Source organism: Lampetra fluviatilis, chromosome 1, assembly GCF_964198595.1.
Source record: "Lampetra fluviatilis chromosome 1, kcLamFluv1.1, whole genome shotgun sequence".
NCBI lineage: Eukaryota > Metazoa > Chordata > Hyperoartia > Petromyzontiformes > Petromyzontidae > Lampetra > Lampetra fluviatilis.
In genome coordinates this window covers 5,067,821-5,203,702 of record NC_136275.1, presented here as the reverse complement: position 1 = coordinate 5,203,702, position 135,882 = coordinate 5,067,821, and the positions used below count along the sequence as shown (strand labels likewise).

Sequence of the window (135,882 nt, the reverse complement as noted above, 5' to 3'; positions counted from 1 at the left end):
AGAGAGTTCAAACAAAGTCATGATACGATAAATTTGGAATATTTCAAGTCTGCAATCACCACAATGCAAAGTTCGTTTGGGAAACGATTCTGTGAGTTCAGAGAGGAAAAAACGACATTATCCTTCCCTGTCACTCCCCTGGCGATCGATCCATCCCTATTGAATATGACTGCATTTGCAGGTGTAAGTCAACCTGATCTTGAGATGGAACTGGCCGATATAGCCGACAAAGATATATGGGTGTCCAAGTTCAAATGCTTGACCGCTACTCTTGAGGATGTTGCCCGTCAGAAGGCCATTCTGGCTCAGAATCATAAATGGAGTGATATTGAAAACCTTCCCAAACAGGACAAACTTGTATTCGAAACATGGAATGCCATCCCCAACACTTATATAAACATGAAAAAGTATGCATTTGGAGTCCTGTCGATCTTCGGCTCCACATATGTATGTGAGCAGGTCTTCTCCAACATGAACTATATTAAAAACAAACATCGATCACGCCTCACAGATGACAGCTTGCAAGCCTGTGTGAAAATGAAGGTGACGTCTTACAGCCCTGATGTGCAGACACTGTGCACTGAGGTTCAGGAGCAAAAATCCCATTAACCAGGTAATTTAGCTATTAATTTGCAAAAATATATTTTACATTGTTAAGTGAAAAAGTCCTTTTTTTATTCAGATTGACAGCTGACTGCACGATCCTGTATATAGCAATAAGGTAAGAAACAATATATGCAGTGTTATATTTGTTTTAAATGTTGCAATGGTTTTGCGGCTCCCAGTTTATTTTTTCCTTCGGAAACGGGTCCAAGTGGCTCTTTATGTCTTAAAGGTTGCAGACCCCTGGTCTAGGCTTTAGGCCTAGCTGTAGGCTTTAGGGCGCCGTGAGTTAATTTTTAATTCACCTGTTTTAATTATTTATGTAAAAGCTTTAAATTTAAATGTTTCTATTTAAAAGCATCAGGGAATGTAACATTGTTAAACATTAACTCCCTTGCACACACGCGGGGGAACGATACGAAGGGAGAGTTTGAGGCGTTGTTCGAGGCTTGAGGCCTAGCTGTAGGCGTTAGGCCGCCGTGAGTTAATTTTTAATTTAAATGTTTTTATTATTTATGTAAAAGCTTTAAATTTAAATGTTTCTATTTAAAAGCATCAAGGAATGTAACATTGTTAAATATTAACTCCCTTGCACACACGCGGGGGTACGATACAAAGGGAGACTTTGAGGCCTAGTTCTAGGCTTTAGGCCTAGTTGTAGGCTTTAGGGCGCTGTGAGTTTTTTTATTTAATTTCAAAGTTTTAATTAAAAGCTATCTCAGGGAATTATAAGGGAATGTTACACGTGTTTAGCCAGGAAAGCCTCATTAATTTAAATGTTTTAATTAAAAGCTGTCTGAGGGAATTATAAGGGAATGTTACACTTGTTTAGCCAGGAAATCCTCACAGAGTCTAAAGGTTTTTGTAGGGTCATGCCAAGTGTTTGCAGTATGGGGCGATGTTGCTACACGGACGGACGGACGGACAAACGGACGGACGATATAATCTATTGTAGGCTGGTCCACTTCGTTCCTACCAGTATAAATGTGTCGTAACCCTCCACCACCCGCCAGAGCTGGTAAGGTTTGGAAAATCGCCCAATGATGCTCGATGTAATTTCCAGCGAAACGTCGTACTCAAATTGTAAATGGGCATTTACTGTCCAACACACCGGTGGGCTGAAATAGTAACTAATTGGCGCGTTTTATTTACGTGACAAACGTTACTGGCTGTGTTGGGTGGTGGAGGGTTACGACACTCCGGCTAGGATTTAAAATTTCAATCTTCTGAATGTGCGATTGCCTCAATGCCACGCAGATCGAAAGTATCTGACGGAATAGAAAAATTACAATTTACCTTGTTTCTTAGTCAAGTGATGTAATGAGTAACGTATTCGAGTGAGATAAGTGATATAACAATAGTACATAAACTCACACAACCCAAATCCCTAGGTTTAACTGTAAAGAAATATCGATTTAAAGCTTTCGTGACTGCATGGATTCATATTCTAGGTTCTTTCGGTAAAGTCACATAGAAGGGAAATAATAAAAATAAAACATTAAGATAATTTAATGTTTATTATTATATTATTTTCCTTCTACGTGACTTTACCGAAAGAACCAAGAATATGTAAAGAAATAAATGCATGTGGCAGGAAAACCAAGAGTTTTCAAGGAAAATCCAAACATGATCTAATAAACCCGCGATCATGGTTACCAAGGCCACCCAAAACAACATGACATGACAACCACGCCATTTGGAGGTTTAAGTAAATACAGGATATAAATGTGCATGTTATACATCGCAGTGCAGATGCCATTGCGTGAAATGCTATTCTAGTGTGCGACATGTCAGGGATACAGAGAGCGTTTTTACTCCTATGAGAAGGGCTGGGAGAAGGATGCCTTCCTGCGGGTGTCCCATGTTTTTTGGCAACGTAACTAGCGTGGGGCCAGGGGGTGCCTTGGCCCCCCATGGTGCCCAAAGCTACGAGTTGGCGCCCCCTTGACAACCACGATGACATACGTTTTCAACAACAGTGTAAACGAACAAAACATTTATTTAAAACGCAGTTTAAATTACCATTGCAATAATTGAAGATTTGGTCAAACAAGGATTGAATGCTGATGTACTAGCCCTGGTGAGACACTGTCTCGCCAATATGTAGTAGGTTCAAGGAGACTTGGACGACGTAGTCGGAGGCACACTTATTTATTGAACTTCAGTTGTATATACAGGCCGAGATATACAACACTCGAAGGGGTATCGGCCCCTTCACCCGCCTAACAGGGAGATCCCACAATCTCTGTCCCGGCTAGCCTACTCCCAGGTCCTCCACTACAGGGCTAGGGGAGGCTAGCTGACCCAGCTCTGGTGAAGCTGGGATTACGGCACCCTGAGTCCCCAGATCGGCTCTTATAAGAACATCGGCTCTGGACTCTCGGGGTCACGCCACTGGCTTGCCCTGGTCGGTCCTTAGAAAGACGGCGATCCAGGGGAGTCCCAGGGCCTATCTAGCCGGTCTTCTTTCTTCGCTGGTTTAAGTTAAACACTGAACCCCGAGCCCACCGGCTCACCGCCTTGTATAGCAACTCCCCCCCCCCCCCTGAGGGGTGGGGCCGTGGGGGATCCCAGCGCCGTTTTAGCCCCCCAGGCTAAACGGTGCGGACGTGGATGTAAGCATCCTTCCGCGTGCGGGCATAACCACCCCCGGTGTGTTTGTTCGCCCTCCCGTAACACCTCTACAAATACATACTTCACCTGCAGTGGAACATTCTACAAACAAACTGAAGGCTCTCCCTTATCTCTGGTTGTGGCCAACATTTTCATGGAAAATTTTGAGACGGACGCTATCCAGGCATCCACTCTATGTCCGTCCTTGTGGAAGAGGTACGTGGATGACACGTTTGTCATCTGGCCACATGGCCGACCGGCTCTAAAACAATTCCTCAACCACATCAATTCCATACACCCAGCAATACATTCACCATGGAGGTAGAAAAGGATGCCATGCTACCCTTTCTTGGATGTTTTAATAAAAAAGAGACCAGATGGCTCAATAAGCCATTCTGTCTACAGAAAAGTAACCCATACTGACGCCTACCTAAAACCTGATTCCCACCACCATCCATCCCAGAAGAATTCCCTCGTCAAAACGCTACACAATAGAGCTCAATGTATCTCCGACCATGAACACCGAACCAGTGAACTCAAACACGTACACCAAGCTCTCAAGGTGAATGGATATTCTGACTACACAATCTGCAAAGCCATCACCCCAACCGTGAGAAAGGAGCCATCTGAATATCCAATCCAAACTCTGGGTGGTGGTGGGCCAGCCACTTAGCCATGTCCCTCAGAGAGGGCGCTGGTGCGGAGGGGGGCGATCACTCGATCGGCGGGGGCCAGGCAAGAAGCGTCCGAGGAGGAGGTTGGGGGAGTGGAGGAAGTGGACGTCGTACCCCGCCCGCTCACGGGGAGCGGGGGGGAGGATGTCGGCCCCCACACACTTCTGAGTCCCTTGATGGGGCCTCGTCATAGCTCACACGGACAGGGCATCTCACATTTGACGGCTGTGGTTGCCTGCTGTGTTGTCGCTGGCGTCGAATCATGCTTTTTTTTAATGATCTAATAAATATACACGTGACCATAGTAAAATAGTGCAGTTGTGGACAATAAAGTATATTGCCTTCCACAAATCGAGGCATCTATTTCCGTGCAATGGTAGTGTTTTCAAAGCAAATCAAGCCATACCACTGTTTCGCTTCTTAACCCTCAGCATGTGGCAATACTGCACAAAGGACAGCAACACACGCGTATATCATTTAATTGCATCCTTGATTCGTGTGTTTAAAGGTTTTATTTGAAATTTATTATCAACCCCACTTACTCAAGGGGGTATCAAACCGTTGTACAAACACACTCAAACTGCCAATTTTGGCAGTTTGTCAAGCTATAGCTAAAACTATCGAATACTTCTATAAATAGCATTTTTTTTTATACATGAATGAGGTTATTATTTGGTTCTTTCGGTTAAGTCACGTCTAAAGATAAAATAATAAATTAAATTAAATAAAAGAAAACGAGGTTTCGATTGCAACACAAGCAATCATCATCAGGTATAATGAAATAGCGACATAATATCTAACCAGAAAACTATAGACAGACATATTAGCAGACAGATATCACAAGATACATATCTGTCTGCTAATATGTCTGTCTATAGTTTTCTGGTTAGATATTATGTCGCTATTTCATTATACCTGATGATGATTGCTTGTGTTGCAATCGAAACGTCGTATTCTATTATTTAATTTAATTTATTATTTTATCTTTAGACGTGACTTAACCGAAAGAACCAAATAATAATTCCTGCAGTCACGAAAGTTCTAAAATTAAGAATGAATGAGGTTATGCATGGTATTGACCTATGGGTATCTACTGAATGCATCATTCCCATGCTGGAGGTGCAACCTTTTTCTTTAAAAGAAATACAGGTTTAAAACTGTATACTTACAGTCTATCATGAGATTGTGACCAAATCACCCAATATGTGCTAAGCAGAGTTCAGCCTGCAAAGTGTTTGGATGGGTGGCTATCAGGCGAAAACAAGAGGTTGGTGAACAGTAGAGGGCAGTACAGCACCATCCATTGTTGCACTCTAATTCTATGACTTTGCGCGTCTCTCCCACCTCCCCCAACCCACACTTACCAGCGTGGTGAAGTATGGTCAAATAACCGCCACGGTCTTGCACGGGTATGGTGGGGAGGCCCTCATCCAACATTGAATTTTAAACAAAGGGTTGTTCATGTATAAGTACTTCCCACAAAGTGGTACTCATTTTATTGATGCAAAGGGGGTGTAATGGGGTGAATCAACTCCCCACTAGGATTTGAACTCGTAGCCATCCAATTGTGAGTTGGATGCACGAATCACGGTGCCAGCTGATAAGATAACAACTGAATCGTGTTAATAAACACAATGGGGGGAAAAAAATCACTGAGCCTCTTGGTATATCACATTTAACACAACCGCAACAAAAAAGTGTGTAAAATGCCTGGAGCATTTGGATATTTTGAGGTCCCAGCATATCAGTTTTCTTGTTTAAAAAAAAACACCCATTGTAAATTCAGTATGATTAACTCGACAACTGGACATGCCTTCTAACCCCAGAGGAAGAAAAACCTGTCATTGTCACGTATGGCCTTGATTTGGAGTCAAACTGATTTATTTGGTATCAGTGGGAATTTGACTCATTTTGTAGAATAGCAGGAATCCCAGTCATCGTGAGATTAAACCCCACTTACAGTAAACTCATCACTGGTGTCCTTACTGTCACCATAATCAAAAATCGTTATCATGATTAAATTAATACGACAAGGTCAGGCTGCACCGATGATAATTTAGTCAACGTTTTTTTAATGTTCGTTATAGTTTTGGTCTCGTCAGCAACAATTTGGACTGCAATACACTGGATGAGCACTCCCAATTGAAATGAGCACCACCTGAAGAAAAGTTGTCTTTTTATTCCTTTAATTTCATTAGCCACACATAAGCAAGATAAAATGTATTAGAATATTACGTCATGTTACAATACATGCCTGTAAAATGTGTAGTTGACTTTGTTCACATTTCGCATACATTATACTTTGGTTTATTCAAATCTTGTTAAGCGTTGTTACGTTACATGTTTTTCAATAACATAATCAACCAAAATACGTCATATAACCAGGAATATATTGGTCTGGAGTACTGAGGAAAACCCTTGAAAATGGGAGTATAATCCACAGTGGTTTGCAAACACGGGTTCAAGCCCGTTTACTGTGCTTCGATCTCCCGACCACTTTGTAGTCCAAATTAGAAATAAAACAACATTATTTAAATTATATGGAACAATAATATCAATTTGCTGTCATAAATGCTCTGTAAATGCGTGCCATTCACGTGAAAGTACATTGACACTACAAGTCACAATTTCAAGGGAGTTCTGGCTTGTAGGGCAATTGAAGAGTAACAAGGAAATAGCGCAACATTGAAAATGTCATAAAGAAACGTCTCTAGATTGTACGCCACATAAAACCTTTAACATAGGTGAAAATGCATTTGAAGCAACATAGAGTGCAATATAGTATTCTGATTTAACGAGATAGAAACAATGATGAAAAGCATACGCACTCAAATTTTCCAGGCAATAAACACAATTTATCAAGGAAGAGCGATTGAGAGGGAACAAACATCCACTGTAGAAGAGATGCCAGCTTATTCCAGCTTCATAAGCATCTTGATTAAAGGAACGGTCTCTAAAGCTGGTATCAATTTTCGGTACTACAAAGGTATTTTGAGGCAGGTCTCAGGTTGCAATAATTTCAATTTTAAAGAAGATAACCAGGTAAACTTAATGGCAAATACTTATTAAATGCTTTGAAGGTGAACTGAGACCAATGTAGGTTCCTCTGCCTAGCCGAGCCTTTGTAGAAATGGATGTCATTCCCCAAGCTCTCATGCACCAACTTCATATTACGTTTTTAATAACGAATAAAAAACATTTACAAGTATGGAACAGCTATATTTCAGATCGAGACTTCATACAGAGAATAACAAAACATATCAGAAGGGGAGCCTTAGTTATTCACGGCGACATTAATATATATTTTATGGAAATTTGATCAAATAAAGGCGTAAGCATAAGTGGACAAATTATCAATCATCTCATAATTACTGATGAGATACTTATTATTAAAAACAACCAATGCAAATTAATGGCAGGACTTTATTCAAGTACTCAAAAACAAATCCGAATGTATGGGATTTAGATAAATATGAGTAAGACGAAAAATAATGTTACAATAGGTTTGGTAAGCAAAAGAAAACAATTGTATAGCGAACATCTGGAAAACTCATGAGATATGAATACCTCTTCTTAGGTTTTTTCGGTAAAGTCACGTAGAAAGTAAAATAAAATAAAAACAAAAATCACGACGTTTCGGAGGCAACACAAGTCTCCATCATCAGGTGGGACCGTCACAGCCAGATTAGCTGTATCAAGTGAGGCAATGATTCAAGATGTAATCCCTTAAAAGCGAGTTGAGGGGGGAGCTCACCAGACTATGGTAGCCAATGAAAGGAACGTATCGGGAGGGAGGGGGGGCGAGGCCAAAAGGGTGGGCGATGGACGTGGAAGCGCTTGTGCGCAAGCGGCCAATTACTGCACACGCCAACACAATGGAGCGATTGTGCGCAAGCGGCCAGCCACTGCACCCGCCAACACAATGGGCAGAGTGTTGGCGGGTGCAGTTTGGTTTTATTTTAATTAATGAGGTAATGATCAAAGTTTTCTTTTCATTTGTGTATGTTATGTTTTTAAGTTTTGAGAAGTTTTTAAATATATTTCCCCCCGGGCAACGCCGGGTACTTCCCGCTAGTAAGGGATAAAATGCGAGACATAAATAAAAACGCATTGATTAGAGAAAAAATAATCTAATTCGATACATAATTTTGCCTGTTAAGTAAGTGGGCTTGGATGATGGCCAATAGATGAGACTTATGATAAAGTGGCAGATGAACTAGGGAATATGTTTGAGAGGACAACCACTGTAGAGATGAAGTGATGAGATCAGTTCATCTGGAGGAGCTAGAAGATCATGAAGGATGATGGCCTGGGGAGGCCTTCATCTCGCAGTGGATAAAGCATTATTGATGATGTCTCCTTTTGTAATGATAGTGTGAAGTGGTTAGGTTTAGAACAGAGATCACAATGATAAACATATTGATTGTCATTTACAATAAATCATCTTGTTCCTAAGTTGGAGAATTTTTTTACGTAAAATTTTACCTACTCTATCAAAAACTTTACTGCATTTAGGGGAGCAAAACTCTCTTTAGAAACCACGTGAATGGTAGGCATGTACTCTCCAGCGGATCCCCTACATTGATTAACATTAACAGTGGCACAAAGGCAAAGATTTCCCATACATACAGACATAAGATAATGTTAGGGCAAGTGCCGTTAGCAAGCACCTATGAATGTCGGCACGGCACACGATGGGGTGGGTGACTATCACCACGCGCGGCCGCCTTTGTCTCCCCAGTCACGATGTTTACACACCGCACCAGGTACGTATTTGAGGCTAAGTCGACCTTGGGGAGGCCCAGCACCGGTACAGATAATCGTTACTGGTGTAAGTGGTGTTGACCAGGTTCGTAGCATGGCACGCTAACCGCTACACTACCGCTCCCCACTAGAAGTGGCACTAACACATACATACATGATCCACATCTAATTCCTCTTACAAGGGAATATTTGCCATCCGGTTACTTCGCCTCAGTTCACTCTCTGCGAAACCTGTCGGCATGGCTTTAACTCCTTGTTTGGCCAAAATAACCTTATTTTGACAAAACATTCCCATATCTGTCCATCAGGTTATCAGGCCCCGGACTCTCGGCTTATCTCATAACGAACGCTATATGTCTGGCGCCACACTTTGCGTGAACCTGCAAGGTGATCTGCCATTCTGTTTTTTTGTAGCCACTATTCTCCAGGTGTGGCCAATAGGAGGAAATGACCAACACCTCTGCACTGATAAAAACCATTCACTTTCATTGATGCGTGTCTGACTGTATGGGTCACAAAGGTAGTCTTCAACAAAGCAACTAGAAAAATTGCGTATATGAAAACAGAAGTTGGTTTGACAGTTCTCGTCCTATACAAATTTCCGAGTCGGTGGAATGCTTAGCAACAGCGTGAGACTTAATTGAAGAGAGGGCACATCCTGAAAGAAAAAAACTGTTTAACAATTATTCAGACAAACGTGAGAAGTTAATCAGTAACAAGTGACAGGACAAAAGAAACTGGGTAAAGCACAACCCACGACTTTAAAAACCCACCGGTTGGAGTGAGATGTTGGGGCTGTTATATCAATAATAATCCACTGTCTGTACACTTAAACGTTCCATTGACCCTTGATACAGTTTGTTTTAGGAAGATCCCCAATTTGCAATGTTGTTCAATTCAATCAATGAGTGGTTGTCATGTGTGAAGAAAACGGGAACACCTATAAAACAACCACACGATGAGGCAACGTCCACAAGTTCACACAGGTGGAGTCAAGAACCCATTTGCTGTACTGTCATGTCTTGGATACATTTCAGTCCAAGCCTAACATCACTTGATATCCCCAGGAAATCTTTCATCCAAGTGCTTACCAGGCTTAGCTTCCGATATTCAATAAGATTGGGTGCATACAGGGTAATGGTATCTGTCCATGAGACATGAGGTTAGAGTGTTCAGACTTCGATTGGCCGTTTGCAAGTTTTTTCAGGGGTTGTCGGGACGCCACGGTGGCGAGATGTTAACTACCTCGCCTGGAGTACAAGAGATCGTGGGCTCGATCCCGACCCTGACCCCTGCTGTATATTTAGAGTTTGCATGTTCTCCCCGTGGTCGCGTGGATTTTTCTCCGGGTCCTCCGGTTTTTCCCTCCACATTTAGAATCAACATCGCGCGTTTAGAGCAGGGATCGGCAACCGCAATACAAAGAAGAGCCATTGTTTTCGAATTCGGTAACAACAACAACAAAAACTCAAGAGCCGCAATGCATGTGATACGAGACGGTGGTCCTTAATACATAACGTCACGAAGCAGTCTTTAAAGAGCCGCATGCGGCTTCGGAGCTGCAAGTTGCCGACCCCCGGTTTAGAGTATTTGGCAGCTATAAATGCCCACGTAATAAGCCACTTCGTTGGCCTTTCTGTTGTGGCTAGGTCGCTTCTGAAAAAGAGCTATACTGGTATAGCTCAATGCGCGTTACCTGGTAAAAAAAATAGTTGAGTTTAGTTTTGTTCAGGGGTTGACTAAGCCTATCATCATCCTTCCAGGGTCAGTGAAACGAGTATTTGTGAGTAGTCAACAGTGGTCGTCCTGTAGAGAGACTGGCTCTCGTCATGGGAATGTGTGATTATCACCAAACGGCTCATTAAAGATGCTTGTCACCGAAGACTCACTTGAGCAATAAGACACTCTGTATTTTTTCTTTTTTTACTGATTAAAAACATGAAACGTATACGTTCTTATTTAAACACAACTCTTAAAAAAATAAACACTAATTTCTGCACGGAAACCAGATTATTTATATATTTTAAACTGCGAGCATAAATATACAATTAAACTGCTGTGTTTGCTTTCATACAGACTAATTATTTCCTTGTGACTGCATTTTCGTGTACAAGGTTCACAATACAAATGTTGCACCGTGGAATAATGATTTACATTTTAACATCGAGGGTTTGTAGTTTGTACGTATTTTTCACACATCACAAGCTTTTGTGCCTTGCTATGCCACTCATGCTATGACCGAATGAATAAATACTCTACAAAACTCATCCTTTTGGCTTAAAACATTGGGTTACTCTGGTATATAAGTGATGGAAATATTGTAGCCGGAACAATTTATTGCAAACAGCACGTGCTTTAAATTAAATTAGAATACTTTCCTACCTACACACCCACACACCTAAATTCCTTTCCTCAACAAAAAAAAGCGGCCTTTTGTCAATCCGCTGATGAATGTAGGCGTCTCCACGCCACGCTGTGTCAGTCATGGGGGTTTGTTTGACCATATTTCACCACGCTGGGCAGTGCGGGTTAGTGAGGGGGGTGGGGGTCCCAGGACCGGTTCAGATATCACTCGCCACTGATATTAGCCGTGGCCAGGAATCAACTCACGTCACCTACTTTGTCTATTTAACTCAGACTTCATTGCACAAGGTGAGAGACCAATGAAACACTCCCCTGCAAGGAACGCAAATAGCTGGGTGTTGCGTGCTTTATTCAAAATCAGAAATGGGCGAGTTAAAATATCTCAGCGTAGTGTTAATCTAGTCCATAATCCGACTCGAAACAACACAATTCGTACCACTTTGTGGAATGTAATAAGTGGCTCCCTAATAGATAAACTGGTCTCTGTCACAGGAATGAGGTGTGTTGCACTTTTGTATCAGGACCGCCATAGGAAAACAGCACTGCCTCGTGCTCGCTTGAGAAGCGAGATACTGACTGCTCAATAGATGGAAATGACACATTCCCATGGCAAAAACCAATTTACACATATGGCAGCCATTATTCTTAAAACCTTCCGATTGTGATATACACGTGCATGGTACAGGTACGAGTGCATTGAGACCAAAGCTATTTTTTAGCAATAGAGGCTTGGGATGATACATATATACGATACAGTACTATATATATACACACACAAACATATGAGAAAATCACTCGGAGTGCACCCAATCACATCAGATTTGGGACGCTAAGCAGAGTTGGGCCTAGCCAGTGCTAGGATGGGCGACCACATGCATAACAGCTGTCATACGATGTGGAGCTACATTGTGGATAGCCGAGAGCAGTGCAACATAACTCATTGCTGTACTACACTTATATGCTCCCGCGTCTATATTCAATCTAGATCTGAAGTTTTCGTGACTACATGGATCCATACTCTGTGGTTCTTTCGGTAAAGTGACGTAGATATCAAACACGTGCCGACCGGCGTGGTGAAGTATGGTTAAATAACCCCTAAAACCCGCACCGGGTTCGTGGAGGGAAGAGCCGGATGATGACATTGCTGGGCCCCTAAGTGAGTAGTTCTTCACCTGGGTTGCGAGATGCCCTTTCTGCGGGTTTCGAGACGTGGCCAGATTTTTTTTATTAGAAGGTAAATAATCGAAAGACAAATTAAGCATGGGAACGTAAGTACAACTACTTTGTTTCATCAAACCTGTGTGTTTATTAACATTGTACTTTGTTTAACGACTGAGAACCATACGGGTGCAAGGCTGCAGTAAGAAGCACTGCCCTAAGCTATGTCAAGCTTAGGGTTCGTAAATCGAGGAACGATTGTGTATTTTTGTGATATAGGAATGAAAATAACCGTTTTAGGCATACTTATTTCGCTATCTCCTTTATTTTTCAACCGATTATGTAAAACTTGAAACTTCCCATCATTATTCTTTCGTGTTTTAGAGGCTCCCCCTAATCTGTAGCTTACTTAGCTTATGCCTAAATCCGGCACTTGCTGCTGGAGGCCCTCATCCAGCGAGTGGCATGACAAAGCTGATTTTCCTGTACATGTACACACATATAATGATACGTATGCTACACATGTGCATGTGTAGATATCCGCATATAACACCGCAGTGCGGGCATACGGCGAGGCCAGGTGTGCTGCATTTTCCTCTCGCTCTGTGGTGACGGGATCGAGATGCGCGACCCCGAGTGAGTTTCCCCCCCCCCCTCTTCCACGCTTTTAAAGCTCGGGGCTTTATCAGATGGTCCCCGGTAGCCCTCTGTAAACACACGCATACCCCTGCGAGCCTCAATTAGCCTGGAAGTGCTTATTTGGCTGGAGGAATGTAGGATGTTGCCGGGTTGGAAAACTGGGCACGTGATGGCAGGCGGGAGCGAACGCGCCTCTGTCCATTAGCAGCTCATTAGCGCTGCCCACCAATCCCCACCACACCCCCTGCTCCCCCCTCCGTGCTGCCCTTAAACATTTGGTTGACAAAATCATGAATAGGGACGCGGAGGGGGAAGGGTAAGACGATGACGGGAGGGGGAGGGGAGTGGGGGGGAGATGGTTCGAAGGGTGGTTGGGGAAGTCGAGGGTGGCCGATTGAGTTGAAGTCCATGCAAGACGGGCGGAGAAGAGGAGTGATGTGGGCGTTGTGGGTGATGGAAGAGGCTGTGGGTGATGGTCGACTCTGCCTCAAATGAGCACCTGGTGCGGTGTGTAAAAACAACGCCACTGGGGAGACAAAGGCGGCCGGGCGGGGTTCTGGCCACCCACTCCCACGTGCGCCGCGCTGGCCTTCATAGGTGCTACTCGCTAACAGCACTTGCCCCAACAGCTTGCTAAGGCTACACGGGGGATCTTTATCTTTGTGGGTGATGGTGTTCGTGTTTCCTCGACCACGCAAGCGTCTGTATGCGGGGAACAGTGGCGCAGTGGTTAGCGCACTGCGCTACGATCCCGGCGACCCGAGTCGGATTCCGGCGACAAAATATATGAACTTTTCTTGGGGGCCTCCCCTACGTCGCCTCAGCCTTAAATGAGTAGCTGGTGCGGTGTGTACTGGGAAGACAAAGGCGGCCGGGCGTGGTGCTGGCACCTATTAAGGCCGCCCCGGCGCTAATCGCTAACAGCACTTGCCCCAACAGTCTGTTGAAGGTTACACGGGGGACCTTTGTTTGGTGTGGGTGATGGTGGAGAGGCGTTGGATGAAATCCAATCGCTTTGGCAACAGGGTTGGTGGATCACACATAGATAGATCTGTGTGCGTTCGAAACGCGTTTGCCTTCAAGATGACGGCAAGCAAAGCCAATGATGGGTTGCTGCTGGCCTGTGGCGTGGAGCTGGCAGTGTGAATGCTGAGAGTCAAAGCCCTCTCCGGGTCTCCGTATTTCGTCAACCCACGGCACTTGCCTCTTCAGGGTGGTCCAGATGTCTTGTGACCCCCTCCCCCCAATTTATTGACCGCCTACATCCCCCCCCCTTGAAAATTAATTTCTGTTATAAATAAACCTTACTTTAAAAAAATATTAAGTTTAAAAGAATTAAATTGGGGTCAAGACGCATCTGGACCATCTCGTAACAATGAGTAGCTATATCTGTGTACGTCCGTCGATTGTACGGTGAACTAATCCTGCATCCCTCCACCAATCCAGTGCATAACGTGTGAATTATTTTATGCAGTTTGTGCAAAGAGGTCGAAATTATGACAGAAACGGTATTTGCAACCAGATCATTCGGTGCATCGATCCCGGCGCGTTCTATTATTTGCAATAAATAGCATGACGAACTCCCCGTTTCAAAATCGGACATCGGATAGGCGCGTGATGACGAACCTCAACGCGAGTCCAACCACTGTACGTCGCCTGACCTGGTGAGTGGTGAGTGTCGGGTGAGTGGTGAGTGTCGGGTGAGTGGTGAGAGTGCGTGGCGGGTTGAGGAGTGTGCTTGGAAAGTCGCCCGTATGGACAGGCAGCCCACTTGTACTCGGTAAGGAATTATTGACGAAATATATCCTAAGCAGGACCCCCTTAAAAACAATCTCGCGACTCCGTGAGGAATACTTTGATAAATATAAATCGAGTGTTCGTGTCTCCGTGCTCAATCGAGCACGTTGGTTGCCTTGATCCAGCGATGGAAATTCTCCATTCACGTGGTGGGAGTCAGTCTTACAATGGACAGCAAATGTTGACTTTCCACAAATTTGTACTTGTTTTATATATATACTAGAAGCATGATTGGCTGAGTCGACCTCAACCAGAAAATATTCACGCAGCATTTACGTTGAGCATCAGCAACGAATATGTGCATCTTTAAAAGACTTAAAGAAGAGTAGAAGTGCGTGGCTTTTCCGAACCTGAAATCTGCTAATGTAGGGCATTCAAATAGAGCCGGCTTACACAGTGGTCCTATACAAGTGGTTTGGTACAATAGTGTACAATTTGGATTTATTAAGCGTTTAAGCGAGTTTTAATTCTCAGCGCGAGCGTCCTGCTGAGAGTCCTGCTGAGAGTCGAGCAAATGCGATTAAAGTGAAAGAGGGCCCCTTACTCGACAAACCAGTTTCCATGCCTTTTATCATGCCCGTGGCAGAATGTGCCACAGCTGTGAATGGAGATCTCGGGCAGGCATCGACAAAGCCATACGGGGCAACTCGCTTCCTTTTGTGTGGGCGCATCTTAAACCAGCGCCCACGTCTTAAAGGGAGGTTCCATGCCCACACAAAATCTCGCCGATTACGAGCATTGATTTCAAGTTGGCTTGACCCTTGCCGAATGTCGAAACAAGTACGGAGTTTTCTTGCATTGAATCAGTGCTTGCTGAGGTTTACTCTCCGAGGGCCGTGGGGCCGATGGGTTGTGTAAATGATACTTTAATTTGTGTTGCTTTGAGAGAAAGACATATATGTATTGTCTGCTTTTGTCAACAACAACAAAGCGAGAATTCTTTGCACGGTCGTGAGATAATCAAAAGTGCGAAAGACGGCGAGTCTCACGGATTGTCTGTGAGACTCGCCGTCTTTCCCATAATATGCCTTTGTATTGGGGCTTACGGTTTAATTGTAGTAGTGATGGTGGTGATAATATTTAGTGATGTTGATGTTTCTGATGATAATTATGTCAATGATGGAGGTAAAGATGGTAATTAGTGACTGACTTTGGTGACGAATGATTTATGGATGCCAAATATGAGGATGCCATTTGTGATATTAATTATTGTGATGGTAATTGATAATGATGATATGAATTATTTATGTGATCGATAATGGTTGATGTCAATGTGCCATGAAAAAAGGGCCATTGCCCAAAACTTCATAGATTTTTATGTTTTTCCTTTTAAGGCCTCAGTGTTATTGACGAATGCGTTGAGTTTGTTGTTATTTGAGCTTGTGCACCATTGATAACGCAATATCACACAAAAAATGTGTGGTCATGATCGTGAAGATCCTTTTGCTTTGTGATGAATAATGATTGGAATAAAATTATTGTAGCTCCGTTTATGCAAATTGCATCTAAAAGCACTGTAGAATTTGTAATGCCTGGTTTTCACTGATTATGACTATTATATTTGGTGATGTTTTTTTAATGACAATACGGTATACTCAACGGTAATAATGAATGATTCATGCCAATTATATTTCCTTATGTTGATTATTCTAACAATTATAATTGGTTATAATTCATTGTTAGTTGTGCAATATTCCTTAAGGACCCTGTACTCATTCTCTGCAATATTCATATTTTTGTCTTTGCTTTGTTGTTGTGCTCACGCAACATGGATCTCCCTTCTTCTTGGTTCTTTCGGTAAAGTCACGTAGAAGGGAAATAATACAAAAATAAAAATAAAACATAATAAAATAAAATGTTCACGACGTTTCGGCCACAACACAAGAGGACGGCTGCTTGTGTTGTGGCCGAAACGTCGTGAGAATTTTATTTCATTATGTTTTATTTTATTCTTTTATTATTTCCTTTCTACGTGACTTTACCGAAAGAACCAAGAAGACGAATCCCTGCAGTCACGATAGCTTTAAATCGAAATTTGGATCTCCCTTGTAAAATATCCGGGAAACTGGCTAAACTGGATCAACTGTGTAACAAATTAAAGAAATCTTTATTTGAAGATCAAATAAAATAAACTCCAATCTCTTATGAAGATAATGTTGTCAGATAGGAATGATATGCTAATGGTCAATGTTATTGAGGTCTGATGTTAATTATGATGTTTTTTTTTTACTTTAAACTCATTAGCTAATTCCTATTGGGTCTTCTTGGATGTGAAAGAAGACCGGAGAAAACCCTAACATATGAAATGGTAACACTCACATTTCACGCAAATTATATAAACTAAGTACCTCTGCTAAAATTAGTTTTAGCCACTGCTTATCTCTGTTGATGGCCATTAACCATTGGTGGAAACATTCAACCTCACAAATTGTTAAGTAGCTGCTTTCACCACAATTCCATTCAGTTATATGCATTATCGGACTGCACCAATAAGACAACATGGAAGCTTTAAATAAAATCACAAGACAGCAATAGAATTCAATTTGAAAAATATATATTTCAACAAGTATCAACTTAGCAAGTGAAGCGTTGGTAAAATAGCATATAAATTAATTGGTGTATTTTCACTGGAATGCATCAACAATCATACATATGTAAACACGTGTTCCTAAATACATAGTAGCTGTACATTATTTACACAGCATATACTTCTCAATGGTAATTGGCATACATATATAACAACAGCAACAATAATGAATGCACAGCAGCCTAAGGTTTGTACAAGATCAGAATCTCTTTAAGTGACTTAAGGTATCCGAGAGTTATTCTCTTCATTGACAGTAGATTTAATAATTACCAACTGCTGCGAGAATGAGAAAACAAACGTATGAACTGTACTGTCTACTTCATTCATTCACTATACAGTATTCACATAAGGGACAACACGGAGGCATGAATTAATCAATTATACTTGAAATTTGTGAGGTGCCTTTGCATTGTCAGGTACGATTGAACGGTTGATTGCCGTCCTTAATTTCTTCTAGTGAAAGCTTCCATGTTGTTCTGCATTCTGTGAGCACTACATGATTACTTCAGTCCAATTTGTATCCCTGCTCAAGACAGAAGCAGGGCAGTGTGCATCACCACTGGTGGCCCTAAGCCACGAGTGGAAATCTCACATTTTTGTCACAAGGGCAAATGTTCCATACTTCAACCAGCTTCCCACAAAGTAGATTCCATTTTTGGATTGACGTGTGTGAATCTGATGAATTGACGATTTGGATGTTGGAGAGTTAGATGGCACCTGTATTTGTTGCAGGTCTTAAGCCAGTGGTAAAACATTCCACAGTCATATACTAGGTGCCATTATCGCCACAAAATAAGCACTGTGGAATGAAATCAAAAGGGAGTTGCAGGTATGAAATATGGTTCTCTCTGCCATAAGAATGCGGAATTTCCACCACTGGTTTAGGGCCATTAATGTAGATCAGAATATCGAATGTGTTACAGCAGTAAAGCAGTGGTGACATCCCGTATACATTGACTATAGTATTGGGTTATCAGGTTCATAATGGAGGTTCCTTTGTAATTGTAACAATCGGCGAAGTTGCGTCATTATCACAGTACTTGAACGATGGAAAATTATGAGTTTAAATTATGTTTATGGAGGGCCAACTCAGCCCTCAATCCTTCAAAGGATAATAAAAAAATAAACACCACTTCATAGGAAATCAAAAGCAGTTATATATAAAACATGGGAATGTGTAATGTTCGCTGTTGGCTCAGGGTCACGAATTGAGACGTGCATAACCCAATGTTTGTTTGAGAAGAAAAACTATTTGACTGACTCTTATTCCGATTTGGTCCCCTTAAGAGTACTAAGCATTGCCTACAATTTTGCATAAATAATTGGACTGAATATTGGGGTCTCTGTGTTTCTAACTTCCTATGGGTATTCTCCAGCATTGTTTCAATTAGTGTATTGATCATTATTGAGGTCACCTATAAGTGTCCTCTTGAAGATCCCTCTCATTGACCAATACGTCGAGGCTCCCTCACCATCGGCTGGCCCATGTGTCCTACACGTGGGAAAAGGTCAGCTGCTTCGGGTACGATCCAGACCCTCTTCCGGCTCCGATCGGGGACCTGTGCCTCTTCCCTGAGCGCCAAGCCCGGCACCTCTTGTAAAACCTCTTCCATGACCCGGCCGTCTTGCCCGACCAGATCCATGCACCCGACGTGATGCCGCCCACCAGGGACACAAAGTACTTGAGCATGAACACCGCAAAGTCTGGCCGGGCACCCGGTTCGGGCAGGTGACCTGACCCAGGTCCACACGCACTGGGATCCACGGAGAAGCCACCATCGCCGCCGACACCGCCACCGCATACCAGGGTTCGCTCCCAGCTGTCGCGGTGCTGCTGCTCGTACAGGTGGCACACGACCGCCACGGCCGCGGGCACCGTGTAGAGCACAGCGAATACCCCGATGCGGACCATGAGCCGCTCCAGTTTCTCCGTCTTGGCGCCTCCGGGATTCGCGCTGCTACACAATGAGAAACGGGCGGATGTGATTGGATGAGCGCGGTGTCGTGAACACGAGCAATGAAGAGTGGTTCAAAACTTTAAATGCCACCCGGCGCAATGGGGAGAAGGAGGAAAGAGTTGTCGGGGCATAGCGTAATAGCCTGCAAATTTCTGGCTCTGCCTCTATTCCTGACAAACTAGCAATAATCCTCCCGTTGACCCTAACCCTACCTCTATAATCCCACCCCTTTGCGAGGAACCTTTTAATGTTTTGTTTGTTTTTCAGTTTTTGGCGTTTACAGGGTTGTGTACACGAGAGATGTCGCAGCATTTGGTCAGCACTCAGCAGTGACAGATTATCTCACCCCCACCTCTACCCCCCAACTCAGCTCGCTCAATATCCTTCATGGCCCCCCTTGGGCTACTCAGCATGGGCCCCCTTATATACTTGCACCCCCAACTTCAAAATCATTCTCGTGCCCCTACTGGACGTCAGCAGTGGAAATGAATAGCCTAATGACGGTACAAAACACACTCGGCAACAGAGGCGCGGGGCTGAGTGCCACACAGTATCCGACCACAGAGGGCCCCAGACTTAGCATTTGTTAACCATAATCCATCATTCTGAACAATTTTCTTAACTAAAGTAGTATTGCTATCCAATCCAGTTAATTGCTTAAGCTAGAGTTTAATGTGGCGGATATTTCACAAATGTGCCAATGCCTGAGGTTTGAACTGCAACATTCCATGAATGGAGCCCTTTAATGACAGAGCCACGCTGCCAGATAGTATAGAGTGGTGTCGTGAAAGGGTGGTAGGCTGCGTGTTAGACTGTAGCACAGTGCGAATATAAAAACAAACAAGACAAAGATTCCTCGTATAGCTGTAACAGGCTGTTGGGGCAAGTGCTGTTAGCGAGCACCTATGAAGGCCGACACGGCACACGAGGGGGTGGGTGGCCAGCACCACGCCCGGCCGCCTTGGTCTCCCTAGTGGCGATGCTTAAACACCGCACCAGGTACTTATTTTAGTCTGAGTCGACCTAGGGGAGGCCAGGACCGGTTCAGATAATCGTCACCAGTGTTGGCCGTGAGCGGGAATGGAACTCGAGACGCCGGGTTCGTAACGCAGTGCGCTAACCACTACATTACAGCTCCCCACAGTGCTAATGACACCTCAATCATAGACAGGTCTTCATAATGTTTTATACTAGCTATTAAATCTGATCCAGCCTTAACCTCAGTTACCTTAGCACTCGACAAAATACAGACCTTGCGAGTAAGCTTAACCTTGGTCAAAGCCTATAGATAGTCTGCAAATTTAACAGCCCTCCTTGTCAGAACCATCATATTATACTGGTCACTAAAACTAACACTCGCAGTTCCATGAATATTAGCTCCGTCGCTAACCCTAACATAACAATAAAGTATAAGCTAACATTAACTTCGGCTTGAACCCTGATCTTCAATATACGTCTCCCGCACAGCATCCTCATGCTGATATTAGCATGGCCTTAGAAGTTCAACATACATACTTAGCATACACTCTAAGGTTATATCATCATCATTAGACCTCCTTTGCCAGTACCAAAATACAATAACAGGGCCTTTCCCCTTTTTTCTGGCAAAAAAACTGAAACCTTTTTACAAGGATTCATGTCTGCATTAACCACAATACTTGCACCAATTGAGACGAGGCTCAAAAGAAAGCTGTCTCTGGTGTGGACCAATCAGTTTCAAGGACAATGCATATATTATCAGTGTTGTTTTTGTTTGTTTGAATTTTGACTGCAAGTATTGTGGTTAATGCAGACATGAATCCTTGTAAAAAGGTTTCAGTTTTGTCGCCAGAAAAAAGGGGAAAGGCCCTGTTATTATCAAAGGTTAGAGTTACCACTGGCATCATCTCAACCCAAAACATCAACGGTAATACTATTTTAAAAAATACACCCATATGGTTAAACATCCGTGCTCACAACAGCGACCCTTCCTTTATTGCTTAATCACCATCACAGCACGCACCTCTGCATCAGCTGCTGCTGTTGCATCAGCTGCTGCACCTGCTGCATCTGCTGCTGCTGTTTGATGGCGTTGCGGATCCGAAAGAGAGCCACCAACCCCGCCAGTAGGAACGCCGTGCCCACCAGCAGGTAAGCGACCAGTGGAGCCAGCACGAAGCCGCGGAGGTTGTCCAGGCTCTGGTTGCCCACGGAGCAGATCCCGGCCACGGGGTCCCCATCCACGGCGTTCATCGCCAGCGCGGCGATGGCTTTAATGCTGGGCAGAAGCCAGGCGGCCAGGTGATAATACTGCGAGTAGCCGGCTATGGCCTCGCTGCCCCACTTCAATCCCGCGGCCATGAACCAGGTGAGGGACAGGATGACCCACCACACGCAGCCAGCCATTCCGAAGAAGTAAGTGAGCAGGAAGACGGCGGTGCAGAGCGCAGGTCCGGAGCTCGCGTAGAGGACGTGGTGCCAGTCCGCGCTGCACGCCACCGCCTCGTGGCCCGCCACCATCCGCACGATGTAGCCGAGCGACGCCAGCATGCAGCACAGCGACAGAAAGATGATGGGCCGCTCCGGGTACTTGAAGCGCTCCATGTCGATGAGGAACGTGCTCACGGTGGCGAACGTGGCCACGAAGCACAGCGACGACCACAGCCCGATCCAGAAGGACGCGAACGTGCGCTGCTCCCGCCCGAGGAACGGCGAGTGGCAGGGCGTCGCGCAATTGCGTACCTGCCCCGTGCGCACACGGTCGTAGAGGACGTGGCGAGGGCTCGAGATGCGCACCAGGGGCGCCCTGCAGCCGCAGATCGGCTCGCACTCCGCGCTGCCATCGATCACTCTGCCCCTACCTCCTCCTGCCGCCCCTGGCTGCCTTCCCCCGTCTCTGGGCGGCACCTGCCTTTCGGTCACGTCGGAGGAGGGGATGCCACCGTCGCCTTGGCCCGCAGGTGCCCCCGGGGGGTGCCCGGCGTCGTTGCGGTTGTGGTCCATGCAGAGGCTGTCGGGTGAGCCTTGCTCGGGCAGGCGGTCGCAGCGCATGCGGTCGGGCCACGCGAATCCGTACTGGCGCATGAGCGGCGCGCAGCCGGCGCGGGCCCTCTCGCACACCGAGCGGCACGGAGGCAGCGGCTGCTTGTAGTCCTCCAGGCAGATGGGAGTGTACATGCTGCACAGGAAGAAGCGCAGGTCCGGCGAGCAGTGGATTTCGACGAGCGGCCAGAACTGGTGCACCTCGAGGCCGGCCTCCTCCTGCGAGTCGTGGCGAAAGTCGTTGGGCATGTACGTGTGGTTGTAGCCGATGCCTCTGCACATGGGTACCGTGATCTCCTGGCACACGGGGTCCCGCGCGAGAGATGTGGATGGAGCGCAGATGAGCAGCAGAAGCATCTTCATGGTTGTCTTCATCGTCATCTTCATTTCCAGCAACGGTAGCAGCAGCATCGCTAGCGATAGTGCAGTGTAGATTTTCGAGCCTGTGGTTCTCGAGAAACTGAATCAGAAAGACGACGGCTGCGAAATCGTGGTTTAAAGTTTTGTTTCGCGTGTTGGAATTGTGAATGGACGCAGTTCTTGAAAGCGTGGCTCTCAACGAGAGCGCATCCCCGCGAGAACCCAAGTCCAGGCTGAGCGGTAACAGTTAGTTTTGCATTCTTGGCTTTTGCCCAAAAGCTTCCAAAAATGCACTTCTTGTCATCAATACTAATGACAATTCTGATATCTATAAACTCGCTTTATCCCACCAATGACACGAAAGAACTGCGATGACATTCGCTTGAATATGCTACTTACACAGATTGCCTTGGACAAATCGGAGGAGTCTAACGACACACAGATGCAGAAGCACTCACTAAACACAGAATCGCGCGGCAGAAGTGTTTAGCGGACCGCACAGCGCCCATCCTCCTTATGTAATCAATGCGAGAGGAGCCAAAGGGACGAGGCTTGGGTCGCAGAGCCTCGCTCCGCCTTCATCCCAAGTCGCGTGGCCAATCAGCCCCAGCAGCTCCGCGCTCTGTGGGGGTCTCTGCGGGGGGCGAGTTTGTTCGCAGAAGCGAGGGATGAGTGAGGTTGGGTGGAAGGGTGGGGGGAAGGCACTGAGCCGTGGAGCTGCAGGAGGAGTTGGGTGATGGGGGCACTGGAGGAGGTGATGGCCCAGGATGTGTGGGGTGGTGAGTGCGAGAATTAAAACAAAACAATTAAAAAAGGCCAGGGGGTGGCTAGGCAGCATTTACGGCAATGGATGGGCGTTTATTTAGGGACTGCTGGAATAGTAGTGGTCATTTAGAGATATCTCCATAGTCTATACAGGGATGTGTCCGCCGTGTATACGGACGCGTGGCAGTCAGAAAGTCACGGCGTACGAGGGGGTGGTGTGGCCAGCACCACGCCTGGCGGCCTTTGTCTCCCCAGTATACCCGATGTTCACACACAGCGCGCGAGGGTAAATCGTACTGGCAAGAGTCAACCAACACACCAAACAGCGCGTGCGTTGTTGTGGCAGCGCGGTTTTCCCCGCGGGCCCTTCTCAATCATCCGCAAAAATCGCGCCCACCGCTTTCTTTGTTTGTGCCATCGCCAGGAGGTGTTTGCCTAATCACCACAGCGCATACGATTAGGGGACCTCTAATCCAGCCATTCCCGTGTCAGGGACACAGCGTTCGTGGAAGTTGTGCCACGTAGACTCGGGTTGGAAAAACATCTCACCGTCCCCACCTACGTCGTTAGGTGACCAAATGTCCCCTTATTTTCATCGTACATCATAGAAGACAGATGATTTGGTGATACTGCGTTGTTGGCTGTAGCGCACAAGCACTAATAACAGCAAACTCAACTCATTCGTCAGTGGCACTACCTTGAAAAAAGAAGACAGAATGGGCGCTTTGAGTGGCAGTTTTGTGGCCGAAAGGCGCCACGTGTTTAAGCAAAAATGTATTTGACTTGACAATAATAGGCGACGTTTTGGGCAATGGCACTTCTTCACGTTACTCGTTATTTACGTGCTATGAAGGGCCATTGGCCGAAACGTCACATTACGCATTATAATCATGGTGAACCATTTATAGATAGCCCGTTTATATCCAGTGATCCTCTTGTGTCTTCTCAACAGACGGTTGGACTTTATGACAGCGATGGCTCCACTTCTTACAGAGAATGTCTTATGATGGAACGAGTGCAATGGTATTGGTGGGAGATGTTTGAGATGCTTCGAAATAAAGTATTGTCTCTGCTCCAATGTATCCCGATTATATTAGTGGGGTATCTGTAAATGAATCACTCGGTAATACAAAGACATATCCCAGTACCGTGTAACCAATTTGCCATACAGTGCTATTAGCGGTACGAGTTAAGGCACACACATATATATGTGCACACATATGCATAAGTACAGCTCCTTTGCCAATCCACTGCTGGATGAGGGCCTCCCCACACCATACGGGGCATGGGGGTTATTTTTCCATACTTCATCACGCCGGTCAGTAGGGGTTAGTAAAGGTTGGGGGGGAGGGCATAGACTTGGGAGCACAGTACAGTACAGCAATATACTTTTACGCACTACCCTCTGCTTGCCACCACGTAGGCATGCACCCATATGACAATTTGTCTGTGCAGGACGGTCACTCATGCAGCTTGTACCCAGGCTGAAACTGCTTAACTGATGCAACCTAGTATAGATACTCATATCCATTGGCGGCCATAAATTATTAGTGGAAATTCCACATGTCTATGGCATGGGCCAGTTTGGGCATATTGCCTTCCGACAAAGTGGTTTCCAAAGAGAGTTTATCTTCAGGAGGGTTCAGCTTTTGGTTCCAATCTCTATTCACATTTTTCGTGTTTTTTTTTATTGCAATGTGGGAGGATGTCTGAATGTCTGGGGAAAACCTACGTCCACATGCTAGGAGGAAACACTTAAACTCACTTGCTGTACTGCCTCCCACGGCCACCTCGTTGCTATGCGACATCAGGTTTCCTGTTAATCGAAGTGAGATATGTGTGTCTGTTAAAATTAGTGTTGGGATTTGGTTATCTTGTTTTTATACATCCCTGAGCAAGTGGTGGAAATTCCACATTCTGATGGCATAGGCTAACCACTTTCTCACGGTTAACAAGTACTTAACACATTAATTCTTTTTTAAAGCATATTTGTTCAACATTGTGGTTTACGTAAAAATGCAGCAGCCGTACATTCAGTTGTTTATTTGTGCTAGTCTCTAAACACATAAATGTCTGGCAAAACGCAGCCAAACCCAGTGATTATGTGACCACTCCAAGCAGGAACATTCCTCCTGTGGGCCATATCGTCGAGGAGTTCTTACAATCCATGTCAGCCTAACTCCTGCCTCCAAAGGCCACGTAATAAGGCCACGGTTCGACAGCGTGTTTAAATCGTAGTCTCTCAAATGGCAATAATACGACCACGTGCTCAGGTGAGCGACCCCCGAGGCTTGTCAGGTGTTGTAGGCATGGGACTGTGCAGTGTCCAGGAAGGTAGCAGTGTTGAGTGCCACCCCCTCAAAATTTCCTTCAACACAAAAGGAGAAACATCCGGAATCTGCTTGCCCTGAGTATGTATCCCTATTCCTCCCTCTTATTTTGAAAAAAAAAGAGGTTCTTCAGCTCTGGACTTGGCTCCTTGGTTTTGTGACGCCCTGTGTGCGTGCGTTCTGTTGTCTGTCAGGCGGAACTTGCTTCTTTCATGGTGATCCTGTAGGTCTGACTCTGAATAAGGTTCCTTCCTTTTGGAATATAATTTATGCTTCCAATGGTTTCAATACCAGTCGTGGGCTGGTCGCTGCTATTTGTATACACAATATTGTTTTACATTTTAATTGCAGTAACTACAAAATGAACTTGACCCTATTTCATTCAAAAGGTCTTTATAAAAACTGTTTAGTTTGTGATAAATACAGTTTTTTTATCACTGCTTGGAATTGCACTGGAAGTGCATGGGGTTGGAGGGCTGTCCCGTGGAGGGCCTTGTGGAAACATCTCTTTCTCTCTTCAGCACCCTATTGGAGTTGTTGTAGTTAGCTCTTCCTGGAGAGAAGGGGCACTTTGCATTTTATTTTTCATTTATATCCTGGGATTTTCCCCCCAAGACACAAAAACTACGTCTCACATCGGTCTTTTCTCCTTTGAGAGCAAGGGTTGGGGTGGTGGGGTAAATCTTTCTGGGTTTTATGAGCATTTTTACTCTATGCAGGTAAATGTATTCTTCGTGCAAGGTAACTGGTGCATTAAGCACACACATCAGAAAGAAGGTAGGATAGTTTATTTCGTTTCATTTAATGTTCACGTATGCAATATGAGCCGATAAATAATTGATTGCAACTGATGCCGCTTATTTCTGTATGTATCTTCTTACCAACCTTGTATGAAATCTAAAATAAAATAAGCAGAAAGTATTTCTCATTCTCATATTTGTCCCTCCACATAAGAAAAAAACATTAAAGTATGTTGTAACACATCCCATTATCCACACAGCCTGCTTGGAAGATATATAGATTGATTGGTTTAATCTATCAATTTTTGTTTGTCTCACATGTTAGCTGCATCATCATTCGATGTATAATTCACAGTAGTTTCAGGTAACTCACTTCTCCGTGTGGATCTTGTTACCTGACCTGAACATACGTTGGTTTGCTCAGGAGGATCTATTCACTGTTTTTGTGCGTTTGGTATTTCTCCCTTTGTTTTTGGGAAAGAAATGCCGCTTGACATATGTGGGGTATGTAATGGATACACCCTGCGTCCTGGATATTGCGATTAGCCTTGATCCCACACGTTTGGTCATCCGATAACACCAATGCATCTAGACAATGGGCTCAGTTTAACACGTAGGCTTTCGCAACCAATGTTATCCATAATAGAGGTTTATGGGTTAGATCGCATGCATATAAATGTGTCGCTAAACCCGATATCACCCGACACAGCCAATTAGTAATGTTTGTCACGTAAATAAAACATTCAAATTCGTTACTAGGACAGCACACCGGTGTGTTGGAGAGGAAACCCACAACATTTACAATTTCGGGTTTACTCTCCAACACACAGGTGCTCGACTAGTAACGAATTGGCATGTTTTGTTTACGTGACAAATCTTAGTAATTGGCTGTGTCGGGTGGTGGCGGGTTTAACGACACATCTATATTTACCGTGGTGCTTGGCTGACACCTGGGAATCCCTAAAATAAAAGTTTTACATCAGAGAAACGTATCAGCAGCACATTAGAATACCCCACCAACTCACGATCACATGTGAATTATAGATATCGCCACAGTGACAACAGTCACATTCAAAAGTCAAAGTACTTATTTCTGCTGGCGTTTCAGAACCAGCAGTGGAAATCATTTATTCTTATGGTGTGGGACCAGTCTATCCATAGTACAACCACCGTTGAAGTGGTTATTATTTTATTTACCCTCTAGGGTTAATTGGCCATACAGATTAGTAAAATGCATGCCCATCTGTCTGTGTGCAAACTTCTATACCTACAGAAATGGAGAAATACATTCTACAAAAATGTGTATAATGGAACCAATGTGGACAGCTGAGGATTAGAGCACTGTGAAAGTGGTTGGCTGACTTTCGACCTATATGGAATTAAAATTGATGTGTGAAAATGCTGGGAGCTAACCAACGTCAACGATTACAAGAGAGCCCCTGACGTGTTAAGCATCGCATTTTAAAGGCAATTATCAGATTAACATGTATTTCCATTAGCTACTTGGCTTCCATTTGAGGTCACTTGTCCTATCCTAAACTGGGTTTCTTGACAATACGTATGTAGAGGAGTAGTATGGAGACGTGACGTCATACGCGATGTGAGGTGCGATGACGTCATGCCACCTGGGGGTACTTAAGGGGGGCCCCATGGCAAAAGCGGGGTCGTTGTGGGAGCCCGGGATGGTGAGCGGTTGAAGAGAGCCGAACAGACAGCCAGGAGTAGAGCTCAAGAAGTCTGTAGAAGCCGGCTGTAGTTACGGGAGGTGCTGCTCTCCTCGGTCGGTGTTGGCTGAACCCCCTGTCCCGACTCGAGTGAGAGAGCCCGAAGAGACAGCACAGGCTAGCAGTAGATAGAGCCAAGGGTCCACGTGAAGGACTGAGTGTAGGACACCTACCCCTGGTGTTACTTACCACCTTCATTGTTAATAAACTGGCGCAAGCCCTTACCTGAAGACCTGCCTCCGCGTCGTCATTCACTACACAACACATAGTCTGCATAACTTACATGGATTGGCTAATGTGATATGTAATAACAAATTAACAGCCCCTTTATCAACCGACTGCTGGATGAATTCCTCCAAACGCTGTCGGTCAGCGAGGTTGTTCATGCATCATCAGGCTGGTCTGTGCGAGTTGGTGAAGGTGGGATGGGTAAGGGTGTGGACCAATGCCCGATATCACGCGCCACTGATATTAGCCGTGGCTGTGAATGGAATTTAGGTCGTTGGGTGCATAGCGCAGTGCGTGAATCATCGCATCACTACGCCACCTCCAATGTGATATGTATGTTAACATTATAATTAAAGTCTACCGTATATACTATTATTTATTCAGGCGTAATAATGCTACATGTTTCTACATTATTGTAAAACAAATGTATTTTCTGTCTTTATTTTTCTTGCAGTGGAATTTGCTGTCTTCCTCTGCTTTTTTAAAACCCAGGAATCTCGACGAAACAGATAACTTTCGTCGTAACGAGGCTCTTACATGCATGGCTATAAAAGGTCAACTGTCATCCAGTTAACTGTACACATCTGTCGGATCGATCAACATTTACCTTGCACGTTAAGTCAACACTTTGCTGATTGTGGCTCTTTAGGGGACTAATCATTGGCTTTCTAATTAACGGTGAGCAGTTAATTGGGAAGGCGGCCTGTTAAATTGGACCCCGAGGCTAAATCCCTACACAATGCTCACATCAGGGGTCAGAAGGAGTTAACGTGGGGAGAGTGGGGGGTTGGGTTAGTGGGAGGGGCGGGCGTTGCAAAACGCATTCCCAAATGTATTTAAAGCCGAACGTTAAACCATCAAAACTCTGGGCGTGAGTGGAACACGTGTTAACCGCACGTGAAGCAGCCCTTCAGGTTAATGGCGAGACTGGCATCTCGGGCTGGTGTTGGATGGTTGAACCTGCTCGTGCACGTGGCTATGACTGCACACACTGGTGCCAAATGTGCGTTGCTCTTTGCGTGTAAAATTACTCGTATTGTTTTCCAGCCTGCATGCACTGTTGATAATAATACTGTCATTTTATATAGCGTCATTTATGCTAATAGCATCCCATAACGTTTTTCTGCCTCGTGTGTTTCCCATAACTTGCAGGAGATTTACCAAGGGCTGTACAATCAATTCAATATTGCACGGCAACATTTCACGAAAGTTTAAGCATTCTTGATGCAAGGGTACCTAATAGAAATATAACTGTATTAATTAAACAATGTATACTGGACGAAATTGTATATTCAAATTACTCGCGATCATCACCCCTCCCGCGGGAAACTTGGCAGGACCCTCCTGAAAAAGAATCATGAGAATCAGTTAGGCGTTTCTGGGTAATGCAAGCTTAACTTAAGCTTTGTAAGGTAGTGGGGTGACCATGAAACAACAGCTTTAACAACTATAGAAGTGTGGAAATGCAACACAGAATTCATGTGAATTTCATGAAGCAGTTTCCGCTTGGGCTTCCGGATCTTTAAGCGATGGCTTCCGATAGCATTTTCATCACCATCACCACCATCATCGTCAAGTACAGTTTAAACATCCCAATGCAGAAGTATCTTGAAGAAAAAAAACGCCTTGACATTCAGAGGCTCTTACGGATGACTAAAGAGTTTCTGTTTCGTGTTAATATAATGAGCTATATTATATGGAGTCGAAGGTTCAATTCCTGAAATTGTCCAGGAATTTATAAATAGGGAGGCAAAGGTGGCAAAGTGGTGTTGGCCACATCATCCCTATGCATGATGCCATCCTTAATAGGTGCTTGCTAACAGCATGTGTGCCTGCAGTCTGATACAAGATGGTGTGGGACCATCAAGATGATGTGGGATCATCTTGTATTGTTCGCATTCATGTTCTTACACAGTTCATTATCGAGATGCTTACAATGAAAACACAACAATCCGCACACCTTTGGAAGTGTTGGCCCGGGTGCCACTTTCATCCTCAAACAAACTAAATGCAGGTTTGAGGAAGGGCCACAGACAGGTGAACGATTATTTTTCGGAAATGAATATTGTGCGGGCATGGGGTTGTTTGTAATCGCTCGGTGTTAACGTCTGTTTGAAGTTTCTGCCGAGAGGAAGGGTAACAGCAAAACAGCCCGCTCAATCCCAGAGGGAGTCGCGGAGTGTTTGGGGTTGGTGTTAATGAAAAGCAATTGAGTGAGCCCTCATGTTTACTGAGGCGTTCAATCCGTTGACGCCAACAATATTAATCATTCGTGGAGTGTGCAGGAAAGCCTTTAATGGGATGAGTCTCAAGGCTTTTGTTTTTCGCCAGGAGTGTGTTTGCTGAGGATGTTTGGCCATTTACTTTATAGCGGTGGTTCTCAACTGGGGGTACGTGGAACCCCGACCCCTGGGAGGTACGTGGCAATGTCCCAGGTGGTTCGTGAGACGATTTATGAATGTGTGAAATGATATCATACGTGAAAGTAATTAGTGATGAATAATAATGTACGAATCTGCAAATATTAAATAACTACGATACATTTTTAAATCCATATGGTAACATAGAACGATATAAACACCTTTCTAGACTCATTGATCAGAAGCAATGTGATTTCCAAGCGTAATCAGCGACCACGAAGCAAATTGCGTCACGCAGAGCAGAGCGTCGGTTTTGTATTATTATTTTATTTTTTATTACACGCTTTTATTTAACTCACTCTGTTGTATCCTCAAATCTTGTAACTCAATTTTTACCCACTTCCCAATGTGGTATCGACTGCAAACGTGGTGTACTTATGTCATACTGATGATAATACTATATTTTATCATTAAAAATAAAACAGATTCATTTTAAACAATATTTTTTATATGTTATGTTTCGGCTTGGGTCTAATTGTCCACGCTCAATTCACGTTGGCTGTAAATCACCACGGTGGTCCCTTACGTCATGGCAAGCTTCGGGGCCACTTCCTGGAGTCGTGGAGTTCTGCCATTACTCGTACGGTACATTTCATTAAAGCGTGTTTAAAAAAAAAGTATTTTTAAATATTACTTATTCGCTTGCAGTTACTCGCGAGTAAGGATACCTCACAAAATGGACAATTGGGTTAAAATATTGACGTTCATTATTCGTACATTTATTATCTCAGAAGCATGTTGGGTCAGATGGCAAGGGGGTGCTCGATTGAAACAAAATTCAACAAGGGAGACAAAACATGTTGAGAGCCACTGCTCTTTCGGGAGTGTTTTTTTGTCAATTGGGAGGAAACCGGAATACCTGGAACAAACAAACAAAGCAGAGTCTCTCTGCTCAAACAAGCAATGATCCACTTAGGTAACTTGAGCCAGTGGTGGAAATTCCGCGTTTCCATGGCAGGACCAGTCTTCATCCTATACCTATAGGAGGATGACCACTGCTCCTGAAGAAGAAGATTAGTGCTGGATACAGCTGCATTTGCAAATGTGATTTGTAACTTGAATTCCTTACCAATGTATCGATGGTTACATTTTATTGTGCGATTTTATTGAGGGACTGTGTGTTGTCTTGGCGTGGTGTGGGACTGTTTTTTCTTTTGTTTTGCTGCATTGCCTAAGCTTTCGAAATTGGTGTACTTATTCAATGTATCGATCGGAATTATTTATTTCTATGCATATATATTTTTGCTTTCCCATACTTTGCATTCTTATAGTTTTTTGAATGTATATTCTTTGTTTCTTTCGGTAAAGTCACGTATATAGAAAAATAATAATAATAAATAAATAAAATGAATTAAAAAAATATATAAAAAGAAAAGAAAAAAAAGACTGGTTCATAATCGGAGTGAGTGTACTGGCAATCTATAATGTAGACTGTAGCCCGGTTATTAAGTTTGGTGAGTGTACTGGCAGTCTATAATGTAGGCTGTAGCCTGATTTACATTATAGACTGCCAGTACACTCACCAAACTTAACTAGGCTACAATCTACATTATTGGGTTATTGTTTTTTATTATTTTAATTTTATTTTTCTCATTTTTTATTTGTATTCACTTTATTTTTATTATGATTTTCTATCTATGTGACTTTACCGAAAGAACCAAAGAATATGACTTCCTGCAGTCACGAAAGTTTTAAGTCAAATTTTTTTCATTGTTTGTTGATGCGACTTTCTGACCCACCCTTACTGCACATCTATGACAAAGAGCTTCGTAGATAAACAAATTGCTGAAACACAAATTAAACTCACCAGTCAGAAACTTGGTGTTCCACACACACACAATCATTACATCTATGTGTGAACTAGCAATCCCACCTCTGAGTCACTTGGTTACAAGTGTGAATGACCATGCAGTAGAAACCTCTCCACATGCACCTGAAATTCCGAGAGAAAATACTTCTTGCACACATTGATTGTTAGTCATTGTGAGATTTTGAATGCAAGTTTAAATGGTTTTTTTCTTCCTCCGAGTAATTTTATTCTAACAAACACACGCGTGCTTCCATCCACGCATACAATTTGGCATTTCTGTGAGATGTGTGTAGACACCAGTATAGCAACGATTTGTGCGGTGCATTGAGAGACCTGGGTTCGATTCCTAGGCATACACATCAGCAGTACTCACTGCTCCTAGGCTTAGCTTTAGTTTGTTCGGGCAAACTAAAGCTACGCCGTAAATGGAGTGCCCAGCGTGGTGCATCGAGCACTGGTGAGGCAACCTTAATCATCTACAAGACAAAACAAGGGATGTTTGTATAAAAAACATGTTTTAAGGGCTGTGAATTAGCTTTACACGTGAAATATATATTATTGATTTATATACTGTATGTTATTAAGGACCGATGGATCACTGGGTTCACTCAGGCAATGTTTCGGCAAGGCATGGCTTGCTGATGACTCCCATTGGCCATTGAGGTCCGCAACCGACTTGTACATCCTGCTACACGCACGCCATTGTCCTGCAGTGGGTGGGTGTCTCACTTTGGTTTTCTTCGCTGCGTGAACTACCAAACCACTCTTCCAAAATTGCTGGATTACATTGTAGGCGTGCGTCACGACATCCGGTACTGCGCGTCCCATGCCTCGCCCTCGTAATTTTTAACCGTAATGACCCCCAAGACTATCCTGGCATTTGGGCCCTGCGTAATGGTCGAGAATTGTTGTATTATTATTAGAAAAATAGACGCAGGTGGATTTTAAGCCACGTAATTTTGGGCTCACTGAGCAATGTAAGCAATGGGTTCAGAACATCAATTATAGGGTAAAAACAGCTTAAACTACTCCTTTCCAGTGACACTGGCCATTCATCACAAAACACTTTACAGGCCAAGCGAATGGCTATGTGGAACATCAACAGCCTCAATAGTACCACCATTATGACATTTTCTATACACCGTTTTGAACACCATGACATCACCTCAAGCTGATACACAATATAAATCAAAGTTGCATTGTTTCCCAGCTTTGATGAGCCACAGGTCAGTGCTCTCCTCCACGAGAAGCCCTCAACCATTGGTGAGAAGTCTACATTCCCTCGGCAGTGGCCATGGGATAACCACATTTGACTTCCCATGAACTGGTCCAAATTGTATTGATCTCAGATAGATAAAAGGTTAATATGGTCCACACATTAGGATTTTAACTCGCATTCCAATTAGATTTAGGTGTTCTAACCAGTGTCACCTCGCCAGGAGATACGCATATAAACTCCTTTTTAAATACATCTCAAGTTTTTAAATCACTCAAGGCTCATTTACAATGCACTATAGTTTATATATTTTTGGCTATAAGATCAAGATGTTATCATGGCCAACGCCATTGATGCCACCATCTATTAGCAATGCAACTTCTGGCAAGAGAAGGCAGTAGTGACTGTGTGCTTGCTTCCAGGTTCTGGTCGTGGAGTGTATGGCTGTATGGAGGCTGCATCTCCGAGTGTCATCCTTTGATGCCTGTTTTTTTCTGTTGAATAATTTAGTGATATTCCTATAAAGATGCGTTTTAGTGCTTAATTTCAGTTGGTTGTGTGACTATATTTCAAAGGTTAAATTATACAGAGGATGCAGATGGGAATGAGGCCTACTCGTTTGGCTAGTCTCAGTACTCGCACATGGATAGGGGAATTAAAGGCCGACGTGATCTGTTGATAGGCATGTGTGGATTGGCAGAGAAAGGGCACCAGAAGCGTGATGGTGGAAGTGAGGCAGGGTTATAACCAAGTATATGCTCTCTGCTTGCAGGTCCTGGTAGTAGTCTACGGTTGTATGGGGACTGCATATGCGAGTGTGATGCTATGATTCCTGTTTCAATAAAGTGTTTGTTCATTTGGAATGAAGAGCCTTCGATGCATTCTCTTAACCTTCCCTACAACAATTGGGCAAACTAGTTGAGAGTATAACATCATATATTTTAAAGACGTTTGTCCTGAATTCTACCAGTTTCCCATCATCCCCACAAGCTCATTCTGATTGTCAAAGTTGTGTCCATTGGCACCTGACCCAAACATTTGCTGTCCCTACTGTCTCCAATATTTATTTCTCCAAGACTCTCGCGTTAATTTGTATCGGTAAATGTTGCTAAAATGTGATAATATAATTCTAAAGTAAATTGAAGGAACCTGGGCAGGAAATATTATTGTAATCAGCCTTGTTTTACTCATAAATGTACAAAATATGATCGAGCCAATTTTTCTGGACTCACTAAACGTCTTATCATTCTTTAATATATTGTATACATATTGGTAAATAATGGCAAAACATTTCAGAATAGCATTACTAGTTTTTGTAATATCCCAGTGTGAAAATGCCCCCCAAAACACTTTCGTGAAATCAGATCAATGTTTAAATTGTCATTCTGATTGAAAGAATTTAACTGAACAATTATATATGGCCTGGTTCTACAGTACTAAAGCACAGAGGACAAAAGGAAAAACATGGAGACGGTGACGCTGAAAGGTCCTCCCCAATCTCTGGGTGAATTATCCATCTATTCACTGCCTTTATTATAAAGACGTGAAAACAACAGCCCCTCCCTGATCTAAATCCAAACCGATTTTCCCTGGAGTGTTTTCTGATTATAGAGCAACATTCTGGTAAATACCTTACCTGGAATGCTCAATAGACTCATCACCAGTTACTGGACTCGTCTTATTTTTATGTAGTGGCATGACTGCCTTCAGTTGTGGCAGCTGTTCTCTATTCCAAGCAGTGCTACCTTATGCAACTCCTCCGACATGCAATGGCCACTTTCAGCATTTTAGCAGACACATTTCCATTGCCTTACCTGCTTTCATCTGCTTTACTGTTGTTTCAACCTCTAATCTGGTGACCTCTGGCTACAGGGTAATACAAGTAGTTTGCTGGATTTTTCACATATGTAAATATTTGAGTGTTGTCTTCATAATAAACGTTTTTGGGTTAGATCGCGTTATTTATGTGTCGTAACCCTCCACCACTCGACACGGCCAATCAGCAAAAAAAGTGTCACGTTGACAAAAGACAAATAGTTCACTACTTTAGCCCACCGGTGTGTTGAAGTGTGAAAGTGTCGGGTGGTGGAGGGTTACGACACATTTATAAATAACGCGATCTAACCCAAAAACGTTTATTATGAATATTGGTCGCAAAAGCCTACGTGTTAAACTGAGTGTTATCTTGTTTGCAACGGTTTCATTCAGTTATTCCAGTTTCCTCTGGTCAGCAATGCTCAGTCGAGCGATAGAAACCTGCCTTGTCAGGAGTCCAACATCTTTCAAGGGGTTGTCTTATTTCCTTCCCTGGATAGCACTCTTCATATGTCCAGTGAAGTTAATGTTTTTTCTGTGCCTATTTGCCAAATAACCCATTAGAGAAAGATGAAATAAAGTGAAAATCCAAATTTAATATTGTTTTTTTGTGTAGTCATTGAAGACTGAACTTGGTTTATTCATGAGCAGCTGAAAATTATGATCAAAATTAGAATATCAGTTGTGTTGCTTCTGTGTTTCAAACAACCACCAGGCACCGAGTCACCTGGCCATATCTAAATGCATCATCTTTAATTGTGTGACTACCATGATCTCAAAAAGAGACAAGCATCCAGTCTTACCAATCAGTTTTATTTTCATTATACCAGACAATTTTTGTCCAATCAATTTGTTCACTTATAATTGTGCGCAATAGTGTGCATGCATTTCCCTATTATAAATACAATACAATGAACAAGCAACTCGATTTGAGAACAACACTTGCACACTTCATAATTTCAATATTGTATGGCGAATTTGCACATTAATAAAGAGAAAAGTAGTTTGAAAACTTTGGCAGGTTATTATTTTACACCATATACAAAGAAAACAGAATGAAGGAAACAATGCATGCAGCAACATCATGAATAAATTTCAAATTATAAATTGACATTGCTATCATACAAACAGTTCAAAGGACGTTTCCCATAAACAATATATACACACACATGCAATACTGTATATTAAGGCATTAAGTACAGCGAAACTACAAGGAAATTAAATTGACGTTTGTATGAGGATCAAAAATTTGGTTGGAACTTTATTGATCCAATATTAATCAGTCTAAACTGACGGCCTACAACAAAGTGTTAATACAAACACGGAGGTAGTTGAGAACTTTGTAATCTCGGTAATAACGTAACATGGATCATTTAAGAAGAGAGGACAGGAGGTGTATTGCAATAACCTGGTAGATGTTTCATAGTCTAAATAAAACCAATTATGTCAATAAGTTTGAAATCCTGCCTAAATGTATTCTAGATATAATTAGGGAGAGGTTGCAAGGAGAGGGACGTGTGTAGGATAGGAGGGGAAGTTACACCGTCATTAGAGTGGCACTGAGGAGTGTGTCGCAAATGTAAAGACCTAAAGTCAGTTGTTGGGATACTTTCAGGAGACCTTGGATTTCAGGTTTTGATTGTTCAATAGCTGTGAGAACATGGAGAAGGAAGCAACGGTGAGGTGCAGTGGCAATGGTCAGGATTAACTGTTTCCCTTCGTTAATGAAGCCACTTAAATTCCTTTTAGTATGGTTAACGAATATATATCACAGCACTAAAGCACAAATGTTGTTAATTATGCTGGCTTAATAACACCAGCAAAATTAAGTATGTTTGACACAACACTATCGAATCTGGAGTTAATTAAATTTCCTTGCATTTTTGTTGTAACTATTCATACGAACACTGGTGGAGCCAGTGGGGGCGGAGGGGGGTGGCATGTGCCCCCCCCAATGATCCGATCGAAATCCCTGATTTAGATCGGATCATTGGGGTTTATTAGTAATAAATCGGCATTTTGCGACCCCCTCTGCCACTGTGTAGCATATTATTATGTGCCAGGGAATCTATGAGATGATAGGACAATAGTCTGAGTCCATAATTTGCAATAAGTAACGGCAAAGCAGTTACAAGTGACTCAGAATTGTGCGCAGTTGCGTATGGAGTACACGACTTCCCTGAAGGCATTCACCTTCAGCGAGCGCGATGCCGATCACACGGTTCGAATTCGACCCTCGATCGATGGGCTGCGCCATCGCCGCGCACGTGTCGAATAAAAAGCAAGGGACAAGTCCTTACTGACTAACAACTCCTATCATTTTTCATTGCTGGAAAGGTTGCCCCCCCCTCGCCCGAACTGAAAATCCTGGCTCTGCCCTTGCATACGAGACCCGCCTTATAGACATAACATGTTAAACGTCTGTGCAAATTGTACATCACTGTGCAATAAACTTTGAATATTTTCACGCATCCTTTTGCAGAATCGTGTAAACAAAAATACCCTAAAAGATTACGCGATATCTCATGACCTGTACGTCAGAAGTCATCACAAAAACGTAAACACAATGACCAGAAATGGTCTTCACCTCACAACAGCAGCAATAGAATATGGCTCTGCCAGTCCCTGCACCCACTGGCTGATATGAGCTTAACATTCCTGGGGTTGAACCATTACCTTGATCTGTGAACTTAGTGAACATTCATTTTGAAAGACATGAGTGGAAAGTATTTACCATCTCCCCAATCAGACACCTTATCATTGGATAGTGTGGGGACGTATGCACTCGCCACCGAGCGAGTTGTCTAAGGATTGATTTCTACTACAACCACCTGGGAAATTCTGTGCAAAGTTACATAATTCACAATAATAGGTCCACTGTATTCCAGTGCAATAACCTACATCTCAAACCGGATATAACCTGGAATTAGTAAGAGAGCACTTGGTATGTCAACATTGATCACCCTATGGATAGAATGACCCCTGCCATGGGTATGTGGAATTTCCACTATGGAGTCAGGGTTGCCAACAGAGATTAATGTATTCGCAGTGCTCCTTTAAGCAAGGAAACACTGACGTTTTAAATTCGAATTGACTGAGCTATTGATCTGGATGGAGCACACACACTCAAGGTCCTTCGATGGGAAAATTGGCCCCCATAATAAATGTTGAGTTTGGCCAATGGCTCGAGGCTGCCATTGCAGATAAGCATTACCGCATGGCTTGTTGAGTAGAAAGGCATTTAGCTCTTTACTTGATTTTGTCATGAAAAATGTAATAAAGATGAACACATTTTATTTGACTAAAAAGTAACTTTATGGCATAGAGAATGCTCACACCTCTACACAATGCCCTAGCAGTGTCTTTGAAGCCAAGTGTGTACCACCTTTGATGCTGTGAAGCACTCTCTATTTTGTAGTGATTGTTTATGATTCGTTCATCATGTGCATCTGTCTATGCAATGCAGGTGTCCTGTGCATTCAGAAACGGCATATACAACTAGCTTGAAAAGGAAAAAAATGGCCAGTCTTCAAGATACTGGAAGCACATTGCACTGAATGAAAACCTTCATAATCAGTTATTTTTTGTAAAAGTATTTTTCAGTTTACTCAACACAAAATATTAATTTGGTGTAACACAAGCAAACTAAGGATGTGTTTGCTATAAAAAAATAATCAGTTATGTTTTAACTTTTTCCAGTATATATGCTTTCCACATGATTGGGGCAATTTGTCACAAAGTTTTGAGTTTAAACCTTGGCCAGCATTGATTCGACTTCTTGCCATCACCGGTCATTCTTAATAAAGCGGATTCACTCAGTGGGAAATCACAAGTGGATGTCCTATGGAGAGAATGGCCACAAGAATGTGGAATTTCCATCTGTGGCTCAGAACTGCTACTTTGCAATGATTGTCACCGAACACTCGGCAAGATAAATTTATGTTTTTGACTGCATGTACCGAGTATAATCCACAATATTATCCATTATGACAGTATATGTGATTTGATCACATAAGGGATCCGGCTGGATATTCGTATTGCTAAGAGAAAATGACTCACAATTGGAAAGTTGCCGGTTCAATCCTGGCCAGGGATCAATACATCCCATCATCCCTCAAGTGTTGATAAGATAGGTACACCTTTTTTGAGAAGTCAACAGATGTGTTGAATAGAGAATTGTACAATGGTATCCATTGGCTCAGGGCAGCCCAAGGAGTTGAGCATTGTCTATTGTTCATTTGACTTGACTTTGAATTTGTCATAAAATACATTATTATTTAGGAATGAATAGTAAATGTGCACAAAATATGTAAATCACTGGCTTGACTTTTTTTCCCAAAATATTTTAATTACAAATTCTAAAGCCTCCTACATCACTCACCATCTTCCTATGTTTCAAATGATCAACAATACCACACCTATGAATGATTATTTTTTCAAAGAACACAGAACAAATAGTTTTTAAGGAAAATATTCTTTCATGCATCAACTTTGAGTTTCTGACAATAAATTTCTCTCCACAGTGGCTGATGCTTGTGGGCCTGACTCTCTGACTTCCATCATCTCAGAGAGAACAGCCATGCCATTTGTCAGAAACTCAAAGACAAGGGATGTCCGAAATTCCCCTTTAAGTCACCAACAGCTCCCATAAATACCACATCTAAAATGCTCAATTTCAGGAACAGTGTAAGATATAATTGTAGGCAGCGGTTTCAGGAAGTATCCAACCAGTGCAGATTTCGCCTTGTGTGCTGTAGTGAAAGAAGGCCTCCTGGTCACATCTCAGCCCTCATACATGGGTGGTCTATGACAGGTACACAGACAAGTGAAGTCGATGCAGCTGGTGGGAACTTAGACGTCTCAAGGCGTAGCAATGCCTACCAGCGTCCAACCTGAACGCCGGGCAGTCTTGTACACCACGCGGCACCGCAAGTCGACTTTACCGCTAAACTGGCGGTAGCTCCATTAACAAGTGTCATCTTCCCAACCCCCCCCCACCACCTTCCTTTTACCATTCAAAAAATTGTCGTCAGGGGCTGCTTGAGTACGGGAATTCAGGTATGGCTTGTGAAGGGCCCGTGTGCTCCTCGGGTCTGCAGTATCTCTGCATGGTCCTCAGCTCCCGTCTCACGCACTTGGGGCAGGGCACCGTGCTGCCCTTGCAGGCTTTGTGGAAGACGGCTTGGCATCGATCACACCTGCAAAAAACACATTCTCTCAGTGTCCCTCTTGCTAACATTGACCACATCATGCGCAGGGAGAAACGCAGTACTGCGGTGGTGGCAACAAGGACTTTTATTTTCAGCCATCTGGCCTGGGGTAGTGCTGTGGTTGAAGCGCTCAAATTGCAATTGAAATGTCTCAAGCTGAAATCCCTGTAGGGAATTTATTCAAGCCATCATGCCTTCAGGGTCGATGAGATTAGTACAACTTTGGGGGGGAAAGTCAGCAGTCGTCATCCTCAAAAGTAACCTTCACCATTGCTAGAAGCATGTAGAATTTTCACTGCTGACTTGTGGTTACTAACAGAGATGCCCAGTTGAGCATGGAGACAAGTATTATTTTTTTTATTTGCACACATTTTATGATTTAGAGTATTTACGTGAGTTTACTCAGGACAGCCTCACCGAATCTCAAAACTCATTTTCAGGTGGGTTTTGCCAAGTTTTCTCAGGAGGCGTGCAATGTGTTTATGAGTAATATAAATTTAGTTATTTGCAGGTAACAATTGGCTAGCAAACAACTGGCCTTGTATAACATGCAAATCAGTGATCTATATCTGTGCACATGAATATGCATTTAACATTGCATGTAAATGGTAGAAAATTGATACGAACAAAACAGCATGCAATTAAATTGACGGTGCAGTTATGCAGAAAGGACTTAAGTGAAGATAACTGCATATATAAAATAAAATGACAGACAAGATTTACTGGGAAACCTAAACTCTAACCATTTAATTACCATTATACCATGGTTCTCAGTGACAGTCTGCATCTGGGTATGGCATACTGATGAGTCCTTATGTGGGAATAGTATCCAAAACTTCCATGCAAGGGAAAATAAAAATAATGTATTTATAAAAAAGGTATGTTGGTTAAAATATTGAATCACTGCTTGTTCATAGGTACAAAGGAAAAGTTACAATGATTATTTTTGAATAATTCTTACATTTGGTATATGGGATATAACACCAACATACCGTTGGCCTACTTTTACAAATTGTTGTGTAGGGCTCCAGTAATTCCCCAAAGTTGCTGAAGTAGGAACTGAACTTCCAACTGTGTAGCGATTGCACTGAATGCTAGGCTATACAGCCCACTTCACTATTGCAAACTTTCTTTACTAAATCCTTGATGGGATTGCTGAAAGTCAACAGATACACTTTAGTGTTGCTGAAAAAAATATAGACAATCAATCCCCATTGCAGTTAATTTCACCAAGTTTGCTAAGTGTTAATCTTAGCACTCGGGTGCTGTCAACTTTTGAAACTTAGCACAGCCGTTGTCACGATTAAGAGTTTTTAAAGAGGCCAGCACCTTCCGATGACAGATTTACCGACATTCCTAATGCTAGTGTGACAAGTGCACACAGGCAAGCACACACACACACATTTGTGTGTGTACATACATACTGACCTGCGTGTAGGTATGTCACCTTAGCCAACACTTGCAAAATAGCCACATACAAGTATACATGCGAGGCACTGGCATAAACTCACCAAGTTAACATTTTTAGGACTCGTGCGCTAACACATAAGGACAAACATTTCCCTCTTAGCTTTGGGGAAGAGCATTGAGAGACGACCTACTGACGAAGGGGTGGTTGCCAGCACCATGCACGCTCGGACACCTTTGTCTGACATTAACACACCACACTCACCCATGAATTAACATTAAGTCAGTGAGAGGGAGGTCAAGATCAGATAACACTTGTCACGTGCACAGCTGGGAATAAAAACTGCATGGCTGGGATCATAGGGCAGCAGTGGATGAACCACTATCCTAACGCTCCTGATATATACACACACGCAACACACAATGATCCCCCGTATAGCCTTAACAGACTGTAGGGGCAAGTGCTGTTAGCGAGCACCTATGAAGGCCGGCACTGCATACGAGGGGGTGGGTGGCCAACACGACGCCCGACCGCCTTTGTCTGCCCAGTGGCGATGTTTACACATCGTAATAGGTACTCGTTTGAGGCGCAGTCGACCTAGGGGAGGCCCAGGACCGGTTTAGAGAATCGTCACTGGTGATGACCGCGAGCGGGAATCGAACCCGGGTTGCCAGGTTCGTAGCGCAGCGCGCTAACCGCGACACTGCCGCTCCCCATACACACACACTCACAAGACACACACATGCATTGACAAACACACACGTACCCTTAAGAAGTTAGGGCTATGTTTTCCCTGCATGGAATTTGTTGAACCATTTCCACTGGTTCAGTCCTGAATTCTCTGTTCACATTGGGTCACTTTCTCCTTGCCAATGCCAACCGGCATGACCAGATGGGGTCGTGCAAACAAACGGGCGAGTGTGGGGGAGGAGGGAGAAAGGGGGTGACAGAAAGAGGGAGAGAAAGAATTGGGCCACCTACGCCAAGGCTTGTAGGACCATACAATAGCCTTTGTTTTGCCTTGTTATTGTGGTAGTTAGCAACGGGTCTTAGCCTAATGGTTGTTCACACAATGGTGCCAAATTCAAAAGAGCACTCCCCAAACATGGGCAGCATTCAGGCAAGCATTGATTTATTCGTCTCCTTTATTTAACCAGGTTAGAGTCCATTGAATTACACAGTCTCCTAGGCCTTATGTTATATTAGGATGGCTATTATTATCGTTTTTTCTTAAGTCAAAAGTAAACCCTTCATTATCTCGAATGATGGCCATAAGCTAGTGGTGGCAATTCCACATTACTATGGTAGAGGCCAGTCTCTCTGGAAGGACAACAATAGACATGTTATACCTGGTACACTTTGTATCGCCCACAAAGGGATGATGGGCCGAGTCAAAACTTGATGGGGAGCGTAACTTAAGGCCTTCTGAATGTGAATGTTCTCCAAGAACAGTTCCAACCTACTTAAATAATAAAAACACATCCGATCTGCAGTCTATAATGTCACTTTATAGCAGAGAGCACACATTGGTTATCTTCCTCAGAAATTACCAGGGCACCATCATAGCAATTCAATAAATATCTCAATATATTGGCTTTGTCTCCACGTTGCTGATGTTAACACACAGTACCAGTCACTCATGTAAGGCCGAGTCAACCTAGGGCTGGCCCAATTGCCACTGAAGCGCAAAGGGTAAAATGCAGGATGCTGTGATCGCATTACGAGCCACTGTGTCACTGACCTGTACATACGTACTCATATACACATACGCCCAACCATACACATGATTTCAGTAGAAATGGAGAATAAAAACTGACAAGAGGAGAAAATATAATAGATAGTTGCTACCTAGTAATTTTTTTTATATTCTTGGGTCTTTCGGTAAAGTCACATTACCAGGACACCATCATAGGTTCAAATAAAATAACAAAAATAACAAAAAACTACGACGTCTCGATCGCAACACAAGCAATCATCATCAGGTGTGAAAACCCCTGATGATGATTGCTTGTGTTGCAGTCGAAACGTCGTGAGAGTTTTATTGTTTTATTTTTATTATTTTATTGTTTCTCTTCTACGTGACTTTACGGAAAGACCCAAGAATATGAATTCCTGCAGTCACGAAAGCTTTTTGTTTTTTAAGAAAACAACAAGAAAACTTTAAGTCAAGATTTCTACTGAGTTTTGTTCCAAGCATTGTTAACGAGCTCCTAATAAGATTGAAACTGCATAATTGTGCAAAATGTATCCAGTATCACTTCTAGCAGCCTTAGTCTCCTGTTTGGTAATGGTCACCACACCACACTAAATATGGATATTTTAGGCTAAAGATGACAGTGAAGACACAATACTACATTCATGTAAAATTAAACACGCTTAAATGTCCCTATGACATTGAATATGTGCCAGACTCACAATACGGTGATGTACAGAGTCACTGGACAAATGTTCATATACAATGTAATAAAGTGATTCCTCAATTGATGCCTTACTATATTTAATGATAGACATTTAGACTTAGAAAAAGAGGATTATATTGATCTGCAGAGTATTTATGTGACATTGGTGAGGAAGTAAACTTTTTAAATATTTTACCGCATTATTAATTTACAAGTGTTCTGTGTGCACGAGTGTGTACATATATACAGCCCAGGCATGGATCCTGTTTCCTGAATATGAATACATGCATTCACATATTCACACAATAATTTGTGGGTTTTACCGGTCTGAACACATTTAGGTACGTCATAAAGATCACCGCCTCCATTAGAAACAATATGAATCAAAGCGAACGGGATTTTAATTCATAACCAACTATGGGTGACTTACAAATATATATGAATGGATCTTTCACAATCATCAGACAATAGACTTTCTCAACCAATGTTGTCCAGCAGCTGTTTTCCTTCAGCGAAGTGTGGATAGCTCGTCTATAATTTCAGGCGACTCCGTAGCATTTGTTTAACAGATCTTGATGAAACCAAGAAAGTTTAAACGGATCAAGGGTTTGCCTGCTTAAACAAATGCTGCTAGAAAACACTATTTCAGACTGCTCATATCTGATGGTGATGAAAGAGACCCTTTTAAAAATTAGTTTTAATGTTGCTTGCCACAAAGTTAAGGGAGAGCACTCGTTTTGTGTTAATATATACACCACACCCAGCTCAAATATATAGATAATATTATACCATTTTCCTGCTCAATGAAGAAATGTGGCATCACTCACAACAAGCTTTTAAATATAGCTTTACTCTCAACGTCCTCACGACTGCCACCAGCCTCCACCTGACCGTGCTTAGCTATTCTGCCCAGAAAAGCGGTGCCCTCCATGGATCATTCACTTTGCTGCAGATGGCTGCAAGATGGAAGGTACAGGAATGTGGAGACGGAAAATGTGAGGGAAAAAAGCCATGCACTTCACAGGGCTGTGATTCAAAACTGGCCAGCTTGTAACACATTACAAAAACGTATATTCAGATCCAGGTTCAGCAAATTAGCAGCGTCAGAGCTATACCCACCGAGTGGTAGAAGACACCTCGAAGGGGTAGATGATTTCAGAGCTGTTGCAGATTTCACAGATGAAGCCCTTCTGGCTGCAGAGGCCACACGAGTAGACGTGGTCGGACGCAAACTTGATGGTCTTGGCGAGGAATGGGGCGAACCGACCATCGATGACCTGAGGAGTGCAGCTTTTTGTTAAGCAAGGCCGCAAGCGAAACGTGAAGACAAAGAGAAACATGGCACGGCTATTTCTTGTGACCTCCACTGACCTACGTTCCACCCAGTGTCCACTTTCCCATGTCAGCTGATCTATCTCCATTCAAATGCAAAAAAGGGATAATCGATTCATTTGTAAATTAGCTTACACACATTATCTGCTGATAAGGTGACACTGGATGCTTAGGTGGTGGATTCAGGTGAAAAAAACTGGTTGATTTTGGCAACCATATAATACACTTTGCTTTCCTGACTCAGAATCATTTGCATGGGCTGGCAATTGTGTGCATTGTCATATGCCAAGTTGTACATGTGAGCAATTAAATATAATTACATAAGCATTAACTTTTTCAATGTAACTGCAATCATCTAGGTGATCTTTTGCGAAAAGAAAAGAAACATATTTTAAAGGAATAAGAAATTTGCACCATTGGCTTTGGGCCACCAACGAAGATAAACACTGGCCAATGTTACTTATGGCATAATATAGACATGTATAACCTATTACAAAATACAGGTAGTCCTCTACTTACGATAGAGATGCGTTACTACGACCCCATCGTAAGTCAAAAATATCGTAAGTCGAAGATGGCCTAGCCTACCCAGGAGTCTTAAAAAAATTAACCCGTAAAAACAAAGTTTTTCACTATAAATCCTTTATATGCGTGGCGGCTAGAGTCCTCTCATCCTCTGGCTTGAGATGGCTGCCACCTATGGGTCAGATGATTGCCTGCCACCATTAAGCAATTGGTAATTAAATATAAAATAAAAATTTCCTAAAAAGTGTAAAGTTATGGATTTTTTTTTCACGAAAATAAATTGTCATGCACAACGAGTCTGTGTGCAAAATGTCAGCTCGATTGGATCACGGGAAGTGGGTTAAAAAACGACCGAAAGATTTGCACGGTCGTAAGCGCGCAAGCAAGCAAGCAAGCGAACTTAATACAAAGGATTTAAAAATGGTGATAATTTAGCAAAACAGAGCAATTTACAGTTTCGTACTGTATAAACTATATACTGTATGTATTTATAAATTACAATACTGTATTGCACAGTAAAATGTAAAGTAAAAAAAACCAAGGTAAATTCTTAGCCTACCTATATGAACTGCAATTTAATAGAAAGTTTTTTCAGGAAACAATCCTATCTGCTATAAAAACATTTAACGTATCGTATCGTGGTAACCCTAAAATGAAATCGCTAAAGCTACGTATCATACATGCATTGAACGTATCGTTCGCTGCTGCGTTTGCCTGCCACGCGAAATTAAAAATATTTAACAATTTTGTCGTATCGCTATCGCCATCGTAAGATCTAAATATCGTAAGTCGGACCATCGTAAATCGTGAACTATCTGTAATCTAATACTCATAAAATTTCTAATGCTAAGGAGGATTGAGCCTGGATGGTGGTTGGATGGGTGACCACCATGCATAACAGGTTGTCATAGTGGTGCATGTCCGAATGGTAGCCAGCAGAGGGCAGTGCGGCAAAATGCATTGCATTGCCCTGTGCTCACTTGTCTATGCTCCCCACCTTCATCAACTAGGACTGACCAGTTTGGTGAAGTATGGTGAAATAACCTCCACGACCTGAATGGTGTGCAGATGGTCCTCATCCACAACGGACTGAAATAAGGGCTTTACATGTGGACATGTACATACACCTTTATAAACTTTAGAGACAATATATAGTATGTTAGGGTATTACTGTATAGAAAACTGTAAAAAGATATTGTCAACAATTGTCAAACATGCCATTTATGTGACAAGTGAACATGGCGTTGAGCGATAAATGAGAATGTACACATTTCATCTCTAAAGAAACATGTATAATTGGTCCAAAAAGGCATGCAAACTACTATACTGAACAAGCAAGATATCTCATTTTCAGCCACATTTTGAAACATCTGCTCGTTCACAACAAAATGAAAACAACCCTTTGTCACAATTTACTCCATTCAAAGTCATGTCAAAGTGTCTTCAAGCTCAAACTTCTTGGTGGCCTTTTCCATGAGTGGAACGCCACATTTCTATGGTAGGGGCCAGTGTCACAAAATGATTTCCATTGCCGAGTCTGCTGTCTACCCCCTCTTACCATTATTGTGGAAATATTTTAATTGGGCAGTGAACATGCATGGTGGTGCGATCCTGCACTCTGGTGCATTGGACAAGAGGTTATGGATTGTTTAAGGACCATGATGTGCATGAGACATCTAACCTACTTTTATGTTTTTTTTTTATTCTTATCCCCCCCCCAACATAAGTTTTTGTTTCACTGGTAAATTCATGCATCACACATGTGACACATGATTTAATAAGTTGCCCAAAAATACCAAACCAAGTCCCTCTTGAAAAAGTGTCTTGAATCTCAGTTAGGCTTTCCTAGATAAATAAACGACTTACTTAGTTTACTTACTGATCAGCAAGCTAGCCCATATGCTACTTTAGCTGACCGTACAATGTTTTCAAGTGAAAACCATGAAACGGACATTGAACATAGCTGTCAAACCCTAATCATTGAAATGTGCACCAGGCAAACTTAAAAAAAAAATTCCAAGAACCAAAGAACCTTTGGGAAGGCATCAATGTTCAAAATGCAAAGTTTTGCCATCCTGAGTTGAACCTGTATAGCTTGCCATCACATAGGGCCTAATCTCAAACTGTTGATAGCTAAGGGGTGGTACTTTAAGCTAAGCAACACATGTTAATTTTGAAGTCAGGTAGAAGACAGTCAAATTGTTTGGTAATAAGGCACCAAACAAACCCACAGTAGAGCCATGATCACTGGTAATAACCTGTATACTTTTTTCACAATAACCACAGAATCGTCAAAGAGTAAAGCCAGTGGTGATGCCTCTAATAAATCTGCTGCTAAATCTCCACAAAGCAGATGTCTCAGATTTGCAAGCCTAGTCAAAGTGTATCAGTGTTCAATTGAGCGTTTTGTGTTACTCATCTCCATTGGCAATCTTGAGCTAAAGTGAAAATTCCACATTGCCATGGCAGGAGTCAGTCTCTGCAGAGGGTGACCATCATTCATTCCTCATAAAATGATACTCATTTAAATCAACCCCATAGGGGTGATGGATTAAGCTGACCCCCTATCGGACACACCTACTAAAATAAACCCTTGTGTCCATCCGCTTTGTGGGGATGTTAAATGTGAGTCGAGCACTCCAACCAAAGCTTGGGAAATGGAATATAATTACAAAATGAGAATTGTAAACAGGACAACCCAAACAGAACAACCAATGCTGTGTCATGACAAAAGCTAATAAGGGCTGCTATGATGTGGAAGCTTGTGTCAATGGATTGATTAAGGAAAGAAGCACTTTACATATTAATGTTAATTGTTTAACTCTGTGAAATAATGCATATCCTTGAATTTGAGATGATAATGAAAGACAAAATAATTTCGGATTTCAGTGCAAACTACCAGGTCTCAAACTGCACCTCGAGGAGCGAAGACGGATACCAACACACATTTCCGCATACCACTACTTCATGTTGTGGTATCTTCTTCATGAAGTGTAATCACTAGGACTCCACATAGTTCCATGTTAATAGCTCTTACAGCATGGTAATATAGTTATTAAAATAGCAGCTGGTGTCACCAAAAGGCTTCGACTGAAAAATGATACAAATTTAAATTAAATAACCGAAAGAGCAATGGTGTGGGTCTCATCTTTATTGGCAACACTGAGTCAGTGATTACAATTACATGTTCCTATAATTTCGACCGGTCCCCATGCAATAAGAACAGCCATGGGCACACAGTTCACCCAGCATTGCGTGTACCTAACCCCTTGTCACGCTGATATTTTAATTCACAGTGTGGAGGGTCACTGAAATTACTGTGACCATGGCTTTTAAAACAAGCGGTAAGCTGAAATCAGATGTCATTCATCTACTGGAATTTTCCTCGGCTCCATTTACCAAACGCTTAACCAGTCACGAACATGGGAGTGTGTTGTTTTAGTGTAAAAAAAATTGAACGATGACACGCTTCAATGGCGAGTCCTCATCAAGTTTCTTTACGCCTGCTTCAGCTTCCCAGCAGAGATGGAAAGAAAAATGAGCTAGCACGAGTTTGGAATGGACTTAAATGGTTACGCCTGTCATGAGTGTACTAATGAAATGTGCAGGCTGTCCCAGTCACCCCTGTCCAGCTCAAGAGTGATTTTTTTAATGCATATTATGTATGGATATCTATCTATTAAGTCAACTTTGTTCACCTTCGTGAGTTTGAGACCAGGTCGATGGTATGCAGTTAGGCGGAGTGTGCTTATAACTGGAGCTTACGCCGTCAAACAATGTCTGTGCTCATTAAATAACACGACAGTACACAGCACTGCGAGCCAATTCCCATGTTATGCTATGATGTGGGAAGGAACATAACCAGTGACTCTGTAGCAGATCAATGGATTACAACAGGCAGTTGGGATGCATTTAGGTCAGAATCGCTGTACTTGCCTGAAAATCCATGAACGGTGGTAAGGTCAACCTCCTGTATCTATCATTGCCGCCATCCATAGTTTAGAGCAATGGCGCATACAACTTCCTAAGCACCTGTTGCGAGCGAGCCCGTCACGGCACTGCTGCTGTCCTTATCGGCCGGAAGGCAGCGACAAGAGCCCGCATGCCACTGTAACTGAGGGACAAGAGCTGTTTAATAAACTGTGTTGTTTTTTTCTGCCGGATTTGCAATTAAAAGGTCAGTTTTCACAACAAAGACTGTACACGGCAGGCAGGGCACACGTGCAACTTTGACACGGGCCCTAATGACTGCTATGCTAAGGCTTGGCGGCTCACATATAATGAGAGGGCATGGCTGTCAAAAGCAAATAACTGGTTACCTGTGGCTTTGCCACTTGAAATTGGTTACCTGAGTCTTTGGCAATACCACTGATCCATAAGAATCCCGAAGGTGCGTTAATCTGGCTCTCAGCCCTGGGTAAAAACAGGAAACCCTAAAAACCCTACATATGTCTTTAGTTTTAGAAGATGCAGGAGTTAATAATGAATTCTAAAAATCATAAAAGATGCCATAGTCTGAATCCTAAATATGCCCTAAGACTTTGGCTTGTTGCAACATGGTGGGGATTCTATGATACCTAGTAAAATGTAGCATTTTCGCCTTTTCAAAGTATTGTCATATTATGATTACTGTTACTTTATATATTTCATATTTTATTTCCTGACAATTTTTTTTTATGAAATAACATTCAATAACTGAATATGTGAATAGATATTGATAGCTATTTAAACTTCATTTGTACTGGAAGCATAGCAAAGGGCACAATGATAAAATAAACATGTTAAGTACACTTACAAAGTTATGGGAAAGTGATAGTGATAAACGCCATATCAGGAAATTTCATATTGTATTGTGAAAAGTGATATTGAGGCAACCCTACTTATACCAATCTTCTATACTTCAGCAACCGTTAATCTAAAGAGTGAAGCAATGACAATGGTAACCCTTTTGGTCTCCTAATAAACTCAGTGCATGGCTTTTCAACGCTAATTTGCCAAGAAATGGGATGCTATTGAGTCATGGTTACTGTAATTACCCATCCTACTTGGAGGTGGTGATGGAGATTATTATCGTCGGTAAGCTGCACCATGTAGTATGAAATCAACAGCGGTTGTATATAATTGGTTAACCGAGTCCCGCCATAATAATACGAAATTTCCTCAAATGGCTCAAGACCACCAACAAGGATGAGCAGATCACTTGAGCACGGGGGAACATTTGAGTGTGGAGGAAATTCTACTTTGATGTTTTTGTGTATGTAATTACTTTTCTTGTTTTTGTGTTTACACATTTTTAATAGCCGTATTACCTTCAAAGTTTGCCAATTTCATACCAGGCACCACAATTACACGCTTTTCCTCTTTCCCACCAACACAAGAGTATCTTTCCAACTGACTCTGTTCCAAATTCTGAATTGTATTATTCACGTTCTCCTTCAAAAGAATGGCACAGTATCCCAAAACTTACCTGTTTACAAATGAGTGGAAATCATGACGATATTTACGAAAACAAACTTTTATCACCTACATTTTTAAATACTAGACAGAACTTCATTTATACAAGTCCTTTCAAGTCAAGGGTCCTTGGTTACAAATATACCATAGGTTATGATCATTATAGAGTTTAAACAAAAACAACTTTCAAAACCGTTCTACACACTCACTATAGCTGTGCATATCTAAGTTCTTTGAAGTCAAGGGTTCTTGGTTTTCCCAAAACATAACCATTTCCAAGTAATTCTCAACGAGGGATTAGTCAGCACAGCACAAAGGCTGCTCATAGGCCCTTTCTGGCCACTGCACATGAGCAGTATTACCAGAAAATCCAGTTCCATTTGAGCGCTGGTTAACACACACAACATAGAATGCGCTTTCAAATATTCAAGGATTGTTAACAATAACCCAATTTTACCTCCGTCTTAAATTGGACAATAACCCACGTAATGTGTTTGTGGTGCATCAGTAAACGAGAGCAATTTTTGAAAGGAACATGCAAAGGATGTTTTGTGTAGCCAACTGTGCTAATCGGAGGTGCGAGGAATGACAAACTGAACACAAAAAGCAATTCAAGAAATTCGTTTTCAATCTAGATTTAAAACTGCATAGCACCGGTGGCTTCCTTATATAGGAAGGATGTGCATTCCAGACGGCCATAGAAGTGCATCTGAAAGCACGCACTGCGTTAACCGTCTTTGTTCGATACAAATATGCGCCGGCAGCCTGAGCTTGAATTCTGGATCAAATTGGATGTCGCGGTATGCTATCAGTTCAGTATTAATCTGGAAGTCCCATTAGTCAAAGGGTTAAATACTAATGAATTTTGTCAACTAAACAAACCCATTGAAATATATTGATTATTTTTATTTTCAACTTTACTGTTAGTTGTTGTTGTGGAATTTACTATGGAACATCAGCCAAAGTACCATCCATCTCAATCACATTCCACTATTTTGTTTGGACAAGCTGAAGATTAATGCTGTGCACAATCCCTTTCTTTTTCATTCTTCTTTCTACTGTGCAAGCTTCAGTTGGGATGTGTGAGCAAAGCATTTGCAAAGTGTTATAAGAAATGACCCACTACTTGTTCTGGGCTCATTCATGCAGGGCTGTCCCCACTTATTTGTCGGACAGCGCATTCTGCCAGCAATTAGATGCTGGGGGTGCTTTAATGCAAACTCAGAGCGCTTGGCTAGAGCCGATTTATTTCTGAATATGGCTTGGTGAATGCCCAATTAATATATAAGTTCAATATACATACATACATGTTGGTGGCATCTGCCCATGAAATTCTGGTTAAAAGGTGTGCGTACACAACATCTGCATGATGTTGCTATCACATAATAGCATGCATGATATGGCTTGCTCTTGTTTGTCCCGCAGTCCCAATTGGAGAACTTCAGGCTCAAGATTAACTGGAAGATCGAGTCAGATGGGTTCCCTGTAACCTGCGAAATACTGCCGTTTGCTCAAATCAATCACGTCAAAAGTTCTAGCCACACTGCAGGTATCTTTATTCAAATTATATAAATCAACCATATATAGACAGGATAAAATTACCACCCAAGTTGCAAGCTATACCAGCATGTTACCCACATATTTTGTGGTATTAACTATGTTTTGAAAAACCCTGCAAGAAATGATGTTGCTGATATATATTTCATCAGCTGATCCAGAAAATATGAATTAATCACTTCATTCTAAGCTATCTCATGTGGAACAATTCTTCCTTGGACAACTTCTTAAATTGATGTTATTTTATGATAACCTATTGCAATATTTATGTAAAACGGGTGTCTTGGGTTGCCAAATTATATCTGTGGCCCGCCAACCTGACATCCAAAGTGCCGATAACAGTTGTAAATTGTATGTGTCTTTTCAAATGTAGGATTGAAATGGCTTTTTTCAAGAGGAATTTAATATTAATACATAAAAATACTATCTTGATAAAACAAATAAAGAATGGTTTTGAATGCTTATTATATAACTTATATTTGATTTAAGCATGGTGGTCATGAGATGGCAGTGTTGAGTAATTCCTCGAAATTATGGGCTTTTGATACTCAGGGCTTTCGGGGTAAATAATTGACATTATTATCATATTTTAATTACCATAATTATATAATGTATTTAAAGCTATGAGTGTATATACAGATGTACCATGTCTTTTCGAAATTAAGACCTAGATTTGGGGAAAACACAGTGGGGTTGAAAATTCATTTTTACAATTTAGCTGGAATATTAATTTTAGGAGGTGATCGGATAGATCTGTCCCTGAGCTGGCACCACTGAGATCCTGGGTTTGAATCTGAGCAGCTATCTGTGACTTCAAATGGGTTCTTACATTTAGCATCATGTTAAAGTTGATCATGCACTTTCGCTAAATTCCACCACTTAGAATATTGGTTGGCTACGTAAGGAATGAAAAGAAGTTCAATATACAGACATGTGGCGATGTCAGAGCAAACGTGTATGAGACAGTGCACTTCCTACTGTGTAAAAAACAACGCTTAGGATTCGAGAAAAAAAAACCCTTCCGTAGGCTCTTCTGACACACTGCCCTGTGAGATCTACAATGTGATTCTTGTCTCATGCAACAATGCCAATAGCACAATAAGATTTGGGGAATAAGATAATACAAATGTAAAAACGATGACGTTATAAAACACAGGCTTGCTCTTTCAAACACATATGCATGTATTTTACTTCCACTTTCAACAAACAATAAGACGTTGCATGTGTTTACTGTTACGGATGACAACATTGGACATGGGTGAACTTTGTTTCATGGTTGACTGGTGCTCTGTAGCTGCTACTAGACATCAAGTGAATTTTATGAGCACAGAGCCTAAAAAAAGACCCTGTGTGTACTTAGAGAATAACCGCACCAATCGGGTGGAAGAAACAAGGCTTTTAGTTTGAGTGGGCTAATCAATGTGCTCCCTTTGAATGGTGCTAAAATCAACTTGGTCAAAACCGTGCATTTACTCCTTAAGCTCCTTTGCCCTGGCAGCCTTTGTTCAAATATTGACACCATTAACGCTAAAACCGCCGCTGGTGGATTAAGTCCAATCCAAGGCCAATTTAATTTGAAAGCATTTTAAGATTTACATTTGTTAATCTCCTCCATTTACCTCAGAGGACATTCACTTAGAAACAATCTAATCCCAAATGTAAACGAGGAGAAATTGGTGTGGGATAGCACTTGAAAAAAGTATTAGGCTATAACCTCGTCATGTATGTATGTTGAACTTCTTTCGCACCATATATAGTCAACAATACTAATCATGAAGCATTATAACTGAAAAAATATATATAATAGGTAACAGCATAACTTGACAGAAATATCACATCTTTACCTATAATGACTGACTTAAGAGTTGGAGGGAGCATATTGCTCTTAGGATATTTTAATCAAGTCAATATGAATAAAACTAAAATTAATAGATAATCGTGGAAACGAAATATATTGAAATAGTGATAACATGACAACGTTACATTTTAAGTCAACAAATAAAACAATTTAAATGTGAAAAACTGCATAAAAAGGAGGTTAAAACCACTTAAAATGTAAAAGCGGATACGTTTTGTCTATTCAAATGAGCTTGGGGTGGTGGCTCGTATTCATTGGTGACTATAGCAATGGTGGAAATTTCACATTTGCACGATGAGGGCACATTTCTCAATAGGACAAGCACTAATGCAGTTGAATACTTAACGGTACACACATTTGATTCTATTAACAAGTGGCTCATCCCACTTGTGATACTTTTCAAATGTATTGATAGGGGGGGGGGGGAGTTGTGAAAGACGCCCTTTAGGGTCTGTAAACCTCTTGTACACTTCGCAGCAGTGACATTAAAGTGGGCACCTGTACATTTCATTATGTGGAGTGGAAAAGGTGGTTGTCGTTACCTGTTGGAGGTCCGTGATGGAGTACAGGTGCATGTGCGCCAGCAGATACTCCCTCGGCAAAACCCTGGGGACAGAGAATTTCACATGTGAATTTATACCCAGACTCATATTCCTGACTCATGACTGTATTCTACCGAGAAATGATTGTTTGGTGATAAATGATTAAATGAGTTTCACAATAATTTTAGACAGTCCAACTGACCCAATGGCATTGTGTTCAGAGCACTCAAATCACAATCAGAAGGTTGCTAGTACAAATCCTGGTTTTGGGTCAATTCAGGCCGTCATACCTCCAGGGCCAAAGAAAAGACTAATACTGTGTGGTACTCGACAGCGCCACCTGGCTAAATCGCTCAATTTCAGCATTGTCTTGAAGCTGTTTTCTAAAGCCTTCTCAATGCATCATACATTTTTCTCCTTTACAAATATGATGTTAATGATAAAGTGACACACATTGTGGAATAGTCTTTATTATTAGAATATCAATCAAAAGAAGATTTAGGATTTTAGCCTAAAACCATGATACCAATTCCAAGTAGCATTTGCTTGTTTTGTAAAGTAAGATCATACTGGACTTTTAAAATTAATTTTAGTTATGACTGTATAATTGTTTCACATTTATTTCAAGTTTGTGTAGATTGTGTGCATTAATTAACCCCAGAATTGAGTAGATTTGACATTCAAGTCCAAGTGTTTCCCTGCTCAAATGAGCATTGGGTGGTGCCAATCTCAGTTGGCCATCATGAGCCGATGGTAGAAATTTGACCTAATGGTGAGGGTGACCTCATAAAGTGGTATTCATTTTATCAACCCAAGAGGAATGGTGGGTTGAGTTGTTCCACGTACCAGGATATGAGCCCATGACGTTTCACTTGTAAGTCGAGCCCTATCACGGTGCTGCCTGGCCATATTACATGAGATATCATGATTTAAATATGCTTGTTGAGATAATATTATTAATGATGTTTAAGTATCCTGGCATGCCTTGCAGAACCTCAAGAGTTATTTTCAGGCTTGGGAGTTTAAAATATTTGCACATCACCCCCAGTTTATATGTAAAGCAATGCTACTGCAGGTCAGAAGTTGTGCCTCTCCTAAACTACATTGTCATCCATCAGCATCCTTACAAGTTTACGCACCGCCAGAATTTGAACTACCCCACGTACTGCCAATCCCACTGGATTACTGTAATTGGATAATTTGAGTGTTTTATCTTTATCATTGGTGTTTATCATAGTTTATGAATACCCACAAGACAATCTCCCTGGTATTATTTTGGTATGTTCATCACAATGGTATTAGGGCTGATGTCTTGGGGGATTTTGTTTAGGCTGCAACTTGAAGGCACTGTTTACAAAGGTCTAAAACGCAGTTACATCCCAGTGTGTATTAGTTGTGCTATCAGGGTCCTTAATACGCTATGCTGCCCATTTTCACCAGCAAATCTAATAGCGGAAAATTACATTTCATACAGCAGTAAGTCTAAAGGAGAATTCAATTAAATGAGATTTTGCTGCTCATTAAGAAAATGCAACAGTAGGAGATTAAGAAACAAAGTGTATTGGCAATTACATATATTTCATTTCATCCATGTGAAAACCCATTCAGACTAATCTCTGTTGCAAGGAAAACGGGGGATAAAATAATAGATAATCAAATATTTTAGAATGCTGTATTAAATAGGTTACATCAAAAGTCAAACGGCCAGATTCACATCTGGATGAAAAGATAAAAATAAATTACTTTGGCAATTTGCCTCATTGTTGGAAATGAAAACATCAACATTAGTTTTTTTTAATTGGGCAACGCATGAATTGGGCACAAGGTGTCTCTATACTCAAGTGAGCACAAGCTAGTGTTCTACTTCCTATGGCAGGAACTAGTATATCAATAGGACAATGTTAACTTCCAAAAAAAGTTGTTAAAATTTACCCACCCCAGAGGGACCTTGAAATCCTCGACTGGGATTTCAACTCATGACCTTTCACTTTTCAGTTGCGTGCTGTAACCACAGCGTATCCCGGGCGAATAAGAACAGATAAGGCCATTCACAATAACATACCGAACGCAAAGTATATGTTTATGTTTTGGTACGCTTGCTTTAATCAGACATCGACAATATTTCCACAAGTTTGAGACAGCCTAAAATAGGATGTGGTGAAAATGATTGAAAAAATAACGTGTCTTTCCAATGGGACACACACTTCTGTCGTTACGCAAGCGAGACTGCGTGTGTCCAGACAAACCTAAAAGCAAAACAAGTGCCACAGGATTAAGGCCCTTCAAACAAAACATCCTGTTTAAAAGAACTGTCCCCTATTCTGCAGCGCTAAACAGGTGTGAATGAACAGGAAGGCACATCAGTAAACACAATAGCAATCAAGGCTCCTTGTGTCTGCATGGTTAGAGGCTTAGCAGAAACATGGGTCAGATTACATTATCACTGCAGGAAGTGTGACCTGGCTAAAGGGGGCTGAGGGCTTATGGCTGCTGCTGCCTCTGCATTGCACTCAGGGATATAGCAGGCCTTGCCAAATGCAGTGAGATGGGATGTTGTCCCTCTGTCTTAGATGTCTTTTTCGCACCTCCGATTAGCACGGTTGGCTATGTAAGGTGCGAAAAAAGTTCAACATACATACAAATGTGGATTTGCAGGCATGGTGACATATGGGGATAATCCAGTGCTCTGGAAGAGAGGTTGGTGGATGGTAAAAAATCAGTACAGCAAGTATGTTGTTGCTATACCTGTTTGGACTTTTAGTGTCATCACCTAATGTCTGTCGATGTTCTGCACGCTCAAGTTTTCTCCCAAAGATACTTACAAGAATGTTCAAATTCAAACAATTCAATCAGGAAACTTCTACAAAACATACTCAGTAAGGCTTTTCTGGCAAATAAATGACTTTTATTATTGATACTTTTCCAGAGAATATTGTTTTATCCAGTGGGAAACAAAACTCCCATCTTGTGTAATGAATGGGGGTAAAGACACAAGTCACACAATGCTCATCAGAGAAAGTCCCTCCAGCCTCTGGTACACGTGATACACGGCTGTAGTTGAGGGCACAAGGCAGGCATTCATGACCGTATTAATACACAGAGTGAGTGTGTAATGTGATCAAAGTAAGGAGCCAACAGCACCCCACTCCGAAACACAAGGTTTCAGGTACTTATGCAAAAGCCTAAAATGAAGTACAATTCCAACTATGCCATATATTAAACTAAAAATGTAAGATCTTTATTTGAACCTTATGGCAGGACACCAGGGTCCCATAAGCCCCCGGCTCTCGCAAAAACATTATATTATAATGTAAACAAAAACTTTGTTCTTTTTCACCGATGGGTTTGAAGGATGGTGGCAAGTGTTATCTTGTTAAACTATGCCTTTAAAACTGAAATCTACTTACCTGCAGTACCTCTATTTAAATACATTATCGAAAAAAATATTTACACCCCTCTGTCAATCATCGTGTTTCCCAGTGTGGATTTGTGAACACACTTTATAAACAGTACATAAAATAGTAAGCGTTTTCAATGCGATGTTCATATTGTAACAAGCGTTTATACCAATGTTACTCTACAGAGTAGTGGGTCGCCGCTCCTCTTATCCGCATTGATACGAGCGGTATGTGGGGACTATGGCTTAACGGCAAAAAAAAAATCTGCACAGATGCATACGAACAAGAGAAGTATTATCAAACAGGAGGAATCTCATCTGTTAAACATCTGTAGGTAATCGGATTGTCATCGATTGATCCTGGCTGCAGACATTGGTAGGTCAAATAATAATGAAGATAATAGAGCAGTTTAACTGTATTATGCATACTGTTATGACAAATAAATGACTTAAGTCATTTAGGCAGTTTGAGCATCTTTGGATCAGACTTATGATCCTGCCCATACCCGAGCTTGGAGTACATTCACTTGTTCAGCTCTTCTGCGCATTCGTCCTCGCTGCGCTTGGACGACATGACAACAGAATGATCCGTGCCAGGTGGGTCGCGGCGTTTGTGCGCGCGGTGGGACAGAGTCGCCAAAAATAAATAAATTTATTACGATTTTGACTTCCGTTTATTCGGGGCCTCGGGGTCCCGTCATACAGTTCATTTATAGAAAAAAGCCTCGTGGGGTCTTAAGATTGTTGCAAAAGGTGCTGCATTGGGATGTTTGAAATAATATTACATTTCATTACTTTGCAATTAACACTCAAGGTCCAATAGGGTCTGGACCTGTGGTTATAACACCTATATAACAGTCAAAAGGGTAGGATGTTCAAATCCTGGACAGGAGATGATTAATGATTCAGCCCATTATCTAACTGTGCAGAATTAACATTGGTCATCCTATGGAAAGACTGGCTCCTGCCATGAGTTATGTGGAATGCATAACACTGTCTCAACATAGCCGATGGAGAATTAGTGCCACCCAAGTTCAACCGAGTAGGGAGATACTTTACCTTAATTAACTATGAATATACTCAATTAATCTGAGGGATTGTGCTCGATGATGAACAAGGTAAAATGTATCTATGCAACTGTGATTTTAAAACCCTGATGAATACATTGGCAAATGATCACACGTAAGACTGGTTGAACACAAGGAGAGTTCATTTCATATAACACTACAAGTTCAACTGCAGCACGTAAATAGTGTCACGCTATTTAAAATTACCAGTGGTTGTCCTGTGAAGATTTATTCCTACTCCAGCTTCAAATGTGGAATTCACACCACTGGCTCAGGTTTACCAAGGGAGATGAGCACTGCCCCAAGCTTGTTTGAGCAGGGAGCTGCTCTGATTTATGCGACTTGAAAGATGTATTAACATTACAACAAAGGCAGTTGTGTCAGTCAGTGTAAACCTGCTAAAAACAAGCAGTGGGGTGGCACTCATGTCTGCTGACAGCCAAGTCAGTGGTGGAAATACCATATTCTACTGTTGATTCCCCATAATGTGGAACATTTTTTTGACCCTGGAAGGATCACTGTGGGCTGAGTCAAGTCATAATTTAGATTTCAACTCGCAACTTTCTGATTTTGAGTCATTGGTGACCATGGAGTATTGATTATACGAATTATATTAACAACTATTTAAATGACTTATCTCAGAAAGCCCAATTGAATCTAAAGCCTTTTATGATGGTTCTGCACAGGGCCATTTTTCAAATACGTGTTTTAAGGAATGTTTGGCATGTTGGAAGAAACCAGAGTGCCTGAAGAAATTTATACATAAGGAGAAAACAATCAATCGTCTGGAAAGATAGGCCAGGAATCCTCTTTCTGTACTTATCTCATGACTACCTCTCTGCCCAGCGGGGGATTTTCACCATCTGTGATCCAAGGCAAAGGATTAGACCACATGGTTCCACCACACCCTTGATGCTAAGAGTGCCGGGTGAAGGTGAATTTTGTATGAGTGGGTTGCGGAGTGTCCCCTGACCTTCGCCTGAGCTCGTCTGCTACGATGGAGCGGCACGTGAAGAGGTAGGCCCGCAGTGACTTGAGTTGCTGTCTCATGGTTCGCAAGGATGCCAGCTCAGCCACATGCTTATAGAGCTTAGGGTTCACCTCGCTCACGTCCAGCAGAGGCTCCTCCGCTATGTATTCCAGGAACTCCTTGGCCTGCTTCGCCACCTGAGCATCCACAGGATCAAACAAGCACAGGGGCAGATGTGAGTGTACTGTATACGTGCTTTTGTAGGCATGGGTATCGCTGTGGTGAGAGGTCTACCCGGCATTATGAAAATTAAACCACCGGTTGAACCTAATTGCACTGCTCAGAATGACGGCATAACACTGAAGGGGACGAATGCTAGCTCGATGTAAGGCTACTGGAGATGAAGGGCAATACCCATGACATCTGGGTGCCGAGACAGGAGGGTGATTGATGCTGCACCATAGCCATCGAGATGTGAGACCTCTTAATTAAAATAAACGCACCACTCACTCAGTGCCTGTATTTTAACCGATGAGTACAGGCCTTTAATTATATGGGGTATAGCTTTGAGGACATGCGTCAAAAAATTGCTAATGTTATTATATTCACATTACATCTACTTTAATCAATTACGCAGTTTGATATATGTGGTTTATTTGGATTAATTAGACGAAGTTGTATTGTAATTAGAGTGCGTAGCTCACAATCAGAAGGTTGTGACATCAAATGCCAGAAGGGGGTCGACACTACTTATCATCATCTCTTCAGGTAAAAGGCATACCATTTCACGAGAAGTCAGCAGTGGTTATTATATGGAAAAACTGGCTACTACCATCACAAAGAGACATTTCCACTTTTGGCTCAGGCCTGGCAATAGCTATGAGCAACACCTCATTGCTGGTTTGGGCATTGAGACACTTTGCCTTGGCTTTGATGTGAATGTTGTCAATTCATTCTCTTTCATTTACATTAAGAAAATAGTTTTGAGATCCAACTTTTAATTCTGAAACCTACCACTTATCGGCTATTGTAGAATTATTTCTGAAATATTTTTAAAACCACGTAAGTAAAGTTTTTTGCAGATTAAATAAGATATTTTTTTTATTCTCAGGGCCAATTTTTACAATGTTTTCACTTTTTAAAGTAAACATTTTCCTGCTCAAATGAGCATGGGCAGAATCAATATCTAATGTTGGCATGGAGCCACCAAAGGAAATTATACATTCCTATGCCAGAGATAAATCTATTGACTTCCAACAAGGGGTACTTGTTTTTATTAACCCTGGAGGAGTGGTGAGCTGAATCAACACAACCAGGATTTGAACTCATCACTATCTCATTGCGAGTCGAGCGCGAAACCACAGTGCCACCTCGCCGGATACATTTTAAGATTAGAAAAATTAAATGAGATTAGAACGACTGTGCGGTTTATTTCTCGCTAAATCTGTCGCCACCGTTCGGGGAAATGGAACAACAGGACTAGTATCACCCCGGATGTAGCCATAACACGTCTGGCCCAAGAGCCACGAGTGACGCGCAACAGCTGTTGAACAAAGCGATCGCTGTTTTTTCGCATCGGCCCGCAGCAGACGAAGGTAGCAGCCTAGCAAGGAATGCCGCAGGGTCCACAGCAGACTGGCAGCAGGGCTCGTTTGAAAAGCTCGCAGAAAAGAAATGCCCCGCAGTGAAAAATAATTTGTGGATCGGCTGTAACATTACCCTGTGCTCTATGCAGCAGCACACCCGAACAGGTCTAGCATTTCAGGCTTTGCTCTTTTGTGGCCTCGGTCAGATTCCTTTGATTGGGGCTGACAGCCGTTATCAGATCCATGTGAAACAAACCATGACTTGACGCTTGCGTAAAGGGGGTGGTGGTTTTGCTGCCTGCGGGGACTTTGGATGAACAATTGCATGCCGAAAACTTGTTCCGCATTAATCCTGTACGATGCAAATGAGATTTTCGAAGCATATTTGATACTATGCTATATAGGTAGGCAATAGGTTAGCGAAATGTGGCAGCAGCTAAGAACCAGAATATACAGGAAGTAATTCAACATAGCACTGTAATCAGATGCCCAAAGGCAGGTATTAATAATGCTATTTTTATTATTGCTGCTAATTATTTTTTTCATTTAGGCCTCAATTTGTAAATGCCATGATTACTATGTTAATTTATACTATGTGTACTAGATGTTTTAAGTCTACAAAGGCTCTGCACAATGGGAATTGAAATGCATTGGTCTTCAAGAATATGATTAATAGTATGTATGTGCTCTATGGTAGGGCAAGCTTTCCCAAACCCTGCTTGCCCTCGTGTTTGGCTGGCCTGCAATATGTTCATTATATTGTTCCAAATGATATTCTTGAACAATTTATACACGTGTGATAAGAAGCTAATGAGTCTCCAGTTTTTCAAGTCAGTTTCAGTTCTCATATTGAATGAAAGAGCAAGTAAGGCATCATTCCATTGTTGTGGCATTTCATTTATCCATAAACATTCATCACCAAGTCTGCTAATTGTGCTTCAGCAGTTGGTCCCCCCTTCATTGACGATGTTCATTGTTATGGCATTCGGTCCAGCTTTTTCATATTTGAATGGGCAGAGATGACTTGTTTAAAATTTCCTCATCCTGAGAGATGATCTTATTCCCGAGCTAAATGCATGTTTATTCTACAGAGATCTGCATAAAATGACTCCACGAATTTTAAGATTCTATCTCAGTGAGTTATTATTCCATCCAATTCCCAAAGGGCTACCAGTGTGAATTGCCAATCATCAACCTCCATTTTGCCAATAATATGATCCCGTAACTTATGACGTCCTCAATGATTTCTCCGAGTTGTGTTCCACAATTTGTTTTCATTTGCTTCTTAATAATTTTACAGAGTTCTGTGTATTCAACCTTCAGTCTCGCATATCCGTGCCTTTGAATAATTCTCAACATGTCTTTATGATTTCAGACAACTTACTCTGTTTGTATTCTTGGTTCTTTCGGTAAAGTCACGTAGAAGGAAAATAATAAAATAATAAAAAACAATCTAATTCTCATCATCAGGTGGAAAACCACCTGATGATTGCTTGTGTTGCAATCGAAACGTCGTGAGAATTTTATTGTTTTATTTTTAATATTTTATTATTTCCCTTCTACGTGACTTTACCGAAAGAACCAAGAATATGAATCCCTGCAGTCACGAAAGCTTTAAATCGAAATTTACTCTGGTTTAGAATCCTTCCGCTCACTAGTAGTGTATTGGAATGTAAGTTCATGAATTATTTAATAGTAACATCTATGTCATCAATTTGATTCTCTAGGCAATGTGTTGCTTTGCATTAACATGAAACCTACAATCAGCTAGAAGATGCCTAAGATTTTATAGATGCCATCTTATAATTTCCTGAAGTTAGTTTTGCCCTCTTTGGTCATATTGGATCACATCCAGTCTGTGTTCACTTCCTGTGAAGACAGAAATGCTTCAATCTGGGATTTGTCTGTTAGAATCAAGTCACTCTCATTCTTAAAGTCACGATCCAAGCTTCTCAATATCAGTCTCTTTGATTCCTTATTTTTTTAATATATAATTCACAATTACATCTTCAAATTCCTACCATTCAGCATGCGTCATAATGTAGGCGGGGTAAAGGGGCTCCCACCTTGTCAATGCAGGGAATCTCCTGTGTGGCCTTGGATTAGTGTTGAAGCAGCATGGATGCCTCAAGAGCACAGTTGTAAGACGCAGTAACAGCGCGTCACCTAGTCTCGGGAAGCATGGCATGTCCGATAACGACTACGACACTTTCCTCTTTATTTGCACACAAGTAGTCACGTGCTACCCATTAAGAGTTTGTATTCCAGTACTGACTTTAGATGGCGCTAAGGCAGAACACCTCAAATGCCACTTGGCTGTTACTTTACATTCTCTTTTCTCATTTATGAAGCCTCAGATGGGTGTCAGGCAGACCAAGATACACAACCTTGGTATGCAACTATAAATAAGGCACGTGGTTTTTGGCAATGTCTCATTTTAAAAGATAAAGGGCCACTCACGGCTTCAAAAGCTAACTTTACCTTTTGCAGACTGACGTCCCAGTTATGCAGCACGCGCCCGGGGATGAGGACGAGATCGTCTGCGTGGCAGTGCACGCAGTAGTAGCGCCGACTGTAGGAGCACACCTTGGCTTTACCATAGCAGAATCCGATCTCCCGGCCGCAACCTATATGAGAATTAAAGGAACGGGGGGGGGAGGGTAGCTAGTGTTATGGAGCCCATAGAAGCAATGACTGCCAAGCACAAAAATCGGTATGGATGTCCTTGCAGAGCAGAGCATGCATGCTTGCAGCCAAGTGCTTTGCTGGCACGGTTTGTGGATTCCGCAGAGGTCATCATGTGCCTAAGATGCTCATCACAAAGCTGCTGACTTGCTGCAGTTGAGAACCTGGTTTAATAACCAGGGGCTAAAACCTGAATTTGAGCTCAGAATCTCAGTGGTACCAAGTTAGTACAGTAGAGGTACTCTGAACGTGGAATCAAATGTCTAAGTGTATTCCTTAGTGGGCTGATGTCTTTGAACTCACTGCAATCTCACTATACTTGTGAACCTAGATTAATTCTGAAGGGCTGCATACATTGAAACTCAGCAGTGATGCCTTGAAGCTTTAACACAAGCACAAACTACCAGAGCCATTAGACTATTTGAATTTAGCTCCACATGGAAATAAATATGCTCATTTAGTGTCATTATCATTAGAGACATCAATATATTAGGTAAAATGGGCTGTTTTATATAGCTCTCATTGCAGTTATTTATCCTGTTTGCATGTTTAATAGACATCTGCTCTTGAAATAAAATAAATATGATTATTCCAGCTGAGAAAACCTGGTAAAAATTGGAATTTATGGAAATGCGTTCACTGATGGCACACCAGAGATGAAAATTACACAGAACTGTTCCAAATACACAAAACATTAAAAATGCACAACAATTAAATATCTCTTTTTCAGACAATTATTATTTAGAACACTCATTCTACAGATGATATTGTCACTTCAGAAAATTAAGCTAAAGTGATTGTGCGCTTAAAAAAACCAGTATGAAAGAAAATGACATTGTCAACAATATAATGGTTTTTATAATGTTTGAAATATTCAAAACACTATTTACAACTAGCAATTGATTTGAAACAAATTAAAATGTGTATCACAATATGAACTGACTTGCAATGGTGGCACTTCCAATTTTCATAGATGAATCATCCAAGATATGAATCATCCATGAACACCAGTAAGATACATCATATTGTGCCGCGTCAAACAAAATGCAAATGCACTTGTGCGTAATGCTTATAAACGATGTGAGAAAAGTGTTTATCCACAGCACTGTCGGCACATCGATCTCCGCCACCTGAAAGACTACAAGAACCTTATTTTTTTTTTATATCGATCCATGTGGCACTGTGATAAGTATTTTTATTTTGGAGGTCAACTTGGTTCACAAGCACTCTGGATTCAGACAAACAAGTGCCTCTGTGGGAAATGAACAGTTGATATTCTCACAGTTGCTCAGGGCTGCCAATATTTATGAGCACTGCCCCAGGGCTCGTTTGAGTAGGGAGAGGTTTTCACTTTTTATGGTTCAAAACAAATAATTGGCGATCCAGCGATTATATTCAACATTAAAAAAGGCACTTGAAAAAAAAATGCAATGCTTTAGCCAACACTCAACTGGAGCACAAAAACGATATTTTCATGCCATGAAAAACATGTTAAATTAATACGGTAATGTTTTAAATGAGCCTACATACAGCAGCTCAAGCGCAATATTTGCCATCTCTAATAAACACGCTCAACTGTTACTTGAAATGATGGAGATATCTGTGCGGAGACAAAAACACAGTAAAACTGTACACTGGACTTATTTGTATTATTTAAATATTCTTCACACATTATTTGGCAAAGATAAAATATAACACCTCAGTGACAGCCAAATAATGCATTTATCAAGGAACAAACGGCTCACATTTTAGAGCTTACTAGCGGGAAGTACCCGACGTAGCCCGGGCGAAAATGTTTTCTTCAAAACTCATCTTAATAACCTTACATATACAAACACAGATACTAAGCTATTGTGAAAGGCCGGTGGGCCGTTTGTCTATTTCTTCACCAACAAAATTATAAGAGGCTTGCAGTCCAAAAAGTTATAGAAAGTGGGGGGTAAATAGTTGATATAAAAGGTTTCCGAAAATTCTCGCCCCCCCCCCCTTAAAAAATATTTGTACCCCAGCGTATATATATGTACACACCCTACATACAGAGTAAGTAGTATTTTTATTGGCTCTGTAGTTGTATCAATTGACTGTACAGGAGTATGTAGTGAGCCAGTAGTAGCTACTGACTGTATAGTATTTACTGACTGTAAAAACTACTGACTGTAGTGGTATCTACTGGCCCTACAGTACTATGTACTGACTGTAGTAGTAACGACTGACCGTAGTAGTATCTACTGGCCCTGTTGTGTCTCTCTGCTTGTGTCTGTCTGTGTGTCTCCGTGTCTGTGCTTTGTCTCTCTCTCTCTCAAATTTAGCAATCTTTGGAAGAACGTCATCAACCAGGTAAGGTGCTGACTGTTGTGTTAGCCGACTCTGTGTTGTATTGCATGGTATTTCTAAGTTCACTAGGTTTGTTTTCTACCTGATGACGATTGCTTGTGTTGCAATCGAAACGTCGTATTCTATTATTCAATTTATTTTCTTTCTATAGTAGTAACTACAAACTTTATAGTAGTATCCACTGACAATAATAGTAACTAGTAACTGAATAGCAGTATCTCGTAACTCTACAGTAGTATCCACTCACTCTATAGAAGTAGCTACTGACCGTAGTAGTATCTACTGACTGAATAGTAATATGTGCTTACTGTAGCAGTATTTACTGACCGTAGTGGTATATACTGACTGTTTTACTATCTACTAACTCTATAGTAGTATCTACCAATTCGATAGCCGTATCTACAATCACTACAGCAGGGCATACCGACTGTGGTGGAACATGGTATCACTCCAGCAGTGCATACCGACTGTGGTGGTACCTGCTTTTACAGCAATGCATACTGACTGTGGTGGTACCTGCTATGATTACAGTGGTGCATAATTACTGTGGTGGTACCTGCTATGATTACAGCAGTACATACTGTGGTGGAACCTGCTTTCACTACAGCAGTGCATACTGTGGTGGCACCTGCTATGCTTAAAGCACTGCATACTGACTGTGGTGGTACCTGCTATCACTACAGTAGTACATGCTGACTCTATAGCAGTATATATCGACTATATAGCACAAAGTACTCACCTGAAAAAAATGGCGTGGTGAGGCCTAGTCCCGTGCAGAGTCCCTGGCCTCGCCTAGATTACTCAGCCGGCCGAGGTGGCACCTTGTCAGGCTGGGGGCTGGGCCACTACCCCAGCCCCCCCACCTTCCCCCCGCCCGTGCTACAATAATACTATCTAAGCGCTATAATATTATTATCTACGGACTCTATAGTAGTAACTGCACGCATCGGGGTGGGGGGGGGGGGAGAAGAGGACAGCACACTGTGAAGAATTTACCTGTGTGTTTTTATAGCATTTTTAACGTGAAAGAAAATTTTCGCCTCACCCCCACCGAACGTGTATGATTTGGCAGGGGCCGTCCCCCCCACCGAAGGCGTGCGAATTGGTTTGGTCGAGCGTATGTAATAAATCAAGATAAATCGCACTAAATCGCTAATAAACTACTTTTAAGTTGACGGATGGGAAAACAGAATAGCGCTTGCTCACCACGGGGCTTAGGGCGTGGTACCTGGCTATTCTTTTTTCAGGTAAACCCCACCGTTTGAGAGCTAAATCCTTCGCAAGCGTGCGAACACACACACAGACAGACAAAAATTACATTTATATTTAAAAAAAGGTGAGCCATTGCTCACCATGTGTGTTAATCAGGATGCATCTAAATTCTAAACCCACATCAATGGCAGAAAGACAGACCGGATGAACACAATTCTGTGTGATCATCATCATTATCACTACACCATTACTTTGGTTACTGGATGTCCTTTCAGTAAACAAACATCAGAAAGCCCCAAAAAATAATTTTCTCCTAATTCCCAGTCGGAAATATCATGTTAATCTTGGCAAACTATCTACATAAGCAAGTTGCAGCAGACAGGGTAGAGGGTTAATATTGAAGTGTTTGATGTATCTGGCCTGGTAGAGATATAATTTGTGTGCTGGATTCAGTCATCAACTTGGACCAACATTGTTTCAGGGTCACTTGTTATCAACAGTAAGACCCCCACAGTATGGAAATGTGGACGTTTCAATAATGATGAAAAACGACTAGTGGATAGGCATCTCGTAATTTTGCTTTTTGCATGCAAACACTTCTACCTTGACTTTCGTGTATATATATTGCAGGGTGTGATATGCGGGGTGCGATGTGCAGAGTGTGGTGGACAGGGTGTATTGTGCATGGTTGAAATTGATGTTTTATAAATATTGCTGACCTCTTGCAAACATCAATACAATCAGCAACACAGATCCGACAATGGTTAGGCATTAATAGCACAAGTAAAAGTGTGGTTAGTAGTGAGTAGTGAATGATTTTCAGTGTGCGCATGTGGACAAAGTGCACGCCAGGTGTAATCCCCCGGCAGATCTAGAATTACACAGGAACCCCCTCTAATCAGACTCCCAAACCAACCAGGCGAGGAAGCATTTTATTAGACAGGGGGCTGCCCTACTTGCATGGCCCGACCTCCGCCCTCACCACCAATTCTGCCAAGTCAAAGTTGATGGAAGTCTAAAAATTACCCAAGAACAGGTACCAATGTGCTCCCCATTTTGACAGAAAGCTCAATTCACAATCACACTGTTGTGAGCTGATATATATAACACAAATGTCTGTGCATTCTGGATAAAACAAGAATGGGCGCTCATCTCCTATGGATGCTCAAAACGATTGGTAAAAAATCTTCTTTCTTACAGTGGCCATTTTTCTACAGAATGACCAATGTAGACTTCTCACAAACTGATACTTTGATGAGCTGGGTTGGCTTGTCACAACTCCAAGCTAAAATCAGATGTGGAAACACAACACGTTCATATATAGGGACCCATTCACATGTTGCTGAATGTTACTTTTTGTTAATTTGTAGATGATATCTCCATTACCAACTTTGTGGCTAATCACCCGGGCAATGTGTTTAATTCATTTAATATCGGTGTCAATGTGACCTGCAGTGTTTAAACTGATTTTGCGACCATTTGGACATTTTACTTTGGATTCTAAGCCATCAGTAAAACGAAATCCTTATTCATTCTTGCTCTGTATTTTAAATTATTTCACGAATACAAGAACTGTGCAAGGACCTTGAGAACTTGAAGCAAAAGGTGCCATAGAAGAAATTAAGATTATTTCTGAATTTAACGTTCACATTCATTTCATATTGCGAAGCTTACTTGGCCCAATCCAGTTTCATCCATGTTCCCATGAATGTCAAGCCACCACAGACAACCCCCAGAAAGAGAGCCTGGATCAGCTTACACGTGTCACTCTCAAGATACTGTTTACAGCTAAACTTAGTTTTCTTTCTGTGTTATAGAAGCACAAAATTCACCAGTCAGTGTCTCAATGCTCGAAGGTGCATTGAGGGGGCATTCATCTCCACTGGCATCCAATGAATGCCACGGTGGAAAAATGTTAACTCCCTCGCCTGTTATGCAGTAGGTCTTGGGTTCGATCACAACCCTGACGCCTGTATAGTTGGAGTATGCATGATTTCCCTGTGGTCGTATACATTTTTCTCCAGGTCCTCTGGTTTTCCCCTCCACATTTAGAAACATGCATGAAGAGTATTTGGTTGCTAGAAATTAAGCCACTTCGTTGAGCTATGATTTGTGGCAAATTTGCTTATGAAAAAGAGCTATATAGCTTAGTGGGTCTTACCTGTTAAATTTTTTTTTTCAAAAACCAGTTGGGAACATTTGATATTGCTATGGTAGGGACCAGGTTTATTTATAAGATGGCTCCTGTTAACGTCCATGGGGAGGGTTCAGTAGAACACCTGGCTGTGATTTTAGCTTGCAATCATATGATTGCAGGATGAGCACTCTTGTCAATGCAACTTGGTCAGATTATTTTAGTAATCATGTCATACAACAGTTTAACAGATAAATAACCAAATAACACGTTAATTACACGCTATATGTTAACTAAATAATGTTGCCAAAAATATATTTGAAGCTCTTTAACTGTTAAAGTGGGTGGCATATTTAGACCCATAATAAACAAAACAAGGTATACCGAGTTGTGCTCAAGTGATATGCATTTTTTTTTGAATTATAGATGTGATTGTAAAATATTTTTCCGAAATTACTCATTGTAACTAGAATGAAAGTGAGAAGGTTACAAGATAATATCATTCTATGCATGGACGTGTGCCTTCGAGGCAAACATTTATAAGAATGCCTTGAGTTAACCAACATGAAAGAACTTAACAAAGCCTTATACACTTCCTAACATACATTTTAAGTCACGATATTGATGTATTGTCATGCACTTAGGGGTCGGCACGGTTTGAACCGACTCAAACTGGTTTCAAATTGAGCAATCCAAACCAAACCAGCGACGACTGAACCAAACCAAACCAAAACCAAACCAAACTAAGCTAAACCAAACCTCTTAAGTTGGCTTGAACCAAACTAGTTTGAGCCGGTTCCACCCTGTCCAAGCCAAACCGAGTCGGTTTTCGTAGCCCCAAACCAAACCGAACCAGTTCAAACAGAGCCAAACCAAACCGATTTGGTTCGGTTCAAACCGCGGTTTGGTGGTTTGAGCCAAACCGTGCCGACCCCTACATGCACTCAAGAAACGTGTAAGAAAATGTGACTTACTGTGAAGAGTTGAAGAATATTGTCATCTTCATAACATCAAGAAAATGACAGAAAGTTAGTGTCATACATTTCTGAAGATGCTTCTACCGCATATGATGAGTTTGTTCAACAGGATGAAAAGCCATATGCTGTTCACGAGCCCCCCCCACCCCCCCAGCTGCTTGATATGGGTCATCATGACTGATCTCTCTCAACTTTAAAAACTTTTGCATGTGGTCCACCGGTCCTTTCCCCCAAGTGCTGAAATACGAGTATGGTGCAACACCCCATATAATATTAACAAATAAGAGACTTACTAATTGAATCCTTAACATTGTCATATGAAAGAAATACTGTAGGCTTCCATTTATACAAGAGAAGGGCAATTTTCTATTTTGCCGAACTGTAAGGCAGTGTTAATAGTGATCGTGGTAGGGTTTTTGTTTATTTGTGATGTGCACATATGACAATGCATTACGTTTTTTGTCTAATTTTAACACTGCATTTAAAATAGGCTATCCCAGGCTATTTTATGTCAGCCCTCAATACATTGCATGCACGTATGTAAAATGGTATTTTCAGCGCATTGTACTGTCCGGCACTACACTTATCAGATATGGATAATGTTCCAAGGGATCACGAAAACACAAATACTCGCATGAATAGGGTTACAGGTGCTGTGAAATTTTAAACAGCCTCTCTCATTTGTGGACAAAACCCCACAGCCCTGCGGCCCACACATTACACGAGGCTTCACACCCCCTGGCTAAGTCCGCTCTTGCCCCATGTTCGGCCACCGTGTGATTGGTGAGGAGCAGACGTTTATTGTCAGCTCAAAGCGCTGATAATGCACTTTGCCTGCCAAGCAGTTTCCAATAGTAGGGAAAAAATGGCAGTCAAAATAACATAGATTTCTTTTTGACATAGCTTCATACACTACATGGCAGCAGAGTTTATCATTCATATTAAGTAAGGAAAGCAGCCGCTTTGAAGAGGTACAGATCGGGGCCAACCCCTATAGTTCAGCTGGCTAATGCACAATTCTCTCTGCTCTTTTCCCCACTTTTTTATTTTCCGTCCACTTGTTTTTCAAGTATTACTGGCGATAAAACACACCCAAACAATTGCAAGCCAATTATTATATGAATTGCTCATTAGGCCAATGAGAAAAGTGGTGAGCAGGCTAAGCAAACATCAACAATGCAAAAGTTGTATCTGGCAGGGCTGTGCAAATACCTACAGGCAAATATCAACAGCAGTGGCAGCACCAAAGCCTTAACGGATGGAAGAGGGCAGAGTGAAAAACAAGGAAAGCAGGCAGAACTAACTGTACCCACTGATACATAGAATCAAATAAAGCTTTGTGGAGTTACAGAACCAATAGACACCTTGCATGGGTGGTCATTCAGGTTAAGGGTTTATGAAGCCAATTAGTGAGAGTTTTGAGGCAGACACTGGTAAGATGTATTCCGTTACCAGGTTTGAGTAAGAGGAAAAGTAAACGTTTAACAAGAGATTTCATTATTTACCATAAAATAAGCTGCATCTGAGAACCTGCTGTAATCACAGGTGTCTGAAACGGTCGGCCACCTCTGACACGGGCAATATGAGCCCTCTGAGTCACCCAGTCATCCCACAGAATTACAAAACTTTGCTGGACTGATATTGACAGACAAATGATCTATTAAGGAGCAGAATACACACCAATGTATGGTGTGTATTCTGCTGTCGGCTGAGAGTATTGCAAGAAGCAGCACATGCACAAAGGCCAGGTGATGTGTTCCTATCATCACCAGCCCATCTCCTCCACTCTCCCCATCCTCCCTCAAGGGATTAAAGGCAGAACAATATCTGCAGTCATTGGAAAACTGTACAAAGTCATTTGGAATCTGCAGGATCTGAACAAGCAACAAGGACTGCACTTTTAAGGGTTTTGATTTGTGGATAACATTTTCGACTGACGATTTTTGCACCGGTTTTAAAGATAGATATAATTTTATAATCACAATAAATTAAAGATTTCCCGTGCTTGAATGTGCATGGGGCGGTTGCACATCTCTGTTGGTGGTCTTGAGGCAGTGGTGGATATTAAACTTTCCTATGGTGGAAGCCAGTCGCACCAAAGGACAACCACTGCTCACTGCCATAAAGTAATACAGTACTCACTTTATTCATTCTGGAACAATGATGGGCTGAAGAATTCCTCAAATGAAGATTATGAGACAAGTGCTTTAACCACATCACTACCAAGTCACACAATGTAGAAATAAATTCAGTGCTTGCTATTTTGTTTATAAATGAGAAATCCTGCTAATGGTGTGCGAAAATATATTTGTGAGCACATTTACATGGGGTATTAAACTACAGATCATTGATTACCTGATGGCTTTGGGGGGGGAAGAGGGCACCGGATTTTCTAAAATGCTGGATAATCACATCATTATTTAAAATAGCTTATTTTTCCACATTTTTGCATGAAATTATGCTTTTAGGTGTTGTTTTTTGTGTTTTAAATTTGTTTACGATGTGAAATTGGCATACCTAAACAATAAAATAGCCAAAAATAAACCTCCTACTGTAAAAAGGTACTGTATTTGCTGCACCGTACTTACCACTCCAATATCGAAGACTCTGCATGGGGTGCAGTACTTTCATTGTTTAAGTTGTATGTAGTGCATATAATAATGAACACTGAAATCAAGAATAACTACTTTTTTTTGTCATGCGCATGGTGCCAATAGCCGGACTGAGTTACAGTGATTTTGCAGGTTTCGCCGGATTGGCCCGGGACCGCCGGATAATGTTGCATGCAGCTAGATAAATCTCGTGGTGCTGGATAATAGACGAGCAACTGTAAACTCATTACCTTAGAGCACACTACTAAGATTGCATCCATTCCTCCAACTACTGTGACATAACAACGTTGTGTTTATAAGGTGGGTAATCTGAAAGGCATGTTGCACTCGATAGCATCAATTTTTAATTCAATTAATTTGTAAACCTCACTTCACTGTAAACTCTTAATTGGTAATCAAATTGCATCTCTAGTTCACATTAACGAGACCTGGAGCGATGCATCAGTGCATAATTGATTAAGCTGGCAATACATGCATCAAAACATGTGTATGAGAAAGATATACTGTACAATCTTAATTTTAGAACTTTCGTGACTGCAGGAATTATTATTTGTTTATTTCGGTTAAGTCACGTCTAAAGATAAAATAATAAATTAAATTAAATAATAGAATACGACGTTTCGATTGCAACACAAGCAATCATCATCAGGTATAATGAAATAGCGACATAAAATCTAACCAGAAAACTATAGACAGACATATTAGCAGACAGATATCACCAAGATACATTTCGATTTAAAGCTTTCGTGACTGCAGGGATTCATCTTCTTGGTTCTTTCGGTAAAGTCACGTAGAAGGGAAGTAATAAAATAATAAAAATAAAACATAATAAAATGAAATAATTCTCACGACGTTTCGGCTACAACGCAAGCAGCCGTCTTCAGGTGAAGAATGAGACACTACCAAGCTAGGAGCTTATATATAAACTGGGTTGGAGGTGGAAGAGCGCCTTAACAAAAAAGAATGTGCATATGAAGAGGAATTTAGCATATTCATGGAAAATGCGTAGGAGGTGGGCGGGGGGGGTTTCAAAGGCATATTATGCCCATGCATTATGCAGGATCAACAGCACCAAGGGGGGGTGCAGGGAGTAGCATTAACAAAGGAAAGGAATTTTATTGATATGTAGCTGCAGTTACTAAACAACCACGTAGAAAACTAAAGTATAAACTACATAAAAAACTAAAGTATAAACTGCATAGCACCATCAGTATACTTACTATACTCTACAATAAGCTGAGTTACTAACAGCAAGTAATACATTACAATTCTACGTCGTAAAAATTATATAATATGCTTCCATCTAAACTTTATTCTCTTACATCACACGAGCATATACCGTACTATATACTGCCATAGATAAAGCCAACATTAAATTATATACTGTATTACTGTATTATTATGTTTTATTTTTATTATTTTATTACTTCCCTTCTACGTGACTTTACCGAAAGAACCAAGAAGATGAATCCCTGCAGTCACGAAAGCTTTAAATCGAAATTTAACCGCCTCTACGGGGAGGGTTTCCACATAACTTTGAGATCCTTCAACAAGCTCCGTGATAAGAAGGCTCAGCTAATCGAGTCTCTCACCTTTCTCAAGAGATGCCGCGACTCTAAGGTAATACCAAACGCATTTACACTAACATCTGCTGCTGTAACTTCTTCTAATGCGAAACGAATTCTGTCTAGAACTAGCTTAGCTCTTATCTCAGAGAAAATCAGACTTACGCGCACCGAACTAGATCAGTTAGACAAGACACTCTACAAATCACACTTATCTTTGAGTGCAACAATGTCCACATCGGATTGGGAACATGTGGAAAAAATGACTGCCTCTTCAGCTGCCGCTATGTCGACTAAATGTAAGGACAACTTGATTTCCAAATTCAACCGCCTCTCAAACAAGAAACCGGACCCACACATTGAAAAGCTAGATGTTCACAAAGTCGTAATTAATCGCAGTAACAGTTCTATTTCTGAAGGTTTGAAATCCGTTTTAGCTAAAGGACTAAACTTTGCAGTCACACCTAGACACACACCAGTTAATGATATAATTGCTCGAGTAGATGTAGCTCTCAAGGGCTTGAGTCACATCGCTGCAGACGTAGCAAGATCCGAAATCTCTGCAACCCTCAAAAACGCTAAGATGCCAGCTAGCAACATCAGCAAAGATGAACGTTTTGAATTAGCTCAATTAAAAAAGAGGGATGACATTGTCATCCTCTCAGCCGACAAAGGCAATGCCACTGTCATCATGGACAAAATAGAATACAACAACAAAATTCAAGAACTACTCAACGATGGCAGCTATACAAAAATAAAAAGAGACCCCACCAACAGCCTCGTCACTAAAACCAACAAAATCATTTCTGATTCAACCGCATTATTTGATCAGACCAAACAGTTCTCGTTGAAACCTTCTGCAGCCAGGCCACCAAGATTATACGGCTTGCCAAAGATACATAAAGAAGATACACCTCTTCGTCCCATTGTTTCTACTATCAACTCCCCCACCTATAAGTTGGCTCGTTTTTTGTCTGAAATTCTACGGCCTTTCACTGGAAAAACCACCTCTGCAGTACTAAACTCTACTGACCTGGTATCGACAATCAAGGGGATTGCCCTGTCCCCAGACGACCTGCTTGTCAGTTTTGATGTGGTTTCCTTATTCACCAAGGTTCCTGTACCTGACACCATCGCAATCATTGAAGACTTGGTTCATCAAGGACTGAATGCTGGGGTACCCCCCCTGGTGAGACACTGCTTAACCAATACATACTTCACTTGGAATGAAACTTTCTACAAGCAAATTGAGGGCACCCCAATGGGCTCCCCCCTATCTCCGGTTGTAGCCAACATCTTCATGGAGAAATTTGAGACGGACGCCATCCAGACTGCCACTCTACGCCCGACCTTATGGAAGAGGTACGTAGACGACACTTTTGTCATCTGGCCACATGGCCGGCCTGCTCTAGACCAATTTCTCGACCACATCAATTCCATACACCCAGCCATCAGATTCACCATGGAAGTCGAAAATGATGGCAAGCTACCCTTTTTGGATGTCCTAATCAAAAGGAGACCTGATGGTTCAATGAGCCACTCTGTCTACAGGAAAACCACCCATACGGATGCTTATCTAAAACCGGATTCCCACCACCATCCATCCCAGAAGAATTCTCTCATCAAGACTCTATATCATAGAGCCCAATGCATCTCCGACCATGAACACATTTCCAGTGAACTCAAACACGTACGCCAAGCTCTTAAGGCTAATGGTTACTCCGACTACACAATCCGCAAAGCCATCACTCCAACCATCAAGAAGGATCCTGTTGAGGAGCCTTTCAAGACCATCACCTTACCCTACATTGCTGGGGTCACAAAAAAGATCTCCAAAATCCTGATTAAACACAAGATCCAGGTCCGATTCAATACAGTACATAAAATCCGTGATCTGGTACCGTCTGTAAAAGATGTGGTTCCAGACATACAGTACCCTGGTGTCTACAAACTAAGTTGCCTCTGTGGTAGCAGTTACATTGGGGAAACCAAACGACATGTCTCGGACCGCATCCGTGAACATAAAGCTGACCTGAAACACGGTAGGACAAACACCTCAGCCGTGGCAGATCACTGTTACAACTCAGTGGGCTCACATGACATTGACTTCTCCAAGGCAGAGGTTCTCTGCAAGCCATCTGGCTATCATGAGAGATTCGTTCATGAGGCGATCCACATATACAAACACAGAGACAATTTTAACCGAGAAGATGGATTCTGGCTTAGCAATCATTGGAAGGACGTAATAAACCATTTCGATACACATTAGGGTGGGTAGAATAATACATAGTGTTATGTTGAAATGTATAAGGTATAGGGTGGTTTATAGTAATACAGTATATAATTTAATGTTGGGTTTATCTATGGCAGTATATAGTACGGTATATGCTCGTGTGATGTAAGAGAATAAAGTTTAGATGGAAGCATATTATATAATTTTTACGACGTAGAATTGTAATGTATTACTTGCTGTTAGTAACTCAGCTTATTGTAGAGTATAGTAAGTATACTGATGGTGCTATGCAGTTTATACTTTAGTTTTTTATGTAGTTTATACTTTAGTTTTCTACGTGGTTGTTTAGTAACTGCAGCTACATATCAATAACATTCCTTTCCTTTGTTAATGCTACTCCCTGCACCCCCCCTTGGTGCTGTTGATCCTGCATAATGCATGGGCATAATATGCCTTTGAAACCCCCCCCGCCCACCTCCTACGCATTTTCCATGAATATGCTAAATTCCTCTTCATATGCACATTCTTTTTTGTTAAGGCGCTCTTCCACCTCCAACCCAGTTTATATATAAGCTCCTAGCTTGGTAGTGTCTCATTCTTCACCTGAAGACGGCTGCTTGCGTTGTAGCCGAAACGTCGTGAGAATTATTTCATTTTATTATGTTTTATTTTTATTATTTTATTACTTCCCTTCTACGTGACTTTACCGAAAGAACCAAGAAGACCAAGATACATAGCGAGAGCAACACAGGTAACAGAGAGGGGTGATCGTCTCTGTGTGGTGGCCTTAAATAGACAGAGGGGGGGGCGGAGGCAGAGAGAGGGAGGAGGGTTAGAGAAAAAATTAGCATATCAATGAGTGGTCAACAGACGTGGTGCTGCGAATGCGATGGCACAGCAAGCAAGCCTGAAAATCAGGATTATTACATTACATTTCGATATTTTACTAGGTTATTTAATTTTAGTGTGTCCTTCTCCTGATTTTCAGGCTTGCTTGCCGTGCCATCGCATTCGCAGCACCACGTCTGTTGACCACTCATTGATATGCTAATTTTTTCTCTAACCCTCCTCCCTCTCTCTGCCTCCGCCCCCCCCTCTGTCTATTTAAGGCCACCACACAGAGACGATCACCCCTCTCTGTTACCTGTGTTGCTCTCGCTATGTATCTTGGTGATATCTGTCTGCTAATATGTCTGTCTATAGTTTTCTGGTTAGATTTTATGTCGCTATTTCATTATACCTGATGATGATTGCTTGTGTTGCAATCGAAACGTCGTATTCTATTATTTAATTTAATTTATTATTTTATCTTTAGACGTGACTTAACCGAAAGAAACAAATAATAATTCCTGCAGTCACGAAAGTTCTAAAATTAAGATTGAACCACTTCTACGAGGAAGTTTTAAGCTTATCTTTTTTCTCTCTCTCTGGCGACTTGTTTTCTCTGCCTGTGTCCTCTCTTTAGATTGTTCACACTTAAATTCTAACTTAGCAATCTTTGAAATACGTAATCAACCAGGCTATGCGTTAATTGTGTGTTGACCGACCCTTTGTGTTGTATTACATTACATTTCGATATTTTACTAGGTTATTTAATTTTAGTGTGTCCTTCTCCTGATTTTCAGGCTTGCTTGCCGTGCCATCGCATTCGCAGCACCACGTCTGTTGACCACTCATTGATATGCTAATTTTTTCTCTAACCCTCCTCCCTCTCTCTGCCTCCGCCCCCCCCTCTGTCTATTTAAGGCCACCACACAGAGACGATCACCCCTCTCTGTTACCTGTGTTGCTCTCGCTATGTATCTTGGTGATATCTGTCTGCTAATATGTCTGTCTATAGTTTTCTGGTTAGATTTTATGTCGCTATTTCATTATACCTGATGATGATTGCTTGTGTTGCAATCGAAACGTCGTATTCTATTATTTAATTTAATTTATTATTTTATCTTTAGACGTGACTTAACCGAAAGAAACAAATAATAATACTGTACAATGTTTGCAAACTATGCAAGCTATAAGCTAAGTTTATATTCAGGCGAATGTACAAAATATGATAACTAATTATACTATAAACATTTTTTTTTATTGCAAACCTAAATTGTTACGATTCATCGAATCTCTAAAGTGAATTGGCACGTGCCTGTATTAAGCCCTATACGAAAATGCATACGAACACACATACAAGCTTTAGTCAACTCCCTGTTGCCAACTCAAAAAAACTCCGAAAAACTTTCATATATTCTGATAATGAATTTGTTTTACATAGCCAAAAATATAATTAATGCAAGCTGATTAGTAAGAGTTGGGGCCAAACAGCATTAACACAACACTGCCCTCTGTTGGAGTGTAAACTCACACCGTAGCTAGTTCTACAGAGCCTCAAAACGTCAGACCCATATAGCTCCGTGGTGGTCAAGCAACCATGGAAACATTATTCCAAGTGTTTAGACATGACACTGCTACCTCGTATTATACTTGCAAATATCATTCTTACCTTCAGATTTATCCATAATGTACAATCATATAACTTTACATGGCAAATGTGACCAGATTTATGACAATGCTAACCTACACTCAATTTTGGATGGACTTCATTCTAACCATAAATGCCAATCTGTGTGCTTAAAAAATAACACAAATTAAAGCGTCTCCTTGATCAAATACGCAAAGGGGCAGCCAGACCTACATTGGTGGTCCTGAGCCATGGGTGATGATTCCACATTCCTCTGATGGGTCATTCCATCTGTAAGATAACTACCATTGGCTGCCCACACAATGGATCTAAATCACATTGAACATAGGGATGAGAGACTGAATCAACTCACATTTTATTTGAACGTGTGACTTTCAAATTGCGAATTAGTTGTCCTCTGCCAGAGCACCATCTAGGTGTGTCATGTGGTCGGGTGCCGATATTTTGAATCCCAAATGGGACTTGAATTGGTCTAAAAAACCTCCAGGGTCAACAAATCTGGGTACCACCTTATGCAATCAATAGTGGTCATCTCAGGATCCACTTGATCCCAACAGATAAATGTGGATATTCCACATTAATGCCACACCACTGCTCTTTTCAGCAGGAAGACATTCTGGTGTAAAAATGTATAAAAAATAAAATCTCTCGAAGTCAGACTTCCTATTAAAGATCAGCATTCCAGTATAGCCCAACATGTGAACACAATGCAATTTTCTCCTATATTTTGGATTATTTCAGCACAGTTCAACTACCATGCTGTCATGAGTTCTACTTGAGAGAAGTAAATACAATCTTAAGAGTGCCATCGCATCTGCCGTATGCATCTCACCAGCACACTTGCAGTTCTGTGCATCCAGGCCTTTCTCCGCGGGCAGCTCGGTGAGCAGGTTGAGGAAGGAGCTGGTGATAGTGGTGCCCTCTTCTTCACCCTCACCGTTGCGCCCCCATGCTCGCTCTGGACTCTTGCTGCCATGCTCCCCTGACCCTGTCTGCTGCCCCTGCACGCGTCTGAGCGTGTAAACCCACAGGCGTGCCTCCATCTCACTGACGGCACGCAGGTGCAGGGTGTCACTGCCCAACACAATGCTGAATCTGCGTGGCGCACCCCGCTTTCTCTCCACGTCCCGTAGCTCGCGAGTTCCGTGTGTGCGGACAGGGGCGCCGTTGCGATCGCTCATGGCATAGCGGCACAGTGTGTCCTTGTCCAGCGTGAAGTAGAATGACTTCCATGCGTGCCCCGTGCCTGCTGTCTCCTCTTGATGTATCTGCTGTACCTTTAGCACACCGTGTAGCAGTGGCTGTACCAGGCAGCTTTCATCAACCGTGGGCTCTGGGTGCGGTGGTCCAGATGTGCAGTGATTTTGTGGTCCTTGGATTGTTGTGTCGTTATCATCGGCTGGCAAGAACTGCATGGCGGTGATGGCCTCCTGCAGCCGTTCAACCCAGTCGTCTGCTTGCTCTTCTGAGGGCGCACGCAGGTGTATGCGGGTGCCCGAGTAGGTGAGCTCCAGGCAACAGCGGTTTCCACCTCCGACCTGGAAGAGGTTGCTACTGCCGCCTCTACTCACGCCCTGCACAGCACAACACATTGTCCATCATTAACAGATCATGCCTTGTAAATATATTGTGCCATGCTTACAATACATGGATTGTTAAAATATTGTTTCATTTTCACATCGTTGCAGGAGTTTGGCTTTTCTTCCACTGGTAGAGAGATGCCAACGGAAATAAGCACTGCCCTTTTTCACTCGCATTAGCACTTACGTTACATGTTTCTAGCAATGACAAGCTATCTAAAGCCAGCAGCACCACTGCCTATATAAATGCCGAACAAGCCAATGTGTGTACGCGTGCATGTGCCGTCAGTGTTTGTGTGTGTGTGTGGAGATATCTGGTACAATGATTAGTGCAATAAACTATAATCCCAGCAACCACGGTTCAATTCCAAGCCATGCACTATATAATGATGCTGGCCACACCACCCTCTAATATACCTTACTAACCATTGTAGGTGCCCGCTAAGCAATCGATAAACGCCATCAACATTGATTATGAACATACAAGCCGTACAACTTGGTGGAAGTGGAGATAAGCCTATTGTATACATTTTAAAAAAACAATAACATGCTGATTAAACTCATGGTAGACTCACCAGTGATTTTATGACGTACAACTGCACATGATGCATAATTGATGGGACATTGCAAGGACATGAAGCCACTATTTAAATATCCACATATACGATGGGTTAAAGATTAAATGTCCATACAAATGTCGTCAAAAACCCATTCTCGTCACTTCCTTCTTCTGGCCACCTTGCAGCTCATCGGTTTTGATAATTTTATAAACATTCGTAATACTCTAACCCTGAATTACAGGTGTGAATTATTTGTATGTACGACCATATCTGCTTCAACCTATTCTTGATGAGCCGTGAAAGGGAATGGAAATAAGAGTGCCCAGTGAATACTTTTGAAACTGTTAATAACACTGCAAGATCCACAACATAATTTACCCTATGTTCCAGAATCTAAAATATGGGATCTCTGTCTCTGCGTGTCTTGGTGCGCGACTTTAACTCTGGCAAGAGGTGAACTCGCCTGGCAATGAGCGACCATGTAGACCTCTTTGGGCTTGCCGTGCACCTCTGAGCCTGGGTTGAAGAGCTGCAGGGACATGGGCGCCAGCACACAGTGGTACTCCTTCCACAGCAATATGGTGCCCGTGCGCTTCTCCAGGTTGCCCATCTTCAGGATGTTTTGAAATGGGTTGTAGACGCCTGAGGGGGTGGCAATGGAAGTTAATGTGGTGTTAAGAGTCAATGCTGGACTCGTAGGTTAATAGCAGCACACTAATTGTTTAAGGACGTCTGTGTAAACAGATTGTATTTTTCATTGCCGGTACTCTGGATATGTGCCATTGTTCAAATCCAGCAGCATTAACACGATTCATTACCGAGCCACCCAAGGTAATAAATCTGGCTGCGCCATTGCACTCAATCATTAGCTCAAATCAGACCATTCTGTCGATTTTTTTTAACAATGTTGGTCTGCTTTTAGCAATGGTACTGTTGGTGTCAGTTCCAGAGTATATTGCTAGACTTCATAATTGCACCCCCTAAATGAAAGAAGAGTGTCACATCTTGCCAGTATTATACTTGGGAAAAAACACCATCGGAATTCCCTGAGCTTGCTTAAGCTTGTTGGAGCACAAAGACCACTTTATAGGATCAGTGACTTGAAACCCTTCCCTGAGATTTAGAGATAGTTTTTTTTTCAGATCACTTACGTAGAATTAATTTTAGATTCACTTTTGATGATGCAACCAAGACAATGTGGCTTAGAGACATTCATGAATGTAATCAAGTGTTTATACAGTAAAGCTTCAAAAGAAATAGGACTAAGTAAACAGGGATGCCGCCTTGGTATTTTAATTATCAGACTGGATGTACAATCCAGGGGCAAGCCATTTCATTACACTATTGTGGAAGTTGAAAATGTACAAGTTGATAAATACATTAATCCACCCAGCAGTATATGTACACCACAGTTATACGACTGGCAGGTTGCATTTGGTGCGGTAATGTGTGGGTATGCCCTGCTCTTCCAACATCTGGCCAGGGTGAAAGAGTAGGCCAATACCCCCAAATGGGTTCTCTAGTGGGGGCCCTTCTCCCAGCAGTGGCATGAGCATGCAATTGCAGGACTCCCACTTTACCTTCTTACTCTTTTTTTTTTATCTCGAAAAGCCTCGAGTATCAAGGGTCTTTTTAGTAGGGGGTTTACATTGGGATGTTTGGCCTATTATATATGAGAGCCTTGCTTGTGAGAGGAAACCCGAGTAAATGGGTAAAATGTCCACACAACAAACCCATTTAGTATACTGCCATCTACTGGCTCCGTCGCAGCCCTGCAGGTTTGAGAGTGATAAATGTAAGCGATTCACCAATTCCTGCCTGCAGAAGTATTTGTTTACAGGCATACACCAGCCAGGCCTATGTGGTCTGCAATGCTGTAGATTATATTTCGGAATAATTTATAATTTACAAACTTTTGTCATTCAAAAGCCAAACTCCTCCCCATACCAAAACATCCCTGTTTTTTTTTAGTTAACCCTCCCTATATAAAGCACACTGAATGCCGATTGCACTTTTGTTCCAATATAATAATCAGTAAAGCCATTAGAAAAACTTCCAATGCCTTTGCACATGCATATTACGAGGAAGTTTGTTTTAAAAGCTTATATTTCTATTCATCGTAGCAGATCCTAAATTATGGCACTTATTAGTCCACTTCTTAGTCCATATGGACTAATAAGGATTTTGTTTGCACATTTTAGACTTACAAAAAATAAGGCAAAACGGCGTATGTATGTTGACCTTCTTTTGCACCCAACATATCCAATCGTGTTAATCGTGTTAATCGTGACTGGATGAAAAAAACTGTTAATTAAGCATTACACGATTTTTATAATGCTGGAAATGGGTCCATTTTCAACATTTACCACTGATGTCAGATAATAAATCAGCTGTGTTAATAGTTTTGTAATAAAAAAAATTGTGCTCTACTTCATACACAAGTTCCATTTTCAGCTTCTCAATGGCATTTAGATTGCCATCTTACATCAAGACCATTTACCGTAAAACTCGGGGCTGTCAACTTAACATGAATAACGATACAATTACAAATAAACCCACAGTTGTTAGGAACCAACTCCTGGTCACTCAGATAGTTCATAGCATAAAATGCGTGGGGGCAATCTGTCTTTATAACAGCATCTAAATGGCCTATCGTATTCCACATTCATCACTCAATTAGCGTGTACATATTCCCTTTCCAACTGCCTTCAATTCAGCGAGGTTGCTTATGGGCACAAAGTCCAGTCAATATGGTTTATGTTAGAGCATGCGATAAAGTGGCACTATGAGACAGAGAAACGTATTAACAATGAAAGTGATGTATGGGTTATGGTTAATTTCCAAGGCATAAGCTGTCAGAGTAATAGCAAATAATTAAGGTTGTGCACTTAAACAGGAGGTAGACTTTAAACGCATTATATCTACAGCTCAGCAAAACGTAAGTGAAATGTACAACTTCAAAGGTATGTAAATGACCAAACCATGGCATGCTATTCATTCATATTACTATACTTAAAACATTTATGCTGAAAATGTTTCCCTAATTGTTAATATTTAAATTTCATGCTCACAATGGAGATCTTAACCTGCTAATATAATCAAGCATTGGATTTTAAACTGGCTTGTATCGAGATATTTTAAAAGCACGTATTTTTGTCAAATGTATGGTGGTGGTGCTGCTGCTGCTCACAGTAGTAGCAACAAGATTTTATTTACAACCAGCAATGTCTGCGTGAACTCAGGGTCAAAAAGTCCCTGCTCAAGTGAACATTGGATAGTGAAATCTTGACTTAAAGCTTTCGTGATTGTTATTTTTTGTTATTTTCTTTGAATCTATCTACGTGACTTTACCGAAAGACCCAAGAACATTGGATGGTGCTCAACTCCATTGGCATCAACTCTAAGCCAGTGGTCGAAATACATTCCTTCCATGGGTCGACCACTGTTGAATTCTAACAAAGCTGTACTCCGTTTGTTTTTGATCCCAAAAGAATGATGGGCTGAGTCAACTCCCAATTTTGAGTCAACCATTCTTGCCACAGTGCCACATATATAAACCCATGTATATACTTTTGAGATATGTAGTTATAGTACAATCACATGCATTTAAAAGGATTGATGCATACCATGCAATGAAGCAATGACCTATATTTATACACTAGGTCAGGGGTCGGCAACCTGCGGCTCCGGAGCCGCATGCGGCTCTTTTGAACCTTGACCGCGGCTCCGGGGCGGATGCTAGCGAGGGGAGGAGGCGCACTGTGACACCTGCTCTGGCGTTGCCGCTGCTGACAGGTCGCCGCTCAGCTCCACACTGCCCGCCCGGTGACAGGCAATAACGTTGCCGTTGCTTTGTCACATGTTTGGAAGAAGTAAAAACCTTCCTGGGCAGCAAAGAGCTCACCTTTGCTGAGCTGGAACAGCCAGAGTGGCTGGAAAAATTACATTTTATGGTAGACATGACAGCACATCTAAACACGCTAAATACAACCCTTCAGGGGAAAGGAGGCACAGCCCTGCACATGCTGGAGGAGGTTTTGGCATTCGAGCGCAAGTTGACAGTGTTTGTCAAAGATTTACAGAGAGGTACACTGTCTCACTTTCCCTCTTTGAGAGAGTTCAAACAAAGTCATGATACGATAAATTTGGAATATTTCAAGTCTGCAATCACCACAATGCAAAGTTCGTTTGGGAAACGATTCTGTGAGTTCAGAGAGGAAAAAACGACATTATCCTTCCCTGTCACTCCCCTGGCGATCGATCCATCCCTATTGAATATGACTGCATTTGCAGGTGTAAGTCAACCTGATCTTGAGATGGAACTGGCTGATATAGCCGACAAAGATATATGGGTGTCCAAGTTCAAATGCTTGACCGCTACTCTTGAGGATGTTGCCCGTCAGAAGGCCATTCTGGCTCAGAATCATAAATGGAGTATTATTGAAAACCTTCCCAAACAGGACAAACTTGTATTCGAAACATGGAATGCCATCCCCAACACTTATATAAACATGAAAAAGTATGCATTTGGAGTCCTGTCGATCTTCGGCTCCACATATGTATGTGAGCAGGTCTTCTCCAACATGAACTATATTAAAAACAAACATCGATCACGCCTCACAGATGACAGCTTGCAAGCCTGTGTGAAAATGAAGGTGACGTCTTACAGCCCTGATGTGCAGACACTGTGCACTGAGGTTCAGGAGCAAAAATCCCATTAACCAGGTAATTTAGCTATTAATTTGCAAAAATATATTTTACATTGTTAAGTGAAAAAGTCCTTTTTTTATTCAGATTGACAGCTGACTGCACGATCCTGTATATAGCAATAAGGTAAGAAACAATATATGCAGTGTTATATTTGTTTTAATAGTTGCAATGGTTTTGCGGCTCCCAGTTTGTTTTTTCCTTCGGAAACGGGTCCAAGTGGCTCTTTATGTCTTAAAGGTTGCAGACCCCTGCACTAGGTGAAAACCCATTGAGACAAGTCTCTTTTATACCTTTCACCAGAATTCCCATGTTGCACCGTTATGTACAGTGTCTCAAGATGTTTTGATGTATAAATGTAATTGTTTGTCTGTCTCTCTGTCTGTCTGTGTACGAAACTTGCGAAGGATTTGGCTCGCAAACTGTGGGGTTTATCTTTTAAAAAAAGTAGCCAGATACCACGCCATAAGCCCCGTGGTGAACCAGCTTTATTTCATTTTCGCATCCGTCAACTTTAAAGTAGTTAAATTAACCATTTAATGCTATTATATATTAATTTTCTTACGCCACTCACCGCGCGCCAAAGCGCGCATTCGCGCAAAAGCTGGCGGGGGTTGCCCCTAGCAACGCACATGCGCCATATGTGGAGGGAGAATTCTCATTCGCGTTTAAAATTCAGGTAAATTCTTCACAGTGTGATGTCCTCTTCTCCCCCCCACCCCAATGCGTGCAGTTACTACTATCGAGTCCGTAGATGTTACTACTATAGGCCGTAGATATTACTGCAGAGCGGGTGGGGGGATCGTGGGTGGGAAGGTAGCAGCCCAGCCACAGCCTATCAAGGTGCCACCTCGGCCGGCTGGGCAATCTAGGCGAGGCCGGGGGCTCTGCACGGGACTAGGCCTCACCATGGCACTGTTAAGTACTATTTTCTTGCTTCTTTCGCTAAACTCACGTTTGGAAATATTAATAGTTTGTGTGCAGACAACTAATATTAAAAAATGAAGTTCCTAAATATTACAATACTAATTTGTGTCTAAGTCCATGTGTGCCTGTGAATCGATGTGCGTGTTTGCGTCGATGTGTGTGTGTGCAAGTCGATGTGTGTGTGTGTAAGTCGATGTATTTGTGTGTGCGTCAATGTGTGTGTGTGTGTGCGTCCATGTGTGTGCGACATCATAACAACAGTCTGGACCACTGGACGGGTTCCGCAGGATTGGAAGGATGCCCTTGTGGTCCCCCTCTTTAAGAAGGGGGACCGCACAGACTGTAACAACTACAGGGGCATCTCACTCCTCAGTGTGCCGGGAAAGGTCCTGGCAAGGATTATTCAACATCGCCTTGGCCAGGCACACTGAGGAAAGGCTTGCGGAGCCTCAATGTGGTTTCAGGAAAGGGCGGTCCTGCACAGATGCCATATTTTCTGTCCGTTTGCTACAGCAGAGGTGTAGGGAATTCCAACAAGACCTACATCTCTGCTTTATTGACCTGGTCAAGGCCTATGATACCATCAGTAGGCCTAGGCTCTGTGTTGTTCTTCGTGCTTTCGGAGTCCCTGACCCTCTGCTCACGATCATTAAGGAGCTTCATGATGGTTAGCGGGCCCGGGTAAACCTACGTGGCTGGGAGTCAGAGCCATTCCCTGTACACCTTGGGGTGCGACAGGAATTTCCACCGGCGCCTACAGTATTAAACATATTTTTCAACCACGTAGTTCGAGAAGCCTGTCATGGCTGTATTAGAGGAATCTCCATCTGGTACAGACACAATGGAGGATAATTTCTGCTCACTCAGAGAAGGAGTTATGAGGCACTGCTGCTGAACGTGGAGCATGCTACTGAGGCGGGGCCTTATCATCAGCCCCTCCAAAACTAAGAACCTGCCTGGGTATTTTATGTCATCAAACACTTGATTTTTGTTTTCTATCTACGTGACTTTATAGAAAGAACCAAGAATATGAATTCCTGCAGTCACGAAAGTTTTAAGTCTATTGTTTGGAGTATAACAATGTAACACACACTTCGCACTGCATTCAATGTGCTCAATTATAACCCCTTGAAGTGTTGTGTAATATTTTTGCCACGATGCATTACTCTCAAAATAACAACTAAACTGCACAATGTCATTTCAGTTTTTCCTAAAGATGATCATTTAATGAAATTGGCATTGAGCACCACACATTTTTTCCCAGCATCTCTAGGAAGGCCCAGTGGGATGCTGTAACTCGACTTCCTATCAAAAGGTTGCAGAGGTTGCAGGTTCCAGTCCCGGTTAGGGGAAAATGTAACACATTACTTTTCCCGCATCTACAAATAAGTATCTTTGTGGAAGTCTAAAGTTGTCCTGTAAAGAGACTGGTTCCCAAACACAAGATCTTGCAATGTTACTGCTGCCCCAAAATAATATGCAAGCCACAACAGCCTAATACTCGTTTATATATGGAGACAATTTAAATGAATTCTTGTTACAGTATTACACCGAGTAGGATGTGATAATGTAGGGGGTTACTAAAAAAAATACACAATGTAGGATATGTTATCCAGCTGAATGGTACAATAGTTATTGCACTTGACACCCAATCAGAAGATCATTCATTATAATGGGTTCATTCAGCCAATCATGAAGTGTGTAGCGGCACTTTGTGACACTTCAAGAGAAGTTGTCCGATAGGTACACTGGTTTTTGCCATTATAAACGTGGAATTTTGACCACAGACACAGAACCACAGAAGACAATGAGGGATCCAATGTTCATGCTCATTCAAGCACACAGAGAATTGACAAAACAATTAGCATCCAAATACTTCAAAGTGCACTACCCTCAACAGTTAAAACAACCATTCAACCACCGCTTCCCGGTGGATCGAATTGGCCCTTCAGCAGTGATCATGAGCGAATGCATTGCTACTGTGATCCGTGTGACCTGCGTGATCGAGAGAGGAGGGAGGGGTAGTGGGGCTGGCAGATGGTCTCGTGAGGTAATGGGTATGGCAGCAGCGCACATTTGCCTTTTCTCTGAAGGCAAAATGCACTACCCCCTGCCGCACTGTACACAGCCGCACATGCCATAACCACTCTCAAACACTCGTTGTTTACAAATAGACCCAAAAGACAGCAGTGTACCAAACCAAAGTCAAATTTCTCATGAAGAAATGTCATTGAGTTAACCCATAATATGCATACTGCTGTACAATCGCACACACTTGCATATATGAGCACTGTACTGCATAGCACACATGGTGTACTAGATGTAAACATATATGGGAGTCAGTTTATATGCACACAAAGGCTTCAAAGGACTGACTCAAAGCGCTCTCCTGTGAGATAAAAAGGCTTTCATTCATTCATGTATAGTACAGTATTCATGCAGTTGATTTCAATTCTGTTACAATACCTTTTCCTGCATATCCAATGTTATGCACTTAACTGCATGGTCGAGAAGCATTGCTTATCTTTATCACTCACGTTGGCAATATCAAGAAGAGCTTCACTTCATTCCAATTATTAATGAAAATAGTGTGCAAGATAAAAAGGCAAGGGGTGTCCTATTCATATCCAAATCAACACGACTGTGCGTGTGCATAAAAACAAATTTAGCACCAATACAACCATAAGCAAGGGAAAACATAATCACGTTAACTGTCCGTAAACACGCCCATGCATGTGCACACAAACAAATGTAACACCAATACAACCATAAACAAGGGCTTTTCATCAAAACAAACACCAGTAACTCGATAACAATAATAATTTTATGTTATATAGCATCATTCGTGTAATTGCATCCCACAACGCTGCACATCAAGTATCCAGTTCCATACAAAAATATATAAACAAAAATCCCCACAACTTAGCAAAACAAAGAATAAATGCCACATTAAAATCACTTGCCTGTTTTCCTCTTGTGCACCACCACAATGTTGCTGAGCGACGAGCAAGGGGCAGATGAGCTCATGCTTGCGTGCTCTGTGTCGGGGCAGGCACTGGAGGCAGCGCGCTCCTGTCGTCCCACAACAGGGTGCAAAGAGCCGCCTGTCTCGGATGTTGCCTCCCTCCCGCCTGTGCTCAGCGTGTAAATGTCCTCCTCTGAGCCGAAGAGATCTCGGCCGCTGCTTCTTCTCCTGCTTATGGCGTCATCCACCCTCGAGGGAGTCTCCGGAGTGACCTCATCATCGTCCACTGAGAGTCCCGAGGGTGCTGTGGCGATACCGGGTGTTCGTAGGAGTGCACCGTTCCAAGAGGCGGAAGCCCCTCTCACTCCATCCGATGGGAACATGGCTTGCAAGTTAAGGGGACCGGCATTTATAAGGGCAGTAGAGTTGGCATTAGTGACGAACCGCACATTCAACGTGAATGGATCCTCCATCGCCTCTAAAGCCGGGCTGACCTCGTCGGATGGAGTTCCGCTTGATGCTGGGCTGGCGTGGCTGTTGACACCATCAGTGAGTGGTGTGCTGCAAGACGATCCTGTCATGTCATCAGGAGGCAGACTCTTGCATTCCAAACCAGAAGGATGGAGACTTAATTTTTCCGAGAAACTCGGGGCAACCCCACTTCCTTTAGGGAGGTTGCTGCATAGGCCTAATCCATTTACGTCAGTAGCACTGCTCAAAGCAGAGCGAACTCCTTTCACTTCGCAATCAATACTAAACTTTAAGGTATCATTGTGGGTCGATTGGGTGCCATCTATCCCATCCACAGTCACATTCGCGGGTGCGAGCAACGTACCCTGCATTACCATACGTGCACCCAACGATTCTTGCGTTCCTCCTTGCCAACTGTACTGTTCCGGGTGCAGCCGATTCTCCTGCGGTGTCGTTGCTACTGCTGTAATGTTCCCACCAACGTTGCCTGTTATTCCCCCATGCCGTCCCTGCCCGGGCCCCGTGCCTAGTCGCTCGGAATGGCTGTAGCTGCGCTTCGGCACCCCCCGGAAAACCTCCACGGCATCACTTGTGGTTGACGCGATCGAACTGCCATCCGAGGACGAGCTCGCTACGCTGCTCATACTGGGCCGGCGGTCCATACTGTCCAGATTGGACGAGATGCTGTGCGGCAAAAGGCCGGCAAGAGCAAGTGGCGTTGTCGTCCACTCGTTGAGAACACTCGATTTGTAGGAGAGGGTGAAGGTCAAGCTGGCGGTGCCCTGTGTACATACGCATCACGGGAATAGATGTGCATTGTGTATCAACACAGTTGTGTGTAATCATTTACCATTGACCTTTGTATTAATAGCCAGATGGTGATTTGGCAAAAATTGTTAATTCATTATGTACAACTCTGTGGGAGCAATAAGGAGCCCATAACAAATGATCATTGAAGTACGTGTGTATGATGGATAAAAAAAATTGTGCTGCCAAAAACCAAACAATATATCAGTGTACCATGTTGACTTGACAAGTGACACATTAGTATGTTTTTTTTCTGAGACTTCACAGATAAATGGTCAAAGGTCAATGGGATAGTAATGTGAATATCTCTACCAGATAAATTCTGCTATAACATTGGATTATCCAAAATACTGTTTAACACGTATTGCTTTCGCGACCAATATCATCCATAATACAGTTTTTTTGGTAAGATCGCATAACTTTATAACATTGGATTATGCTGGTTAAACAGTTAAAGAAAATATTTCACACAAATACTACGTCTGACATACATGTTTACGTTCTTAAGTATATGAACAGTAACTTAGAAAACTACACATTATAGTGCACACAATTAGAGAGATATAGCCGGTGGCATGTGGTTTGATCACCCATCTCACAATTGGAAGGTTTAAAGTTCAAATTCTGGTGAAGGGTTGGTTCAGCTAATGATTATCCTTCTAGGATTGATAAATGCATACCACTGGCTGAGAAGTCAGCTGTGCTTGTCCAATGAAGATTGGCAATTTCCTGATGAAAATAGTAGCATTGACTCTGTGTGAACTGGATCAGTGGTGAGCTCCCAGATCACATCATCCAATGACTATTAACAGCCTGTGCATGCATTGGATATAAAATAACCAACATAAATATTACAATGTGATGGGAATCAATACTTGAAAATGTCCCATATACTTCATGGTGAACAAATCATGGTGGCACATGCCTGTAACCCAGTAGGGTTGATGATCACGCAGAGGTCACCATGGATGCGACTCAAACTTCTGCTGTGCTGCGAGGTGGCCAGAAGATGGCAGGATAGCATATACAATTCTGACCCATTTGTGCTCACTTTAAATGTCATGTCATACAAAATGTTTTTTTCTCCTGTTTATTTCCACTTGCAAAACACGTATATCCTGACAAGTTAAGTAACACGATTCAGGACACTCCTGAAAACAGCCTTGACAGTCAATGAGGCTTTCGTAAATAAAGGATGTTATTATGTTAATGCAAATAAGCTGTGCGTGAACATGGAAATAATGCTCTGTGCTATCTGTTCTTAATAATGTGATGCTCATTTCCATTGGCAGTTCTAAGCCATCCATTGAAAATTACACAATCTTCGGGATTGTAATCATCTTCATAGGAGACACAAATATGGACTCCTAAAAAAATTGGTATTAACTTTTGCCGACCCCGGAGTGTTGATAAATGGGCGAGTCACAAGCGGGACTTGAACCTTTGGACTGCGAGTCAGACGATCTAACCACAGTGCCACCTGGCAGGACCATGACACAACGTTGCATCAATGTGCGACCTGGAGGTAGGAGAGGAAGATGGTGGTCTCCTCAGGGTCCATGAGGAAGGCGCTTGGATGGTAGGCGTCAGCCAGGGTGGCCTTCTCACGCAGCAGAGACGTGACGTAGCACTCTATTAGGCTGTCATTCAACGCCAGGCGTAACCAGGCCCGGCAGCGGCCTATGTCCGTGTTGATGAATTTTAGGCTGTTCAATTCTGCCAGCACATTCCTGCAGGTGACATAAGAATAACACAGGCTTTAGATAAAATATTCTAGATCTGAAGTTTTCGTGACTGCGAGGATCCATACTCTTTGGTTCTTTCGGTAAAGTCACGTAGGTAGAAAATAAATATAAATAAAATCACGTGATTTTATTGTTTGATCTGTTATTTCCATGTGACCCTTTCACAATTTTTTTCTGTTTCATTTGGATTATTTTGCCAAGAGGTTTTTGTGGGACTATTTGTTATTAGCAACACAGACACAATGGTGAGCAATTAATATTAGATGTTAATGAATGCAGGTTGTAATTACGTGGGAAGACAGTGGAGTTACAATTTACAAGTTGTTCATCAAAATGAGGAAGCAAATAACTTTGTGCAGTAGACATTTTGACATTTAAAAGAACACTTATGTTGAAACATGTCTAGTTCGTCAGCAAGTATGATTCAAATGGCAAAATGAAGAGATCGGAGTCGCACAAATAGGCTTCTCAGGTAATTCCTGCAGTCACGAAAGCTTCAAATCTAGGTTATATGAAGTTAGAAAGACTAACGTGAGTCCAAAAGGCTGAGCTGTGTGCTAAGCAAAATAACAAGAGATATTCTATTTGGCAGTGAGGCACATCCCTCCGCCCCATGCCTTCACCAACCCACACCAAAGCAGCGGAGTGACAATATTGCAGCTATTTTTTTATCCACCACAACAATATTAATCCATGACTTTGAAAAGTTAACATGTGCTTGTGTAAATAAAAAAAACGAAGTTTGCTACCAATATGGATTTCAAATCTTCCTCTATGTACTGTGCTTCATAGACTAACATGGAGAGACTCAAACAATACACTATGCATTGTAACAAAGGTTGTTAAAATGCATGGCTGATAAGGGTATGACAAAAACGATTACTGGTTTGCTGTACATGATTAAATATTTCCCAACAACCATAATAGTTTTCCCTTTTTTAACTGAGAAAAATAAATGGAGCTGCCAAAAACCAAACAATATATCATAGTGTACCATATTTCAACCGAGAAGATGGGTACAAACTGAGCAATCATTGGAAGGATGTTATTAACCAGGTAAAGTCATAACTGGCTGTGATGCTTCCATCCTACCTGCTGATGTTAACAGTTATTTCCGACTCTCTGAGTTACATTACCGTGTTAAATGTCTTCACATTAACAGGCTATATGTCTCACTAACATAGCCGCTCCTTCCCTTTTCCTCGATGTGGCGGTGGCTCTCGTTGTTTAATAGGCTGAATGTGTCTCATTAACACAGCCGCTGCTGTGGGAGCCATCTCACATTGACATGCTAATCTCTAATCTCTAGCAATACAATGGCTGAGGTATATTACTTGTAAATTCAATCTCTGCCCCACCCACTTACCCTTGGGTTGTACCCATCTCAAACCTATAACCTCTTGCTGCAGTAGTTCTCTCGCTATATTTCTCCTACCTCAGCAGTTCGCCTGCTGTATTTTTTCACCTGAAGACGATTGCTTGTATTGTGATCGAAACGTCGTGATTTTTAATTATTTTTTCTATCTACGTGACTTTACCGAAAGACCCAAAGCGTATAATGTACCATGTTGACTACTGTAGAGTCGGCAGATACTACTATTGAGTCAGTAGATACTACTGCAGTCAGTAGATACTACGATAGAGTCAGTAGATACTACTATAGAGTCAGTAGATACTACTGTATAGTTAGTAGATACTACCGTAGAGTCGATAGATACTACTATTGAGTCAGTAGATGCTACTATAGATTTAGTAGATACCACTATAGTCATTAGATACTACCGCAGTCAATAGTTAGGAATCTAGCTCGGGGCTAAGAGCCAGGGGTGAGGCCAATGGCTTATTCTATGAGTGTGATGTCATCACACCTGACAAAGTGAACAAAATGGTGTTTAACAAGTCAGAGGTGATTGTGCGAATTTGTAAAACTGCGTGTGTATCAGTTTGTACGAGTGTCACCGCATCACCCACATGCAACTTGAAATCGCACGTTGCATGTGATGTCAGGAGCATGGCTCTGGTTTGGATATGCCAATGAAAAAGGCATATAGAATTATAGATTTTAAATTATGGCTATAATCTTTTACAACAAAAATAATGGGGTTTCTTTCTTTAAAATATCATAATTTCCCATGTTGTTGGCTTATCAGACAACATTCAATTTTATGTGGGATGTCGATCTTGGTCAAGTCATATGGTCAATTCTTGCACTGTCAGTCTCATTGGATCAAATCGTATTCCAATCTACAAAAGAGCACTCGGTAATATTTTGGGAAGGGTCTTCCTTTTACACTGGAGAAGACTACCTGTGCGTGATGGACTTGAGCAGGCTCCAAAAGACTGGTTCGGGGAGTCCACCGGAAGTCCGGTTATTCCACCGGACGCGTTTGTCTGAGGGGGCATCACTGCGGAGGTACTTGTCCTTGAGACCGTGCATGAAGGTGGCCTCCAGGGCACAGCACAGCTTGTTAGCATCGTCCTCATCGCTCGTCACGTGCTTGCCCGACGTGACATGGCTCAACTGCAGATTGCGCACGGTGTCCGCCACGCAGTAGCTGATCGTCTGAAAATGGCGGGTGGGAGTGAGAGTCAGGCCTCGTACAGCTCGGTACTAAACGTATGACATGGATTTTGTTGCCGGTTATGTACAATTTGTGTTTTCAGTCATGTCACGAGACATATGCACGTGCTTATGCAAGAACCAGTTGTGTGTCACTTCCACAATTGCTGACTATGAGGGATAAACATAGATCATGTCATACAAGCCAAAGTGTCTTCCTGCTAAAGCGAGCAAGACGTTGTGCTTTTATCCATTGGCAGCCTTAAGCCGAAAGTGGAAACGTTACATTCTTATCGCAAAAGCAGTCTCTCAATAGGACAACTACTACTGGACTGTCTACCAAGTGGTACTGATTTTACTGAATCTAGAGAGAACAGTCAATCCCTGACCGGAACTGATCAATGGCCATTAAAAAAAAAATTGGGATAATCCTTTTTTGAGAATTAATTTAATTCAGACCTGAGGTAAATTATAGTTGTGTCATATGTAATGAATTGTAATCACACTGGAAATGTAATTTTCGCTAATGCTGCTGTAATTATAATTGGCCCTGGGTCTGATGTGTTATTATGAAGGTAATCAACCAGTACATGTGAGGCGTAACATGATGAGCAAAGTGTTATCAGAGTAAGTGTACAATATTCATTGTATCTGTCCCTGGTAATTTGATTATAGACATGATTTGTTTTTTGCCAACACTGCATGCAGTGCACTCACTTTCTTGGTCTCCTTTTCTGAGATATTTCTGTACTCATCTGTGCCGGACATGACGCAAACGGTGTAGCAGCCTGCCCCTCACCTGCAGAGGACAGCACAGTAGCATTCACGCAGACTTGAGGACTTTGTGCATCAGCATTTTACATTGTCTTTAAGTACTAGCTTGGCAGAAACCAGGTAATGGATACATAGATAACACACAGGTAAGCACTAAAGTAAAATTAAATGTATTACATTTGTAATGCGAGCAAAGACAGGGTGGGCGCTGCCTCCGCACCACTCACACGGGCCGGTGTATTGGAGAGGCGGAGCCTGGTCGTTGGGGTGAGTGGGGGCGGAGACAGGGGCAGTAAGAGAAAGTGGAGTTTGGGTCACGTGAGAGAGGGGATATAAGGAGAGAGCTGGAAGAGGAGGGGGAGAGAGAGAGAGTGAACCACGGAGGGAGCCACGCTGGCGGTGGAATGAGAAGTGGCGCCATTGCCACGTGGTCGGGGGTCATAGGCGTACTGGGATCCAGCGTACGCGGGGTGCGGACAGGCCAGCGGAGCGTGCGGGATCGCAGAGATAGAGAGGGCCAGCGGAGTGTGCAGGGTACCCGAAGGGCGGTGTGGCCAGGGCAGGTGAGGAGAGGGCACACGGAGGGGCCGACGGAGACGGTGTGGGCGAGAGCCACACGGAGCGTGCGCGGGGCGCACGAACACGGAGACGGCGAGGGTCAGAGAGAGGACCGGCACGTTGCGAGGAAGAACCCAATAAAGGACCAACGGAGAGCGACATCGTGTGTGAAGGAGTCCTTTATTACACATTGAACAATGGGCCTTAAGTACCAATGTTTACCAGTTGTGTTTATTCAAACCCAGAAAACACTGGACCAATGTTACTCTGTTTCATCAGTAAAGGCTCTATAAACAGAGCACCCGAGCTTAAGTGATATATGTAAATGTTATCAATGAACACTACAAGACTAAAATATAAATTATAATGAATGGTCAATTTAAGACGTATTATTATGACTATGAGAAACACTTGAAAATAAATAACTGTTTTGTGCAGGTGAAGGTCAAATAAAGTTTCAAAATAAAATCATAGGCACAGTGTATGCAACTTATGCATATAATGTTAGTTATTTTGCACAGATGGCAACATCTCATTGAAAAGGTTAGAAGGAATTATACTGTGAATAGGAAATAACTCAAAGAATGAAAAATGAATTGCGCCATCATAAACAACATTCTTATAAAATTGCTTTCTGCTATACATAGTCTTATCTGTGGACAAAAATGCTGACATTGATAGATATTCTGAACACTTTAATGATTTATAAATAATGAAAAGATGAGTATACATTCATGAAAATAACATTCCATTTGCCTAATGATTTTCAAGTTATTACAGTAGAATGTAGGACCCTGAAACACCTTGAAATAGTATATTACATTTGCATGTTAAATATATCAAATATTCCGGTTTAATTTATGAAACACCAGAAAGGAATTATGCAACCACTACCATTGCAAAAGATAGCCATTTAAGATTTTTCTCACTGATAACCATACAAAGTCTTACACAAATAGCATATGTTGTTGGGGATGGAGACTCCATTGTTTTGGGTCCATAGTGGAATGATATCTGAAACCGGTCATGGGCTTCATCCTTCACCAACTCACAAAACCCCCCAATGACTGACATGGTGTGGAAGTGCATCCAGCAGTGGATTTACCAAGGTCTAAAAGTTGTTACATTTTATGATTTTACAGCAACAATGCAATACATAACAGAACGACAATTTGAGACTAAAATAAACAAGACATACAACGAGTACCACTTTGTGGAAAGCTCAAACCTGCTTAGATTCCTAGATCTGACCAAAACTGGTGCAGACCACAAAAGAACATGTGCAGATTTCCCCAAAAGGATGTTAAACCACACAATGCATTTCATGCCACCTGCAGAGATGTGCATTGGCCAACACTTGTTAAAGTAGAAAATATAACCTTTCATTTGACTTCAGTGAGGTGGCTGGGTTTGGTTATGTAAATGTACAGCCGTTTTGTCAATAATGCACTGCTGGATCCGGGGACTAATAATATAATAGGTCTGCCAGAGAGCTGGGCCAGTACTACTAAGATTATGGGTACAAATTAAGATTTCAGGTGTACAGTATTGGGTTGATGGTATAAGTGTAGTTTCTAGAACTGGACATAAAACCAGAATAGTTTTTATCTACTTTGGCTAATAGGGCTATAATTGATTACATTGGAACTAGTGTAAGGGATCTGCGAGCCACCCTCACGCACACGCACCACGCAGACATGAAATCTCCGCACTCAGTATAACACGCACCAATCACGCGCACGGGAATACACTAGACGGGGGTTCAAGGATTAAAGGGCACTGACGTCACCCGGACCAGGCGTGCGAGACGAGGATGTGTATTGGGAACGAGGGCAGAGATGGAGGGGTTAAAAGGGGCTGTGAGACGCGTGTTCGGGGTTGGTTTTGGAACAAGTGTTGCTGTGGGTTGACGAATAAAGAAGTGCTTAACCAGTCTCCGACTCCTCTTCACAAGAATGGGACAAACCCACTCTTTATTTGACATAAAAGAACATGTAGTGGTGGGAAAACAGGCCAAATAAAAATGAATCCACAAATAGTCCTGGTGTCAGGTTGCTGTAACATTCCCTGAAAATAGTCCTGTAGTGTCACCTTGCTGTACCATTCCCCTAAAATAGTTTTGTGGTGTCACCTTGCTGTACCTTTGCCTGATGAGACATGACGGGCCTTTTGGAATTCTGAAAGAATATTTCCGACTCTTATTCCATGCCTCCAACAACTAAACTTTGATTCAAGGTAAGGTGCCAAAATTCTCAAATGAATGTTGAATCATTGCTCACCTATGTAGGCAAACTTGAGTAGGTGGTCGAAATTAAAACATTATGGCTGGAAACAGTCTAGATATAGGATGACCACTGATCGACTTGTAACAAAGTGGTGATAATTTCATGGACCATGGATGGATGAATGATTGGTTGGCCCCAAAATGGAATTTTAATTTGCAAACATCTGACTGTGAAATGGATGCTACAATCATACAGCCAAATGGCATACATGATTTGAAATATCTGTAGCTACTTGGTAATTAGAGGGAAATGACAAGTGTATTATCGATTTCTTATATCATGTGAAAAGGTGAAGTTAGCCATGTTATATGTGGAAATTGAGGTTGTAAAAAGGTAACTGAACATAAAAGATCCCACTACAGCATTCACAAGAACCAATCATAACATGTGCAGGTGTTGTAGGTCAACCAACGCATTAAAAAATTACCTGCGCTTTGAAAATAAAAAAATAACTGTTGCTCAATCACTATATTTGTCAACCAGATCCTCTTTGCAGTGTATTTTGGACTCTCACCTAATTACTACAATAGCCCAGAAATGTGTGTAACGCACGTGACGTCACTCCACATGCCGCACCCCCCCCCCTCATTAATAATACAATAATCATCAGCGGGTGGATTTTTACACTCAAGCGGAAGGTCGAGTGGAAATATTTTTTTACGCAAAGTCGCTTCAAATATAATGTTTCTTTACAGAAAGTGACGGTCAAAAATAAATCTAAATCTACGCAGCACAGTGCTACATCCGCACGTGACCTCACTGCAAAAGATTAATAATCATGAGCGCGTGGATTTTTACACTCCCGCAGGTCGAGCGAAAATAATTGTTTTTAATGCAAATTCGCCTTAAATTTGAAGTTTATTTATTGACAGTTAATCAAAATAATAATTCTACGCAGCAACAAATTGTATTTGGTGTCTTTATTTATTTCTTCAGCACTTGAAACAAAAGGCAGGTCAAATTTTTCTTCTAAATTATGTTAAAATATTTACATTTCTACGTGATTTTCCAGACATTGTATCGAATTCAAATTGATTACAACCCCAGCGAGCGAAAGCAAAAGAAAATAAAGTATCAGAGCAGTGATTTCAAACTAATTGAAGGTGAGTTAAATGAAGCGAGGTGTTTTATGACATAGTTTCGTGCAAGAATCACTGCCATTAATACAGTACAAAAGATTCACACAAAATATCATATACCGAGGTTTAATTTTTTTAGTTAAGAAAAATGTATTTAAGTGCAACAATTCCTAAAAATATGTACAATCACACAAGAAAACGTAAATGTGCATATTTAATAGTACAGCTTCCGTCCTAAGATGGGCAAGAGGCTAACTGAAGTTCAGTTAAATACAGTGCTACAGTGACATGAAGTGAGGTTTTTATGACATAGTTTGTGCAAGCATCACTGCCATTAATAGTGCTACAGTGAAATGCAGTGTAGTGTTTGATGATATTCTATTGTGCAAGATTAAATTTACACAAGATACAATTATACTCGAATTGTTTTCGTAAATATTACAGCTTCCGTCCTAGGACGGGCAAAAGGCTAGTTACATATAAAACAGAAACAATGAACTAAGTGAGTTTTGCTATTTTGTGACAAAATACGTTTTAAAATAAAGCACACAAATGCAGACCTCTGACCCCGTATCCGAATGAAGTTGTAAAATGGAACAAGGCTGCATAATCCTCAGTGCACTGATAGGAATTCTCTTAACGTGGAAAGGTGCACAGGAAAAACATGTTAACCAATGTTTTCAGGAACAGAGTAAACAAGCCATACCCATAAAGCAAAGCTCATAATCCCAAGTGAGCATTACATCATGCCGACACTTTTACAAACCATTATCATAGTCTAGATTTTAAGTTTTCGTGACTGCAGGGATCCATACTATTTGGTTATTTCGGTAAAGTCACGTAGGTATAAAATAAATTAAATCTATCACAGTATTTTGAACATCATACGCCGATCCATTCCAGTGAGCCGGGTTATACAGGCTGTATACAGAATTGTCCAAGTTATACAGAACCAACATGTTGATGGCCACAGGCTGGTAATTTCTAATTGTGAATTACCAAAGTACAGTCTACATTAGTGTATGGGACATTAAAGACCATGTGATGTGATTTTCCCAGTGCTGCACCCCTAATCACAACTTAGCAAATTGCTCATAAGCAAAAACATGTTTTACTACCTTGTTGTAGCTATGCTCACCCAGGTACTTTTTACCTCAGTGAGCTGCCAATGGACTAAATTAGGCAAACTAAATTGCCTGCTTTTGAAAAGTAATTTTAACGTGCACAGGGATTTATATGCACTAATTCACACAAAACACTGCAGGTCAAAAAACAAGTGTCCCAGTAGCATTGGCAGGTTAATGTACATACATTTATAGTTATCTTTCCAACATTAAGTTTAAGCATAATCTACATCATAATAACTTGAACAAAATTATAATTCCTGATTTTTTTAAAATACCAATACGAAAGACATTTCACGTTTTACTGTTCGGACGTGGTAGAAAATTGTAGACAAACATAGAATACATTTACATATCGAATTTAAATATTGTAATTATCACCACACGTAGTACAATGGCACAAATAATTAAACGCACCATTTACATAACTGTGTTTAACATTTAAAAAGTTAAAGCTCAGAATGGCTAAAACCAGCACGTGTTGATGCTCATGCAGACTTCCCACCAAGTGATACTGCACCAACAGGTGGTGCGCTTATGTTACGGACCCCAAAGAATCACAGATGACGATATGACTGCTAAGATATAAACTCCGAGTCAAATTCGCATGTTGACTTAACAGCTGCCTTGGCGAATTGACCAGTTGGCGATGGAGACACTGGCACACACTTTCGTCAAAACTTCTAGGAAAAGGAACATTCGTCAACATGTGAACTGCTTTCTGCTTGACCAACTGATTTACATCCCATTCTTTATATAAACTGAGTACAGTTCAGCGGGCAGAACGAAATGAACGCCTCATCTTCACTGAAAACATTACTGTGTTATTGGGTGCTTGACAAACAATCCCTAGCGAGTTTCATTTTCAAATTTTAGTTTCAAAGTTCGACGAGTGTGTTGAGTTTTTAAAGTTAATTTTCTATTCACGAAGGCATCACCAGATAGTTTGCCCCTGAAATGTGGCAGTCAAACCTTTCATTATAATAGTACAGTACTTGGGCAGAGGAGTTACTGTAGTTGGATTGTTGGACCCCCCCCAACTCCATCCCACTTCTCTGCCACAGAAATGCAAGGCAGTCAAATTCATTCTTTTGAAATTGTAATTGTACCCTGGTTGCATCCAGTTTGTCCCGAGGAGTACACCCCCCATCCCCCATCATGTATAGTCCCATCAAAGTGTTCTAAAACATTTTTTGTTATTTCAATTGAATACTTTGGATTATTTTTAGGATTTGTCTGCTGTTACTCAATGGCTACTATTACGTAACTTCATATGTCCCCCATAAAAAAAAACTCGTCATAAGAAAACATTTTAAATGTAATTCTCATCAGGTCACATGGTATTAAGTGCAGTCTACAACCCCCATTGACTCTACCTCTTCAGACCTCTGTTTAAGTGCTCGGAAGAAGGGGCCGTGGCAGATTATTTTCTTTTAAGTTGTGCTTGTTCACCATTGCCAACGCAGCATCACCAATAGTAATACCCGTTAAGCCACATCGCAATGTAGATACTGTATTATACAGTATTATACAGTATCTAGAAAATTAATAAGCACATGTGCATTCAAAAAACATTATCAGAAAACATCTCCATCGCCTCAAGACTCCTTAACAGGATAGTCCGGAATTTTTATTTAAAGCTTTCGTGACTTCATATTCTTGGTTCTTTCGGTAAAGTAACGTAGAAGGGAAATAATAACATAATAAAAATATTAAACAATAAAAATTCTCACGACGTTTCGACTGCAACACAAGCAATCATCATCAGGTGTGAAATCCACAGCAAGAAAATGTTTCAAATTGTGAAATCCACAGTAATATTTTTTTTTCAAAATTTGCTGTGGATTTCACACCTGATGATGATTGCTCTTGTTGCAGTCGAAACGTCGTGATAATTTTTATTGGTTTTTATTTTTATTCTTTTATTATTTCCCTTCTATGTGACTTTACCGAAAGAACCAAGAATAGGATAGTCTTGCTTAAGAGTCTGGGGAATTTAACTAAAGTACTACACATCGGTTTTTTTATCCTTTTGAAAGTTAACCGAAGTGTTTCGAGAAAAAACACAAGATGAGCAGGGAATAATAATACAACACTCAAAAAGGCCATGAAATATAACAAATTAAAAGTACGACTGCCTCCCATCTCAAGGGTGAGATGGGCCCTGAGCCCACTGTGATAACGCAAACATTTCTCCACGGTGAAGTGTGACCTACCCTATAGGAATACCACTCTTAACTTCTCACAAACAAGTGGTACACGGGCATATAGCTAAAACTATCGACGGAATATCAATAAAAATACACCATCTCGGTGGTGGTTGGGGGGGGTCTCAAATAACGCGGTTCCATCCCTGCCGGATCCAACTTAAAACTCAACTCCTAAGTCGCCGTCATAGGCGGACACTAAATAAGCGACACCAACGTTGACATTTAAAACAAAACAGCGTAAAACATAAAGCCCCACCACCCAATTATCGTGTAAAACGTAATCAAATCACACACGAACATGCATTAATTGTACCTTTAACTCGAGGCGCAGGCCCCCCCGCACATCGTGAACAACATCTCCCGACGACGACGTTTTACAAACCGTACGCGTGTTAAAACTACTAAAGATAATAAATGTAACAATCGTTGTTGTAAACACAAAGTGGGTTACCTGGAACACAACGACCACCACCGAAGCGCTCACCATGTAAACACTGCGGCAGCCGCCTTCTTCCTCATGACGACTTTGCCGAATCCGGCCCCTCCCCTCCCCCAAACGGAAGTACCGTCAAATCCGCCGCGCGTTGCGTCGGTGCGCATGCGTCAACTCGCTCCTGGGGAAGGGGGTGTGACATGCGGTGGGACGTAAATTTGGCGAGAGGCCTTGCCGAATACGCCCCCCCCCCCTGAGTGTATTAATAGCGGTAGTGTAGTGATTCTCGATTTGAAGCTTTCGTGACTGTAAGGATTCATACTCTTCGGTTTTTTTCGGTAAAGTCACGTAGGTAAAAATACAAATTAATAATACAAATAATAATATAAATAATAATATAAATAAAATAATAAATCACGACGTTTCGGAGGCAACACAAGTCTCCGTCATCAGGTGTGGGACCGAAACGTCGTGATTTATTATTTTATTTATATTATAATTTTTATTATTTTTTATTTTTACCTACGTGACTTTACCGAAAAAACCTAAGAGTATGGTGGGGTAGTGGTCAGCGCGCTGCGCTACGAACCTAGCGACCCGGGTTTGATTCCCGCTCACGGCAAACATCACCCCGTAAAACATATAAAGCCCCAGTCCAGGGCCTACACTAGGTCGACTCAACTTCAAATGAGTATCTTGTGCGGTGTGTAAAAAAAAATCGCTACAAAGGCGGTCGGGCATGGTGCTGGTCCAACCCCCACCCCCTCGTGTGCCATGCCAGCCTTCATAGACACTTAAGGCTATACCGGGGGGATCGTTGTCATTAATATGTAGGCAACCCTTACAACGCAACATTGTCGGCTGACAAGTTGTATAACGTGATGATGATGCTGTGGTAGTACTGAATTTTTTTATTTTACAGTCTTACCAATGTTACAGGTTGTAAATGTGAATTACAGTACTGTACTTACATGTTTGCCTCTTTGTGGCCGATCAGAAGTTTTATCTCTAATTTTAAACTCCCCGAAGGGGTTCAATTATGTTATTCTTAAACACTCTACAATGTTTACTTGAGACTCGTGGTTGAGAGAAGGTAACACCAATCTACAAAAACATCGTCATTGGCAGTGACGGCCAGTTTTTGAATGCGGCTCGTATTGCTTATTTTTTATGGCAACCGTGGCTTGGTTTATATTGGGGGTGGTGTGTTTTTGTTTATTAACAGCCTGACCTTGTCTGTAAGATAGCCCCGAGGCCATATGGCCATCGTGTGTGTGCCCTTGTTTCTCTAAGCCTCGTGTGGCATTGTGGTGCATCTCAACCGGTTCCGCGATTCACCACAAATCTACGACCAACATTTACCCCGATTAACCATGGAATGACCAAGCAGTATTCTTTTTAAATTCAGGTTGCGCTACTTTATTCATTTAGATTCCTGGAGTTTGTGTGTCGAAAAAATGTTTTGTCATGTCCTGCCACATTGCATGCAATGCGCCATGTAACACACATAAAAGCTTAGTTGTCCGTTGTTAAACATCCATAGCGGTGTAGTATTTAAAATAAAATGCGTCAAAATGAGTGTCCTGTTTTTTGCATTCTTTAGTAAAGAAAAAAATGCAAACACGTATATTTTTTGACAAGAATCTCCGGGACGCATCGTGTTTTATTCACATTAAGCGAATCTCTTGGTCCAACTCAGCATCAGCCATGTGCCCGGCCAACTTGGTCCTGAGATCTAATACACATCTTTTGGGATCTATTAGTGTTTCGCGGTCCTTGTCTTGGATGTCAGCACTGCTAAAAACCCTTTGCAGTTATGGATTTGAAATGACAGTATCATGTGTGGAAAGGGAAGTGAAATACCTTAACAGTACATACCTTTAGTAGCTGTGTGACTTCGGCTAAAGGAAATGTCCTTAGGTAAAGGATGTAATAATATACGTTGAGTAAAGATTTTCTTTGCCACCTTTATACAGTACTTCGTAAATGTAACACGGGTCCCTCTATTGTCTGTACAGGTTTATGGAATGGAAATATGCTATGCTGTGTGCCTGGATGTGTGTTGCACAAGTGGTGTAACATATTTAATAGTACCACTTTTAAAGAAGGAATCAGTTTGAAGTTTCATTTGTGTAACCTGATGAGAATTCAAGAGACAAAGAGTCTCATTTTCAAGGATGACTTGGGGAATATTTCATATGCATCACTGACTTAGAAGTACTTGCACCAGTATCATTAAAGCTGAGATGTACCAGTATTTCTAAAAATAAAATGTACATTCCGAAAGGTTTCACTTCTGTAAGGCCAGAATGTAAAGTAAAGTTTCAGTCTGTCAATTGAGCGCACATACAATTTCAGATGGTTGTTAACGATGCAATACATGTGAAATGGTTCGATAGAGGCGCACACACTGAATTCGGGAGGCAACACTATTTATTACTCAACATGTGACAACACTGCACATAGAGTGGTGACCAACCTATCCTCGCTAACACACACTGACACTCGCTAACACTGACACTCTGAAACGACTAGCGTGACCAAGCCAGGAGGGCTACTGCTTGGCCACGCTGACTTGAGGCTTGACTCTTCTCTTCATGAGGCGTCTTCATAAGGCATCTTCATCCTGGACCTGAGCAGCCCCGCACCAGGTGCGGAGCACGCTTATATGCACCTCGGCGCGTCCACGTGGCCATCAAGGTGCCCCCAGGGCCCCCGGCCCCCACCTTGATCTGGTCACGTGTCCAGTCGGGTTCAGCCAAAGTGCCACGGCCTCACACAACCCGCACGGTACTGACCCATGGCCTCCAGACCCCCCGACCCGGCTATGACCGCTGGCTGGTGGACAGGAGCAGCTGCTGTGGTGTGTTGTTTATGCCGGATTATGAAATTTTGATAAAAATAAAAAAAATTAATAGGATTTCAAAAAATGTGCAAAGCACGTGAATTATATTAATGTATGTAATTATATGCATAAATTATGATAGTCACAGAGATAATCGTAGTAATTTATGCGGATGCTTGCGATTATGTTAATGTATGCAGTTATGATAATTAGGCTTTGCTTCGTCATCCAGAGTTGTATCAATCGGGATAAAACGATTATCTTTGATTAAACATTTACTGATTATCTTAGTGTGTTTATGTTATGTTATGTTAGGTCTCCAAATTCACATCTCATCGCAGGTTACAGTTCTTATGAATAAGACAGTTTTGCATGGACTGGGAAAGAAGCACTCCAACACTTGGTGTTAAGCAATTTTAATTCTAAACAAACATATGAAACTCTAATATGCAAAGGCAAAAGTATACGTCCATAGATTCATCGGCAAGATTATGCAATTAACGAAAATAAATGACTCAAACATTTCTTATTCATGTAACTCGACGGCAGCAACTGCTTTGCACGATCAGTTGATATTGAACGCACCACCTTGAAATGGCAACCCTTTTTGAAACACAAAGATAACTTTTTGAAAGTCTTATTCGTGTGCGTGTTGTGTGTGCGTTGTCCCCTTGTAAAATTAATTACATTTTTCTTAGAGCCGGGAGTTGTGTCGTTAGCTTGTGGGGTGGGGGAGGGAATATACAAACAGCGGCCAGAGAGGTTCTCTCTGGCTTGGGCGTGGCCGCAGCGAGCCCGTTCTGCTTTCTCTCTCCACTGCTCAATTGAGCGGCGTTGGCACGATGCTCGCCGTCGTGGTGCGCGATGATTCCGTCGTCGGATAGCGCGCAGCTCCTCCACGAGTCGGCACGACGCTCGGTGACGCCCGAGTCGTGCTGCTTGTGCGCTCTCTCTCTCCGCTGCTGGATGACGAGTTGGCACGACGCTCGCCGACGTGGTGCACGATGATTCCGTCGTCGCTGCTGGACGTCTTGTCTGTTCTCACTGGGTGTTGGTCGGTGTGTGTGTATCAAACACACGGCGCATTCGATGGCGCTCTCTCTCTCTTGGTGGCAGCTCCAGGCTTCTCCACTGCTGGATGATTGTTGAGTCGGCACGATGCTCGCCTTCGGCGGTGCTTCTGCTGCTGTCCCTCTCTCCTTGATCGCTGCCAACTTCACACGGACAGGCTTCTGGACGACGCGGCTGTGCGCGCTCACCAGCTTGGAGCGCTCTGGCGATGAACGATGGCTCTTGTTGCTCATCCGCTGCTGCTCGTCCTTTCCGATGCTCGCTTGGTCGACGCTTGGCGATTTCCGCCCTTTCTACAGGTTGATTGCTTGTTGTCACTCTCTCTTCTCCGTGCTTTCTTTTGTTCGTGCAGCTGCCAGCTTCACTCGCACTTAACCACACCTCGACACTTCGTTCTGCGAGAAGCGACACCTGCCATCGGTATCGGTGTTTGCTCCCTCACGACGCTCCGCCGGTCGGAGCACGGCTGAACCCAGCCTCGACCCAGGTTGAACTCAGATTTCTGCGACTCAAACGACCCCTCCTCGTTCCATCTCTCATCGAGGCACGACTCGCCCCAGCTCCCTTGCGATGCCCTGTCGCAACGCCGCGTCGCAAGCCGAGTTGCAAGACTGAGCACGACTCGAACCAGACTGCTTCTTCGTGATGTGCTCTTGTGCTTAACTCAAACGTGAACACCCCCTCCTCTCTGCGCGTCTCTTGCGAGAGGAAAACAAACAACAACCGAAAAAACAAACCAGACACCCTCGCGACCCCTCCTAGCGACCCTTTCTAACCCCCTAAGTATTTATGGGGCCATCTGTTTGTGCCGGACCGTTGGAGACAAAGGTGGCTGAGGAGATTTTTGCAATACATTTATGTGGTCCTGTGTGTTACATTTATTCTTGATATTTCTTATGAGTTCCCTCGGTCTTAGTATATCGTGGTTATTATTCGGTCTATGTTTAATGAATATTCGTAATGATCCTCGTTACATCATTATTTTGAGGGCTTGCCAAGTTTGGTTATGCGTTTGTCTCCAGGGATTGGTGTTTATTCTGAGTTATATTTTAATGTCCTGAGGTTAAGTGTAACTAAGTTTCCACTTAAGCTTTCTGGAATTCGTATTCTTTAGTTTTTGGTAAGGTCATGTAAATAGAAACATACAATACAAAATAATATATATGCGGTGAATACGAGTAATATAAGGGAATATCTAATAACAAACCCCTATTGTAGGATGCAGTCTTATACCGTTGATTTTATTTTTTGTTAAGTTTCTACTTTTCGTTAAGGAAAACGTTAAAGAAAACGCGAGTTGCAATAGTTGTTTTTCTCTGCTCTGCACCTTATCCGTGCATCTCCAGACGTCTTGGGAAGGTTAGGCCATCGACCTTTTGTCCATCTGGATGTCTCTGACCTGTCTGTGCTCTGAAGTCTTGTCGTTTAATGGCCCTCCCCGTTTCACAGATTCCTCGTGTGCTTGTGAGGAGTAGAGGCTGTTTTCATTATTTAATTAAAAAAAATATATATATATCTTTAATAAAAAAAATGTTGGCCTAGTTATTCTTAATATAATTTTTTGAAAAACAGGGCATAGATACAACAGGTGGACAGACAGTACATACGCCGGTGAGCGTGAGCACGGGTGTGTTGGCAGAGCGGAGGTTCTAGGGCATGGGTCATGGAGGACTCCATCTGGACGCCCCTGGAACCTGCTAAAGGGTTCGAGAAGGGAGGTGTGATCACGGCGGAGCCAAGCCGTGCATAAAAGGAGCCGAGAGGGGGGGGGGGCTCGAGACTGCCAGTTCTGGGAGTGGACTCGTCGTTGTTGTCGTCTCGTCGCCGTCATCGCTAAATGTCTCCAATAGATATTGCGCTACGAATTATAGTAGTTGGCTATCTCAGTCAGTGCCGTCAGTGTTAGACGGCTAGTGTTGTGTACAGGCTAGGCTAAGCTACTGTGGAGAGTGTGTGGACAAGACCGTGTAAGTTGGTAATAAAGAAAGTGCCTCCTAGTAACTCTGTCTCTGAATCATTGACACTACAACTGGTGTCAGAAGTGTTTGGAAAAATTAAATAGACATTCGGGTATAGTAGCAATATCGAAGTTATAAAGGATGAGGAACCCACCCATAGTGTCATCAGAGGCCGAGGATGGTGAAAACGGTCATCCCTCCGCAAGCTCCAGGACCCCGGTTACAAACCCTGAGGGCGCGGAACCAGCAGCTGCGGATCAGCGGGGGAGGGGCACCGATCCTTCGGAGTCACGAACCAGGGATGGGTGGCACGAGGTGGTTAACCGCCTCGATCTGCTCCTCATGACCATCGGTCGGCTGGTCGCGCAGCTCTCCAGTCCACGCCTGCCGTCTTGGGGACGGCGAGTGGGCCGCTGGAGCTGCTACCTGCAGCGGCAGTTCCCGCAACGGCGACCACGCGGTTGCCGGCCGCAATTTCGAGAAGGGAGGGTACGTTGGGGCCGGCAGGTGACATTTGGCGAGGGCCATGGCGCTCGCTGGAGCTGTCGCTTGCAGCGGCGTTTCCCGCAGTGGAGACCACGCGGTTGCCGGGCGGCATTTTGCCTGCAGAGGGCATGGCGTGGCTGGGGCGTGCCAGTGGGAGTGGCACGCGGGACGACGCTAAGGGCACGTGTCCGGCGGCGATGTAAGGAGCCGCGTGCCGACCACGGAGGCTTACTCTTGTTCGGGAGTTCGTGGCTGCAGGAGGCGATTGGACGTCGTTCCGTCTTTGCTTCGAAGCAGCTTGGATGTCCGTCAGGTAGACGGAAGAGGAGGCCCTGTGGGTCCTACCGACGGCCCTCGCCAGGGAGGGGCCACGCCGTTTAGGCCGTTTTTTTTGTTCTTCGGAGTCCCCAAGAAGTACAAGATCCTGTCCAAGGCGGGGGACCGGTGTCAAAGACTTGGTTCACGTGAGCAATAGCCGGTAAAGCGGACTCTCCTTTGTACTGTTTGATTGGGGGAAAATGGTGTGTTAAAGGGTAACAGGCGTTGAGAAGGGGTTGTGTGGTGCTGCATGCTTTGTGTTGGTGGTTGTTGTTGATGGGTTTTTTTTTTGCCTGCGCCGCGTGCCGAGTGTCACGGCTGTTGTGTTGTCGGTTCGCGGGGGGCGCCGCGGTTGTGCTGTGTACCTGCGCGCATGCCGACTTGCTCGGAGGAAGCAGGTGTTGGGTTGTTGAGGCGCGGGGAATAGCGCAATTGTGGTCTTGGATGGTTGTTTTTTTGCATTTGAGGGTTTTTGGATGTTCCTCGGTTGTGGTAGTTGCTCTGCTTGTCCACGCAAGGGGGGGGGGGGGTTGGTGTAGTGTAATAGTGCCGGCTGGTGGACATCAGCGGCAGCTGTGGTGGACAGACAGTCCCCACGCTGGTGAGCGTGGGCACGGGTGTGTTGGCAGGGCAGAGGAACTATGGCAAGGTTCACGGAGGACCCCATCTGGAGGCCCCTGGAACCTGCTAGCGGGTTCGAGAAGAGAGGCGTAGAGCCAGGCCGAGCTGGTAGCATAAAAGGAGCCGAGAGCGAGGGCTCAAAGCTGCTGGTTCTGGAAATGGACTCGTCTCGTTGTTGCCATCGTCTTGTCGCCAACGTCGCTAAACGTCTCCGCTAGATATTGCACTACGAAGGATAGTAGTTGGCTATCTCAGTCAGCACCGCCAGCGTTAGACGGCTAGTGTTGTGTACTAAGCTAATGTGGAGAGTGTGTGGACGAGACTGTGGAAGTTGTTAATAAAGAAAGTGCCTCCTATAAACTGTCTCTGAATTGTTGACACTACACATGTTTCCATGTCAGGAACCAACTACTGTTGACGTCCTTAGTGGTACTCATTTGATCGCAGAGGGATCAATAAACTCTGGACCAGGATTTAAACATCCTAAAATACATTTGGTTTATGTATCGATCGTAAAGCAATACTTTGGCTATATCTTGAGTCATGAGTACTGGAGCAGGTTAAAATAAATAAACTGTGACTTTCAAATCAAATAAAACATTTACTTACAAAGCACAATTCGTGCAAAGAATGCACTACTAAGTGCTTTCAGGACTAAATGAAGGACTTAATGCAATGCAAACAATTATAAGAATGATACATAAAAAATACACGCATTATGATGAACTAAAAGTATAATAAAACTCATAATAAACATAATGAAAGCGTGAATGATCAATGTTTTTTGTCATTAGTGGTAACCTTGGGAGTTTAGCTGGGTGGCATGATGCCTCGAGTGCTTGACTTGCAATTTCAGCCTGGGGGGGTTATTGAAGTTTTGCTCTTAGCTTGCTATTAGCTTCCCAATGCTCAGTGTTCAATCAACAACGTGAGTTTTGGTGATTAACTTCTGCTTTTAACGTAATACTATACCAGGTGGTGGTCAGGGGTTGGTTTGTTGCTGTGGTTGCACATGTGGTCGTGTGTTGTTGTTCATGGTTGTTGCTTATAATGGGTACACACTGACTATATACCAGGGGTCGGCAACCTGCGGCTCCGGAGCCGCATGCGGCTCTTTTGAACCTTGACCGCGGCTCCGGGGCGGATGCTAGCGAGGGGAGGAGGCGCACTGTGACACCTGCTCTGGCGTTGCCGCTGCTGACAGGTCGCCGCTCCGCTCCACACTGCCCGCCCGGTGACAGGCAATAACGTTGCCGTTGCTTTGTCACATGTTTGGAAGAAGTAAAAACCTTCCTGGGCAGCAAAGAGCTCACCTTTGCTGAGCTGGAACAGCCAGAGTGGCTGGAAAAATTACATTTTATGGTAGACATGACAGCACATCTAAACACGCTAAATACAACCCTTCAGGGGAAAGGAGGCACAGCCCTGCACATGCTGGAGGAGGTTTTGGCATTCGAGCGCAAGTTGACAGTGTTTGTCAAAGATTTACAGAGAGGTACACTGTCTCACTTTCCCTCTTTGAGAGAGTTCAAACAAAGTCATGATACGATAAATTTGGAATATTTCAAGTCTGCAATCACCACAATGCAAAGTTCGTTTGGGAAACGATTCTGTGAGTTCAGAGAGGAAAAAACGACATTATCCTTCCCTGTCACTCCCCTGGCGATCGATCCATCCCTATTGAATATGACTGCATTTGCAGGTGTAAGTCAACCTGATCTTGAGATGGAACTGGCCGATATAGCCGACAAAGATATATGGGTGTCCAAGTTAAAATGCTTGACCGCTACTCTTGAGGATGTTGCCCGTCAGAAGGCCATTCTGGCTCAGAATCATAAATGGAGTGATATTGAAAACCTTCCCAAACAGGACAAACTTGTATTCGAAACATGGAATGCCATCCCCAACACTTATATAAACATGAAAAAGTATGCATTTGGAGTCCTGTCGATCTTCGGCTCCACATATGTATGTGAGCAGGTCTTCTCCAACATGAACTATATTAAAAACAAACATCGATCACGCCTCACAGATGACAGCTTGCAAGCCTGTGTGAAAATGAAGGTGACGTCTTACAGCCCTGATGTGCAGACACTGTGCACTGAGGTTCAGGAGCAAAAATCCCATTAACCAGGTAATTTAGCTATTAATTTGCAAAAATATATTTTACATTGTTAAGTGAAAAAGTCCTTTTTTTATTCAGATTGACAGCTGACTGCACGATCATATATATATAGCAATAAGGTAAGAAACAATATATGCAGTGTTATATTTGTTTTAAATGTTGCAATGGTTTTGCGGCTCCCAGTTTATGTTTTCCTTCGGAAACGGGTCCAAGTGGCTCTTTATGTCTTAAAGGTTGCAGACCCCTGCTATATACAGTCTATACAATACACTCCGACACCTGATCACCTCCAACCAGTCAACTTAAGCAGGTAAAACTCCACACACTGACACTAATAACACAACAGAGAATCCCAACTCAGAGAATAAATCTACCAAAACGAATTCCCTCCAAATTCGGTGTACTGCCATACATACCTAAACTCTCAGAGAAGCTGAGTAGAATTCTCACAAAATACAACATCAAAGTAGCCCACCGCTCTGCTGTTAAAACTCCTCGAGTCAAACCAAACGACCCTGTGACTATTCAGTACCCTGCATATACTGACTTATGATAAATAGGAGAAACAAGATGCAGATTTCAGGACAGATAATTATACGAACGTGGTTATTCTACTCACACCTTACAGAAAACTCTGCCATTTGCCAAACATCAGTGTACACTAACCACTCGAGATTTGAAAGGGGCCAAGATTCTATTCAAAACCCCCACCCAATTAGATCTAAATTCCTAGAATTATTTCAATGCACTGCAAACAAACAGCATTACACTAAGCAATACAAAAATCTCCCATCTGGACTCACACCGCTGACAAAACTAAAAACTTACAAAAGTTGCTTCTCATGGGCCCCATTAGAATCACCGCACAAGTCACAAACACTCCAAAACACGTGACAATAACATAACACAACTCTATAACTCACCAATTTCACCACCCACCATACATTATCACCACAGCCAGACACTCCACCACACATATTCATCCGTGATCCGCAACATGTCTCTCAAAACCACTTGTTTTGTCTGGCATGACCTTTAGACCACGCATACCAAAGACACAAAGCCCCACACATTTACAACCCATTAATCCTTAAAATACCTTGCATTTCCAACAACATGCACTTCTTCAAACTCCCAGCAGTACTGAAACTATTCACTGAACACACACACACCTCACAACCACTCAAAGCATATGATTTTGAGGCCAGTAAACTTACAATAGCTCTTCTAATGCATAATAAAGGTGTTTGGGTTTAAATCACCTAAATATAAAATATATCTGTTATACAATAATTGCAATGTACTGCAAACAAACATCATTACACTAAAGCATACAAAAATCTCCCATCTGGACTGGCACCAACTCTCTACTGTTCTAAAAGCCCAGGATTGTTCAACCGACGCTGGAGGGACAGAGCCTTCTCGAGCGAAGCCACAAAAATCTGGAACACCCCGCCGCTTGCCTGGCCACCGGACAGCCGTCGTCTGTCAAAGACACATCTACTCAGACGCGCCTTCTCATGAAATATAAAACAAACCGTTTATTTACTTATTGTTCATTTTATTTACTACTTACCTTTCTTATGTTATTCGTTGCGCACGATTGCGCTTCATATTGCGCGCAGTTGCAATTTGCTTTGCTCAGTCGGTGGTATCCGCTAAGGGCGTGACAGATTAATTTTCTCATTCCTGTTGCTGTATGTCCCCTGTACCGTTCCTGTTCTGCTGCAATGTGCACTGATGCCTACTTTATTGAGGGACATATTGGCACATTAAATAAAAATTGATTGATTGAAGCTCGGTGACTTTCAGACTGCGTTCCACTCACTGGCATTGTATTCTCCGCAGGGAATGGATTCTTTGCTCCGCTGCAAGTCTCCTTTCACTACTCTCCCATTGACATATTTCGTTGCTTCCTCTTAGTATCTTTCACACGACGGTCAATGGTACAGTGTATAGCGGATTGTATATTAATACAGTATGTAATTTAATGTTGGGTTTGTCTATGGCAGTATATAGTACGGTGTAGACTCGTGTGATGTAAGAGAATAAAGTTTAGCTGGAAGCATATTATATTTTTTGCGACATAGAATTGTAATGTATTACTTACTGTTAGTAACTCGCTTATTGTAGAGTATATTTAGTATACTGATGATACTATGTAGTTTATACTTTAGTTGTTAACGTGGTGGTTTAGTTACTGAAGCTACATACTATTAACACTCCTTCCCTTTATTAATGTTACCCCTATCCCCTCCCTTTGATGCTGCTAATCCTGCATAATGCACGGGCATAATGACTTTAAACCCCTCGCCAAACCTCCTACGCATTTCACAAGTAGTACTAATCGCATATCTGCATTTCCCATAAATATATTAAATTCCTATTGATATGCAAATTATTTTGTCAAGGCGCTCTTCGCCCCTCCATCCCAGCTTAAATAGTCGCTCCAAGCCTGGGGCTTGTCATTCAGACTCTGTCTTCTCGACAGACCTGTTCTCCACCTGATGACGGCTGCTTGCGTTGTGGCCGAAACGTCGTGAGAATAATTGTATAATGTTTTATTTTTATTATTTTATTATTTTATTATTTCCATTCTACGTGACTTTACCGAAAGAACCAAGAAGAAGTAATACACCATTTTATTGTATGCCCGTTAATGTCATAAAATATCAACTGTGACGAACCCAACCAGTAATATGTACTATATATTTTTTCAGACTAACATAATCTATTATAATGTATATGATTACATTCACACTATTGATATCTTCACACTTGATAGGCACACAGTAAACAGGAAGATAATTGGTTATTTACCCTTCTATCTGGCAACAAAACTGACACCTTTTTACAAGGAGCAACAAAACCAGATAGAAGGGTAAAGAACCAATTATCATATTTTTACTGGCAAATGAGGTTCCCATAGTGTAGATGCTTGCCCCGAGCTCTCATACTCTGATGGTGCATTGTCTTTGAGTTGTGCGCCTTTTGGCGTCATCTGGTCCAACCCATATGAGACTAGGCTCTAAGGAAAGCTGTCTCGGGTGTGGATCAATCAACTTTAAGGACAGTGCACATTATCAGAGTTATGTTCTTTTGTTTGTATTATGACTGCAGGTATTGCGGTCTATGCAAACATGACTCCTTGTAAAAAGGTGTCAGTTTTGTTGCCAGATAGAAGGGTAAAGAACCAATTATCATATTTTTACTGGAAAATGAGGTTCCCATAGTGTAGATGCTTGCCCCGAGCTCTCATACTCTGATGGTGCATTGTCTTTGAGTTGTGCGCCTTTTGGCGTCATCTGGTCCAACCCATATGAGACTAGGCTCTAAGGAAAGCTGTCTCGGGTGTGGATCAATCAACTTTAAGGACAGTGCACATTATCAGAGTTATGTTCTTTTGTTTGTATTATGACTGCAGGTATTGCGGTCTATGCAAACATGACTCCTTGTAAAAAGGTGTCAGTTTTGTTGCCAGATAGAAGGGTAAAGAACCAATTATCATATTTTTACTGGCAAATGAGGTTCCCATAGTAAACAGGAAGACTTCACAATTTTGGCAAATCGCCTGATGAAGCTGGTTGTTATCGCCAGAAGAACGTCGTACTCAAATTGTAAATGTTGTGGGTTTATTCTCCAACACATCAGTGTGCTGAAGTAGTAACTAGGTATCTATTTTTTTGAGCATCTTAACACCTATTTTATTGCCAGAAAGGGTAAACAATATTCGTATTTTTCATCGTTTTGATACTGGCAAAAAGGTCCCATAGACTTAACAGAAGCATTCATCAACATTCACATGACCACTGACGATGCAGCTGTTTGCACATTGGGTAGAACCCAATGGTACAAATAAGCTGCATTGCCATGATCTAGCAATGTATTTCCAATGCACATTACAGGGCAGTGAGCTTTGCGTTAGACATTGTGAAAGATCCATGTGAGGCTACAGTACTGTACTGTTTCCTTTTGCACACAAAGGGATTGAGGAACTTGGTGACACCACGTCATGAACATTTGCATGTGAGATCTGCAAGGGAGAAAGATTGGGGGGAGGGAGGAGAAGAAAATCCCAAGTGTTATTCACAACCTTCGATTTTTTTTACTTGCTACATAAACAATATATTAATAATACAATGGCAATAATTAAAACTTACATCAGCTATTGTCTATCCAGTATCCACTGATAAAGCCTCCCCCGCCCCCAAGTATCTCTAAGTCTTACGATGCAACAATCTATCTAGCTTCTCCATATCAGCTGATCGCATTGCTCCATTTCTGTGGTGGGCGTCCTTTAGGACAGTGCTTCTCAACCTATTCCATTCCGCGGCACACTTTCAAGCTTGCTTGATCTTCGTAGCGGCGCACCAAACGGAAGAATCAGTCCTATTGTTGTATATGTCGGATTATGAAATTTTGATAAAAATAATAAAAATTAATTATATGCATCAATTATGATAATCGTACAAATGTATGCGGATGCTTGCAATTATGTTAATGTGTGCAGTTATGATAATCAGGATAAAACGATTATGTTTGATTAAACATTTATTGATTATCTTAGTGTGTTTATGTTATGTTAGGTCTCCAAATTCATATCTCAACGCAGGTTACAGTTCTTATGAATAAGACAGTTTTGCATGGACTTGGAAAGAAACACTCGACATACTTCTGTTTTAAGCAATTTTAATTCTAAACAAACATTTGACACTCTAACATGCAAAGGCAAAAGTATACGTCAATAGATTCATCGGCAAGATTATATTTGTTAACGAAATGTTTGACAATAGTGGGTGGGTGCGTGTGTTCATGGGAGAGCTTATCTGGCTCTGCTTTAATTAATTCTTCGGCGAGACTCTATGACAAAGAAACGGGTTTGACACGATATTCTCTCTCTGTAAACGTGTCGTTTGCATCGACGAATCTATTGGTCGTTTATGCGATAAGAGAAACGAAAATGAAAAGGCAAGAAAAACTTCACACTCTTATAACCGACGGATTCTTAATTACTCAGAGGGCCACGATTCCTCACGGCCAGCTGGTGTTCAAACTTTATAATTAGTCTGCTGATGATTGTCTAGGGTTGGTCCCATTGTGAGAGAGGTGGATTGTCTCTTGGATAAATTCTTGCATGCCCCGAGGAAAGTAGATGTGTGTGTGTGTATGTGCTTCCTTGAGTTTGTGAGTGGGAGAGGTGATACGACCGACTCGGAGATTTCCTCTCGCCCGTGCGGGTTGCAGCCGCGACTTTCTCCGCTGGGAGATGAGCGGCGTCGGCCCGCTGCGGTTCGCGGAGAGGCTTGGTCGCGGGGTGGTGCCTGGCGGCGCTTGGCGGCGCTTGGCGGCCCTCGGCGCAGGCACCCGTACTCTGTGACTCTGACGGCGCGGTGCCGTTCTCTGTAGCTCTGACGGCGCGGCGACGTTCTCTGTAGCTCTGACGGCACAGCGGCTCGTTCGGCAGGCTCTGACACTCTCTCTCTCTCCACTGCTGGATGACGAGTCGGTTCTCGTTGGTGCTGGTCGATCTGTGTGTGCGTATTAAACACACGGCGCATTCGATGGCGCTGTCCTCTTCCTCACGGCCGTTCGATCAGGTTTTCTCCCCTGCTTTGTGCTCTCTGCTTTGCTCGCTTGGTCGACGCTTGGCGATTTCCACCCTTTCTCCAGGTTGCTTGCTGGTTGTCGCTCTGGCGATGAACGATGCTTTCGTTCGTCGCTGGGTGGATGTTGGATGTCTTCGTTGGCTCGAGAATGATAACTGGAATCAGAGCCGGCCCTAAACCTTTGGGGGCCCTAAGCAAAATTTGGTTGGAGGCCCCTTTGATGTATGATTTTTTTCACCCACTAGCTAGCAGTGACTCTAGGGGGCCCTCTGCTGGCCACGGGGCCCTTTGCAATTGCAAGGGTCGCTTAGTGGCTGGGCCGGCTCTGAGTGGAATCTCCGTCAGTTTCACTCGCAGCTCGGCGGCTCAGTGTAGCGATTCTTTTTAGGTGGTGCAGACCTCAGCATGTCAATGCACGTCGCTACTCCGCGAACATCTCCATTCTGGATGACGAGAGAGCTCCTTCGTTGGCGGCGACGAGACGAGGTGAGGCTGAGCCCCGGTGGGACGCTGACCCCCGGTGGTATACCCCCGGTGGTATACCCCCGGTGGTATACCCCCGGTGGTATACCCCCGGTGGTATACCCCCGGTGGTATACCCCCGGTGGTATACCCCGGGTGGTATAAAAAACCTTTGAACAACTCGAAAAAAAACGAGTGGATTTTCCCGATATAAGCCGAGGCACAATCCCAACAACGATATACCCCCGGTGGTATACCCCCGGTGGTATACCCCCGGTGGTATACCCCCGGTGGTATACCCCCGGTGGTATACCCCCGGTGGTATACCCCCGGTGGTATATCGTTGTTGGGATTGTGCCTCGGCTTATATCGGGAAAATCCACTCGTTTTTTTTCGAGTTGTTCAAAGGTCTTTTTTGTTTGTGTGCATGGACACATCTGCATCCGTGTGTGTCGTGTGTGTGTCCGTCCGTGTGTGTCGTGTGTGTGTCCGTATGTGCAATTTATTGGAGGAATAAAGTTCTTCAAAGAAACAGCTGTCCGTAATAATTCTGGAAAGAGGGGTGGGGGTTTCCTCGCGAAACGGCGTTACATATGAGTCATCAAACTAAATCAGACTGACGATTCGCGTTCGCACCGAGATTGCAAAATCATAATCAACGTTTTGGGTTTGGATTATGAATAATATTGGTCGCGAAAGCCTACCCGTTAAGCGAGTTTTATAATCCCTTCCCTCGCTCTGGGGGTTTATCCTTTGTTTCACACAGCTTTAAGTTGTTCGTTTGGTTTGGAAGTTAAAATGAGACTCACTTTGCTGCTTAGTATTATTGTGATTTGATTTTAAGTGATTTGTGGTGCCACAGCGACGGGGCCGCTCGGCCGAGCCAGGGAGCCGCCCGGCTTCCACCGCCGCACTGCCCCCCATCACCCCCCCCACATAAACACGCACCCGCATCCACGTAGGGCCTCGTGGTCGGGTCACCTACCCTGAGTTTTCACCCGAGGGCCCCCTAGGGGGGTTACCCCACGGTTTCTCAGGGCCAGGGAATTGGACAGGACCCTTCCCAGGCCAAGTAACACTGCGGCGCCGTGGGCGGATTTGAGATCGCACGACCACGGCGAGCTCAGAGAGCCCCGCAGTTAGAAACGCATACAAACACAAACACGGGTCAGCAAGGCAGATAGCTGGGATCAGGACCCGGGACGACTGATTGGTCGAAAGTTCAAAGGCCGGCGGGATCGCAAAAGAGCGGGAAATCCTAGGCTCAGGATTGGTCGAGAGACCAAGGCGGTCGGGACGGGGGCGCCTAGCCTTTGATGTGAATAGTTTAAAAGAAAACGCAGGGGCAGTAGGGAACTCTCTTCTTCTGGAGTTTGGACACGGGGTCAGCGACGAAGGAGTCATCGGGCGAGCCGCTAGATTGTCTGCAGGACGATCTGAGCGCCGCAAGGTCACCAAGGACTACAGACGGTATCGTGTTGCGCGCCTTACAACACCTCAGAGCGGAGAGTAGGATCCGTAGGAGAGGGTTAGTTCGGGGTAAGGACGAGTAGGAAAGCGGTTTAGCAGAGAGCGCACCATAGAATAGGGCTACACGGCACCAGAGTGTGGGTTAGAAGCGCCTTGCTGGCCCGCACACACACACGGGTGGCTCGGTTGGTTAGCAAGGGCTAATAAAATCTCGAGCGTAGTAACAAAACCGTGTTGTTGGGTGTTTTTGGAACGTGGTATTAGCGTGCACTGCATTCGCGAGTGTGTGGTCGTTGTATGCATAAAGGCCGTGGTCTCTGTACGATTGTGCGGGTACGGAGGTGTGTGCGTTAACGCCCGGGGAGAGCACTTTTGTGTGTTGGCGTGACTACGCAGCCGTGTGAGAGGAGAATCGTCCTTTTACGATATTTGTGTTGACGTGCACGCGCGAGTGGGGGAGGGGACGAGTCGTCGTGTCGGCGTGTGCCCCGCTTGCGTGTGCTCGTTACTCGCGTAAAGTGCGGCGCGGTGGTGGACCCCTGACCCCCGACCCCGCGGCTCGAGCGCGTAATCGGCTGCGCATTGTTGTACGGTTTGTCTCGCGCGCACGGCGGCGGCGGCTTGAGTCGTTGTGTCGGCGTGTGCCCCGCTTGCGTGTGCTCGTTACTTGCGTAAGCTCTCGGCGTGCGTAATCGGCGTACCCCAGGTGCGCGATCGTAACGTGAGCGGCCAGCGCGGCGCAGAGCGGCGCAAGAGTGGGTATCGCGTGTGGAGCTGTATGGGTGTGCGCGCACGTTCACGACGTGTGTAACACAGGTGCGCGATCCTAACGTGAGTGGTCAGTGTTGGGTGAGTGCCGTGCAGAGCTGTGTGTGGGTGTGCGCGTACGTGGTTAACCATGCCTGCTACGCGGACCCGCGGTGGAGGGGAATCCTCGGGTGACGGCTCCCACACCCTGGGTGAGGAGCCTAGCGGCGGTTCGCTTAGCAGCGGGGGGGCGATTGATGATGTTAGTCCGGCCGTTAGTATTATCGAGGGAGGGATCTCGGGGGCTAGCGACCCCCACAGATTCAAGGTATGTTGTAGCCGTGTTCACGGTATTTCCATCGTGGTTTGATTTCTTTATGGGGGAGATGTTATTTGCTCGTGTGCGCAAATCTTGCTGTCCGTGCTGCGGGAAGACAAAGACGGTCGGGCTCCTTCGTTGGAGCACACTGCAGTCCTGCAGCCGTACTTGCGCGTGTGTTTTTATGATTATTATTTTTATAGAGGCATCTGTTGAATTCCTTTCTCGAGCTGTTGCTCGTGTGCACCTTACCCGCTCGCCATGAAACTTTTACGAGGGCCATTTCCCTGCTTTGTTTGTGCCTGCTCTGTGGCCGTTCCTCTCGGGAAGACAAAGACGGCTGTGAGCCCCCTTTCCCTGGAGTGTTGCATGTTGGTTAATTATGATTGACTTCTCCGCCCTTAACTCTCCTAGGAGATCCTCTCTAATTTCATACTTATTTGGTTTTGTGTTTATTCACGATTTGTGACTTAGCCTGTTATTATTTTATCTGATATCCCGGGGCTAGGGAATTTGTTTTTGGCTTAGGAGCGACCCTGACTGCCATAATAATTCTTTGATGCTTCGGTCAGGCCGCGTAGAAAATTATTAAAGGGAAATAATGTCAGTACATGCCCTCCTTCAATCTTCTGCGCACACCTTTCAACTATTGTTACATTTTCTTTGTTGATGTCCATGTTCCCTGATCAATATGTTATCGTAGTCAATGTGCATTCAGAATCTTCTTGAGGCATATTGGTATGTTGTTTCCAAAGCACTCAAACGTGCTCTCTTCCACCTATGTATTTGTCCTGTTATATCTACAAAGTTGCCCTAGGTTTACGAACAGTATTCTGAGGTGTTTTGCAGTTACGTCCTGAAAATAAATAACTTTATTTCAGAAAGCCTGCACATCATGGTTGTTTTGATCGAACAGTATTTATTTATTTTGAGCACACCTTTCCAGCAATATTGTATTTTTTTTATGAAGTTCGTCTTTCATGTCCAATAATAATATTCTATTGATTGTAATAATGAGTGTTTTCAGGAAAGCTGACTTAGTTAACATCTTGTATTTTCACCAACAATATTTATACCTTGATTTAATGTATCAGAAAACATCTGGTAATGTCCTAAAAATGAACTTTGAAAGAGTGTGTTTAACATGTAGGCTTTCGCGACCTATATCATCCATAATATAGTTTTTTTTAGATTAGATCGCATAAATATATATGTTTCATTAAACCCACGACCACTCGACACAGCCAATTAATAAGGTTTGTCACGTTAACAGAACATGCCAATTCGTTACTAGTACAGCACACCGGTGTGTTCGAGAGCAGTGGCGGCTCCTGCAAAATCTCTCAGGGGGGGCAAATGTCTGGATGATTGATAAGGATAAGGTCCACCCATGCAAAGGATAAATTAACAGCTTAAGCATGTAAAGGCAACTTCACTTCTTTAATATTAATGCAAAATAAAGTGACTCTTACAATACATCTTGTTTGTTTCTATACTCACTATTAAATCAAACCACTCAAGTTTATTTTATTAAAGATTCCACTAGGTGGCGACAAATTATATTGTTGGATGAAACGTGCTTACGTATGATGACGTAAGCACGTATGATGACGTAAGCACGTTAGGGCGAGCCCTCCCGGAAGCCATAGAGAATGCATTGCAGCGCCCCCGTTCGAAAAAAAGCATCTTTGAATGTAAGTCTATGGGACCACTCGGGGCGATTCTCAGCTGGAGGGAAATCGCCCAAAAAGAGGCGGTACTCCACAGAACGTAGCATGACGCTGATTGGACTATATCCAGAGGCTGCACAGTGACGGCTAGCGTGACTCTGTGGTTGAATGACATTGGTGGTGCGTCGCCCAATCGCCCTAATGAAGAAACCGCCCCTGTTCGAGAGCATATTCAAAATCCAGCCAGATTTGTGGCTGTCCGCCTAATGATGCTAGTTATAATTACTAGCAAAACGTCCAGATTGTAAATGTTATGGATTTGCTCTCCAACACACCGGTGTGCTGTACTAGTAACGAATTGGAATGTTATGTTTACGTGACAAACCTTACTAATTGGCTGTGTCGGGTGGTGGCGGGCTTAACGACACATTAATATTTACGCGATCTAACCCAAGAAAAATCTGTTATGTAATTGAAGGAGTATCATGCTTCTGCAGATTTCTACCATCCCTGTTGATAACCCTTTGCAGTTGATTTGAGGTTGTCCAAAGATCACACCGTTGGAAAATTTCCCTCATTAATGTTTACGGAAGACATTGATTAAGCAAGTCACGCAAAAATAAAGTGTCAGTATGACATCCCATGTTCGGTTCTGTTCAATAGTTGGTACGCAATTGTGAGCGGAAACAAAAAATAATGGCAATAAAATTGTAAAATAACAACTATATTTTGAAAGACTGTATCTCCTTACTTCACTTTTTTATGATATATATGTTTTAACTTTTTGCATGCAATCTCAGTGGAGCGGTTCCATCAATGCAAATGTTTTTTATCATTTGAAAATTTAAAAAAAATAAAGTTATTTATTTGTGAGCTCTTTGCGTGACTGCATCAATTCCCAACGGCTTTACGTGATTGTATTCACAATATATTGCAGGGCAAAAGCAGTTTCAGTAAAGTGAGAAATAAAATATATGCATAAATACGGAAGTCATCTGCTTCAATATTGTACTTGGATATGTAAATATACAATTACTACAAGCACCTCTGTTTAGCACGGTTGGCTACGTATGGGTGCAAAATAAGTTTGTGGCGTGGCTGTTATTTGACCGTACGTATCCACGATGGTCAGTGCAAGTAGCTAAAGACGGGCAGCGGAGATGTGGGCGGGAATTGGAAGAGATACGGTAAAATCTTAATTTTGGAGCTTTCGTGACTGCAGGAATTATTCTTTGGTTCTTTCGGTTAAGTCACGTCTAAAGATAAAATAATAAATTAAATAATAGAATATTACGACGTTTCGATTGCAACACAAGAAATCATCATCAGGCATGAAAGAAATAGCAACAAAAATCTAACTAGAAAACTATAGACAGACATACAAGCAGACAGACATCACAAGGACACACAGAGAGAGAACACATATCGGCACAAAGAGAGAGGTCGTTTCTGTGACGGGGCCTTAAACATAGAGAGGAGGGCGGGGGTGGAGAGAGGGAGGGGGCAGAGAAAACATTAGCATATCAATGAGTGGACGACAACGTGATGCTGCAAGTAAGAAAAAGATACGGTAAACCCATGGGTTTTGCTGCGCTGCCCTCTGCTGCCTACATGTCGTCACTCGGCTCTGTGACGTGGTTTGTGCGTGGTGGCGCTCCACCCTAGCAATATTGAGGCACAACCCTGCTCATTTTCCTTTTAAATTTTCAGAGCAAATCGGGCACATTCCATGTTATTTGGTCACAGTGGTTAGTATGGTATATGGCTATAGGCTCTTAATTATTTCTAGCATGTCAGATTTATTTTTAATAAAGCATGTACCTATGCATCTACTCATTGATTAAATCGATGTCTCTGCTCATGATACGTAAAACAGAGTAGGAATCTGTTATTTACAATTCTTGCAAATTATATGCAAATGATCTGCGAATGTTATATTTTGAGGATAATGGAGTGAAGGAAATGTTAAAGACCACACATCAATAGAAAGTACAAACGAGAAATTAATAATTAGATCCACTTAAGAATTAGACCCATAAACCACCATGATTAATTGTCACGTAAATGTGTTTTAGACATCTCCACACCACGTATCTTGGTGCACTGTCGTAAGCTTTCTCAATGCCTAGGTATGAATAAACAATTACATTTACATAAGCCATCAACGATTGTCTTACGGATAGATAAGTTCACACTATAGAAACACAGTATGGAATTTCCGCGACTGGCTCAAAGCTGACAACAGATATGAGAACTGCCCATTGTTTGTTGAAGGCAGTCCGACTTTTTTAATGTTAAACTGGCTTTAGCTAATGGACTTGCAGTACACTAATACCTACTTCCACCAGGTGTCAGTAAAAGGTTGTATATCTGATCGTGCTCCAGGTTTGCTGGGAATGGTGACTGGGTGAAAATACAAGAATCGGCCACTGGGGTGAATGTCCAGTAAGCTAAGGAAATGTCTGTGTATACATTTTTGTAAAAAAAACAATCTGCGTTTCATTTATGAAATGTTTAAAAGGGATTTCAGAATTCCCATCTGTCCAATTTTTTTAAAACTAAAATTGTTGCAAAAATAGCACTCTATCAAAGACAGTATTGTGCTTTTTTGATCAGCAATCTGATTGACCAAAAAAGTCTCAAGACTCATTTCCAGGAGGGTCCTGCCACGGAATGCATGACAATTCCTACTGAGTCTTTCTATTTGTGGGAATAAACTGAATTATCCAGAAGAAAACATGCTAATAAAGACTACTTTACAGATGGGGATGCTGCCATTGTGCAATGGTTATCACACTGGAGTTGTGTAATGGTTATATTTATCACACTGGAGTTGCAATACAGAGGTTGTCGGTTCCTTCTACCATCGCAACAGTTGAAACACTGGACACGTGAATTAAATCCCTACACCTCTGTACACCCAACGGTATAAATGGGTACATCACAGTTTATCAGCAGATCGCGCGTGGTGGGCTACAATGTGGGTAATGTTCAAAGACGCCTGACCAGTGTGGAAGAGTAGACCAAATATAATCTAGGTGGTTGATCCATCTAAGTCTTCAGAGACCCTTCTGCCAGCAGAGGCGTGAGCACAAATTGTCTGGGATCCATCGTGATCCAGGCTGTACTTGTTTACTGTAAGATAGCGAAGCAACATACTTTCAGTACTGCCATAGATTTGCCACCTCGTGTCCCTGCGGTTGAGTGACTCACATACATGAACACATTCCTGCGGAGGGAGCTGGTAGGAACGTTGGGTTGCTCGGTCAATAGCCAGGGTCAGCGGCGGCGTGGTGTATTCCGCAAATATGCCCGACTGTGAGGGCGGGCACAAGCCGGCGTGAGTAGGTTAAACGTTGCGTTTTATAAGGGCACCATGGGGTGACCAGCCCCTCCCCACCCAGCCCCAGCCCCACCCCACCCACCCTCCCACCCAGCCCCACCCTCCCCACTCAGCCCCTCCCCACCCTCCCCACCCAGCCCGTCCCCACCCTCCCCACCCAGCCCCTCCCCACCCTCTCCTCCCCACCCAGCCCCTCCCCACCCAGCGCCTCCCTGCACGACTGACGGACACAATAATCCCCTGTGGGCTGGGGGAACCAGTGGGTTCCTACCAGTATAATCCCTTCATGTTCCACCCACCCTGCCTGATGACAGGCATGCGCCACCGCTCTTCAGAACATGCGCTTCACATTACCAGCGATGTTATGGCTTAATTAGCCAAGTTGACAAAAGGGCATGAAAACTTTAGAGAATGCCCTTCAATAAGCATTGGTTTTTTTCTTCCAACGTATGATTTATTCATGTAATTTAGCATTTTATTGATCTGTGTTTAAATGGCAGCGTCTACCTCGTCCTGCCGAGTGTGTGAGCCTCATCACTCATGTCCTCCGAGAGGCACCCGGTGCTCCTCCTGCTAATCACGTGAAGATCACATGACCGTTGCATAATACGTCGCCTATTATATACTCTTCGTTTTAAGGCCACAGTGTTATTAATTCATGAGTTGAGGTTTTTTTTTGTACATTACCCTAAAGAGAGCTTACAGCAATACCCGAGATTGGCAGAGTGACTAACAACAATACAGCAATGTGAATGCCAGGTCTGTTACCACTTTCACACCCCCTCCTTCCATTTACGATTCGGTCAGTTTCCATTATTCTGAATCATGAATACAATCAAAAGAGTATAGCATTATTTGTTGGCTGTAGCCACATGCTCTGCCGTACACAAATGGGCGAAAGGCAAAATCGGATGTGCCTAATCTAACAGCTGAATTTAATTCAGCCTTTCCAAGCCAGCCCATGCCCCAGGGCAGGTCATCGCCTTGTCTCACCTCTATTCTGAGTTAAATCACACGGCTGTTGAAAGAATCGTTGTTTTACGATGTGTTGTAAAACACGGCGTTACAGCCAGGGCAGCTGCATGGTCAAAACAAAATGCTGACACGTGAGTTGGGATCTGATGCCAGAAAACTCTGGATTTTTTTGCATGTGAGAAAGTTACAACTGTTATGTTTTGTTTATACACATGTTACTAATGTTACGACTGAAAGTAAGGGGAAGCTAGACATGGTCATATTTTTAGTACACAGCTACTTGCAACTAAAATATATAAATGTATAACTGTGCCTTTCATCACAAAACATCTCTAGCTATAGATACAAACCAAAAAACTACTCTCACCACCTTTGTTATTAACACTGCTTTATAATTGAAGACTTTGCAGTTTTTTCCTAGATTTTTCTGTTTGCGCATAGTCACTTTAAGATGTTTTCTTGTTCATGTTTTTTGTTTGTTGCGGTTACACCCGATTCAAGAGCCGAATGGCTCACAGGGCTATACCAAATAAATGCAACTGAAAATGAAATAAAACTTAAGGTAGAGAGGTGACTCGGTAGTTAGCACACAGTGCACTCTGAACCTAATGGCCTGCCTCTGAATCCCAGCCACGGTTAACGTCATTGGTGAGTGTCATTCCCAGAAATATCTGAACTAATAGACCAGTGAAGCATGGTCAGACAAATCCTATTATTGACAGCTTGAGGAAGGCCTGCATTTATCAGTGGATTGATATTAGCTCTGGGCATTATTATATGTATCATAGCAAAAAATATATAGTGGTATTTTCACATTTTTGGTGATGGTCCTTTAGGGTCGCAAGAAGGCGGGCAGATTGATTATCTTACGGTAAGAGATCACACTTTACAGGATCATGCTTTAAAAACAACTCGCGGTGAGTACCCGGCGTTGCCCGGGCGAAAAAGGCAGACACACACATGTAGTTACACACACAAATCGACTGACACACACACACATAGAGTTACACACATATATCGACTCACACATACATACATAGACTGAACAACAACAACCGCCATTCTCCAGTAAGTGGCGGTGACGTCACCACAACGCTTGTACCAGGCTATGTGCACCTTGAGGCCACGTAAAGTGTCGAACGCCCGCTGGCAGGAGGTCACGGGCAGACCCAGATGTCACAGGTCGACTGACTGAGACGACTGGCTGATGCACCACCTGTGCCCCCTACTGTGGCAACTTGCTGTGCTTTAGCCACCCGGCGCTCCGCTCGTTGTTGTGAGCGTCGCTCCTCCGCCCTCCGTTGTTGTTGGAGGGCGACTGCCTCCAACTGCCCAGTAGCGTCCTTCAGGAGGCTCCTCCACATAGGCCAATGTTGACACGGCTGGTTCCAGTCATCGGCAAGTTGACTCAGCTCCATGTCCTCCTGTACCACATCACTCCATGTCTTCTCTAGCCCATGCTGGGCCGTTTAGCCCCCTCGATCCGGCCGAACAAGAGATGTTTAGGCATGCGGTGTCTGGCCATGCGGGCTGCATGGCTCAAGCAACCCAGCCTTACCTGGCGGAGGAGCTCACCGATGGGACTTTGCCCACATCTTTCAAGGATTTGTGAGCTCCTCACACAATGCAGCCTGGTTAAATCCAGCATGGATCGTAGGCAGGCCATCCTAAAGAACTGGTTCAATGCTGGGAGGCCATGTGGCCAAATGACGAAAGTGTCATCCACATACCTCTTCCACAGGGAAGGACGCAGGGTGGATGTCATGTGGATGACACTTTCATCATTTGGCCACATGGCCTCCCAGCGTTGAACCACTTCTTGGACCACATCAATTCCAGACATCCATCCATCAGATTCACCATGGAAGTGGAGAAAGATGGCAAACTACCATTCTTAGATATTCTGTTTGAGAGGAGACCTGACGGATCCTTGGGACATTCTGTCTACAGGAAAGCCACCCACACAGATTCCTACTTGAAACCGGATTCCCACCACCACCCATCTCAAAAGAATTCTGTCATCAAAACGCTATACCACAGAGCTCATGGCATTTCTGACCAACACCACCTGGCCAGTGAATTGAGACATGTACATCGGGCCCTCAGGATGAACGGATACTCTGAACGCACCATCCGCCAAGCTGTTTCTCCCACCATACAGAAACAGTCACTTGAAACTCCTATCAAAACTGTCATGTTACCATACATAGCAGGCGTGACCAAAAGGATCTCTAAAATTCTAAACAAACATAAGATCGAAGTCCGATTCAGTACAGTACATAAAATCCGTGATCTAATTCCATCTGTGAAGGATGTCATCCCTGACTTGCAATACCCTGGAGTCTATAAACTGAGTTGCAGCTGTGGTGACTGTTACATTGGGGAAACGAAACGTCATGTCTCTGATCGTGTCCGCGAGCACAGGTCAGATTTGAAACACGGCTAAATTGAGTCTTCCGCCATTGCCGATCATTGCTACAACGCGGTGGGCTCTCATGAGATTGTTTTCTCCGAGACTAAGGTGCTCTGCAAACCCTCTGGCTACCATGAAAGGTTTGTACACGAAGCCATTCAGATATTCAAACACAGACATTATTTAAACCGTGATGATGGGTACAAACTTAGTAATCATTAGAAAGATGTTATCAACCATGCAAAAAAGATTTAATTACACATTTTTGGACCATCTTATCTGACAGGCACTATTTTACTTTACCGAGTGTTTACATCCCTAATGTTTAACAGTACTCTCTTTATTGTCAGCCAACACTGGTATAAACATAGGCATTTTCGTTCCTTTTCTATTATGTACATCCACAGTGACTTGCGCACAAACACGTCGTTGACCACGACCACGAGTACCCCGTCCCTCTGTTAGCCCCCCCCCCTCCTGATACGTTCCATTCATTGGCTACCACATTCTGATAAGCCCCTCCCCTCCCTCCCCCCTTAACTGGTACTTAAGAGCTTACATCTTGAATCCCTCCCTCACTTGATGCAGCAAATCTGGCTGTGACAGTCCCACCTGATGACGGAGACTTGTGTTGCTTCCGAAACGTCGTGATTTTTATTGTTTTATTTTTATTAATTTTCATTTCATTTTTTACCTACGTGACTTTACCGAACAAATCTAGAATTATTGTAACATCTGTGAACTTGTTTCATAATGTTGAACAATGAAGCTGAGTTTTTATCTGCACACAAACATTGTTATTGTAATGTGTGTCAACTAATGTGTTTAACAATAGTAAACAATGGACTTGAGTTGTTAGTGTAAAAAGCAAGGAACTTTGTACTTACCATAGCCATGTGTTGAGGCCTTGTGCCATGCGTAGCCCCCGTCCTGGCCTACATTGGCGAGGCGGCGGAGTTGGCACGTTGCCAGGCTAGGGGCTGGGCCACTACCCCCCCCCCCCAGCATCCCCGGCCCGTGCAAGAATAATGCTATGTAAGCAGTAAAATATTATTATCTACAGAGTCTGTAGTATAAACTGGACGCATCGTGTTGGGGGGGGCGAAGAGGACATGACACTGTGAATAAATATCCGCAGCGTGATGTGTGTACGTGTTGGCTGTAAAACGCATAAAAGAAAATATCCCCCGTGAGCTGGAGCGAACGCGCATCATTTGGTAGGGTCCGCCCCCCCCACGCAATTGGCGTCTTTGGTACGGTCAATGTCGTGCAATAAGTAAATAATGAATAATAGAAGAGGCACAAATGTGTTAATTAAACTACTTTAAAGTTTACAGATGGGAAAACAGAATAGCCTATTTCCACCACGGGGCTTAGGGCGTGCCGCCTGGCAAATTATTTCGGTCTTAAACCCCACCGTCCGAGAGCCAAATCCCCCGCAAGCGCTAGCGCACTGAGACTTTTATATATAAGAAGACTAGCGGAAGTACCCGGCGTTGCCCGGGTGAAAAATATATTTCTTAAAAACCTTACATATATATACACAGATACTAAGGTATTGTCAAAGCCCGGTGGGCCGTTTGTACATTTCTCCACCAACAAATATATAACAGGCTTGCACAAGTCCAAAAAGTTGTAGAAAGTGTGGGGTAAATAGTTGATGTAAAAGGTTTCCGAAAATTGTGGACCGCCCCCCTCAAAAATATCTTTACCCCTCGTAGGTATATATACCTACACACCTTACATACAACAGAGGAAGTAGTATCGATTGACTCTGTAGTAGTATCTACTGACTGTACCGTAGTATCTACTGAGCCAGTAGTAGCCACTGACTGTATAGTAGTATTTAGTGACTGTAGTAACTACTGACCATCGTAGTAGTAATGACTAACTGTATAGTATCTGCTGACTCTATAGTAGTATCCACTGACTATAGTAGTAAGTACTAACTCTATAGCAGTATCTACTCACTCTATAATAGTATCTACTGACTCTAGTAGCTACTCCCCGTGCTAATATGTACTGACTGTATAGTAGTATATACTGACTATAACAGTATTGACTGACTGTAGTGGTATATACTGACTGTTTTAGTATCTACTAACTCTATATAGCAGTATCTACCAACTCGATAGCAGTATCTACTATCACTACAGCAGTGTATACCGACTGAGGTGGTACCTGCTATGACTACAGCAGTGCATAGTGACTGGTGGTACCTGCTATGATTACCGACCCTATAATAGTAATTGCACACATTGGGGTGGGGGGGGGAGTGAAGAGGATGTGAAACTTTGATGAATTTACCTCAGCGTCGCGTGTTAATGCGTGTGCATATTTTTAACGGGAATTAAAAATGGCGTCCACCCCGCAGTGACGGCGTTGCTGCCCGTTGCCAGGGGCAACCGCCTGTTGCCAGGGGCAACCGCCTTCGCGCATGCGCATCGATAATCGGACCGATTTAAAGTTTAGAGACGCGGGGCCGGGGGCGTGCGCAACGGCAAAATTTAATCTCGGCGAACCCCACGGTCCGAGAGCCAAATCCCCCGCAAGCAAGCGTACGCAGACGGACAGACAGACAGACACACAGATAGACAGACAGACAAAAAATTAATTATATAGGTTAGATTCCTATCGTCCTTAAACATTTTCAGATCACCATCATGATCCATGATCCGTCCACTGCTGGATGAAGGCCTCTCTCCAACAATCCGTCGACTCGTCTCACGGTTTAGCGTTGTCACAATCCACCTTGCACCTTGTACACGAGCCACGCTCATTGCTCCATCTCCGATTATTGGATTAATCTTCCACCAGCTCTGGGTTACTCATGTTATCCCGCTGCTAAATGCGTAATATAGGACGAGTGAGTGTAGCACTTTCGACAGACCACTTCTTCTGCGTGACTCCTCCCCAAATAGCTGAATAAATTTTATGGGTGGCTCTCATTGTCCGGAAAATGCAAATAAGAAGAATATAGTTCATGGGAAGTATATGTGATTGAGCAAGAATCTATCCACAGATAATGATATTCTGCGAGATAAATTGGAAGGGTGCTTAATTGGCATGTCGGATAAATACAAGGAGTTTCACTCGACCCAGGAATACTCTCCCTCCGGCCCCCTTGCCCATTCTATCCCCCAACCCAGCCCTCGCCACCAGCGATCCAATCGAGGTCGTCCTGTTACCAGCAGCTCGCCATCCCCTATTGCAGCATCTCCTAAACTCCAATCCTCGCGAAGCGCCGCGTTTACCAAATGTACTCACAAATTCCAAATACTAATTAACTCGGTCCACGCCCTCCACCGCCCGATGATTGTTACGCAATTAACGCCGTCTGCATTCGCGTGGAACACGTGCGCGCGCGCGCTCACACGGAAAACGTGCGCACACGCACACGCACACACACCCGACTTCTCAATCTTAATGTGATTCGGCTTTATTGACGCGGACGTGCCACGTGGAACGAGTTCGTTAGTGTTTTAACGAGGAGTTAATTGGTGAACGCTGAAAGATGGAGCGTGGTCCGTCGCCAGGACTGCAGGAGTTTAG

At 42.7% G+C, this 135,882-nt stretch overlaps 2 protein-coding genes across 4 annotated transcripts; both read right to left on the bottom strand.

Moving 5' to 3' along the window:
- Nucleotides 1-18,533: 18,533 nt before the first annotated feature.
- Nucleotides 18,534-22,589, bottom strand: LOC144932530 (frizzled-8-like). The gene is made up of 2 exons (XM_078856750.1): nt 21,160-22,589; nt 18,534-19,157 (listed from the first exon to the last, which is right to left on the bottom strand). The coding sequence occupies exons 1-2, from the start codon at nt 22,587-22,589 to the stop codon at nt 18,692-18,694; spliced, it is 1,896 nt and encodes a 631-aa protein (XP_078712876.1). The 3' UTR covers nt 18,534-18,691.
- Nucleotides 22,590-36,401: 13,812 nt separating this feature from the next.
- LOC144955796 (pleckstrin homology domain-containing family M member 1-like) lies at nt 36,402-106,004 on the bottom strand. 3 transcript variants are annotated; one of them, XM_078885985.1, is made up of 12 exons: nt 105,953-106,004; nt 98,156-98,237; nt 97,185-97,441; nt 94,653-94,863; nt 91,854-93,108; nt 83,720-83,898; nt 81,949-82,690; nt 65,373-65,518; nt 61,309-61,502; nt 55,872-55,935; nt 45,723-45,880; nt 36,402-40,784 (listed from the first exon to the last, which is right to left on the bottom strand). In XM_078885985.1, the coding sequence occupies exons 2-12, from the start codon at nt 98,204-98,206 to the stop codon at nt 40,616-40,618; spliced, it is 3,426 nt and encodes a 1,141-aa protein (XP_078742111.1). In that variant the 5' UTR covers nt 98,207-98,237; nt 105,953-106,004; the 3' UTR covers nt 36,402-40,615. The 3 variants fall into 3 exon arrangements, with proteins under 3 accessions (XP_078742111.1, XP_078742102.1, XP_078742119.1); XM_078885976.1 differs by having other exon boundaries at nt 105,920-106,003; XM_078885993.1 differs by lacking the exons at nt 36,402-40,784; nt 45,723-45,880; nt 55,872-55,935 and adding an exon at nt 72,231-72,256 and having other exon boundaries at nt 61,321-61,502; nt 105,920-106,003.
- Nucleotides 106,005-135,882: the final 29,878 nt, after the last annotated feature.

Coding starts and splice junctions, on each gene's coding strand:
- LOC144932530 (XM_078856750.1), bottom strand. CDS start 22,589: ATGCTGCTGCTACCGTTGCTGGAAATGAAGATGACGATGAAGACAACC. Junction 19,158..21,159: donor CAGCAGCAGCTGATGCAGAG/GTGCGTGCTGTG, acceptor CTCATTGTGTAG/CAGCGCGAATCCCGGAGGCG.
- LOC144955796 (XM_078885985.1), bottom strand. CDS start 98,206: ATGTCCGGCACAGATGAGTACAGAAATATCTCAGAAAAGGAGACCAAG. Junction 97,442..98,155: donor CAGAAAAGGAGACCAAGAAA/GTGAGTGCACTG, acceptor CGCCATTTTCAG/ACGATCAGCTACTGCGTGGC. Junction 40,785..45,722: donor GAGGTGTCTTCTACCACTCG/GTGGGTATAGCT, acceptor TGTTTTTTGCAG/GTGTGATCGATGCCAAGCCG.